The sequence below is a fragment of the Dipteris shenzhenensis genome, chromosome 25 (assembly GCF_047967505.1).
Source record: "Dipteris shenzhenensis isolate YYH24624 ecotype China chromosome 25, Dip_SZ_1.0, whole genome shotgun sequence".
Lineage (NCBI taxonomy): Eukaryota > Viridiplantae > Streptophyta > Polypodiopsida > Gleicheniales > Dipteridaceae > Dipteris > Dipteris shenzhenensis.
The window spans coordinates 4564230-4693877 of record NC_141620.1 but is presented as its reverse complement, the minus strand read 5'-3'; the positions used below and the strand labels follow the sequence as shown (position 1 = coordinate 4693877).

Below are 129648 nucleotides of genomic sequence, written 5' to 3'. Positions count from 1 at the left end.
TGCTAAACTAGCAAATAAATGTATTAAATCCTTTATTGCCTTGAAAAAAAGATTTTAGATATGCAATGCAAAGTAGCCGTCTTTGTTAAAATTTCCCACTAAGAATACTTAGCATAAGTTCTTGCCTTGGTCACCCAAAGCAAAGTGTTGGATAGGTTAATTCCTCATCACAGCATTTATCTCTATATATACTCACTGGTTTTTTATTTTCACTGGGAGCAATTGCAAAAAACAGCTGAAGTTGCATGAAAATCTCATTTGCATCAACATACCCATGGACCAATGTGTCTATAAATGGGTCATTGGTTTCTTGTTGCTCCTCCAAGCTTGTGTATTCTTTGCCTGATTGGAAATGTGATTCTTCTTTATTTAGTAGAGTTTTCATCCAAAAATGAAAATGTGAAAGCCATAAGCATGAAATTCAGATGCTCTCTTGCTTATACGAAGGCATTCGTGACATGAGGCATTTCAATGAGCTGATGCAGCACTCTCATCACTAAATTTGGTTGAACATTGTTGCTTGTGTATGGAGTTTGGTATTCCAACTCTCTCTTAATTGCAATCCCAATGGTCATGCTATCATTTATCTGACCCAGTAGAATAGTTGGGACCTTTTCTAGATTGGTAGAAACATTTATAATATTTCTCTTTAACAAATAATGGCCAAAGGACAAGGGTTGATGTATCTAGGCAAATGTGGCCCGTAATGTGATTAGTCTTTCTTCTAGCTCCACAAGTACCTACACTTATTGGATCAGCTCATTCATTGTCATGTGCTTCAGTGATGCCGAAGTAGAGGCATCCTTGGTGAAGTTGGCATTTACAATATGAACATATAGCGTTGCCACACACCTTGACAAAACTGTCATCAATGTCCAAAGTTTCCACCAATAGTGTAGTGCTTTCTTCTATTATTGTTTTTGTTTGACATTTAAATAACAATCCCTCTCAGTAGCTAGAAGAATATGTGGGTGTGTACTGTCGATAAGAAAGTTTTTATGCACCTGCTACTGCATATTCATAGTTAACTACATCATGTAGCCCTAATTTTTGTAGCACATTATCAATTGTTTTGCTTGCAACCATCGCATAAAAGATTGCAAGTTCAAGCTTCTAGCTTTTATCTCTCCCTTCCCCTCTCCCATTTTTGCAACACATCATCAGTTGCTTTGCTCACAGCCATAGTGGGAAATGTTGCAAGTTCAAACTTTTAGTTTTTATCCCCCCCTTTCCCTCTCTTGTCCCAAGTGATTTTGTTCTATGCTAAATAGATTGCCATGCCAAGAACCATACCATAAAGCTTCAATATAGTGAAAAAATCACAATAATTTCAGCTCTTGAATGCATAAACACATAGGATCGCTTCAAAAATTGTGATTTCAAGAAATTATTTCTTGAATTACCTGTACAATAGCTTCTTTCATCATATACATATTTGCAAAGTAGATTTTCTTTCCAAAGCGCATAGTTTTTAAAAAATGGTTCTATGAATAGCTTCTTTCATGGCATATAGATTTGTAAAGTATCTTTGCTTTGAAAATTGCAATTTGAAGAAATTGTTTTTTGGTTTAACTGAACAATGGTTTCTTTCATTGCATATAAATTTGCAAAGTAGCTTTTCTTTTCATAGCACATAGTTTTTCTCAGGCTTTCATATAGACATGGAAAATAGCTTTTTGAATTGGTCTACCAGTGGCTTTTCTTGGAGTATAGAGATTTGCAAAATATCTTTTATTTCTTTGGCTATGTATAGCTTTTTTAAAAATAGCTTTCTTGAATTACCTAAACAATAGCTTTTCTAGTAATACATGGTGCCATTCAATAATTATCATTGCCAATCAAGCAACAGCCTTGGAATTAGAGTGTTCTTCAGTGTCAATGTCTTGCAATGTGTCATCATTTTCAAAATTCTCCTGCGTAGGCAGTCAACAAGTTCCTAGATGTAAGCCTAAATTGCCCATCAACACATACAGAGTTAAGCCAATGATAGAACTCCCTTTCATTCTTGCTAAAATACTCATCAACAAAAGTATTTATCCCTAGCAAGGGAGATATCCAAGGGTCTTTCACATTCACCTGAACTATGATACCATTCCCCAATTTGATTGTTGCAGCCATACAATTGGCATTCTTTGGCTCCACTTGATAACCACAATGCATGCAGCTATAGGTATTCTTTCCTATTCTTTGCAAGCTTGTTTGCATTTGGAAATCGATCATGTAATAGAAAATTGATGAGTAGTTTGGATGAATGTTAGCTCACCACCACAGACTTGCAAGAAATAGAGTAATGTAGCAAGAAATGGTCTTGTGCAAAAGTCAAGCATAATTGAAGATTCATTAAATATTGGCAAGCACAAGACAAAACACTACTATACGCTTTTCACTTACAAATTTAGTGCTATTGCCTTGCCCCTAGTAGTACTAATAAGCCTGAGTGAGCCTTTGAATGGTAGGTGCATCGGTTACTGGAGTGGAAATTGAAAAGCTTGCAAACTGCACAATTGCTTCTTACTAATGTGTGCTTTCCAGTTGTTGCATTTTTTATCCCTTAAATAGTAGGCCAGCCATCATTCAATGTATTTAGCATCTCATTTTTTGAATGCTCATGATCTCCATAAAATGATAATTGTGCAAATAAAGAAGGAAGAAGGGACCAAAGGGAAAAAGAGAAAAAGGAAGAATCTCACACTAGTATTATCTCCCTCTATTGCTAAACGTCAACATCAGGGTTGCAAAAAATCTACTCATAATTGAGCAATAATCTATGTCTATGCCATTGGTAACTTTCAGATAATAGCTCGTGAATTTCTCATATTCATGTGTCCTGACACCTTCCAACACCACCACATCAATTGTACCAATAGGATATGCCTTGGTGCTTTAAAATAGCTCTGCAATTGATTTATTCTCAAAGAATGCCAATTTAAATTTGCACCTCAGCAATAATGTGATGACTGTGCTTCCTGTCACTTTCAATGTCGACCTTGAATCCTCTTTCTTCGTTTCATGCTTTTTAGTAGCAATCCAAAGTTTTTCAATCTATACACAGTTACTCAACGTGATTATTTTCTCATGCTTGACAATAACATATTTGTTAATTTGAAATGTAATTGTTGTAGGACTATCCCTATCTGTCAAATGTGCTCTTACAAACAAAACTTCCCTCAAGAAATATAAGTAAGAAGCCTAAATTTGACCACTCCACAAATGATGACCACTCCATTCAAACAAAGCTAATTATTGTTTATTGCATTTTCACATGCACACTCTAAATATTTATAACATCACACTTTACATATTAAGCACCCAAAAACTTTGTTCCATCAGCCCTTACAAACAAAAATTACCTCAAGGAATATAAGTAAGAAGCCTAAATCTAAAAGCCCAAGTTTGGCACATGGTCAATGGCGTTGAAACACTCTAGACATGTAATGAACAAAAAGGTTTTGAAAATGCACCAAATATCCTAGCTCTTGTACGAATAATTTATTAGGTATGACTTTGTCTAAAATCCCCACTTGACATCATCTCCTTGAAAGGCAAGCTCCTCCCTCAAAGGCAAGTGGTGTAGGTAAGGAAGGTCCTCCAACAAATATAGTGTTAGAACCAAAGCTGTGCAATGGCTACACTTAGCAAGAGGCCTCCGAATTGGAACCAATGCCATCTCTTTCCACTGAGGAAAAAAGGACAAATTAATACACAACAAGTTATCCCCAACTAGCCTCACATTGTCCCCCTTAAAGCAAAATCCATGCAAGCATTTCATGCAAAACTGTTCCCTTAATTTCACAATTCATTGCACCCAAGCAAACCAACTAGTACATTGCCACACACATGCAACCAATAAAAGGGCAATGCTAGTCCGAAGCCAAATAAATCTCCTACGCATAAAACTCGTGTGCAAGCCAATATTGCACAAACAAATTCTATGTCCATTCAAATCAAGAGACAATCTCAATAAAAGATTAATCCTAGATTTGTCTTCAACCTAGACTTGCTATAAAGAATGGATAATCATGCTCATATAAATATTTAAAGAATAGGAAAAGCCTAAACCTTATTGGAACTTACAAGGCTCACAAAACTGAGACAACTTAATACACCAAAAACATCAGTATTCCCAAGCACAAGGGACATACACCCAACAAATGTACTAGCACATGCAACCACCCCACCCGCCGCCCACACCCCCAACTCCCTTTTATGTGAAATCCTTCATGACAATTGCCCTTACTCTTATATCCCCAAAAAAAAGAAGAACAAATACAAAAATTTAATGTGCTTGTTGTGCACACCCAAATACAAAATTTTAATGTGCTTGTTGTGCACACCCATAGCCAAGCGTAAACACAACAAGCACACACCCACAATGCAAAGGCAAATGGCAAAACCCATGAAGCCCCCATCTACATAATCTATGTGGCTCAACATTTTTTATTTCCCACTCAACATTGATTTGAATCCATTGCCGGTATCACAATTGAAAAAAAGTCATTGTGGATAGAAAAGAAAAACAAGGGCCACTATAACAATTCCCTTTTCCCAAGTACAATGATGATTGCCAACACCAAAATACAATTGTTCACAAAGAAGAGACAACTCCCATGCATCATGCTATGATTTCCACAAACCTCCCCACTTCATCTAGTCTTTCCAATGTCCTTACAAAGCTTACAAACATATATGCCCAACTCCCCTAAATAGTTTGTGAATGTTCTCAAAAAAATGTTAAGTGTAAAACCACCCTCATAATTTGTCTTGCTAGGTAGGTCCATCCACTTTAGCACCTCAACGCTTTAGTTCCCCACCCATGTTGAACTAACCCCATTGCTATCATTGCCATTGAAACCAAATCAATGAGGATGGAAAATTAAAATTGAAGCTGCCACAAACTCATCGACCCACGATGAAGACAAGTCTAATAAAATCAATGCATGCAAGCCATTGCAAACTCACACCTAAGAGAGACCTTGCCATATTTCTTTCCATGCAAGCTCAAGAACAATGGCCCTCCCCCAAGCATGGATTCAATACAATACTCAATCAAAGGCCATGCACTTCACATTCTATGGTTAATTCCTTTGATTCACATATACAAAAATCTTGAGAATCAATAAACACAACATCCCAGAGCACAAATAGCATACACATGTCTTTATAAATACACACAACTTCACTCCATTTGATTAAGCCAAAGCCTAATGAAATCTCTAGTATATTCACAACAATGAAAGCTTAATATTTCTTCACAATTGGGTATCAGCAAATGCTTTATGGATCACATTCCTTGCAATTCTTGTATCTCATTCAAGCGAATCCTCACGAGAGTATTCCAAGGCACACAGAGCACAAATTAAACAAGCAAACTTGTAGACATAAGTGATCCATAAAATTCTTATGCCATTTGAGCAAACCCTTGTGGGGATACCCCAAGCACAAGACCCATACTTATTTCATTTTAAACAAATCAACACATATGCACATATTGAACTCCACCATAAATTTTTTAGTGCTACGCAACTTGTTAAATCATGGCAATCATCTTTGTCATTGTCTCATTATATCAATCAAACTTATCTATTCCTTACTCAAGCTCATGAATGACTCAAATAATTGCACTCAAATGCCTAATAAACCATCCTCTTGACACTTTCCATATGCCATTAGAGCAAACCCTATAAGGAGTACTCTAAGGCACACAAAACATATATTTTATGAATGCATTCCCAAATAGAAATGCTCTACAGACTTCTTAAATGAACCACAAACTTCTTATGCCATTTGAGAAGACCTTTACAAGGATACTCTAAAGCACAAGGCCCATATTTGTTTCATTTTAAGCAAATCAATACAGGCACATGAACTCGTCCACAACCATACGCTTAACTAACCAAATTCCTTGCACTCTCCGTATGCCATCTGAGCAAACCCTCACGGAAGTAATCCAAGGCACATGACACATATATTTAAGAAGCCTGGACAAATGACCCATAAATTTCCTATGCCATTTGAGAAATCTTAGTGGGATACTCCAAAGCGCAAGAAACATGCATATTTTATTTCAAGAAAAATAACACATCCACACCCTAACTCTTCTTAAATGCCCCACAAACTTCTTACACCATTTGAGAAAACCTTTGCAAGGATAATCTAAAGCACAAGACCCATATTTGTTTCAATTTAAACAAATCAATGCACACACACCTTGAACCCACATCCAAACACTTAAGAAACTCCTAGCATTCTTAGTATGCCATCTGATCAAACCCTCACAAGAGAACTCCAAAGCACACGGCACATATATTTGAAAAACATGTCCACAAAAACAAACGTCCCACAAATTTCCTATGACATTTGAGAAAACCCTCACTCGAATACTCTTTAGCACAAGAAACATACTATAAATTTCAAAATAACAAATCCACACCCTAAGTCTTGTTGCAAATTTTTAAGAACCAATATTCTCATTAAAAAACCCTAATAATGCACCTTTAATTCCAAAAGAAATGCGATTCTTTTCATGAAATACAATAGCCAAAAGACATATAACTTAACCCCATTAAAACACATAATTCGCTTGCCACAAGGCAAATTTCTCGACCTTATGAAAACACATACTTGCTTTTTAAATCCCACAAGAGACAATGCACAAAGAGCAAGAGAGAGAGAGAGAGAGAGAGAGAGAGAGAGAGAGAGAGGGAGAGGGAGAGGGGGGGAGAGAGAGAGAGAGAGAGAGAGAGAGAGAGAGAGAGAGAGAGAGAGAGAGAGAGAGGTCCATCGAGCGAGAGCTTCCTAGGCACTCCTTGCATCAGTGGTGGACAACAGCTAGCTCTTATACCACCGGTTGGCAAAGATTGACCAGCCAACAAAGCCTTTCACTCAAAGGTCCAACCAACCCCCTCAAGATCATGAATTGATGGAGGCAGCCCGGAGTTGGTGTGTGCTTCAAAGATGATTGGTTGATCACTCTTTCTCTTGGCAGCTTCCCATTGTGCATCCCATTGTCTTTTCCAAGATTTAGAGCTTGCTTGTAGAAAAACTCTGGGGTTGCTTCTCCTTACAACATGACTTCTCCGACTGAATCTCATTCAATGCTGCACTTATCTTTCAATATTTGGATAGAGCTCCCTCTTTTGCTATGATGAGTTCTTGGTGGACTTTCCCCTCGTGGATGCTCTCTTTTAGCTCTCTTTCTTCTCCTTCCTCCTCCTAGTTTCTGACCTTTTCTAGCAGGAGGTGCAGTTTATTGCTCATTGTTGGTGATTGGGACTTTTGGTGGTGACCTTTGGTCTAGCCAGAGGGGCTCTATGGTAGCACCCTCGACTCCCCAAGCTATCAATGTTCTTCTTTCACCGATGGACAAGCAACAAGTATTGTAGGCAGTGAATCTTTTATAGGACAAGGTAGTTATAGGCAGGATAGGTGGCCTCACTCCCTTGAGGAGACAGATTAGGGATTGGATCTAGGCCAACCTAGCACTAACTAGTGACCCTCAGATACTACTTTGGCTCTGGTGGAGAGGCATCTCGGATACTACTCTCGCTCTAGTGGAGAGGAGCCCTATTCTCTTGGGCCCACAGTTGGAGTATCTTATGCTTGGTATCATGGATTTATGGTGGAGGACATGGACTCTCCACTTTCCAATGGCACTCCCTTCCTGGGGCTTCCAAGGGAGTATACATCCTTCCTTCTATCAGACGGTCATTCAACACAATTCTAGATTACCCTTCAAAGTCAAAGGTGGCTATTGTGAGGTGACAAGGTTCCTTGTCTCAGGTTGGTTGTAGAGAGTTTGAATGCCCTCCTAGAGGTGCTTCTCTTGGAGATTCTTGAGGGAGGTACTCTTTGCTAGAGACTGGAGGTCTGTGGATTACCAAGCCAGTGTTTGAGGTGTAAACAGAAGGGGCACCTTGCTAGGGATTGTACAAGAGGCTTGAGTAGGGCCCATTCCTCCCCACAAGAGACACATGGATAGCATAGTGACACTTGAGAGGATGGGACTGGGAGGCCACCTAAGCAAACACAGCAGTAGTCTCAACAATAGTAGTCAGAGTCCCAGACCCCCTGGGTTGAGTCTTTTGAGGGAAGATGGACCAAGGTGGGGAAGAAGAAGCAGAGTAAGTGGGCCAAAAAGGACCATCAATAGCATGCCAACCGTAAGAGGCAAGCTCAAGCAGCTGCATAGTCAAAGGGAGACCAGGTTGGAAGGCCTATCATGAGATCTAGAGTGAGGGCCCTCGACCTTGGGACATTCTTCAAGCCTCTTCGGAGGCAAGAATTCTTGCCCATTGGATCCTCCATAGCTGCAGCATCGCCACAGCAACCTTTGACTTTAGCAGTAGTAGATCCCACATAGCCACCCCCCCGACCTACCTGCCCTCTCTCCGTAGTCCCTCTCCATGTCTTCTCACCCCGCCTTCTCCACTTGCTCCTCCTACTATGATTACCCTCCCCACCTACACCCCCTCCACCCCCCCTCTATCTCCTTAGGCAATAGTAGCCTCACCTAAGGCCTCTTCCTTGTGGACCTCTCTTGGATCTGCAATGGACCCCTCATCTATGAGTAAGGGCAAGGCAAAGACCACCTCGCCAACCTCTCTTGAGCAATAGATCAGCTCTTTGGACATGCAACATTCAGCTTCTTTTTCTCATACTTCGAGGAGAGGGGTATAAATGCTCAATCCTCAAGCTTTCGCATGCATGCTGGGAGGCCTCTGCCAAGAGACTTCTGGTGGTTGGTACCATGGAACTATTTGGAGATCCCAAATATGTACCCCATGCCCTTGGGACTGACCATTTTGATCTTGTAGCCCCGGAAAGGGGGCATCAGCATGGTAGATCGTGTACCCACCTAGTTCAGATCCTCCAATTTGCCTCCACAAGGGTGCTCTAGAGCTTTTTGACACGATCATGGAGCATCAAGTAAACCAGATGATGGACGACTGGTGGATGGGGCCACAGGGCATGGATCGATGGCTCGCTCATCACGGTGCTTCTACATATTTTCAGCTTGGCCTCTCCCCACTAAAGCTAGGATAAGGCTTGGCAGTAGCACTGATCTGCTTGCTACCAGAGGTTGTACTCACACAACCCACTACTAGACGCTCGAGTAGTGCACCGATCTTTTTGGCTAGATGTTTCCTTCATGTAGTATTGCTCTCTCTCTCTCTCTCTCTCTCTCTCTCTCTCTCTCTCTCTCTCTCTCTCTCTCTCTCTCTCTCTCTCGGTTGATACTCAAGCCAAAAGATGTAAATCTACAATTAAAGAGATTTTCAAGATGCAGGACAATTACATTGTGTCACTACAAAAGAGGAGAGGGGAGATGAAATCATGCATAGGCTATGGGATCAAATGCAAGAGGACGAACAAATGGAAATAGGAGATGCAAGCATAATTAAAAAATCAGCTCAAACAAGTGCAAGAGGATAGGGCCCAAACACTAGAGGACAAGCCAGCCAACATGCTTCACTCATCAAAGAGCAAGAGGCCTAGGTTTCCATTCTCCATGTGGAAAATGAGGCATTGACAGCATGCACACAGTGGGAAGAAGAGGAATTTGAGCCACATTTGAATGAAGCAACCGGTTGAATACACTTAAAAACCAGGTCAAATTTCTTCAAGCACAAGAGGAAAAGAAAACAAATAAGGCATTAGAAGAATTCAAATCAGTAAATGAGAAATTTAGGAAAGATATGGCTTCCATTGAAGCCACTATGTTGGGAAAACATGTAGAGTTCACTCTCAGTTCACTCTACAAATAACTAAAGGAAAGAAGATGATTCTACAATGGAAAGAAGTGGTAAAGAAGGGTGCATCAGCAAGAAGGCATTCATCTCTACTGATATCCTAGACACGAGGAGAAAAGACGGAGCAACAAGGCCCTAATCTATTAGTAAGAAGCCTAGCAATGGGTGAAACCCGAACAACGGATCCAAAGGCACTCATTACTAAGATGGGTGTCAATCTCACCTTTGAGGCTGCATGGAAAGAGGAGAAGGATGATGCACCCTGAGACTAATGGTAATTTAATTCAAGACTGCCATAGATCCATCTTTATGAGCATGAGGGCCATGCTCAAGGGAACTAGGACATATGTAGATGATGACCTCACACTTTTGTAGTAGGGGCATCAAAGAGAAGACTAGGATGTGTAATGGTAGCTAGAGAAGAACACAGATGGGATGTCTACAGAGATGCCAAAGTCATTATCCAAGAGAGGGTAGAGAGGAGGACAAAGAGATGGGCACATCACAAGATGGTGTCAAGGACATGAGGTAGGGGAATAGCACGTATTGAAGATTGCAGTGTGGAACTGCAATGGCACCTTTTGGTCTGATCGAGGGGGGTTTTCAGGACCTACACAACAGAGAGATGATATTCTAGACCAAGACACATGAGAGTCAAGAGAGAGGACTACCCATACTCACATGATACAATTGTAAGTTAGCCTACATACAAGATACGAGGAGGGATAGTGGGGTACGAGGTTTTGGAGGGGTAATAGTTCTTTTTAGATCAAACTTGAGACCGCTTATTTCTATGATGCAGAAGAGGAGCATGCATGGCATAGAGCGATTTCAGCCACTTAACATATAACCGCTCTTTATTGCAGTATGTTACTTCCCCTTGGACACATCATCATACATGCATGAGGTCACTTAAAGGGTCATAGTCCATATGAGACAACATATTATGATATTATGTCTTTCAAGTAGGGAGAGGTACTCCTCCTAGGGGGATGACCATTTTTCGAGCGAAATCTTCCAAGGTCCGAGCGAAGGATAAAAAAAAGCTTCCAACTATTTAATATATGGCAAAAATGGATCGAAAGAAAACATAGTTTCACATAGAAATATGCAAAGTATTATAGCAATGCCTATTTTATACACAAATCTTTACATGAATCTTTGGGAATGGTGAGTAACATAATGGGATGGCTTTTGAAGAAACCCACATGTAGAGTAGACTTCCTTATTAAAATTCCCTTATGATCCTTCTTACAACTTTTGCTTAATAGGGGGTGACATTGAAAACCGTCTCTCAACCTATCTTCATGAAATGGTTTCTCCAAAGAAACCTCATTGAAGCAAGCCATCAAGGTAGTTTTGCCACCACCGAAACCACCTTGAAGTAGGTGGCGAAACTACCTCGGACAACACTTTTAAAAGTGACATAACTTTCAGATCAAATGTCCAAGTATAGTCATTCGACCATCAAATTGATCAGAAAAGCCCATTTGAGCACATGTTTCCTCCTAGGTGTCTTCAATGCATGCACATGTATTAGACATGTGGAATTGCTTGATTTTGAGTTAGACCCCAAGAAGAGCTCAGGATAGTGAGACATTCAGAGGATGCTCCACATGTGATAGGATATGGGAGACATTCAGAGGATGCTCCACATGTGATAGGATACATTTGCTAGAGATGGGAGTAGTACACATGTGACATCATATATTGAAACATTTGATAGACATGGGAGAAGCTCATATGTGACATTATATATTGAGACATTTAGATGATGCACCACATGTGATAGGATATGGGAGACATCTACGAGAGATGTGAGGAGTACACCATACGATCATATACAATCGCCTTCAATGATGGTTGTGATCTAGAGGACTTACCTTCTTCCCATACATAAGGGCACAGGGTGTACATGAGGTTATAGGCCCTCCCTCTTGGCGGCGACCACTCTTACCTATCATTTTTATCTCAACTATGCTACCAGACACAACGCATGATCCCCTTAACCCCACCTAGGTCCTGGTACACTTTGATCATGATATCAATGTGGTATACATGAGCCACTTATCCCAAGGGCTAGCAATCCCCTTTGGAGATGATGCAAACCTTGATCATACCGCAAACACACTTGTATCAATAATTCATGATGCTGCCAAAATCCCCCCAGCCTGCACTACAAGACACTCTTCAACCTCATCAAGAAGATGCTATAGAACCCATGGTTTGATGATGAATGCCAATAGATGAGATCTCATCTCATACATGGTAGTAGGATTTGGGACATTTGAGGCAGAGTGGATCTCATGACGCTTGATATGACATAAGAGGTGGGCATTCCTCTCATATAGGGTGGCCAAGGTGATTCGACCTTTTTAAGAAATTGTCCCCACCTTTGCATGGGGACTGCTATGTGAGGGAAATCCACCAATTCCCACCATAGACCTAGATGTGTGGCACACCTATGCGGCATCCATCTATGAAGTCCAGCTTCAGGCACCATAATATGTCCACCCTTCCCAGACCCACCACATACATTTTGTTCACCACACAGAATGTGCAAGTTGCATTACGCCGGCTCCACAATCAAAGAGACCAGGATCATGAGGGATATATTTGGTGAGATCACGACATTCATTGACTTCCTAGAAGGTGAGGAATTGTGGCTGGACAATTTGATGATACAGAGATTGTTGTATGCAAATGACACAATCCATTCTATCTTGTTAGTAGTAGGCTTATAGAGACACCTAAAGGCCCTATAGGTGTTGTGCAAAGAGAGAGACATGACACTCAACCTTGGCAAAACCAAGGTTATGATTTTCAACACCTCATGGGTAGTAAGCCCTTCATTAACATAGCTTCACTTATCGAGGGGAGCAGTCATACACTTATATAGGGGTAATCTTTACAGGCCTCGACTTCATGATGACCCATGTAGCCAGGGCATGACATACATGAGGACAAGGAGTTCTAGCTTGGCTTGAGCGATAGTGATTTCAAGCACATTTCCAACCCCCATGATGGAGGGATGCCTATTTGACACACTGGTGTGAGACTGACATCCATGTACGCAGCACTCTTCTAGGGGAGTGATCTATCAGCAAATTGAGTTGCAATGTTTTGAGAGGCTACAAGTATTATGGGATCCAAGATGTCTTAGAGTAAGCCCTCAGTCCCCCACCAGATCATGTAGGCACAATTCACCATGACACCACTCCAGATTGATGTGATCTTCCAAACGGTCACTTATCCCCACAAGGTCCTAGGCCTTACCTAGAGGGATACTATCGAGGATGGCACTAGAGCCATATGTACAACTAGCTAAGAGTGTGGTTAGCACCGGTCGGGTATGCATGCATATATTAATGGTTTGATAGCAATGGAATTCATATTCTCCCTCCCTTTCAGATGCCCATGATCCCTTGGTCCCACGGGATGAGATCAACTATATTATACTGTTGAGCCTACTCCAACTCTATACATCACCAATTTCGGGGGGGAGACCAAGAGTTCCCCACTAGGACAGCTCTATGGTAACCATATCTTGAGAGCATTAGAGGATGGAGTGATTATCATACCCCAATACATCTAAAGGACACACAAGTCTCACATGCATAGAGGATTGCCATTGGACAGATATGGGTCTCATTGAGGTAGAAAGAGCCATGTATGCCTAGAGAGCAAGCGATCTACAAACTATGCATGTGGGGGGAGGTGTAGATGGAGGAGCATTTATTGTGTACTTGCCCATTTTGAACCAATCTACACATCTTGAACCAAAATCCATGCATAAGTTTCTTATACTCCACTAACCTACGTTCCATGATGCACGCGCAACATCATGCACAATAACTTCCGCAAAAGTAGAAACATAAACATAAAATAATTGTGAATCTTAAGTCAACCAAAAAAATATTTGAAGTAGACAATATCAATGTAAGAACAAATCCACAACTTAAAGGAAAGCAATCAAAATAGGCAAATGAAACAAAACTTGCTACATGAGACTATGCAAAGAAACAAACACAAGACTTAAGGACAATTGTTAAACAAATGCAAGTCTCAAAAGACAATTGTTAAACAACTCATACATCAAAAGGCACGGATGAGTATAATTTTACTAAGGGATTCACATATTCAAGTCTTAGGTAAGCAACATGCATTACCTAATGATGATAATAGCTTGCCATCAAGCTCAAAACAAAAGAACACCAAAACTAAATGCAACCAACATCCACATAGGCACATAATGCACATAATCATAAACTAATGATGTGAAATTGCTTTCAGTGCTACTTGAAGCACCAATAATAGAATGTAGTGCCAATACCTTCATAATGAACACACATCCTAATGAAAAGACCATAGTTGAAATCCTTTATAGAGACAAACACCATGATTTGCACGTAACAATTTTTATTTCAAAACGATGAGCACTTTTTCCAAGAACATTGTGAGATCCGCATGGATACACATACAAAAAGAAAAGCTACTAGGGCATAGAATCACACCAAAAGAGATAAAACAAATACGAATGTAAATAAGTTCTTGCAATAAGATCTAGGATACCAAGACTTGGTGCAACTCCTAACATCACCAAACTACCTAGAACAATCATCAAACAGGTGTTTGCAATGATCAAGCAAATTCGAGATTGTTTGTGACATTCACAAGTGCAGAGACAATGTGGACTCATTTAACAACTTCTCTAAGAAAATAACAAGTATAGAAACGAATCGCAAAGATGCAAATGGCACTGGAGGAGGCCTCCAAGTGGGTGGATGTCGTGAAATGTGAGCTTGCAAGGACAACCGCTTCAACCACCTTCCTTTAGTAGGAGAGAACTAGTAAGGCTCTCAACATCAGAGTCTGTGGGATTCCCTGCACTAGCTCTGCTATCTCAAATGTAACTACTTTTGTCACATCCACCTTGGGGTTACCAGAGCATGGCAGTGAGGGAGCACGGTGCATAAGACGTGAGACTAGCCTCTAATGATACATTGAAAGACACTCAAGCTTGACTGGTAGCATTGCGTAAGAACCTAGCTAGATCCAAAAAGAATTTAACATGCACAAGCTTATACGAAATGACCTAGTGACCTGTGCATGCCAGTACAACCACTAGACACATACTCAAAGCCCTCCCAAAAGGCCATGATCTGATGTTTAAACAAGTAGATGGTCTCTTCTTTCATAGAGGCCCAAATCGACAGAGCCTTCATGTATATCCACTTTTTTAATAAGAAATGCATCCCACTACAATAACACAACAGATGACAAGGTTACATAGTTTGTGCACAAATACATATTCTAAGATGAAATGCTATTAGACTCTACCATTTGTGACATCCAAACATATTGCCACATCCTCGTTTGAAAAGAAAACAAGCAAACATGCAAATTTTGATTACCCTTTACCACTAAGACTGAACAAGACGACAATCCTTAGACTCTACCATTTGTAATATCCAAACATATTGCCACATCATCGTTTGCAAAGAAAACATGCAAACATGCAAATTTTGATTACCCTTTACCACTAAGACTGAACAAGACGACAATCCTTAGACTACTAAAAAAATTGTTGCAAAGTAGTGATAAAAGTGCTACAAAGAATATATGAGGCATTAAACTCCGCCACTACTTTTGACATATCATCCCCTTGCACAATTCTTAGAAGATCTTGGCTTAGACCAAAGATAATACATACAATGCCCTTAGAGTGCTTGCAAAACCTGCCCTCTTCTTGAAAAGACCAAAATACATAGCATATGGACAAATTGCTTTAGTAAGCATGCCGCACTCATGGATGGGTAGATGGTATTAGTGAATGCATTTGGTAGGTCTTGCAATAGTGTGGGCAGTTTTAGAATGAAAGCATGGTCTTTTGGTGCATGTTGATGAATTGGGATGGTACATTGGTAAGGAAATAATTATGTACAATATTGTTGCATGTTTAAGAACAAGCTTTCAAGTTTTTTAATTCGGGTTGCTCAGTCATGACGTTGCCATGTTGTAATTTCATGCAAGCCTTTTGTGATCATGCTATTGACTTTGATGTACAATGTGCCGTCGCTTGAAGCTGCGCAGGGGTCTAGTATTAAGTATGCATTTGTGTTGCTTGCCAAATAATCATAAGGTATTACATTTGCCATCCAATCTCCATTGAAAGCTTGTCATTGAAGAAGTTATATCATACTATAACATGCAAAAGTCATCCAAAAAATAAAACAAGCCTCAAATCATTCAATATATGTGCTATAACAAATTCCATGATCCAACAACCTATTAGAAAGAACAAGTACTCTTCTATGTGCCTTTTTTGCAAAAAAGAAAGCTAGAATGGCTTTTCCTTTCACAAGAAATAAGCTAGCAATAGAAGATGTTTGAAACCAATTTACATGCAACAATGACAACACACAATGGAGCTAGATAAAGCAAAGGGCTTATGAATGAGCAATTGCAATGCAAAACACACTCTAAATTTTCCCTGAGCACAACACAAGCAAATCCATCAACAATAACCAATTGTTGACATCCTACTCCTAACCCATATACATCACAATGAATGCAATGACACCACACAAGAACATAAAGCAACCAAAGTCTAGAACAATCCAAATGAAGCATGTCAAGTTATCACCACCAAAATACCATAACGAAATCCAAACTTTGAAGCAAATGAAAAGGAAAATTATTAAATGACATAATGTGGGGAAAAATATTACCCAATCACATATCTTCCCTGGAGGAGGAACCAAAAAGTATGGAAATTTGAGTATGCCGACAAAGTTGCATTCAAAATAGATGGGATCATGATCCACTCATCAAAGTTGTTCAATGAGCTCAATGTTGAATATCTATATGACCTTAAGATTTGATTGGTTTAACTCATAGGTCAAGCCTAGAAATAGCATTGGCTAGACTACGAGGTATGCATGAAGTAGCGAAATACCTACAAAGTCAAAGCAAAGTTGCCAATCCTACTTTGCTTCTCTTATGCTTTGTAGCTTGATAGTGTTGAGACCATTGTAGACATGCCACTCCAAAGAGACTTCTTGTTTACATGAAATGGATGTTGAGTTGAATAACTTACACACAAAGCAAGAGTTACACCAAGTGTAGAATCTAATGCCCCAATTTATTTGCTTGCACAAGCCCAAAGAGACTGCAAAGCTTGGAGCTCTTGGCCTACTTCCAAGAAAATTGACCACAAGGATGGAATAGCATGTCAAAAACTTGTACTTGGAAGAAAGAGGGGGGTGACATTCTATCATTAGCGTGTTCATGCTTTTGAAAAATGAACTTGTGAAAGAACCAAAAGGATGCACTACAATTTGAAAGGCATGTCTGGACAAAAGAGGTATTTGGGAGGAGGGGGCTGTAGTGTCTTTAGTTTATAACTGGGCGTACTATTGTTCTCTTGAGACAAGCTTAGGCAAGTTGTGCCAAGTAGTCTGTGTGCACTGTCGTTGAACTCAATCTTGTGATCTCTTCATCATAGTGTTCAAGCTTGACATCTATTGGATTTGAAGTATTCTAGAATGGATGAAGCTACCTAAACTTGCATACACTTCAAATACATATGTAACCTCTTGTGGGCCTCAACCATTGAAATAGACACAGGAGAATGTTGAGCATTCCCAACAAACACAACCCTCACGAAAAGCTTAAGTCTTGCGTAAGACCTAGATATAGGACCTTGCAAGAAGCCCTAGTGATTTTTCTCTTCATGTAGCTTATTGCAATTTTATGCTTTGGTATGTGGTCTTTTTTTCATTCTTTTCGGATTAGCTATGCAAACAAAAATCATGGAAATCATTGATCACCATTATGACAGTAGTGTTTATCAAACTCGCTCTTCAGGTAAATTTCCAATTCAAAAAGTTGGAATTCATAATTAGAAAGTGACACCCTATTACACATCATCCTAAGAAGGGGTGGATCCTTGTGCTTTATAAAATGTGGGAGAGCAACCACATGAGCTCTCCACATCCACTATGTGGTTATACTAAAGCCAATACATGAAAATATGTGGCTTTGCTTCAAATTGCAAAGGATTTCCCGCATCTTTGTTCAACTGTAAGCATCTTTGCAACAAATATTAACTCCATGTTTCATGGGGCACTTATTGGTGGGGTAGGAGGTACAAGCACAAAGGACACAATTGTCTAACCCTTTTAATGGAGCCAAGTACACAACAAGAGTAGCAGCCAAAACCATAAAAAGGACAACACCTTGCAATGCTCAAAACATTTGGGAAGAAGCTGCTAGGAGACTTTGCTTCTTGGTTAGTAATGATTTTGTCTGATGGCACAGTAGCTAGCATGAACCACTACACCATTTAGTGTCTTAAATTAAGTTGGCTAAGATCGCAAAAATGCAGTGTCTTGAATTAAGATGAGCTTATCAAACCTTGGACAGCTCAAAACAAAGAGTTTCCAGCATTTCATTGGATCTCATACCATATGGAACAGCTGAAGAAAATTCCCCAACTTCTAGAACGGGAGGACATTACTATCAGTTGGTCTACCACAACTGCTGTGTCCTATAACTGGTGAGGGTTATAAAATCTTGGACAAAACACAAAAGTGTGGAACGTTTTTATTGGATCTCATTGCACAGAACATCTGAAGAAAACCCTCCACCTCCCTAATCGACTATGTACAGAACATTACCAACACATAGGCCAAGCATTATGACAGCCCACAATAGCTTACAGTATCAAATAAATGAAGCCAGACCTTTTTCCCAACAAACAGCCACAGAGAAAAAGTCGATGGATGCATACTGACTCAGATGTTTATTCAATCCTTGGTTACACACTGGCAATAAATTCCTGTTTATGTTATCAAGCCTCAAAAGGGTGAGGCAGTGGTACACGAGCATTAGTGGCAAGAAAGTTTGACATTACTTTCCTAAACAGCCAGCCCTTACATAGTACCAAAAGTAGTCAACTACGACAAATGAATGGTCACTGGACCTGTAAAAGCTGCACCATGTTGTGCCCGCAGTGACTCATCTTTATATAAAAGCTTCAGTTCCTTCTTTGCTCTCCTCGAAGTTCTTCTCTCTTCTTTGAGAGCTGCCTGCGAATTAATGCAAAACCTGTGAATATGATGCAGCAGTGTGACAGCAAACCTAAAACTGCCAACATAGAAGTCATAAAATAGAAAACAAATCTGTAAACTGCCACTAAATACAAGGCTAAAGGAGTTTGAAGGGCAGCTATGCATTTGATTCTCTTTTGAGAGAGTAAATCGCATGCAACAATCAGAGCACTACCTAAGTGATCTACTCCAACAACTTGAGTGGCAAGAAACCTTTCAGTCTCTGTGTTTCTTCCAGTTTCTTTGAAGCCAAGGCTTCACAGATGTGGATTCCCAACTTTGGTGAAGGCCAGCTAGCAATGAAAAGCCCTTTGTTGCTATTGCACAAGGATGGAGCTAGCAATGAAAAGCCCTTTGTTGCTTTGGGAAAGGGTAAGCCCAGCAAGGGCAAGCCAAACAAAAAGACTTGACATGGGATTCTTCAGATGTAGATGGTGGGAGCAGCAGAAGAAGAGAGTGCTTAGCCTGCACACATACAAGACATTGCAAAGAAGAGGCAGATCAAAAGAAAAGTAAGGAATACCAGGCTCCAGCCCAAGAAGGAAGAGTCAAGGTCAAAGGAGGCGCACGCTCTTCTGACTGGAGAGACCTCTCTATTGGTTGCTCACTGCAACATTGAGGTCAAAGTATGCAAACAGCAGAGTGGTCATGTACACGTCAAAAAATTAAATATTTCAGAGCCTCCGGGCCAAAAGACAGGGGGGTGTTCCCACAAGCAGCTCTTGATTTATGGTCAACATTCAGCCATTTTGCTAGTTGAATCCTGAGCATTGATAAGAATAAGTGTGTATCCATTCGCTTAAAGAAAAGAAGACACTGTGAGATGGTCCATGGAGCCTGCAGATTCAGAGTCTTTGGAGATGGTGCAGGTTGCAAATAGTAAAGATGGGCGACATAGTTCATCACCAAAGGAGGCCCTTTGAAGTGATGGCTTCCCCAAAGGAGATGTTGATGCAGACCATTACAAGATGGCGTTGAAGCTGGTTTTGAGATTTCAGCTTCTGACATACAAGGCCATGAAAAATGCCATTACAGCAGAGCATCTGGGGGTGGCAGCCAAAATTGTGAGCGCACTCTGGCTGCTGGCTGTGGGGTTCATGAGGGGCAGAAGCCAGGACATATACAGTAAAATATGCAGCCAATCACAGCCAGGTTAGCTCAACCCAGAGACTTCAATACCCAATCAGGGCATCTCATGCATTACTTCTTATGACAAAGTTAGTGGACGACCCGTAGACGTCGCCCATCTCTTTTTTGGAAAAATCTGGCTGTGACGTGCAGAGTCACGGCCAAGGAGATGGTCCACATAGGATGGCAGCCATTCATGAGTCATGGCTGTCGTCCTTTGTGAACTCAGCTGACCTAAGGAGCCTCAACCAACTAGGATTATAGAAAAGCACAGATCTAGAGCGTACTCAAAGCTGCATCTCCAAAGCAGCTGCATGCCGAGCTCTTGGCAGATGCCAATCTCACAACCATCTCTACCATCCAAAGACAGCTTGATCCAGCACCGTAGCTAGCGTTCAAATGGGAATTTACGCCTAGATCTCTCACCCTGAAGCTGAAACTGGTGGAGATGATATAGTGAGCAGGCAGTGATGCAGCCATAGCAGAGACCTTCTACTATTTAAGAATAGATGAAGATCGGGGAAGGATATCGTTGCTAACCAACAAGACTTGGAACCCTAGCTTACACTTAGGGTACACGCTAGCTTTGAAAAGGCCTGGCCAATGCCCATTTGTTTAGGAAGCTGGCAAATAAACTAAACAAACAATGAGGCCAGCCATGTGAGTGACCAGCCAAGCTGGTGGCAGGGGCAGTTGACTGGAAACATACAACCAGCCATGCTGGTTGGGTCACCAGCCAAGTCAAGAAATTTTGGACCAAGTTCACATGGTGAGCAGGTATAGGCTAATGCTCGCTTGCAAGAATGCAAGTTAAAACGAGAGGTGAGGAGAAATGTACATGGTCAAGCGCCTATATATGGCCTTCTAAATAAAGGATTCGGGGGTTTTCCTGGACATTCCAGCTGTTGGTGCAGAGGTAAGCAAGAAGTAAGTACACAGGAAGCTGAGAGCATTCATGAGTTGGATTGAGTGATTGAAGAGTGTGATAGTCGGTACAAATCAGCCCATAGATGACACAATTCTGGATGATGTAGCAAATGAGGAAACGACAGCAATTCAAGCATCCAAATGGAGGCCCAAATGGATGTTAGATACAATACATGACAGTGGCATGGTTAATCCATTACCTTACAGGACACACTCAGCATCTCAGCATACATCTGGATTACTTACTCATTATGTATCTAAGAGCAATGCAATGAGGAGGAGCCACTCTCCTTTGAAAACTCAGAGGAGGATTAAAGTGAATATCACTTCATCATCATAACGATACATGGTATTTGACAGATTTGCCTTATGGAAAGAAGGCAATTGGCATGAAGTGGGTTTACAAGCACAAATGGAAAGCACATGGCACTATGGACCATTTTAAGGCTAGGCTTGTTGCAAAGGGTTATGCACAACAGAAGGGTATTGACTTCAAGGAGACCTTTTGCTCCCACTTGGAGAATGACTACTATCAGATGCATGATGGTTATGGCAACTCATCATGGCTGGAATATACATCAGTTGGACATACAGACTGCTTTCTTGCACAGAGATTTGCATAAGGATTGTATACATATCTCAGCCTCGTGGTTTTTGTAGAAGAGGCAGGAACATAAGGTGTGTCAGCGAAGAAAGATTTGTATGGCCTCAAACGGGCACCTAGAGCATGGTACAAGAAGATATATACTTACCTTGCCGCACATGGCTCTTGCAACAGTCCGAAAGTTCCCTCTGTCAGAAAGACTTTATGGACATCGTACTTTACGTTGATTGCATGCTACTCACAGGACCCCATGAGCAGGACATTGCAGCCTTTAAGGTTGAGTTACATGCCTCATTTGAGATAGAGTGATCTCAGCCTACTGCATTTCTATTTGGGAATATAGTTTTCACAGCAAGTAGATGGTATTGTTCTGATGCAGACGAAGTATATACAGAAGCTGCTTCAGAGATTTTGTTTTTTAAAGGATTGCAAGCCAGTTGTCACACCTGTGGAGAAAGGTATGCATTTGATCAGACTTTTTATACCAGCACGTTCTGGGCTGTTTGATATATTAATACAACACGAGTTCGAACATAGAATATGGGGTGTCACAGTTGAGTAGATATATGCATAGCCCAGGGAGTAAGCATTGGCAGGCTATGAAGGTCATGTTCCGCTATTTTTAAGGTACTCAGCACCTTGGTTTGTTCTACCTTGGGGGGGTAATCGACAGCTACAAGCTTTTTCCGACTGAGACTGGGCTGGCTGCTTTGACACATTGAGTGTCCACTACGGGTTTTTGCTTCTTCTTGGGGACTTTGCACATTTCCTGGTTGAGCGAGAATTGGCCAGTTCTAGTTGTGAGGCTGAGTACAAGGCAACATTCACAACTACCTAGTTCTAGTTTTGAGGCTGAGTATATGGCTCAAACGGTTATATGTTTGCTTGGGTATAGGACAGCCTGCCGCTACCTCTATCTTCATTGACAGTCAGAGTGCATTGGCAATTGCAAAGAATCATGTCTTCTATGCTCGCGTAAAGCACATTGAGGTACACTATTGGTGATTATCTGCAGCAAATCAAAGATCCAGGCTGCGATTCTACCAGCAGTGATTTGTTTTTAGGGTTTCAAAGCTGAATACAGATTCATTTTAGGGTTTTTGGTCTGCTTTTAGTGGTATCAGTGCTGGAAAGGTCACCTCCCCATCTGTAAGCCCCCATATGAGGAGAGCATGAGGGAGGTGGACCTAGGTCCTGAAAGAAGGCCACATGGGCAGAGCACTATGGCTGCCATGGGCGTAGAGATCGGAGAAAAAAAGAAGAACCTGGAGAAGCCATGGTGGCTGCAACAAATGAAGCTCATGGACAGAAAGTTGGCTATGGAGGTTCAGCCTGGATCTGGCCTGTCAGAGGCATGTTTGGAGCAGCACCAACAGGCGAGATATACCAAGGATGGAGGTGCCTATGTGGCAACATGCTTTGCAGGGTGTGTGGGCGGAAGCGAGACCTGAAACTAGTCCCTCGAAGTGGCGCAATAGGTGGCGGAACTGGAGCATGGGCCAGCAGCAGAAAATCGCCTATTGGTCAGGCTGGTTGGGCAGGGTATAGCCTGCCAACCAGGCCTGGTTGTGGGCTGAAGCAAGGGCTGGGCCCTGCATGGAAGTATGGGCCAAGTGCCCTAGCTTTTGGGCCCCTGTAGGGGCAGTTTTGGGCAGGTAAATGCCTGCAACAAAGTCGGCCAGGGGGGGCAGGAAGAACAACCAGGTCGGCCAGATCTAGGAGCCTGGGTCGGTGGAGTTCTCAGCCCCTTGGGGGCTTATAAAAGGAGAGGCCTCAAGCCTCATTTAATCATCACTTGAAGCAGCCAATATACAGCAGACAGGAGCAGCAATTAGGGCTTCCTTGGGCCTACTCCCAGAGAGTGAAGAAGACTTAGAGGAGCTGCAGACTGAAATAGTAGGTGCTGCCCACCTAGGCTGGTTTCCAGACAGCAAGGTGGAAGGGATCGGGACGAAGAGTCTACATCGCTCGAGGATGAGCACGCGGGCTCCAGTCTAGAGATATCCGGCAGATAGTAGAAGTACCTTGTGGTAAGATCAAAGGACCACGCTCTCGTGGGACTTTGGATCTCTCTCTCTTTTGTTGTGTCCATAGTTTTGGACGGAAATATATTGTTTTGGTAGCTTCTATATCTGGCTGGATTATTGTCTATTTATGAGTCTACACATCTATGTGATGCACATAAGTTTGTGATTCCACTCCCCACACACACTGTGTGAGCTCCTCGGCTATTCTATAAGTCTTCCGCTATGCATACCCTTTGTTGGTCCATTTCTAACATGGTGTCAGAGCCAAAGTAGGAGGCTCACTAGTGTGGGAGCCTGAAGGCAGAGAGAGCTTGCTGAAGGACAACCCTGATTCAGAAGCTCTTGGGAATCAACTTCCAAGATTGGAGGACAACGTGCGTAAGGAGTTCTGGTCTACAGAAGGTTGAGTTTGTTTGACTTTGCTGTGTGGTTTAGCAGCAAAGATGTCGATTTTAGAAACCTCTTCAGCCCCTTCTCTCACTTCCTCATCCCCCAGATTTCTTTCTTTCACTATCCCTAACTTTGGAGAGTCTCGGAAACTGGATGGGACAAATCACCCTATCTAGAAGGTGAAGATCCGGAGTTTAGTGGCTTGAAAGCTATGGAAATTGACAATGGGAGTGGAGGCGAAGCCAAAGAATATGGTGGACAACAAGGGGAAGATACTCATACCAGCAGATGGAGAGGAACTCGAAGCTTGGGAAGATAGGGCATTCCATGAAATCCACTTCATGTGAGTATCAACAGCCACGCACGTGGAAGATACAAGCACTCTGATGTTGAAGAAGCAAGATCCGGGATGTGTTATCTGTCTCGTATAGATCCTTTAGAATGGCCCACACCTCTATTGACGTGTCGGCCATCTGGATGTGAGGAAGCACAGAGTCCGTCGTAGTCCCTATGACCAATGCCAGTGCATGGGCATGGCTTGCTTTCAGAGCAAGCACACAGGTAGTACGACGATCTCGTATGTACTTGATGTTCTTAATTTGAGCCTTTATAGCATGCAGTGAAGAGAATTTGCTCTTCATTTATCTCAAGTAATGCGAGATTGGAAGGACTGCACCTTCTTCGAAGGCACACGGGGAAGTGTGAGTGCTTCTTCAAATCTCGGACACAGATTGCTGAAGGTGATGGACAAGGTGTATTGAAGCCAGCTGCTTGAGAGCTCTGTGAAAGTTCATGGTCCAAGTTATCTGGAAATATTATTTTGTTGCGGATCTTGCCAAAGGAAGGACGGGTTGAAACAAACCCTCAGAGCATTGTGCCTGGAAGACTCCAAGTTGTTCACTCATTATGAGGGGGACAATTGTAAGATCGTGGCGTCTGGATTGCTTGAGTTCGAAGGCGGGAACGTGACAAAAGGTGGTGGGTGCCAGGAAGTGCTACCAGAGATGGACATGTGTACTAGGAAGGTGTGCAGAAGCGGAACGGGACCTCGTGGAGCAAAAGCCACTGGATGAAAAGCCAAGAAAAGATTTCGGCATTGAAATGTTCCAGAGGACTACGACCAGGGAGTTATTGGAGCATCGTCATCGACGTGTTGGCATGGGCTGAGATGTGTCGGTGAGAGGGGGTGTTGGAAAGGTCACCTCCCCATCTGTAAGCCCCCATATCAGGAGAGCATGGGGGAGGTGGCCCTAGGCCCTAAGAGAAGGCCGAGGCATGCTTGGAGCAGCACCAAAAGACGAGATATACCCAGGATGGAGGTGCCTATGTGGCAACATGCTTTGCAGCATGTGTGAGCAAAAGCGAGACCTGAAACAAGTCCCTGGAATTGGCGCAATAGGTGGCAGAACTGGAGCATGGGCCAGCAGCAGAAAATCGCCTATTGGTCAGCCTGGTTGGTGAGGGCCTAGCTTTTGGGCCCCTGTAGGGCCAGTTTTGGGCAGGTAAATGCCTGCAACAAAGTCGGTCGGGGGGGCAGGAAGAACAACCAGGTCGGCCAGACCTAGGAGCCTGGGTCGATGGAGTTCTCAGCCCCTTGGGGGCTTATAAAAGGAGAGGCCTCAGGCCTCATTTCATCATCACTTGGAGCAGCAAATATACAACAGAGAGGAGCAGCAATTAGGGCTTCCTTGGGCCTACTCCCAGAGGGTGAAGGAGACTTAGAGGAGCTGCAGACTGAAATAGTAGGTGCTGCCCACCTAGGCTGGTTTCCAGACAGCAAGGTGGAAGGGATCGGGACGAAGAGTCTACATACGCTCGAGGTGGAGCACGCAGGCTCTAGTATAGAGATATCCGGCCGATAGTAGAAGTACCTTGTGGTAAGATCAAAGGACCACACTCTTGTGGGACTTTGGATCTATCTCTCTTTTGTTGTCTCCATAGTTTTGGACGGAAATATATTGTTTTGGTAGCTTCTATATCTGGCTGGATTATTGTCTATTGATGAGTTTGCACATCTATGTGATGCGCATAAGTTTGTTGACAACAAGACAGAGGACCAAACCTCTGACTTTTGAGGAGTTGGGTCTATTACTGCTCCTAGAAGAAGCTAGGGAGAAGCTCTACAACAACGACAAAGACGACAAGGCATTGTTGGCAAAGGATTACGCTAGCAAAGGGAATGGCAAGCCTAACGGTGGCAAGTCTAAGAAGAATAACTCTGATGATGAGGACACTTCCCAGAAGCGGAAGCAGAAGAAGAAGTGCTTCTACTGTGGCACGCCAGGCCATTTTGCGAAGGATTGCAGAAAGAAGAAGGTGGATCAAAAAAACAAGGAGTCCAACTCAGATTTAGAGGGTAACACAAAAGAGGACAGCATGGAGTGCTTGTATCTTCAGGTGTGTGGCTATTGATACTCACATGAAAGTGGATTTCATGGAATGCCCTAGGATTTCATGTTCAGATGATTGTTGTCGTTCAGAAGGGGGCAGTACAGGATTACATTGGTTATTGGTATGTGCCTCGATGATGTTCATGGCTTGCTTTAAGAGCAAGCACACAAGCAGTACGACAATCTCGTATCTACTTGATGTTCTTAATTTGAGCCTTTATAACCTGCAGTCAAGAGAATTTGCTCTTCATTTATCTCAGGTAATGCGAGATTGGAAGGAATGGACCTTTTTCGAAGGCACGCGGGAAAGTGTTGGTGCTTCTTCAAATCTCGAACACTTATGAGGGGGGCAACTGGAAGATCGTGGCATCTGGATTGCTTGAATTCGAGGGCAGGAACGTGACTAAAGGTGGTGGTGCCAAGAAGTCCTACCAGAGATGGACAAGTGTACTAGGAAGGTGTGCGGAAGCAGAACCGGGCCTAGTGGAGCAGAAGCCACTGGATGAAAAGCCAAGAAAAGATTTCGGCATCGAAATATTCTAGAGGACTACGACCAAGGAGTTACTAGAGCATCGTCATCGACGTGTTGGAATTGGGCTGAGATGTGTCGGTGAGAGGGGGTGTTGGAAAGGTCACCTCCCCATCTTTAAGCCCCCATATCAGGAGAGCATGGGGGAGGTGGCCCTAGGCCCTGAGAGAAGGCCACATGGGTAGCACTATGGCTGCAATGGTGGCAAAGATAAGAGAAAGAAAGAAGAACCTGAAGGAGCCATGGTGGCTGCAACAAATGAAGCTCATGGACGGAAAGTTGGCTATGGAGGTTCAGCCTGGATTTGGCCTGTTAGAGGCATGCCTGGAGCAGCACCAAAAGACGAGATATACCCAGGATGGAGGTGCCTATGTGGCAACATGCTTTGCAGCATGTGTGAGCAAAAGCAAGACCTGAAACAAGTCCCTGGAATTGGCGCAATAGGTGGCGGAACTGGAGCATGGGCCAGCAGCAGAAAATCACCTATTGGTCAGCCTGGTTGGTGAGGGTATAGCCTGCCAACCAGGCCTGGTTGTGGGCTGAAGCAAGGGATGGGCCCTGCATGGAACTATGGGCCAAGTGCCCTAGCTTTTGGGCCCCTGTAGGGCCAGTTTTGGGCAGGTAAATGCCTGCAACAAAGTCGGTCAGGGGGGGCAGGAAGAACAACCAGGTCGGCCAGATCTAGGAGCCTGGGTCGGTGGAGTTCTCAGCCCCTTGGGGGCTTATAAAAGGAGAGGCCTCAGGCCTCATTTCATCATCACTTGGAGCAGCAAATATACAGCAGAGAGGAGGAGCAATTAGGGCTTCCTTGGGCCTACTCCCAGAGGGTGAAGGAGACTTACAGGAGCTGCAGACTGAAATAGTAGGTGCTGCCCACCTGGGCTGGTTTCCGGACAGCAAGGTGGAGGGGATCGGGAAGAAGAGTCTACATACGCTCGAGGTGTCTACATACGCTCGAGGTGGAGCACACGGGCTCCAGTCTAGAGATATCCGGCGGATAGTAGAAGTACCTTGTGGTAAGATCAAAGGACCACGCTCTCGTGGCACTTTGGATCTCTATCTTTTGTTGTGTCCATAGTTTTGGACGGAAATATGTTGTTTTGGTAGCTTCTATATCTGGCTGGATTATTGTCTATTGATGAGTCTGCACATCTATGTGATGCACAAAAGTTTGTGATTCCACTCCCCACACACACTGTGTGAGCTCCTCGGCTATTCTATCAGTCTTCCGCTATGCATCCCTCTGTTGGTCCGTTTCTAACATGGTATCAGAGCCCAAGTAGGAGGCTGCAAAAAGTGGTCACCCAAGTGAGGCGCCTGTTGTACAAGGGAAATGGAGCAGCTCGAAGTCGAGAGCAGCTGTAAACAGGGTAGCGGCTGTAAGGAAAATGCCACGAAGTAAAGATTTGAGCTGTTAAATGGCTGGAGAAACTCTCTACAATAGTCACCCAGCCTGGAGAATTAATTCCCCGCGATGAAGTGCCTCAAAATGCAAAGTGCAAGAACAGTCCACAAACTTGCTGGATAAGGACTCTAGTACAGTCGCCCTAGCTGGAATAGCACAATGAAAGGGTTTCTTGGCGACGAAATCCCTTGAGATGGCTGGAACTGCAGCTTCGAACTGAGAAGAGGAGTCGACCAGCTTGTAGACAGCTGCCAATGAGGTGTGGAGGGGCTGGGGTGGCTGGAAATGGCTGAGGGATGAAGCGTTAACCTGCTCTGATACCACTGTAGACACGTGCAAGCAATGGAAGATGGAAGCAAGCTGAAAACCGTACTGCTGGAATGAATGAAAGAAAGAAACGAAGTCTGAAATTAAGGTATGGAGTCTGAAAGAAAGGTACAAAGTACACAAAATAAAGAAACCTAGAACAGGGTGTCGTAGTAGTACCTAAGTGTACTACGTGGCACATGTCATAAGTGCCCTAACTGTCCTAACTGCCTATATCTAAGCCTACAAGGCACATAACAGGGAACAGAAGGCACCAATGAATAGCCCATGGGATGGCCTACAATTTTTGGATCTGTCCATGGCTTTTTGGAACTATCGTGTACTTTATGGAAATCCCTAGGAACTTAACAAGCATGAACACCATAAATTTCTCTAGAGACCCACCAATGCTAAAAAATGAATTCTCCCAAAGACTGCTTGTGAATGTTGATCTTCTACTGGGTTGGCCGTATGACTTTCAATGTGATATGAAGTCTCGTCAGTCAATATCGGAATCCATTTTCATCATGAAAGCCTATTTGCTTAGCCCTTCAAGATTTTCCTAGTGATGACAAAAGCAGCACTCTGCCCCTCAAAACAGATGGCACTATATCCCTTTCTTTTGCCTACAATGATAATAGCAACATCCTTATAAAGTATTTGCTACTAGACATGTTTTCCATCATGATGTAATTACAAAATGCATCCACTAAACAAATCACGAGGGTAAAAATAGCAGCATTAAAAAAAAACAATGCAGAACTTTAAAAAATGAAAATCAAATGCATGAAACAATATGGATTGGGACTAACAACTGTAATGGATTGATTGAAACTCAAACAAATGTGATCTCTTCTCACCTTCCGTTCCTTTCTTTCCTCCTTGCTCTCCCCAGCCCTTCTCTGACCTGCATAAGATTTCTTTTCTTGCAAATCCATTACTCCTGAACTGCAATTTATGCCATCATTTCTACTAGGTCGCCCTTTCCCTGGGAGGTAATCAACCGGTAGCTGCTGCTTTCCTCGAAGACGAATTGAAGGATTATTTATGTCAGCCTTCATTAGCGCTTTGCTCAAACTCTGTTTGTCCGGCTGCCTAGGAAGACTAGAAAGACTAGAAATCTTGCAGGGGTGATTATCAAGATTTGAATAATTGGTCGTTATAGTTTCACAGTCCCACTGTTCTCCGTCTTCATCACTGTCAGCTGTTATTATCAATTCTTTCTCATCTTCTGATGAATCACTTGAAGAATGTATCTCCTTTGGAGCATTCTGTTCTCCTATACAAGAATTCGGCACAAATTTTGCTTTTCCCTCATCAGCATGCACATTCTTGTGTTGTATCTCAGCTGGACTCTCATATTTGTCTTGAACAAGAGAATTACTGATCAAAAAATCAGAAATGACGTTGTTGAATGCAGAAATATGGACAGAACCATGCAGTGATAGGTCATCACGATCAAGGTCGCCAATCTCATCGTCGTCATACTCACGCAAAGCTAGCTGCATGCAAAAGTAAACAAATTGAGTTTTATGTTCACAACTAAGACAAATTGAGCTAGAACTATCCAGGCTCCTAATTTAGGCCATAATCAAAATTAGACCTCCCTAGAGAACGATTATAACAAACGAATTGAAAGTGGTAAGAAAATATATGCTATCTAACTCTGCTGTGCTTTTTCTTGTTCATGTCAGCCTTGCAGATATTTCTCACTGGGTTTAATTTTCAAGAAGTGGTGTGCCTATCTGTTATTTGATGAGGTCGACATAAATGCATGGCATGTACAACTAAAAGAGCACTACAAGTCAAATGCAAGAGACTTACCAGCTCAAACTGCTCATCCAATAGGCGTGATGGTCTATCATTATCATTGTCAGCTTCTCCATAATCCTCACTGCCATCAGAAGACTCCCTTGCAACTTCTGGACTTATCAAGATCTGCTGTTCAGATCCAGCTCCCCTGGCTGCAGAACTCTGTGCACCCTCATTTGCCTTAGCAATAAAGTCATCCTCGAGTTCATCAGCAGAATCGAACACACAACCATCATCTATTTCCAGCAAAGTAACCACGTCAGGATCTACAGCTTTGGTTGTGGAACCACGTATTCGAGATGCGCTTGAGCTGACAAGTAAGGCATCACTGTCAACACCATCTTCTGTGCAAGAAACATGAATTCTTGATGCATCATAGGCCTGGATAGAGTTAACAAGAACCAGTGTCAATGCAATTCTATAAAACAACATTTGTTTATCTACATTCCCCTAGTTCCAAGCATAAATGTGCCACTTTTGTATCATAAATCAGGTCCAGGCAAACAATTGCGAATGAATAGAGACTGCCAACACAAGCCACAGTGAAGAGCGGCTGTTACTGTAACGGACCTGAAGGAGCACTCCTACCTATCACGTAAGGATCGAGGCATGACAATCTGGAAGCAGTAATAGAAACATCCATAAGATGAATCTAGGAGCATACCCAAACTCATCCTCTAAACACACAAAACAAGGCAGTTTCAATCTCACTACAGTTACAAGTTGAAAACAATAAACCCCATCACGCATGCAGGGACTAGCTACTATGACATCCCCACTGACATCATCAGCGCCCAACGGTGGAGGCAGACCATAATATAAACATATGCTCTCGCATATACAAATCCAGACACACACACATACTTGAGCATCTATTGATTCAAAGATCTTTGTACTGAAATTCTGCAAACACTCTGGAGGTGAAGGGGCTAGCACTGAAGGAGAAGGGTAATCAAAAAGTAGTCCACATTCTCTTCATTCAAGCTACAACTACTTGTCAAGACTATACTATTTCATTTTAGTCTCTCCCAAACGAGTATTTCTAAGCGAAAAATGCTTGGACAATCTGGCTGATAGGACAACACACCACTTATGATAGAAAGAATTTATCACAACATGGATGAAAACTTCACAACACAAAATTTGCATGTCCGCAAATACGGTGTGGCATGGTATCTAGATAAATCCAGGAACATGTCCAAACTCATCCTTTGAAACACAACACGTACTCTTCAAATCTCATGACACATATATGTACCCCTCTGTATGTGTGTGTGTGTGTGTGTGTGTGTGTGTGTGTGTGTGTGTGTGTTCACCATATCAGCAAGCCACAACATGGATGAAAACTTCACAACATGAAATTCGCATGTCCGCAAATACGGTGGGGCATAGTATCTAGATAAATCCAAGAACATGTCCAAACTGACACATATATATGTACACCTCTGTGTGTGTGTGAGTACAACACAGCACTCCTTTAGGGACCCCACAGGTTTTTTTGCAGGTCTTCATGTATTCTATGCGGGACATTCTTCCTTTTCGTAGAATATAATGATCCACATGACGTTACATTATTGTCAGATGCACAATAAATGGAGATATTTTTCAATTTGCTTCATTTATGCCTCACATATCTCTTGCTTGTGCTGAAATGTGGCATCATTTGGTCGACTATCCCTGATGGGGGAAAGAATGCCTTCATCTGTGGAGATTTTAACAACTCCCTTGCCACTACTGACAGTACCAACCACTCTTCGCTCTCATATTAGAACACGATGCCTCGACCCATATGGCCGATTCTTTGCATGCTCGTGACTTATTGCGACATCTTATGCCCAATAGTTGATGGGTGTACATTTCATCATAATGCATTCACCCAATATTGGGCTCACTCGGATTGGTGGTGTATGCTTCGTGCAAGGCAATTTGATGATTTTACTTGTGGCATGAGTTTTGATTACACGCTGCATTTATCTGATCAATTTCCGGTCTTTATAACCTTTTTCTTTGGTTTGCCAGTAAATGATGTGCCATTTCCCTTCAAAAGGTTCTTATTGGTGCATAATTCCTATTTGCGGCACTACCCCTTTTCAGTTCTGGTTAAAGGTCTCATTACCAAGCTCACCTTGCATTCTTTGGTAAATGTGGATTGACTGTTTTTCTTCAGGTATGCAGATTTTGATTGAGGAATATGGCAAATGCTATCTGAGTGATTTACGCCGGAAAGTGGCTGATGCAATAGTTCAGATTCAGCATTTTACCACTGTTGAACATAACATGGATTGTCTTTCAGTGAACAAGCTCATTTTCAAGCTGCCCTTAATTGTCTGGCACAAATGATCAAAGGAAATTAAGGAAATGACAGCTTCGCTCTCGCCAAAAGCCCATGCAGGATACGGGCTGTTCTTAGAAGGCTTTTTCCAAAAGCCTACATACCTCTCACAGGATGCATTCTCTGCATCATGTATTGCGACCAGAAGGTTCTTGGACAATGCTTGATGACGTCTGGTCCAGTATTATTTTGCAAACTTGTTTACTGCCCCTCCTTTCTCTTCATCTGTTGAGCTTGTTGCTAGAGATGCTTTTCTTCGCCATGTTCATCCAATTCTCTCTTTTGAGAAGTCGGATTCATAGGAGTTGCCATTCACAAATCAAGAGTTGAAAGGGGCATTGGCTAAATTGGGATGTTCCAATCCCTAGGTTGGGATGGCCTCAGTGGATTTTGTTGCTGAATCCTAAGATCAACTAAGGCCTATTCTTTTGTACATGATCAATGATGCTTGGCTCTCCGGTTTGCTGCCCTCTTCTTGAAATAAAGGATTGCTGCGTATGGTTCCCAAGAAGCCTTTATATAAGCATTTGTCGGATTGGAGGCCAATCACCTTGATGCCTATGATATACAAGTCATCTCTAAAATGTTGGTATTACGTATTTCACAGATCTTGTATAGGCTTGCACCCTGCGCAATATGGATTTATGCCTCGCAAGCAAATCATGGATAACATTGCAAATGCCTATGTTGGTATTGAATAAGCCAAATATTAGCATCAGAGTGTTTTGATTATGCAGATAGATATTGAAAAAAGCATTTGATACAGTCAGGTGGGACTTCGTTGCAGATGTTATGCAACGGTTGGGTTTCGGACCTAAATGGAAAAGGTGGTTTACTGGCTTTATGACGGTTGCACATCATCCTGTCTCTTGTCTCTCTGATCTGATGCTCTCTTCTTCATGATCATTTGGACGCTCTGTCCGTCAGGGCTGTCCTCTCAGTGCTCTACTTTTCGCCATTGCTAAACATCCCCTCTTGATGCATATGAATGATTAAATTGGATGTTCAGCATCTTAAGCAGGCCCTTCATTTATTTGGTCATTGAAGGAGAGCTTTGCCAAATCCAAACTCCTTCCTCTCCACGCATGTGATTGACACTGTATTTTATGGCTCGGATTCCTACTGCCCTCGGATCAAATTGTGTGCTATTTAGGCTACCCCATTGGTTGCCATATTTCTTTACCACAGGAAAGGTTATGGGTATTGCCATTGATTCCCTCTTTTACAGATATTGAGAAATAGATATCCAATGCTACGGAATGCCTTTGGCACACTAAAACTGATTGCAAGGTGCTTGGGCTTCTAAATTACAGCTCTATTTGTTTGCCCAAAATGCATGGGGGCTTAAATATTTTGAACATCGACACTCGTGATAGCTTGCAAGGCTACTCTTTTAATTACTTTTTTGAAAAAGGTTAGCCATGAGCACTTATGCTCTCCTGCTTGTTTGCTTCACTCCGTTCTAACGCTTTTGGACATTGGATCCCTGCTCTATCTAATGTTTTTTTTGGGCCTCTACATGGTTCTATTCCTGGTTGTCCATTTTATACTCGTCTACTCCAAGATTGGTAGCTTCTTCTAGCACATTTGCACTAATCAAGACGCCCTGCCGATACTGAAAATACACTCCATTCACAAAGTACTCATTGGAGCCATGTCTTTGATCTGTCGTTAGCTCATCTTCAACCTAGAAAAGCTTTGGGTATCTCTACGGTGGATGATGTAATCGCATGCCTATTTGGCGTACTCTCACTACCATGCTGCTCCATTTCAATCTGCTCCCCATTTATTTACGGGCCATTCTCTCATGGGTTGGAGATTTGATCGAGGCATTCCGGGTGATTCTCCTTTCTCTTTTGCAATTACCATCTTCTTCTCCCATAACCATGGATTCACGAGCGTGGGCTCTTTATTTGGCATCTTGACAAACCTCTCACTTGGTGGAAGGGTCGTCTTGGCAATATTTGGAATAGTAAGCTCCCTCTCAGACAAAGGCTTTTCTTATGGCGGTGTTTGGTTGGTGCATTACCAATGGGCTCTTTCTTGGCTACCAAGCACATAGCTTCCTCATGCTGTACAGTTCTTAATTTTATTGTACTAGCTGTTCTTCGTTAGAGCAGCTATTGTGTGTGTTTTTGGCTTGTACTAGCTGTTCTTCGTTAGGGCAGCTATTGTGTGTGTTTTTGGCTTGCCCTCATGGGAAGGTCTAATTGGAGGTTCTAGTTGGAGATGAGAACAAGATGAATAATCAAAATCATTCATGAGGCCTGCCCTGGAAGCTGAGAGAGAGAAGAAGAAGAAGAAGAAGAAGAGAGAGACAGAGAGACAGAGAGAGAAAAATAGCAACGGTGGACAGCCAATACCCCGCCCACACGTATCCAAAAAAAGACCCAACTACCCCTCGAAGGGGGACACCCGACCAGCCAGAATTAGAAGCTTTATCAACTCAGCCCAACGAAAACGATTACTATAGCCTTTCCCCTGGGCAGGCCAAAAATACATGTTTTAGAAATTAGAATTTTGATTTTTATGATTGGGCCAAGTTGCACTTTCTATTTGCATCCCATCTTTTTCTCCCCTTTTCTCTCTCTTCCTTCTCTCTCTTTCTCTTGCTATTTGCATCCTCTCTCTCTCTCTCTCTCTCTCTCTCTCTCTCTCCCCGGGCAAGCCCATTGAATGAAATTCAACTTGTTTCTTCTAGCTTATGAGTAGTAGCTGTCTCACTTTGGGACAGCTATGAATGTACATTCTTCTTGATGAAAGGTTCTTTCGCGCACACACAAAGTATGTTGATACAATGGAGGCACAATCTTTAACGTAGATAAGCGTGAGGGTGGATTATCCCGAACGCGAAACAATCCCACGAAGAACCAACTCCTCTAAATGGAAGGACCTCTGACAAGAAATGCGACTGGCTTAGACACTAAAATTTTGCGTTAACCCAACTAAGAAAAAAATTTGCCACCCTTGGAAAGCAAAAAACAGAATTCAAACTCGTAACTCTACGGACGAAAATAAAAACAGCAATCAACACACATCCGGAATCGACACTAACCTTTACGTCTGGACGGAGGAGATCGAGGCGAAGGTGGTTATTGGCCACGAAGGATCCAGAGCGTCCAGACGGTCCAATCTCCCTCAGATGCTGCAAGTAGTTATAGCCATCGTCAGGAAAACCCAGCTCCACCATTTCTCTTCTCGCCTGCTCCGAAGGTGCGGCAGCTGCTCCGGTACCCCTAACCGAGACAAGGAGCTGCGCTTGAGAAGGCTTAAAGCCGGATTCGCTACTGAGGACATCCTTGTCCTGGTCCTCTTCGGCATCATCAAAAATGGAAGTCTGAGAGTCGGGGTGATCGTCAGAGAAGCCTGGGACGAAGCTATCACCTCCATCGACGCGGGTAAAAACCCTATCCGGAGCGTCAGGTGAATCGTCGAGGGAGGAATCCTTGTAAACGAGACGAAAGGTGGCAGCCTTCCTCTTGTCGATAAACTTCTTCTTCCCCATGATGAGGTTTCTGCGAGTGATGATACGAATGCCTTAGGGCGCAAGCCCTTAAGTACCTACTATTTTCTGGAAGTTGCTGCACACATCGGATGCCAGGTGGAAGCCACCTCACCTCACACCATGGACTCACTCAACACTAATTACCTCGAGTATGTCCCCCTCACATTGAATGGGAAATTCCTCTTAATTAGTTGTGGGAAAAAGAAGAGGGGTGAAAAGGAAGAGAGCAGGGCCGTGATGACACTAACGAATAAAGGGGGGAGGGAGGAGTTTCAGTTAAAGAATGATGGTGGGTTGAGGGAGCCTATATTGGGGAGGGGGGAGAGGGACCACTTATGAAGGGGGCATTAAAGGAGGGGGAGGCGCGACCATTTATAATATTGTAGTTATACAGATGTTATACTACTCTATAGCTTAGTGGTACAGCTCATGTGTGAAACACAACATAATGGATGTGAATCCCTTCTTGAATTTCACATATAATGTGCATCCCTCTTACACAGGCTAAAAAGATTAACCTATGCATTCCGTAGCATTGGATATCAATTTCTCAATATCTGTAAAAGAGGGAATCAATGGCAATATCCATAACCTTTCCTGTGGTAAAGAAATATGGCAACCAATGGGGTAGCCCAAATAGCACACAATTTGATCCGAGGGCAGTATGAATCCGAGACATAAAATACGGTGTCAATCACATCCGTGGAGAGGAAGAAGTTTGGATTTGGCAAAGCTCTCCTTCAATGACCAAATAAATGAAGGGCCTGCTTAAGATGCTGAACATCCAATTCAAAGTTGTTGAGAAAAAAGAAAGAATCACCTGCGTAGGACCTTCAAGAAAATCAATGCCATGGAATCGCTAGTGTGAAACTAAATCATTCATATGCATCAAGAGGGGATGTGTAGCAATGGCGAAAAGTAGAGCACTAAGACGACAGCCCTGACGAACAAAGCGTCCAAATGATCATGAAGAAGAGAGCATCAGATCAGAGAGACAAGAGACAGGATGATGTGCCACCGTCATAAAGCCAGTAAACCACCTTTTCCATTTACGTCCGAAACCCAACCGTTGCATAACATCTGCAATGAAGTCCCACCTGACTGTATCAAATGCTTTTTTCAATATCTATCTGCATAATCAAAACATCCTGATGCTTATATTTGGCTTATTCAATACCACCATAGGCATTTGCAATGTTATCCATGATTTGCTTGCGAGGCACAAATCCATATTGCGCAGGGTGCAAGCCTATACAAGATCTGTGAAATATGTAATACCAACATTTTAGAGATGACTTATATATCATAGGCATCAAGGTGATTGGCCTCCAATCCGACAAATGCTTATATAAAGGCTTCTTGGGAACCATACGCAGCAATCCTTTATTTCAATAAGAGGGCAGCAAACCGGAGAGCCAAGCATCATTGATCATGTACAAAAGAATAGGCCTTAGTTGATCCTAGAATTCAGCAACAAAATCCACTGAGGCCATCCCAACCTGGGGATTGGAACATCCCAATTTAGCCAATGCCCCTTTCAACTCTTGATTTGTGAATGGCAACTCCTATGAATCCGACTTCTCAAAAGAGAGAATTGGATGAACATGGCGAAGAAAAGCATCTCTAGCAACAAGCTTAACAGATGAAGAGGGAGGAGGGGCAGTAAACAAGTTTGCAAAATAATACTGGACCAGACGTCATCAAGCATTGTCCAAGAACCTTCTGGGCGCAATACATGACGCAGAGAATGCATCCTGTGAGAGGTATGTAGGCTTTTGGAAAAAGCCTTCTAAGAACAGCCCGTATCCTGCATGGGCTTTTGGCGAGAGCAAAGCTGTCATTTCCTTAATTTCCTTTGATCATTTGTGCTAGACAATTAAGGGCAGCTTGAAAATGAGCTTGCTCACTGAAAGACAATCCATGTTATGTTCAACAGTGGTAAAATGATGAATCTGAACTATTGCATCAGCCACTTTCCAGCGTAAATCACTCAGATAGCATTTGCCATATTCCTTAATCAAAATCTACATACCTGAAGAAAAACAGTTCCATACCCAATCCACATTTACCAAAGAATGCAAGGTGAGCTTGGTAATAAGAGCTTTAACCAGAACTGAAAAGGGGTAGTGCCGCAAATAGGAATAATTCACCAATAAGAACCTTTTGAAGGGAAATGGCACATCATTTACTGGCAAACCAAAGAAAAAGGTTATAAAGACCGGAAATTGATCAGATAAATGCAACGTGTAATCAAAACTCATGCCACAAGTAAAATCATCAAATTGCCTTGCACAAAGCATACACCTCCAAGTGAGCCCAATATTAGATGAATGCATTACGATGAAATGTATACCCATCAACCATCGGGCATAAGATGTCGCCATAAGTCACGAGCATGCAAAGAATCGGCCATATGGGTCGAGGCATCGTGTTCTAATATGAGGGGATAGTCGACCAAATGATGCCACATTTCAGTAGAAGCAAGAGATATGTGGGAGGCATAAATGAAGCAAATTGAAAAATATCTCCATTTATTGTGCATGTGACAATAATGTAACGTCACATGGATCATTATATTCTACGAAAAGGAAGAATGTCCCGCATAGAATATATGAAGACCTGCCAAAAAACCTTTGTGGTCCCTAAAGGAGTGCTGTATTGTACACACACACACACACACACAAGTGTACATATATATGTGTCAGTTTGGACATGTTCCTGGATTTTTCTAGATACTATGCCCCACCGTATTTGCGGAAATGCAAATTTCATGTTGTGAAGTTTTCATCCATGTTGTGGCTTGCTGATATGGCAAACACACACACACACACACACATACAGTGGGGTACATATATATGTGTCATGAGATTTGAAGAGTACGTGTTGTGTTTCAAAGGATGAGTTTGGACATGTTCCTGGATTTATCTAGATACCATGCCACACCGTATTTGCGGACATGCAAATTTTGTGTTGTGAAGTTTTCATCCATGTTGTGATAAATTCTTTCTATCATAAGTGGTGTGTTGTCCTATCAGCCAGATTGTCCAAGCATTTTTCACTTAGAAATACTCGTTTGGGAGAGACTAAAATGAAATAGTATAGTCTTGACAAGTAGTTGTAGCTTGAATGAAGAGAATGTGGACTACTTTTTGATTACCCTTCTCCTTTAGTGCTAGCCCCTTCACCTCCAGAGTGTTGGCAGAATTTCAGTACAAAGATCTTTGAATCAATAGATGCTCAAGTATGTGTGTGTGTCTAGATTTGTATATGCGAGAGCATATGTTTATATTATGGTCTGCCTCCACCGTTGGGTGCTAATGATGTCAGTGGGGATGTCATAGTAGCTAGTCCCTGCATGCATGATGGGGTTTATTGTTTTCAACTTGTAACTATAGTGAGATTGAAACTACCTTGTGTTGTGTTTTTAGAGGATGAGTTTGGGTATGCTCCTAGATTCATCTTATGGATGTTTCTATTACTGCTTCCAGATTGTCATGCCTCGATCCTTACGTGATAGGTAGGAGTGGTCCTTCCCGTTACAGTAATAGCCGCTCTTCACTGTGGCTTGTGTTGGCAGTCTCTATTCATTTTTTGTTGCCTGGACCTGATTTATGATACAAAAGTGGCACATTTATGCTTGGAACTAGGGGAATGTAGATAAACAAATGTTGTTTTATAGAATTGCATTGACACTGGTTCTTGTTAACTCTATCCAGGCCTATGATGCATCAAGAATTCATGTTTCTTACACAGAAGATGGTGTTGACAATGATGCCTTACTTGTCAGCTAAAGCGCATCTCGAATACGTGGTCCCACAACCAAAGCTGTAGATCCTGACGTGGTTACTTTGCTGGAAATAGATGATGGTTGTGTGTTCGGTTCTGCTGATGAACTCGAGGATGACTTTATTGCTAAGGCAAATGAGGGTGCACAGAGTTCTACAGCCAAGGGAGCTAGATCTGAACGGCAGATCTTGATAAGTCCAGAAGTTGCAAGGGAGTCTTCTGATGGCAGTGAGGATTATGGAGAAGCTGACAATGATAATGATAGACCATCACGCCTATTGGATGAGCAGTTTGAGCTGGTAAGTCTCTTGCGTTTTACTCGTAGTGCTCTTTTAGTTGTACATGCCATGCATCTATGTCGACCTCATCAAATAACAGATAGGCACACCACTTCTTGAAAATTAAACCCAGTGAGAAATATCTGCAAGGCTGACATGAACAAGAAAAAGCACAGTAGAGTAGATAGCATATATTTTCTTACCACTTTCAATTCGTTTGTTATAATCGTTCTCTAGGGAGGTCTAATTTTGATTATGGCCTAAATTAGGAGCCTGGATAGTTCTAGCTCAATTTGTCTTGGTTGTGAACATAAAACTCAATTTGTTTACTTTTGCATGCAGCTAGCTTTGCGTGAGTATGACGACGATGAGAATGGCGACCTTGATCGTGATGACCTATCACTGCATGGTTCTGCGTTCAACAACGTCATTTCTGATTTTTTGATCAGTAATTCTCTTGTTCAAGACAAATATGAGACTCCAGCCAAGATAAAACACAAGAATGTGTATGCTGATGAGGGAAAAGCAAAATTTGTGCCGAATTCTTATATAGGAGAACAGAATGCTCCAAAGGAGATAGATTCTTCAAGTGATTCATCAGAAGATGAGAAAGAATTGATAATAACAGCTGACAGTGATGAAGACGGAGAACAGTGGGACTGTGAAACTATAACGACCAATTATTCAAATCTTGATAATCACCCCTGCAAGATTTCTAGTTTTCCTAGGCAGCCGGACAAACAGAGTTTGAACAAAGCGCCAATAAAGGCTGACATAAATAATCCTTTAATTCGTCTTCGAGGAAAGCAGCAGCTACCGGTTGATTACCTCCCAGGGAAAGGGCGACCTAGTAGAAATGATGGCATAAATTGCAGTTCAGGAGTAATGGATTTGCAAAAAAAAGTTATCTTATGCAGGTCAGAGAAGGGCTAGGGAGAGCAAGGAGGAAAGAAAGGAACGGAAGGTGAGAAGAGATCACATTAATTTGAGTTTCAATCAATCCATTACAGTTGTTAGTCCCAATCCGTATTGTTTCATGCATTTGATTTTGATTTTTAAAAGTTCTGCATTGTTTTTTTTTAATGCTGCTATTTTTACCCTTGTGATTTGTTTAGTGGATGCATTTTGTAATTACATCATGATGGAAAGCATGTCTAGTAGCAAATACTTTATAAGGATGTTGCTGTTATCATTGTAGGCAAAAGAAAGGGATATAGTGCCATTTGTTTTGAGGGGCAGAGTGTTGCTTTTGTCATCACTAGGAAAATCTTGAAGGGCTAAGCAAATAGGCTTTCATGATGAAAATGGGGAACTGTCTTGATGTTCCAGATGATTACCCCATTGATTTAGAGGTGTCACTGCTAATTTTGTCACCCTAGAAGGGGGTTCCATTGGTGTAGTTAGGTGCCCCCATCTTGTCCTTTTTGGGGCTTCAACTTTACATCCATATGAGAGAAGTATTGGACACCCATACTCTTCACCTTGATGATGAAGGAGTAGATGTTCACAATGATGGTCAGTAATAGAAGGATCTACATATTACACACAAACACATGGCTACTTGTGGCTAGCCCTTTCTAGGTGCCAGATAAGCCAATCCATATGCCACATTATCAACCACCTAATGTGTCATCTTATTGCCACATGATCAATGGCCATGTGTTGGACATTGCCATGTCATTTGACCACTTTAATAGTGCACATTAGCACTTGCCATGTCAGTCAATATTCCACCTTAGATACCACATTACTAGTGCCATTTAAGTAAACAATCCACAAAAGTAGACTTTTGTAAGCAACATGTGAACACACACTGCAACATCATCATTTTTTACCATTCCTTAGACAAATTTGGCACAAATTTTAAATGATCATAGTTTTTGATCCCAAAGGAATTTTGCAATGGCGTAAAAAGAAGAAATGATCAAGAAATCATGCATTATGTCTTGAGAACAATAAATTTACATTTTGAACTTTTCCATAAGCTAAAATAATTCAATACTCATCCATTACATCCACCCAATACTACATTTAATGCTTTAAAGTGTAGTCTAGTTGTGAACTAGCACAACAGTGTACAGGATTGATCTCCACTAATCCAAGTGAGCCATTGCCTAATTATCAAATATGGCTCACTAGTGTCAATTGATTTGGTTTTATCATCAGTGTACACACTCATGGATCTGATACCAACACAATGCTCATGGTTATTCGCACTTCATCACTTCTTGCAAAGATTTATGATGCTTGGTAGAGTTATTGCTCTATTGGATTCATGATGCTACACATTTGCACACACATGCCATTGATGTATACTCACATTTATCTACTATTTTTGGTATTGGTTTCAGCATACATATACCTTAGCCTTGCACAACCACTTGGTTGTTGTCAACACATTATTGTCATCATTTTACTATAGGCTTAATCTTTGGCACACATCATTCTTCCACTGTGACTTACCTCACATAGTTCTTGAGTACTCCATCCACATGGTTGGATCATGCTTACTACGCACTTTGTTTTGAGAGGGAGTATCATAGTATTATAGGTTGATAATTCAACATCAACCCCACAGCATGGTAGCTCAAGTGTAAGCCCCATAGTAGCAACTTAGCTATAATGTTCTCATGGGTAGACACTCTTGACACTACATGGGTAAGCCTCTAACACAGAGCACTAGACAATCTCCATTGTGGAGCTATTCACATCAAATAGTTGATGATACACCAATCATGACTCCAAATGAGATGCATGAGTGAAAAGAGAATCTAATTTGACCTTACGCTAGCATGGATCAACCTCCAAATTTTGATCATGCACATCTATAGGTAATCCCTTAGCATGAGGCACTTTCACCTACATTAGCCACATCACATGTATGCATGGATTTGACTCCATCTATTACCACATCAAATGATAGAGGTACTCAATAGGAGCTTAATATAAGACCGTATTAGATAACTTGGAAAAAACACAATTCCCAAAATGGTAGTTTTGGAAGAAAATGTAGCCTTTCTTCATGAAAAAACAAGAGAAATATGTGAAAATAGACTAGATTGCCATTCATGAAGTATGAAATATCGACTACATTCTCAAATAATAAACAGAATATCAGTGCCTAAACTACATAATCATCAACAAAATAATAAACTTCCAAACCCATTTGAGTGAGATTCATCTCGTGAGCCATAGTGGTGTTCAAAAACACCTTCATAATAGCTCTACTCATAGAGAGAAGACGAGGAGAGGCATTAGTGCTATTCTCTCCTCCTAATGAGGATATAGAGAAAGACACTAGTGGCATTCTCCATAACCTTATAGGAAAAATGGCACTAGCACCACCCCAAGAGAAGAATGGCAACTAGTGTCTTTCTCTATATCCTCATTGGGAGGAGAGAATAGCACTAATGCCTCTCCTCGTCTCCCAAAATAAATGTACAATGCATGATCTGAAAGCAGAGATATTGTATTACAATTTTAATCTCTTTGTTTCAGTCAAAGCACACAAGTGGCCAAAGGAACATAAAATATCCTTAACCCCATAGAGTGAATGACACAATGCCATTCTCCAAATGATGAAATGGAGAATGCCTAGAATCTTATTGGGATAATGAAACTAGTTCCATTCCCAACGCTCCAATAGATTTGTAGAAAGCACCCAAATCCAAACATTGACAGAATAGTTAATACTGTACAATTTTTAATCTTTGTAATGCTTTCAACTAACATCGATTCAAGAAAGGAGCATAACAATATTACCATGTCTACATAACCTCAAAGAGAGAATGGCACTAGTGTCATTCTCCAAATGAGGTCACATAGAATGCCAATAGTACTTCTTATCTATAACCCCACATAGGGAGAATTACACTAGTGCCATTCCCCATGTCATTACATCACACAATTTCGTCATACCACATGTTCAATCTCTTTAATATAATGAGAGTATGTGAAATCAAGAAAATCCATAAAAGTCATATTATTATATTGCTAGAATTCTTTTGAAACTGTATACGCAAGGGATAAATGAGTAGCTAAATACCTTCTTGATCCAAATCTTCCAATGTAATCTTTGGGATAGCTTCAAGTTCTGCTTCAGTTAAAGGTCGCAAGTCTTCAATGTGGTGCTCACCCTCTTTAATTCCTTCATCTATAGGTGAATCAGCTCTATGTGTCTCGAGAGGGCTCTCAATGCTAGACCAAATCTTAATATGGGGATTATCTGATGTATGTGCCACACACATAGCCTCGACCTCTGTCACCTATTGGGGTGTCTTCACTAGTGCGATCACTTTTCTTTTGCTTGACAATGCCTATAATGCCACACCTCCATTAGTAAAGACATCAACAACAACTTCATGTTCCCTACTACAATAGCACCTGACGTACTCCTTAATGATGCCATGCTTCACAACCGCCTCTTTTTCATACTCGTCGTCCTCATTAGAATAAATCATATTGTCCTCAATTATTATGTATGGCCTTGTGTTTTCTAATAGGTGCTCAAATCCATCAAACCCATCATGTGACCTTATAAATGACAAAAATAATCTTTCAGCTCAATATTCCCACCCCTAGTTATCATCATGTCCTCTCAAGTAGCATTCATCCTCGCATGATAAAAAACAAGCAGGATCCAACATATACACATTGCCACCCAATGTATGAATTTTGAGACAAGGAATGTTATCTTTCTCGGTATCCTCCATCTCCTTAACTTGTCATCATAAACTGACCCCTCTCAAACCTTTCTCTTTCCCTTGCTAGCCATTCTTGCAATCTTCTGTTCACAAAAGAACCAAGGGAAACTACATTAAGAAAATGAACAATCCAAATGAATAGAACAACAATGAAATGTACAATAGAAAAGCATAAATGTAGTAGGAAATATTACAACCACAATGCAACTTCTATTAACAAAATAACCAAGGCGAAGCAACTTTATATATGGATTATGAAAAACTACACCCACATTGCAAGCAAATATACACATTATCAAAATTAAGATGGTTATAATAAAGAATGGTATTCATGCCATTCTCCAAAAATTATAGGATGTTGTGAAGAGTGCCACCAATGCCATTGAACACATGGATTGTGACTTTGTGGAGAATGGTACTAGTATAGTTTGAGGATAATGCCACTAGTACTAGATTCCATGATGTTGAAGAGAATGGCACGTGCCATTCATCACATGGATTGCAAAGATGTGAAGGTTATCACATGAGAGTTTTCTCATTTGACCTTGAGAGAATGGCACTGATGCCAATCTCTATGTGCGTATGTGTAGAATGGCATTGGTGTCATGTATCACATGGATTGCACAATATAGCACTGGTGCCACTCTCCAGATGTCAAGGTTTTCATGAATCATGTTTGGAGATTGGCACAAGTGCCATTGTCTTGAACATATGATTATATTGAGAATGGCAGTAGTGCCATTAATCACATGAATTGAGGAGAATGGCACTAGTGCCATTCTCCATTCTCTATAATGTTGTGTTCCAATACTTCAACTGATCCGGTGAAGAATATCCCAACCAAAAATTCGAGGAAGGCCTCATGAGTAGGTGAAGAAGACATCCTCATGACAATTTTAAGCGCCTCAATCTTAGCCATCAAGGGAGAAGATTAGCTCAATCTCAGCCATCCGTCAATGACGGGGGGTAGAAATCAATTGCATATGGGCATATCCCATTCCCTAGATGTCAATGTTGTCACAAATGATGGTTAGAGAATGGCACCGGTGCCATTGTCCACAACACCATATGATTATATTGAGATTGGCACCTGTGCCATTAATCACAAGGATTGAGGAGAATGGCACTAGTGCCATTCTCCATTCTCCATGTATGAATGGCATGGGTGCCATTCTTGAAATATCCATATGATGTTTTGGAGAATGGCACCAATGCCATTCTCCAAACTTCAACTCATATAGAATGCAAATTATTCATGTATGTCAATGCTATCATAGATGATGGCTAGAGAATGGCACTGGTGCGATTGTCCACAACGCCATATGATTATATTGAGACTGGCCCTTGTACCATCAATCACATGGATTGAGGAAAATGGCACCAGTGCCCTTCTCCATTTCTCCATTTGATGAATGGCATTGGTGCCATTCTCTAAATTGGCACTGTTGCCATTGTCTTGAACACCATATGATTATATTGAGGATGGCAGCAGTGCCATTAATCACATGGATTGAGGAGAATCGCACAAGTGCCATTCTCCATTCTCTAGGTGATGAATGGCATTAGTGCCATTCTTTGGTGAAGAATATCCCAACCGAAAATTTGAGGAAGGCCTCATGAGTAGGTAAAGAAGACACCCTCATAACAATTCATATGGTAGAAATCAATTGCATGGTCATATCCCATTTCCTAGAAGTGAATGTTGTCACAGATGATGGTTAGATAATGGCACTGGTGCCATTGTGCACAACACCATTTGTTTCATGGTTGGAGATTCGCACTGGTGCCATTGTCTTGAACACCATATGATTATATTGAGAATGGCAGCAGCACCATAAGTAGATTTAGCCACTCTGAAGATCTCAGGGTAGGTACACCATCGGCCACTCAAGGTCGCACCTACTCAAGCAGTGGACGTCATCTTGGGAGCTCGATGGTGGCACTAATTCGAAGTCCGACCCAGATTATCAGCACCAAGGCTTGGATGTCAAAATCCCAGGCCATGGGTCCAAGTTCATCTATTGGAGTAAGGGTGTTCCACTTCGATCTTTGATATCAGTCATTCAAGGGGTTCAAGACTAGTGCCAACAAGACACAGTTTTATAGCAAGACATAGTATTACAACAAGATACAGTGTTATAGCAGGAATAGTATTACAGCAGGCAACAGGGTTACAGCAAGATCAGGATGCCTCTCTCAAACCTAGTCTTCCTCCGTCCCTATCACCTATATGCACTGAGGAAACCCACATGGAGCATCATCTTGGAGCATCAACCCACAGCACATATCCTAACCAGAAGTTAGTACCAGATCCACGCAATCACTACATGTAAATTCATGACTTTAGCAACCATTTCTGGATTCATGAACTAGGCATTCGAATCATGATTTATCATCTAGGTATACCATAGACTGTATGCTCTATATGGTGTGGTGCAATTTACACTATCCCTAACACCCCCTCTTAAATTAGACTAGGTAAGTAGAGGGTGAATGTACAATTTATTATTTGAAATTTGTTTGGTGTATATGATAGTGACCAAATTTGAAAAAAAAAGAGCAAAAAAATCATAGTATGTGCACGTGTGAGCAGAGTGACTGCACAACAAAAGTATGTACACTGAGTATAACTTAGTAGATTCTGTACATAATTGCATTTTTTTCTCTTAAGGTATAAATCATCCTTTGCCTTTAGGAACGAAGCCCAGGGCCCAGTCGTCGTGGAATAGACCTGCATCGCACATAAAGGGTCTCCCTAGAAGGACATCATAGCCATTTGGTTATCCATGGAAGTGCTAGAATAAAATCACTAAGGAGCTAAATGCATTGTGGCATGTATCTCCACATGCTACTAGAGATGTGGGAGCCTTATACTAAGGACTTCCTTGTTACTATGATCAATATAACACCATATGAGATAAATGGGACAAAAGTTGCATTTTGGGAATTTTAAAATTGGGTGGATTTCATTAAAATTGAAAAAGGTTTCATTAAATTTGGGTAAATTTTCATTGATTATGGAAATTTTGCCAATATTTAATATGCTATGTTTGGAAATTCCAATGATTATGAAAAACTTCATTGGTTGACATTTCATTGGGTATAACAACCGGAACAAAGCATTTGTGGCAGAGTTTGAAAATCATGTATTTGGTGGTGTTAATAAACACCGTTTGGAGACATGCATATTTTACTTGAGGTGTTAATAAACACCAGTTGGTGGTGGTAACAAACAGCGTGCATAATAGAAACACAGTGTTTTTTTGGTGAAAGACAGCTTCTGAAAATTGTATTATTAATAATTTGCAAATATCCATTGATAAGATAACAACAATTGAGAAACATCACATGAGAATACATATTATAATGGAAGTTTGAAAGATCATGAGGGAGAAAATCGACACCATTTTCTATTAAGATGGAAGTTTGGAAGATCAAGAGGGAGAAAATCGACACCATTTTCTATGCTTTGATACCAAGCAAGCTCTCCTGTGCTTTGATACATACACTTTATGGAATCTTAATATTCTTGGGTCTATTTGTGGCTTTTGATGTCCATGACCAGACGACCGCATCAATATACTCCCATTCCTGTGGATCCAACCTATTCTCTGCCCAATACTTGTTCCAGCAGTCAACATAGGCATTTGCATCACTGAGCCTCTTTCTCTTAACTTATGGTGCCCAATATTGAATTAATAATTTCTTGAAGTTAGGAGATGCAACATCCATCTCGACACTTGATACGGCAACCCCAAGCCATATGGGGTATATAGGGTCTGATGGCCTCACCAAGATGAAGTCACCTTGCTTAACATCCACCATTTGTCTAAACTCTTCCCTTGGCTTATCTTTTAGAGGCTTGCAATAGTGATTATTTCATTTCTCATAGCCCTATAACTCATTAATGCAAGCATCTATATCATCCTCCTCATCTGGCGATTGTGTTCTTGGCCAAAACTCTTTGTACACTCCTATCTCTCAGATGTTTTCCTGTTCGAGCTCATTGATCATGGTTTTCCAATAGTCTATCACTGGCTCAATGTAGAACTCATACAATGCATTCTTTCCACTTGCACATCTCTCCCAAAACTTAATGTAATCTTTTATCCCTGATATTACTTGCAAGTGATCTCTCACAAATGCAACCATTGGCAGTATATCCGAATACCCTATTGGCAACAATGATCGATCCTCACTATCTTTCTTCCACAGCTCAATTCCCCTTTCAATAGCATCCAATCTGGCAATTTTGGAGCACCTTATACTGCATCATAGGTCTGTTACCTTGCATGTAAAATCAAAATTGTAATGGCTTTGCATGACCAACTAACATTTCTTGTCCATCACATAGGTAGGCATCCACATAATCCTTGAATTAGGAACCCCTGTAAGAAGAAATGGTGCTGATGAAGTTGATGTACATTTTTTGAATGCATCTATCAGATGACGGAAAGTGAATGTTTGTCCCACTCGCAAGCTCTCACAGACCTGCTGAACATTGCATCAATGTCTTCATGTGTGTGCCCTACCATCAAGAAGCCCAATTGAACTATCTTGAAAATGCCCCTTGCTACAAGAAGAGAAAGGTATGCAAACAAGTATCTATTTTTGTTCTTAGATTCACAATTATCTAGTTGGAGTAGCAAGTTCTATGGCAACTTTTGGTATGGTGGCTCAACAACAACACTTCCCTCTGAAGAGGGTGGGTTTTCTCTTGTATTTGACAGCAACAAATTTGTACATGTGTCTATAGCCCTTGCAATGGAAGTTGTCATGGCATCCATGAAAGACTTCGAGTCACTCTTCGATACAGTTTCTAGATTTGCATTTGTGACCGTGACATCTACATTTTCAAACAAGCTAGCTCCACTTGTGGAAAGATGTGCACCTTCAGAATCGTAATGGGAGTCCAAAGCGTTTCTTGAGTATAGAGCATTTAGAAGGCGAGCACTGCTTCTTGGAATCCCATTAGTAGCAAGGTCTCCAAGGTCATGTATATCCGTCCTCTCAAGGTTGCACAAACAAATTGAGAGCAATCCAATTGTCAGGTTGGGATTAGATGGCCACAAACCATTGAGGGTGAAGTGTCCATGCCCATGGGTAGTCATTCCAATGAGTGGAACCTATAACTGCCATGTAGAATCGGTGTCCTTGGACCTCACCCGAAGTCTTGGAATTGCTGTCTTTTTTTGATCCATCTTATCATGAATTATGCATACATACTTTTTTGGATGCATGTCGGAGTACCTACGCCATGCATAGTATAAGTTCCTACAACTTTGTTACTGTATTATATGCATCTTTATCTCCTCCATTAACGAATTGCGCTAATCTTGACTTTTTGTGGCTACCACTTGAGCCATCCTACATGAGGCATATGTTCTGTGCTATTATCCACAAAGTATTGAATGAGAGCCCTTCCCATACTTGTGTGCTCCCTGCTCCTCAAAATCCCTAAAATCCCACGCACATATCGTTGCACACCACTCTCGAATTGCTCCATGTTTCGATAAAATGATGTCCTCGGAATCCCATGCATCTCGTACCATGCTTTGTAACACACATCCCGACCGTTTGCCCTGAAGTTGTAGCATATCATTCCAGTATGGTCATGATGCCAAGCCGTTAACACATCGTATATAAAGTTTGTACGCTACAGCTACCCTAAAAGTTCTTCCTTATAGTCATTAAGAGGTCTTGCCCAACATGTTGGCAACACTTACTCCCACAACAATCGATGGAAGAAACCTGTTGCACCGAATCTAGTGACATTTCGTACATTGGTGTTGGAGGCTCTCTTTGTTTAGGCAGCCTGGTAATGAAAGTATACCTTCTTTTCTTTGAAGTTCGATTATCCCTTTTCAATATTTGATCGTTGACCACCGCATTTATGCCAGCAACGTGGTCCATGGGCACATATTGTTGCAATGGGCTTCCTTCAAGTAAGGTAATCTGCTTGATGGGCCGCTTAACTAGGCTGAGAGAGCCGACATCTTGCATAGAAGACCCCAAGTCACTTCCTGTAATTTGTTCTTTCTTTTCAATACCCACACCTATGCAATCGTTACCCAATAGGTCAAAGTTTAGAGTCACTCGGAAAAACATACAAGATCACACCTTCCCCCACGGTCTTTGTTTTGCTCTCATCCTACAAGACAACCTTTTTCTCTTTCCAAGATTCACGAATGAAATTGTCAGTTTCCAATGAAGAAACTGGCATTACCTCAACATAAGTTTGCTTAGGCTTACTAGGTGTGGCTTCTTGAGTTACCGGATCATCCAAAGAATCACCAACATGTTTTAGAGAGCCCTTAGGCCACTTAACAATGCTCCAAAGTGCCTCACCAATAAGCACTACTCCACGTCGATGTATAACGAAGTCCTCCAAATAAACCTATCTAGTCTCTCAAGTAGTCCAGCATGGTGCCGTTGGATGAACAAGTAACGAAGGATACTTCGGAGTCTAGGGAACTCGAAGAACATAAAGTCGAAGAAAGGGGGTTCTAGTGGCTGCAAATTTAAAGCCCTAGAAGGGAAGGAAAGTGGTCCCAACAGTAACCCCTTTGCAAGGCTACAAGATCAAAATCGACATCTCCAATGTGATGTGATAATCAAGTGGGACGTCAATATGATTTCAGCGCTCCAACCGCCAGTGCTCTTTGGGAAGGGGCTATCTTGGGCAAGGCTTCAGTTCCAAGAAACAAGAGAAATAGGGGAGAGTCTCCTATGTTGGCACTGTGGGAGCAATGTCTTGGCCGAGTGAAGGGGCGAGATGGAACTAAGATGAGCAAGAGGAGTTCTGGCTAGAGTGAGCAGATGGCCTAGGCAAGGGGGGGCACTGTGAGGTGGGTAGAAAAAGGGGAGGGGAGTTAGAGCTGCATGGGGGGGAGGTATAATTGTTGGATGCAAGTAGGGAGTGAGGCGATGGGAAGAGAAAATGAGGCTGATGGGGCGGAAGGGTAGAGGGGTGGGAGGGATAATTGTAATAGGGGGAACAAGGGGAGGTGCCTAATCTACATGTGGCCCCAGGGAAGTCTCCTTGGTCAATTAGAAACCCTGTGCTCAAGGGAGAGGATTTGACGCAAGATCAAAAACCTTTGCCTCACGTGAGGGGGCCCCTCTTTGTCAGAATATCCTTGTGTAACTGAAGCAAGGCATGAGTGCATGGGTGAGTGGCTAAGCATGTGAGCGCCAATGGAATGTGTGTGGATTAGGGGATAAGGAGCCCAATCCATAAAATTGTATAAGTAAACACACAATTGGAGTGTGTGGTGTGGAAATGAAATCCATCTATGAAGTTGGATAAGTCTTGCTCTTGGTGTCTCTCTTCTTCGTGTTGATCCTTGAGTAAGCTCTTCCACCACTTTACATGTCTCTCCCTTTGCACTCTATTTTGTAACATGGTATTAGAGCTTAGGCTCTTCTCCCCATTTTTATCTTACCACTTGTGAGAGCCCAGAGTTGCGAAACCTTATGGTTTGCTGTGGTTCGATTTACCCATTGCTAAAAGAACTATCTACATCCATGCTTGTTTGTCAGTGGCTGAAGGAGTTTTTTGGCTAAAAGAACTATCTACATCCATGCTTGTTTGTCAGTTCCTATTGCTAGAAGAAATTGTCTAGCGTTGCCATTTATGCTATCACGGGCCTTATTTCTACTCATCGCCATTTGTGCTGGATGTAAAGGAGGTCTTATTCAGCTCCGCAAGTTCCTATTGAAGATTCTTGAGAAAGAATAGAGGCCAACAGTTTTAATTCATGGCAGTTTTTCTTCCAGTGCCTCTAACGCAGAAGGTAGTTGAATGTTTTGAACCTATCAACACAAATATTCTCTAGACAAGTCGTTGAGAATTGGTGATACATTACACTTTATTATTTGCGACTTAGGAGGCTGAGTTCTTCTACGTTCAGCAATCTCAAGCGACTGATGACCTTTTGTTATGTTGGAGACCAAAATTTGGGTGATGGCTTCATTCATGGCAGCGTCTATCAAAGATCACAGCAAGCTGCAAGCTCTGTTGATTTCAAGGAGGTCGCCTTCCATTCTGGTCATGAAGAAGACAACGCTAGGCTATTTAAAGCTGTAGAAGGTTCTTCCAGAAGGTCGCCTTCCATTCTGGTCTTGTAACCTTCCCTGCAAATAGCCCGCAGCCAATTCGTCTTCTCTAGGCGAGCAGTGACGACGCCACTACGTATTCTCTGTGTTTTGTTTTTTCTCCAAAGATTCTCTCTAAGGTTGAAGGGTGGCCTATATGCTTGACACGTGGTATGGTGATTGGAACCTTAGCAAAGGTTTACTCTAAGGTCTTATTATTGGTCAACCATAAGGTTGACCAACCTTTAGGAAGATGGTTGTTGGCATGTTTTGCCTACTCCGTCGTCTCCGATGGCTTAAGTGTTTCTTTTTCATTGGCAAATTTTTTTGAAACTCCTGGTGATCAAGAGGTTATTTCCGTTCAGGGAGATTTTTTTCTTGATCCGGAGAGTGCAAAGAAAGAAGAATGTGTTGGAAATCCTCTACTTGTAAGAGGAGTATATAAGTAGTAAGAGGAGTATATAAGTAGCAAGAGCGGTTTAAACCCCCCATGTATTTTTTTTCTTCAAAACTCACACTTGGACTTCTCTACATGGAAAGAGGAGAATAGTTGAACATTGGTATCAACTTGAACATATGTATCCCACACATGCAAGTAATCTTGTAAGAGTGAAGATAAGTGCAATGCTCATCATGTGATCCCACATGTTGGCATTGAGAGGGGATGTTAGAATATCCTTGTGTAACTGAAGCAAGGCATGAGTGCATGGGTGAGTTGTTACGGGGAGGTCTCTCCTCTCCCCCCACTTAATGTTGCCTTGGTTGAGGCTACGGTGGGAGGAGGCACAACTTGCACAAGGGCAGTCCCTTGCCGGGTGCCCTATTTGAGGCACTACCCTACCTGAGAACTTAATCCTCTGTGTGAACTTGCCACCATCCAAGGTCTCTAGAATACCCTCATCGGGTAAGGTCTTGGGGAACTTTCATATCACCCTAATCCGTAGAACACCATCATCCACAAAGGGTTAAGGATGCTGCCACTGGGGACTCCATCACCGCGTTCCGAAGCAAGCCCCGATGGAAGATAGAATGGGTCTATATTCCTTCAAAACATCGAGAAGCGTAATGTCACTGGGAACCTTGACACATGATGTGCCGTCTCTATGTCATCTACTGTAAAACCGTAGCACCTTGGTATGAAGAAGACCGAGTGCGGGTCGAGGAAGTTGGGGCTCTACTTCACAATGGCCTAGATAGTGATGGGGGAGCTTAGTTGGAGGAGGACCTCCTAGATGTGGTGGCCCTCTATTGCCAATATTGCATGAATCATAGTTACTAGGGAACAAGAACGTTCTAGGAATTTGGATGCCGGAATGGGAACATTTCAAGAATGGGGAAGGGGAGCACCACATCATACAACACGTCATGAATCATGCTAGAAAATGAAAGAAACTAACATTTTACAGCTTTCAACTTTCCATTTACCCATTTGGAATTTTCAGAGAGGTATTTTTTTGGGGGGGAGGGGGGGAGGAAATGTTCCAGTCCCCCCTTGATTCCCGTAATGTCTAGAACGCCGTTCTGGATGGGGGAATAGAGGGCACACAAACTCCCATGTATTTTCGGCATACAATCTAGCTACTCGGCTAAATCTCCAAGCCTCAAAGCTTCCACTATGGCTCTAAGTACCGCTTTACTCACCATCTCGATCATCACCAATGCTGCCATAGCAGCTCATTGAACACACGGGCTCCTCAAGAGTGATGCCTAGAGCTCCTACATCAACCCTGGCAACACTCGAATTCACAGGCATCCATCAAGCGATTAGGGCCTTTAGACTAGCTGGCAGCAACGCTGCCAATGGAATGTGGGGTGCCAAACATCAAGGAGCCATTGCACACTGTCCAGGCTGATCCAGCTGCAGCTCCAGGGTTTCCCCACAACCCATCAACTGCTGGCAAAGTTTCGGGGGGCTTATGACTGAAATCAAAATACAGCGGAGAACAAGTAGATGTAACTATCGAACCTCATGGCGGTGAACTAGATGGGAATAATTTCAGCAACCCCGCTATACAGTGAGGAACTATGCTAGATGTGCCTAATCAGGCCACTTTGCGAGAAGATGTCACAAGTTCTCTAGTGTATTCAAGCTGAGAAAATGCAACTTGAAAGGGTGGCAGCAAATACTGCAGTGGCGGCAAGCAGCTTCAATACAAGTGTTAAGTGGCAAGCAGTGGGCAAGCATGCAGCCCTTCATAACCCAAACTTTGTCCACACAGCTATAGATAAAACATGTCCTGCATCTTTTTATTTATCTTAGGCACCACCTACACCACTCCTCTTCGGCATGCATGAAACCCCATCCACATTGTTCTGTGCAAAATCAGCCGCATTATTTAAATTTCAACTGACTAGCACAAGTCAGTGCTAGAGTGAGAGACTGGAAGAAGAGTATCCAAATCTTCCCAAATGAAATCTTTGAGGAAGTCAGTGCTAGACTGAGAGACTGGAAGAAGAGTATCCAAATCTTCTTGAATGAAATTTTTGAGGAAGCTAGAACCACTTGGTCCAAGAAGGAAAATGTCGTTAGACCAAAGGTACGAATGGCAGCACTTCTAAAAGCACTGAAATTAGAGTTTACAGTGACTCGAGAGTGAGAAGATGCCTCTGAAATGATACTCCGTATATCTCTTATCCTCTTTTTGGGACCAGGGAGACCCACGCTCATCACGAGCCACCCAAGGAAACTTCTCTCTGAGTGCTTTGTATATTTTCTTTCATGGCCGGTCTGCTCTGTCCATCCACAAATCTTGGAAGAACCTTTTAGTAATGTGGTTTTCTCATCCTTTCATCCTAAAAGAGCAATCTGAATTTCATTGAACAAAACTTTCTTTTAAGTCTCTTGCTGTTTCCATAGAGATTATTCTTTCCCGACTCTCTTATCAGCCTTGGGGTCTGAATGAGAAAATTCCAACTCTGACAACTGCTTCCTCCCAATGCACCACTCCCTGCTCAGAACAAGCTGGTGGCTATAGCTGTCCTTGATCTTTTTGTGAATCACGGCAAGATAAAAAGGTCTGGATTAGTTTTAAACCAGGTTACTTCTCCCCAATTACAGCATATGGGGAGGGATGGAACGTGCTGTCACTGCCTGGTAGTGCTTGCTCAAGATAGTTGCAAGGTGTAGCACATTCTAGGCTTCAAGTAGCATCTAGCTTGTCCTGCCTTCTTGGTGAGTGGGAAGATCGTGACCTGCTATAATATCCATGAAGCCACTCCACCCTCTAGACAGCACCCCTTGGTTTGCTTGTCAGCAGACAGTGTCTAGGAAACGGTTACCAACATCATGGCCTGGAATGTTTGGGTAGCATGCTGCAGCCTTGTGATGGGTAGCTCTTCAACATTTGGCTGGACTTTATCTATATCATATAAGTGATTTACGAGCAAGGTACACACTGTTCCAAGAAGACCGCCAAGCATTGTGAGCATTTTTGCAAGGCCTGGCCTACAGGTATCATATATATTTTCACAAATCGAGGCATTGGCTGGTTGTATAGCCGACCACCATGGTTATTGGCACCTGCTCCCACGCTACCATAGAAAATTGAGAGATGGAGAAGTAGGCTGCAAGGCAGTCAGATTCCTCTATCAGCACTTCATGAATAGCTGGCCTTTTGTAATGTTTTCAAAGCATTTAATAGAAGGTGCTCTTTTCAGGGAAGGGGAGGGGTCCTGGGGGGACAAGGTTTAAACCAGGTTCTGAAGGTCCTCTAACCAGTGCTTGTGAAAGAGAGTAATATGGATTTGCAATGTCAGCTATTTTGTAACTCATGTTCTATGGAGTAAAAAATCAGGAGGATCCCAAATTGCCACTCATAACATCAAATGGAAGTCTGCAAAATTCAATAGATTACTAATTAAATGATGCATTCCCAACTGCTATTTCTGTGAAATCCAGTCCCACCCTCTACCTGCTCCAAAGAGACAGATGATTCTCTGTCAGCAATCTAGCTTGTGTCCACCAAAATCTGCTGTTCGGGAATAAGGCAAATGCACAGACCTCAAGCAGCTTACGATAATTGACCTCAATTTGATTACGTCCTGAATCTTGTGCTGTTACTACGAATAAAATACAATGTGTTATCAGATCATTGCTTTAAAAACCATCCCGATTTTTCCTTTGCTCCTCATCTAGTAAAACAAAGTCTGTGCTCCTTCCGCCGCAAGAAATTCCAAAGCTTTTCTGGTGAGCAGAAACAACAGGGAGGCAAAGGGGCATCTTGCTTGGGAGACAATTAATCCTAATCCTTTTTCGTTTGACCTTTGGACCCTCTGATTGTACTTCCACAGTATTTAAAAAATACAAAAAGCCAATCCTTACTTTTACATGGGCCGCCCTGCAGAATGAATCTTACTATTCTCCTATGGCGTAAGTGCACCTGCTCAAATGAAATAAGGACCTTGAAATTTGATACAGATTGTGATTTAACCACCAGTTCACTAACTATGTGCATACTTGAATAGGATTATATGGTACAGCAGTATGATTAACCCTGTGAAACTGTTGCAAGAGACACAGCCTTTGCTTGCTGTCGTCGCCCTAAAGTCATTGCTGTAAAGAACCATATCAAGCATACCTGCAAAGTGGCAAGAATATAAGACTTTATCTGATTGTTAGAAAATAAGCAGCTGGAAGCAAGAAGCTGCATGAAGACATGTAGGGCTTTAGAGAAAGTCTAACTGGCAAAGCACAAACAGCAACTGCTGATGGTCCCATAAGAAGAAAACTCCCTATGACCTCATATACGCCGGCAGCTGCAGCATCGCCTAATCTTTGTACAAACGTGTCAATGAAAACCTGAAGAGGTCAATTGCAGAAAAATGCTGATAAGATTTTAGTGGCTCACAAAGTGCAGTACAATTATCAATTCAATAGCGATTCTCATAAAACTGTCATTCATACCACACCTAGTGCAGCCACTCTGCATGAATACATTCTAAAAGTTTTACTTCTAGACATGTTTTCTATGAGGCTTGTTTTCTGATTCAGAAGGAAAATATACTATGGCTTGACATTTATTACAACTACATCTGTCCTTACAAGTTTCGCCAGCCCTGAAGGCTCAAAGCAGAACACTCCCATAAGCTAAGCAAATTGCATGGTCCTAAACAACTAGGTCAAACTCTAGATACCCGAAAGCTTTAATAATCCTGATCTCTATATTTACATGCATGATTGAATGGTGGAGTCTAGGCAGATGAAAGCATCAGCCAAGCATAAAAGTTATCATACTGACGTTTGCATACCTTGGCCTTATATTTTTCATCATGACTTGTGACAGTGAAGAGGATTTCCCGAACAGGCTTTGTTAAAACATATGTGGTAACCTGCATGCCATATTGAAATTTTTTTACTGCAAAAGAATATGTTCCTTTCACCACTTGCAAGAAAACAACAGAGAATACTGCAAACAGACAACCCTCCCAGTTATAAGGTTAAGTCAAAGAACAAAAGGGGGAGGAGGCTTGTAAAATCAAAAAATTTCTATAGAAAAGGACGAGACGTTGCTATGAAGTAAACACACCCTGGAGCACTACTAAACCTGCAGCTTGCATTAAAATATCAATAAAATAGACATGCATGATCCCGGTGGGCACATGGCGTCCCACTGATCCTCAATTTGAGCGGAGGGAGAAACTTAAGCAACGCCTAGCACATGGAGATGTGATTAAAAGGATACGTAAGATCTGTATTCAACTCAACCTAGAAAATATCCCTGAACGAGTAATTGGCATCCACTAGCTGTGATCACCCTAATTAAGGATGAGGTAGAACCAATCTGTCAAGAGGTCCCTCGACTTTTGTAGCCAGTCTAGGCCACCCATCCCATGTGGCTGGGCCTTCATGCCACATGGCAGGCTATGCTCTTGCTCATATGGCAGCCTGCATTGCTGCACTTTGTGCTACCCGCATGGATGTAGAAAAACATAGGGTGGTCGCTTGCCATGGGCCAACTCCCCTTGCAACAAGCAACAGATTTATCCCGACAATGCAAGACGCTAACAGAAAGACACAAGTCAATGTGTGTGCTTACTGAACAGTAAAGAGGGAAAATGCGCTACACTAGAATAGATCTAATGGTATAAACCAAGTACATGTATCAGCAAACAATCACTGCGGTAAGGTACCAAATATGAATCTTTTTGCTGCACTCTTGAAGTAGACTCCTCGACTTTTGCCATTGGCCTCTGTGTAAGCTCCACTAGCTGCTCAAAGGTAGAGCACCTGCAAAATTCTCAGCAAACAAAGCTCCCTCCAACGTGTAGAAAGTCTGGACTGTCGCTCCTGCAAGAATTCCTAACTAATGTGAAGCTCTCCCTCTGCTCTTCGCCTTCAATGATGATCTGCAGGCTGACTGAATGGATCTCTGGAACACTGCTGCACATATGCCCTCCACGTTGCTCTTTAACTGTCGTTGGTATGCAGGCTGGAATGCCCTGTAGTGCTCAGCTCTCAACTGTAGAAGGCCCACATGGGGAATGACAACGTCCATAGTCATCTCCATTATCATAAAAAGACCGATTGCATACTCGTGTTATTTGGTCGGCTGCCACATGGCAGTTGGCCTAATAACACACTGGGTCGGCCAGATTTGGAGGAGGCAGTCTAGCCCATCCCCTAATAAATATTGGTGGGCATTCACCTAAGGCCACTTAAACTCATTGAGTAGCACGCAGCCAGAGGGAGTGCAGGGAAGAATTTTGGAACAAAGATGTGACCCTCCACAGAACGTCCAAGGCAGCAGCAGGCTGCAAGTTTGGACTCTGTGGGAGCTCATGTGTATGAGGTTTGATGTTGCAGATAGAGTATCAGCTGAATCTAAAGAAAAAGCTAATGATGCTGATCTTGAAGATGTGGATGGTGGTGAAGAAACTCACATGGAAGAAAGAAAAAATGATGCAAATGAAAGTGCATTTTCTTCCTTCATGCAAGATGCCAAGAAGCCATTGTATGGGGGATGCAAACAAAGTATGCTATTTTCTACATTATTGTTTTATAACCTATAGGTTACTCATAGGTGGTCACAAAGAAGCCTTGATCAGCTTTTAAGTCTTTCTTTGTTGTCTATATGAACACTAGTGGTACGTCCCTTACTCAGCCAGCAGTCATTCTTTCAATGTATGTCTAGAGATCAAACAATCATGAAGGCATATCTCTTGAGGTCTCTTAAGTGACTTCTATGGTGTTTGAAGGCAAAGCTAAGTTATTTTAAAAGCTCCATATCTTTGGAGGAGCTGCCGTCAGTAAGTCTATTCCTCCTTGCAACAAAGAGCATTGATATGAGAGCTCAAACTCATCACAATTTCTCTCTAACCATAAAAAAGTGCTCTCTCCATGTTTACTGATAGCCCTAGAAGACTTAGTCTTGTGGGTATAAGAAATTTATGCAGTCTCGAATCCAAAGCTTATCATGCCCCCCTACCCAACAAAAATGGGAGCTTCATTCACATCAATTAATGTGAGAGGGAAAGGAAGAAAGGAAGATAGCATATTAATGTCCATGGGAGACCAACATGGCTATGGGACAGCCAAAAAACCAGCTAATACATCTGCTTATGGAGGGCATAGTGCAGCTCCCAAGGAGTGCAAAGGAGCTACTCAGAATTATTTAAGGTACCTATGTTGTAGTCTGAAAATCGAAAACATAGATTCAGTTTACGACTAAGGGTCTTTTGATTTTGGATTTAAACACCCTCATGATATACTGCCCATTTTCCATTCTTCCTAGCAGCCTTGACCCAGCTGATGTGTTCCCCCTGATCATTTCCAAACCTAGATGGACCTAAGGGAGGAATTCTTGTGGACTTCAAGTCGAAAAAGTTTTTTTTTTGGACAAAAAAATGCTTCGTTAAGTATGAACAAAACCCACGATAGCAAGCTTAAAGCGGAAATACATCATGCAATGCATGAGAAAAAACACTCCTCAGAAAGAGATGGAAAACAGCCAAAGTTGAGGCTGAAAGTGCCAGAGAAGAAGGGGGAGCCCCTCCATTCTCCACAAAACATAGCCCTCCTAGTAGAAGCTGCTTGAGAGGACCCCTGCATGCTCACCCAGATGGCCATCAGTGTACGTATAGTGTCTGTCCATATACTGACAAAAGTGTGAGAAGGGTGAACGTGAGATCCATCTAGTGCCTTTGTGCATCTGGCTCTACAAATATGCCACGCTGCAATACTTGCCAATATCTCCCAAGAAGACTCCACAAAGGCGTGCACGGCTCTAAAAGGTGAGGCAAGAACATCATCTAGAGTGCGTGGCTCAACTAAGTGGTGTCGAATCGATAAAGCCCAAGAGGAGTCATGTCTCTCATAGAATACTTGAGGCTCCGAAAGAGAGAGCCAAGCAACTAACCCCAAGTCATGAAGAGGGGGCGACGAATAAAAGTACCGAAAATCAGCGAGTTACCTTTCTCGGGATTATTTGCTGCTTGTAGGGTTGCCGGGCATTGTATCGGTGACTGGTTTGTCACCGCATAGATAGGCAGCCTGGCTGATCTCAGCTGAGATTCCGATCCCGGCAGAATGAAAGTGATTCATTTCAGGAATCTGATTCTTGGAGGAGAATCGGGGGGGGGGGGGGGGGTCCTTAAGCCCCTCCCCCAAGGCAAAAACCTATTCCAATCTAGCCTATTTGTTTTCGAGTAATATTGAACATTTCTGTTAGGTAAGGGAAGAGCCGGAACCAGCCAACCAAGAAGGGGGGGTGACCCGCAAGGGCCACCCGAAAGGATCTAAAGCCTCTTTTGCGATGCTATAAAGTGTGAGCCAACCCTGGGATAGATGGGAGGAGATCTACGCAACCCATGTCAGCACCTCCCGGCCTAAAAAAGCATCCTTCGCATGGCTATCCCCCTCCAAATAATCTTGGTGTGTCGGCAATCCCATAAGCAATGATGAGCTGATTCCATAGCAAAAACGCAACGAGGACAAGTAGGGTCGGCTCCGAACCTGGATTGTGCCGAAGGTACACACTCTAGAGTATGAGAAGGAACTATACCACGGGATTTTAGTAAAGCTGTGTCGCTCGTCGTCAACACAAGTGTGCAGTCCTACAAAGTGGTGCCAAAGGTATCCTCTGTGGAGTATGAGAAGGAACCACACCACATTATTTCTTATGTCTTTTCTTCTTCTTTGGGCTAGCACAATGCCCAAAGACCCTATAGATCCGACACTGATCCTGCTTGCCTGCAATCTCGACACTCTGCCAAAAAAGAGAGCATCCAAGTGCTGGAGCATGATGTGGTCATTGGAAATATTAGAGTTAGAGACAATAACCCTAACTCTATGTACCCTATCAGATCTGATTGCCTCTGCCAGTTGAAGAGAGAAAACCAGGGAGGAGGGAGATCTCAATGACCAATCCAAAAGTAGCTCCGATCGTGGCAAGGAGCCTGTGGTACACCTGGGGCAAACCTGGAAATTTGATGAAGACATACGCTGTTTGCCTATCCTCCTCTACAGGGTTGAAACCGAGAGAGAAGGGCTTGAAGAAGATCTCCCTGGAGCCGAGTGGTAAGGGACTTAAAACGAGCACAGTGCTCGCATCCCCAGGAGAGTCAAAAGCCACCTTTAAAAATCCTTGTCTTAATAATTTAATGTCGGTGAGGTCCTCAAATAAGGCCCCAAGCATCCAATCCCTAGCTTCAGATCTAGAGGGGTGGGACCCATGGATGTGTGCGAACAGAGTAGTAGAGCTCTCCAGCTCGACATTTGTTTGCAACTGTAGCAGCTCGTCTTTTGAGAAAATACATGTTCCGGTGGAAGTGGGCGAGGATTGACTGGATGGGTTGCCATTCATCAATTAGGAATGATAGGCCGATTCAAACCAAAGGTCTGTCCGCCGAAGGAAATGACCCAGCCTTGGGGCATCAAACGGTGACGAATTCACAGATTGGACCGGATTCCATATCCTTGTGGCTCTTCTAGTACAATGGATTCCCAGTCAACACTTTAAGACAAGCTTTTGGTACAAATCCCAAATGCCTGCGGTGCTTCACAAAATTAGAGTCTATTCAGCACTGCATTTGAGGTTGCAAAGGCTTAGAGAATTTGGCAGGGCAATTCACACATGCTTGGCACAATGAGGAGAGGTACTTGCTACATCACTTGGGGTCCCGTGGTCTATCTCACATAGTCAAGTCTTCAAGTGTTCTAAGAGGAAGCAGATTCAGGATATGGCCATTATGAGGAATCCCTCAACTTATCACCCTAGATGCAAGACCAACCTATATGAATAGACTTCACTCCCCTTCTGTAGGTCTGGTATGGGAGATTATTGCTAGCCTCACTGCATGGCAAATATGAATCAATCTAAGTTAGATAGTAGGACATTGTTCACAGCCTCATGGCCACTTGGTCCAGGATTGAGGGCTTCCTCGTGCATCGCAGTGGCCAAGAGAGTTGCTTTCATGAGAGAGTGGGAGCTTGCCACAAGGCCTTCATGGCATTTTCACTCTTTGTATTGGTTCTGACATCCTCATTTCTTGTCTCCACATTTTGTAGGAGGCTTTGACACGATTTTATCCTGGAATTTTGGTCATAGTTAATAGTTCTCTTTTTTTGCGGGGTCAAGGGGGGGGGATTAGCATATAGTTGCAACTGATGTAGAATGAACACCTTAATAACAGCTTGCATTGCCACTTATCTAGAGCTTATAAGATTTCTTAGAGATTCAATCAAGCAAAGCATTGATAAGGCCAAGCAAACCCAAAGCAGTCTTCTAAAATGAAAATTCAAACAGTTTAAATGACAAACCATAGAAGAAATGAGGATGCTCTGCATAGCAAAACTGAATTGGTGCATGAGAAACATTATGGAGACTTTAGCAAACTTACCTTGCACTGTGACTTTCCCTAAAATCAAAACTTTCATCCAGATGAAAATAAGTAGCTTTATGATTGTATTGCGTGAGATATAGGTTTCTTTATGTTGCTTAGGACAAAACCTTGCGAGATGCCTCAGAAATCGCGATAACCAGCGGTGTGGGCGAGATTGCAATTGCTGTCATGTTGACAAAGGCTATGGTTGGGGATGCACAAAGTGCTACTGTGATCCCAGAAAACGCCAGGAAGCGCCCCTAGACACAACATCAAAGTATACCACAAATTTAGAATCTACCACAAGACACCACAAGATCCCTAGCATATATTTGTATAAATAAACACAACAATAGTGAGCTAGCTCCACCTACAGCAATCACAATTCTAACTACAAGAAGATTCATTAGGAAGATGAAAATAATGGGATGCACTACATGATGAAAATGTACAAAATTAAGGAGCAAATGCCATTGGTAACATCAGCTTATCATTTCACTCAATAATCTCGTGAAGATAGCTTGACCACCTGTGAATTGGTATGTTTGGCAAAACCTAATTATAGTATGGACCACAAGACTCTTCAGCAATCAATGCAGTTACAACAGGCAGGCAACGAAGTCACTCAGCAGTAAGAAGCAAGCAGCTTGCAAATGTCAAGACTGTAAAGGTGATGCGATTCCAGGACTACAATTACATGCGATTCCAGGACTACAATTACATGAGAAGATATCATCATTTCAGAAATACGGAAAGTCTGTAGAGCATTACACCACTGTGCTACAATATCGCAAGGACATGCATCGAGAGAATAAAACTAGAAAACAAGGAGGCAAGACATCTTCTCTTATTTCAGGCTCTAGAAATGCCAGATTTCAAGATGATACTTGACTGTTCGGCCCCTTAGTAAGTTTTAGCTGCAAGGTAATCACATCGTTTTTCGAAGTCCACGTCTTTTAGCTCTTTATGGAGGCAATAAAGTGATTGTCCAGTAAAAAGAAGACAGCTTGCAAACATCCATGCTGTAAAGGGAAATAAAATTCTAGCGGGCCTGTGAGCATGTTAAGGTTTAAAATTAGTCAAGCATTATATAGTTTTGTTTCATATTACGGCGAACTCATTCGAGAGGATCAAATGAGAAAACAAGGAGGAAAGGCATCCTCCAATACATCAGGCTCAAAAAATTTACAGATTTGCAACAGGAAATTTGGCTAGGCCCCTTGTAATTTTCATTGAAAGGAAATCATTAGAATTACATAATAGTTCCACCTATTTAGCTCTTTCAAACAAGAAGTAAACTGCAAACCTTCAAGTTGACCTCTTCGAGCAAAGTACATATGAGCAAACATTAATAATTTGTTAAGTTTTTAAGCAAGCTGCCTTTGTTTCTCAATTGTTTTTAAGCAATTGAAAGGAAATCATTAGAATTACAAAAAACTTCCACCTGTTTAGCTCTTTCAATAAGAAGTAAATTGCACACCTTCAATTCAACCTCTTGAAGCATAGTACATATGAGCGAACATGTAAACTGCAGATCTTTAAACAATTGACATTCTTCCTCACGTCTCACATCATTCCAGTTGACAGGCTGCCTATAAATCTCTTTGTGTGAGGAGGGAGGGATCCCCTAATGAGAATTCCTGAAGCTGCCCCAAGGTTCAAAATGGTTGTAATAAGGGGGGAGGAAGGCATCCTGAGGTGTACGGACATAAAGATCCACCTAATGCTGCCCAATCACCATCCTTCCAAGGTTCCTATCTTGGCAAAAGTCCTTGGCCACAAACTTGCAAAGCAAAGCCCTGCACTGAAGATCTGGATCGACGACATTTTCCCACTTCTTGTTTTGGGACAATCAAGTTCTCTTGGCTCTAGCATTTGCTGAAACATCAAGCCCACTCCATAAATAAATTATGGATCTGCCCTTGAGCTGAGTGATGCAGTGGCATCAACATGAACAAACATACTAGGTTGTGGCCAGTAGGAACTGGATGACAACTACCACTCTAGAATCCAAGTCAAGTTTAGCCAAACTCCAAAAGAGGTGTTTCCTCCTAATACACTCTAACACACGAGCAAACTGCTGTGCGAGTGAGAGATGCCTACACTGACCTGACAGGTCAAACAGAGATATCCCCTTGGATCCAAGTGAAACAAAATCAGCCCCCCAATCTGGGGTGTCCTCTTCCCAAATCCAAAAGCCATTGGATTAATTTCAATTCAAAATAAATCCAAGGCTGTCCTAAAGGAGGCAAGAGTTTGGGGAGTGGCATCCAAAAAAACAGACGTGTCATTTGCAAGTTCATTGTCCAAAGACATGTCCATATTTGGTAGCACCTAATGGCACCACCACCTTCGGTCACAAACCCACCTTTTAACTTGAGCCCTCCAAGTACTAGCATCCTTTAACTCACCCGATTCATGATGGTCTAAAGTCCTCCAGGTACCAAGCTCTTCCGTCTAGCTAGGTCTACAACCAAACAGCATACGTAAGACGGCATATCCTGGGCACAAATCCAGATTACCACCTCATGCTCTAACTATGGTTCTGTGGATTCATTGATGATCCAACTAGGAAAGTGTGGGATTATGCTATAGAGACCAAAGAATGGAGCTGTAGCTAAGCTCCCCGTGAGCTTCTGCTAAGCCGCCGCACCCCCCCTGGCTGCCCCGTTGCCTCACCCCATCCACCCCCTCTACTCCCTGCCTCCCCTTCTGCGCCCGCCTCCTCTGCTTCCGCCGCCCCTACTACTCCCGCCTCCTTGCCCCCCGCCCGCCCCTCCTGCTTTCGCCTCTGCTGCCCCCCCGCCTGCTACGCCCTCGCCAGCCCCGCTCGCTCCCGCTCCCGCCACCTCCATCTCCGCCGCCTTCTCCTCCACCCCCGCCGTCCTCCTCCTCTCCCCTGTCGGCTCCCCCGCTCTCTTGCCTCCTCTCCGCTCTCTTGCCCTCTCACCCCCTCACTTGCTCCCTCTTCGCCTTCTCGCCCTCCTTCCTCCTTCGCCTTCCGCCCTCCTTGCCCTCCTTCTTCCATCTCTATCCCTGCCCCCTCCTCCACCTTGCCTCGCCTCTGCCTCCCCCTTTGCCACTTTTCTTTCTCACCCTCCTTTTCTTCTTCCTCCCTGCAGCGGGAGCACTTGTGCTTGTTAAGGCGAAAGAAGAACCTTGGTGGTGACCCTTGGTCTGGCCAGAGGGGCTCTATGGCAGCACCCTCGAATCCCACAGCCGTTAAGGTTCTTCTTTCCCCAGCTGACAAGCAACAGGTACAGTAGGCAGTTCAATCCCTCCAGGACAAGGCACTTGTGGGCAGAATTGTGGGCCTCATGCCTACACGGAGACGGGTACGAGAGTGGATCCAGGCAAGCTTGGCATTAGAGGGAGACCACATCCAGGAGGTCACCATCTATGGACGAGGCGTTTTCCTCATCCAGCTGAGCTCCCCCGACTCTACCTCGACACTTGTGGAGCAGAGCCCCATCCTCCTTGGCCCGCATCTTGTCTACCTCTTTCCATGGTATCATGGGTTCACAGTGGAGGACATGGATACAACATATCATGTTCCACGTTTTCCGGTCACACTCTGCTTCCCAGGGCTCCCTAAGGAGTATCGAGCCATCCTCCCTTCCATTGGTCGGGCATTTGGCACAATGCTCGAGTCCCCGCCAGAGTCCGCTGCCTCAATTCTAGTAGATGATGGAGTCCCCAGGATCAGGCTGATGGTTGAGAGCGTAGAGTCCCTCCCAGAGTTGATGCTTCTCGAGACCCTGGAAGGGGGCACACTTCGCCAGATGTGGAGATCTCCGGGTTACCAGGCCAGTGTCTTTGGTGCAGACAAATGGGTCACCTCCCCAGAGATTGACCCCGTGGCCTCCCTTGTGCCCCTCCCCCCCCTCCTCCGCAAAGTAGGCAAAGTCAGCAGGCCCGTGTTTAGCGTCCTCTCAGGCAGGAGCAGCAGGAGTCTCAGACCCCATGGGTTACCCTCTCGGAAGGGAACTGGACACAGGTTAAAAAGAAAAAGAATCCAAGCACGCAGGCCCGCAAACGCCGCAAGCAGAGGGCCAACCGCAGGGAGAGGGACAAGGTTGATCGAGAGGTCTTGAAGGAGGAACAACAGGAGCCACCTCCTCCAGTGGCAGGGGCGGTGGCCCATCCAGCCGATCCTCCAGTTTCGGAGGTTCAACCTCCGCACCCACCCTTGCAGCAGCAGAGAGCCCCAGGAGCTCTAGATGCGGCGATGGCGGAAGCCGCAGACGCTAGCCCGACGAGGGCCGTGGAGGAGCCAATCCAGAGCCCTGGCGAGCCTGATTAGCAGGGGGGCTTGAGGTCGCCCTTTTCCCTCCTCCTCCCCCTACCCCCATAGACCCCTCCCCCTCCCCCTCCTCCTCTTCGCTTCCCCCTCCCCCTCCAGGGTTCCCCCCGCCCCCAGCCTCCCCTTCTATGGTCACTCTCACCACACGCCCCCCTCCCTCTGTCCCCCGCGTCCCTACCCCTCCCTCTCCCGCCCCCCCCTCTCCGCTTCAGTAGCAGCTTCTTCTGCTTCGGCACCCCTGCCATTAGGCAAGGGAACAACGACGCCCCCTTCTACTTCCTCATCGTAGCAGCAAGTCCGCTCAGAGAGGGATCCTGAGGGACGAGGCTTGTCCTCCTGGTCGGCCGCTCCCAACCTCCAGCCTGGGCGTCCCTTACCGCGGGACTTCTGGAGGTTGGGACCCTGGAACTATCTAGAGATTCCGGACTCATACCCTCTACCATTGGAGGTAACGCTCATGGTCCTTCAGCCCCGGAAGGGGGGTTTGATCAGTGCAGTGGGATCTCAGATACACCCCGTTTGGAGATTTCCGTTTGCCTCCACAGGGTTGGAGAAGTGTCCCCGGAGGTGTTTGATGCTCCAGGATGGGCAGTTTGGATGGGAGTTCGGGTAGGAGAGTCCAGGATTGGGATCCCGAACGTGTATGCCCCAATGTGTAGACAGCACTGCCCGGCCTTTTGGAGGAGGCTGTCAGAGTGTCTTCCGGATGTTAACTCCTAGATTGTTGGAGGTGACTTCAACAACATGGAGTTTGGGGAAGACAAGCACAGCAGCACCTCGTTCTCTGAGATGCCAGCAGCAGAGCGTAGTACCTGGGAGTAGTTCATTTTCATGATCAGTGACAGAGACCCATGGAGAGAGCTAGAGTTCAGCAAGACTCCTGGCAGCCTTCTCTTCTCCTTTGAAAAGAGGAGACACGATGGATTGCTCGAGAGATTAGACTGCTTCTATGTTGGGGACTGGGCATTACGCAGAGGCGGATCTACCGAGATTTTGGCAGATACCACGATGTCTGATCACTCTCCAGTGGTACTTCACTTGGATCAGTCCCGCCGAGGTCTCCCCCAAAAGGGGGTCCACATTCCAAAGGACCTCTTGCAGGACGAGGAGATTCAGCAGGTTATGGTAGGGATCTGGGAGCAGTCAGAGATGGCACCGTGTGAGGGCTGGGCTGCGTGGGTGGCCGATGCGATTCAAAGGAGCAGTGAGGAGCTGCAAGCTCATGCCCTTAGGCGGAGGAGGACCCTTCAGGAGCGTGAGCAAGCTTTGAGGAGAGACCTCGCCTCCATCGAGAGGCTTAGGGAGCAGGACCCAGCTTCTTAGTGGCTTAGTGACAGATTTGAGAGCGCTCGTCTCAAGCTTTAGGACACGGAGCTGCGGCGGGTTGAGTTCTCCTATCACTCCTCCAAGGCCCGATGGGTGCAGCAGGGGGACAAGATGACGAAGCAGTTTTTTCAGACCACTGGGCCCGGATCGACAGGTGCACAGCTACACTGTCTCCGGGACTCGCAGGGTATCATGCATTTTGACCCGTAGGAGATTCTTGACATGACCACTGGGTTTTACAGCCAGCTCTTTCAGACGAAGAGGATGACCCCAACTAATCTTGTGGCCCGAGAGCTAGTTTGGGATCACGTTCCGACAGTAGTCTCGCAGGAATCTTACTGACATCATCCATGACACACAGACTAGGTTTGTCCAGGAGCGCATCATCCTGGACAACATCTTCACGTTCTATGAGGCAATGGATTGGTCCACGAAGGAGTCACAGCCGCTGGCCGTCCTTCTCTTGGACTTTGAGAAGGCCTACGATAGGGTGGAGTGGTCTTTTCTGGAGGGCACTATGAGGGGATTGGGTTTCTCAGACAGATGGGTCAGAGGAGTTTCAGCACTATACGTAGGGAGCTCTAGTCAAATGCTTATCGGAGGACACACAGGCGAGGCCTTTCCTCTCTCTCGCTCGGTCCGCCAGGGCTGCCCACTAGCTCCCTTCCTCTTCTTGTTTGTAGCGGAGGCTCTGGGCTACTATTTGAGATCACAGGTGGTAGGTCTCACAGGGTTGAGGCTCCCAATCAAACAAGAGGAGGAGCTCCTTGACTCGGAGCTTGCAGATGACACGGCCTTGTATGTTGAGGGCACCACAGCGAGTCTAGAGAGAGTCAGAGGTGCCCTGGCTATCTATTGCGAGGCCTCGGGGGCACGAAAACGAAATCCATAGGCTTCTTCACGGGCTTTTAGGAGACATAGGAGATCCATGAGTGGGGGAGTGACTTTGGCTTCAGATGGATACCGTGGGGCCAGACAGTGAGATACCTCAGATGCCAGGTGGGTATTGACATCACAACAGAGCAGCAAATTGCCCCGGTCCTTCAGAGTGTTTGGCACAAGCTTCTCTATTGGAGCTCGGCCAAACTCTCCCTCGCAAGTCACACCTTAGTGGTAAACCAGGTCCTTGCCCCATGGCCTGGTATATTGCCTCCTGCTGGTGCTTTCACAAAAGATGCATTGGGCAGCTCTGACGGTTGGTATGGAACTTCCTCTGGGCAGGTTCAGACGGCACGAGGAACACTAGGGCCCAAGTAGCTTGGCAGACGGTGATCATGCCGCAGGCACTGGGAGACTTGGGTATCATTGATCCAGAGACGCAGAGCAGGGCCCTTCTGGGCAAGTTGGTGGTTCGTGGCCTCACTCCAAGTCCAGAGCCTTGGAAGATCCTCTTACAACGAGGGGTTCTGAGGAACACCCCATGCACTGGGAGATAGTGGCAGCCTTAACATAGATGGATCTTCTCAGAGGCCCCCCTTATGGGGAAGGGCTCCCCCTTGATGAGGAGTCTTCACACGGTTTGGTAGAGACTAGCAGGGGGTCTCATTCATGCTCCGCCCAAAGGCAGAGAGAAGTTTGAGCGCCAGCCCCTTATGTGGCACCTAGAGGTCAGAGATCAGGAGGGACGTATGCTCGGACAGCGGACTCACATTGGTTGGGCACAATGGGACAGTGGTCCAACAGGGTCTTTTGGTCGCTGGAGCAGACTACCTTTAGAGACAGAGGCGAGGCTTGACGCCCTAGCGCATCTAAGAGGGGCAGGACAGCGGATGGGCGAGATCGACTTAGCCATTCCTGAGTCCTAGTGGGAAGGACTTCACATTTGGAGAGACACCAGATGGTTGGGGCAGTTTTCCCGTACTGGTGTTCCCTTGAGGATATTGATGCAGCGCGGCAGCACGCACCCCAACTTCTTCCGTGTAGGACCTGGAGGCCTACTTCAGCCCCTCACTGGGAGTGACCTTGAGATGGATGGGAGTCTTGATGGGATACATTGGCAGATGATCAAAGTGGTAGGACGTTTGGGGAAGGAGTGGCACATTGACCCTCCCAGTATCTCAGAGCAGGACGCCTCTAGATGGCGCCTTTGGCTGTGGGAGGGTAGACCCCTAAGGGAGGTCCAGTGGGATCCGGGGGAGTGGTTCTGGCCCTCCAGGGGCGGCCTAGCTGAGACGGTGGATGAGGTGCCCTTCTTTTCCTACACCACACGGATTGGCAAGAGACTTCAGATGGACTCGTCGAGGTGGACCCCCTCGAGGGAGAGACACTGGGTGACCCAAAGAGTGCCCCGGGATGTGCGCTCCAGGTTGTGGACGCACTTGTGGTCCAGCTTGCGGCCGAGGAAGATCTCATACTTCTTATAGCTGGCAGCCCATGGAGGCTTGCCCATCGGCCCGTGGTTGGAGCAGATGCGAGTGGAGGAGCAGTGTCATTGTTGCTCCGATGGTGTCCTGGAGACTATCCTGCATTGCCTATGGAGCTGTCGTAGCGCAGCGAGGATCTGGATGAGAGCCCTCAAGAGCATGACACGTATACGGAGTCTTCATAGAGACTACACCTAGAGATGGTGGCTTGGTTGACGAAGGGAGGACACGCGTTTCAGATTGATGAGATCTCCCCAACCTACCGGATACAGGGTCAGAGCCTCCAGAGGATTACACTCCCACGAGGCAGTCCCCCCTGACACCCTAGCTCCTCCTCCTTCTAGGGAGGACAGTGTTTGGGAGGTGGTAGCCAACATCACGGCTTGGAACATTTGGGTAGCTCGCTGCAATCTTGTGATGGGAGAGCACCGGGTTCCACCCTCGGCTACCTTAGTTGCCATTTGGCAGGATATCATCTACCTCTACGGTCCGCCTGGGAGCGTGGGACTCCAGACTCCAGGGCGACTATTGAGAGGCGTGCTCGTTTCTGCAAGGCTTGGCTTGCAGTTGTTTTCTACATCTTCACTCTGCGAGGGATTCCTTGGCCGTATAGTCCCCCCACTTGGCTGTTAGCCCCAGTTCCAAAGATCCCCTAGGCAGTGAGCTCAGTTTCTCTCGAATAGGCCGATTTCTTTCTTTCAGCCTTTTCCGGGTTTTTTCCATACTCAGCACCTTCGGGGCTGCTGTCTTGTATGAAATCTTTCAAGCATTAATAGAAGGTTCCTTTCTTTGTGGGGGAGAAAAAACTATGATTCTGTGTCGTCCCCCTCTAAGTCACAGGCACCGTCTGACCCTGAGTCCTCAGGTTTTGTCAAATACTTCCCCTCTGCTCTAGTAACACCAGCCAAGCACCCAGATGACTCCACGCACTTGTCATTGTCCATCACCTTCACAAAGGGTCCTAATTCCTCTTCTAAAAAATCCTCAATGTCTGGCATTTTGACAGTCACACTGGGGTCCACATATCTAATCTCGTCAGCATACGAAGTGGCCACCGAGAAAAGTTATGCTATCATCAGCTGAGCTGACTCATCTGACTCTGAGCTAGCACCCTTCTGCTTCTGATCAGCCTTCTTCTTTTTGCAATCTTTCACAAAATGTCTTGGCTCATCGCAGTAGAAGCACTTTCTCTCTTTCTTTCTCTTCTTCTTGTTGTCTTCATCTGAAGAGTCCGCTCCGTCGTCAGATTTGGGGTTGCTTTTGCCAGGCTTACCCTTGCCCTTGCCTTTGCTCCTGTTCTAGCTATCACGGCCTTGTCATCCTTATCAGTACTGTTGTACTTCTTTTCCCAAGCTTCTTGTTGCAGCAGTAATGGAACAACCTCCTTGAAAGTCACGAGCGCTCCCTATGCCCTGCAGTCATTGTAGTCACAAAACTCCATAGCTCCCAGAGAGCATTCCCAACTGCCACTTTCAACTTAGTGATGTGTTCTTCTACCGAACCACCTTCATCCATCCTCATGCTGTACAGCTTTGTCTCGAGGTCCAAGATTCTTGCCTCATTGTTGAGCTCAAACATATCCCTCAATGTTATCTAGGCCTTGAAAGAAGTGTTCGCTAGGAGCCAACCTCTGTAGTCTCCAATGAGGTAAGTCCCAGACTCTATGGATGAAAGTCACTGCCTGAAAGATGGCATCAATCTATAGTGGTGCCATAGCGAACTCTGTCTGTACTATCTCATGCGGGACTAAGGGCTTGCTCTGAATCATCCTGGATCCCATGGTCACCTGCAACCACTCGAATCTCCTCCACACTGCTATTGGTAGATCACATCCCCAGAAGGGTGTTGCATACATGGCAGTCCGTCGCACTAGCGTATCGACAAGCCAACACTTCATCGGTGGATCCGAAAAGTGTGCCTGGAAACACTCTCTCTCCAATCGGGCCACAGTACCCCGTTCCCGTGTGAGTCGTGCCTGGGCTGCATGTGTCATAGTGAAAAGGGGTCTTGTGAAGACTGCTCCCAAAAATGTATAGGACTGCACTATCTCCACCGGCTCGGCTTGATAAGTGAAACCAAGTCGACGGATCACTGCATGTGAGGTGTTGAAGACCATAACCTTGGTCTTCCCAAGGTTGACTGTCAGGTCTCTCTCTCTACAGAACACCTCTAGGGCCTCCAAATGTCTCTTCAGCCCCTCCGTTGAGGATGAGATAAGGACTATGCCATTAGTGTATAGCAATATCTATATCATGAGATCGGCAAGTAGTGATCCTTCGCCACCTCGGCGGTCTATTAAAGAGGTGATGTCATCAATGTACAGCCCGAAGAGAGTCGGTGAGAGGGGGCCTGCTTCACTCCGATCGTACTCTCGGCCAATCCGATAGGCCACTTGGGGCACGAACTCTGCCTCTGACTGACTCATATAGGCTCATCACCCCCCATATCAGTGTCTCTGGAATCTGCAGCTCCTGTAACCTCATGATCATGCAGGATCGTGGGATAGTGTCAAAAGCCTTCCGGAGCTCTACAAAGCATGAGTAGACTTTCTGGTGTCTAGACCTCGCCTCCTCAATGATAGCCCTCAGAGTGAAGCTATGATCTAGGGTAGAGTGTTGTCTCCACAATCATGCATGTCCTAGTGACTGCTGCCCCCGACCCTTTGTATGACTGCTGAGTTCCCTCTCTAGAATTGATCCATAAATCTTGGCCAAAGTGTGGCCAATCATAAGGGTGCGATAATTCCCCGTCTCCATAGGGTCCCCGGCTTTGTGTATCGGCACAATAGTGGTGGTACTCCAAGTAGGTGGAAAGCCGTGACACATCCCGGTTGAACATTTGTGCTAGGATTGGGGCTAGGACATCCTGTCCATGTGCAAAGCACTCATTCTGGAGGCCCTCGTGGTCCTGCGCTCTCCGATTGTGTAGATGGCGAAGTGCAGCCCATACATCTGTGTGGTGAACAGATGACAAGTGGTGGGCCTAGGCATGGAGGACATATCTGGTGGTGTCTACATCTGGGCATCATAGAGGGATCATGCATATGTGTGCCACACATCTGGCTCAGTGATGGGTATAGGTGGCTTCCCCTCTAATAGAAATCCCGATCCAGTGGTTGGGTCTCCGCCTCGAAAAGATCTGATAATCTCATCCATCATGTGTGTGAGGAAAGCCCATTTCTTACAACGTATTAGTCATCGATAGATCCTCTTTGCCTCAGGCGGTGTTAGATGGCTCAGAACCTGCTGCTGTGTGAAGTGGGCTCTCGCCTCTCTGCACTCGTCGTCGAACCAAGGGTTCTGAGGCATCTTCCCATCCCAGATCCGCACGGATCGGGTCGTGGGAAAAGATATGATAGCAACATCCTATACCACTGAGACAAGGGTGTTGGAGGCGCTGGTGAGGTCTATATCATCTCCAAGTAGAGTCGGGAGCTCCTTGGCTAGGTGGCTCATGTACACTGGCTTAAGGGTACGATCAAAGTGGATTTGAATGCGTGGGGACGTGAGGCGAGCTCTCCTTGTGGCTGGCATGGTGGTGGAGATATGGAAGGCCAAGTATGAGTGGTCAGCTCCGAGTGGAAGGGGGAGGGGGAAGACGAAGTCGTGTATCCGTGAGACAAAGTCTAGTGGGCCTAGTAGATAGTCCACTGTACTAGATCCACCACCATGTGGGAAGCGAGTCTCCCGAAAGATGGCCATCTATGAAGGCCATTAAAGATTATAGGTCGTGGATTGCCTCTAGCTCAAGCAGACGTCGTCCAACTGTGGCTAAAAAGACAGCGATACTGTCCACAGATCTCTGAATGTCAATGATCCTCTATCTCATCTCCTACATATCACATAAAGTACAGATCCGTCTCACACAGGATGTTCTCTGCATGCCTTGTCTCAACTCGTAGCCTGTGCAAAGATACCTGAAACTGTCCAATCAAGATCCTCAATGCATGTGGGAGATAATTCTCAGGGTATCTCGGCAGGATAGTGCTAGGGACCATTGCTAGCATCACGGCCTCAATCATATGGGTAGCACACTGCTGCCTTGTGATGGGAGGGCAGGAGACTCAACCTATTTTCACTCTCGTCAACATTTGGCTAGCCATCATATACACACTGATCATGTAGAATGGATTGTACAGATTGACTCGATCTGATGGATACATATGCTACCCACACTCTTGTGGACATAGTGTGGTGGGCTAAGCCATGGGGTTTCTTGCTTTCAAGTCACACTTTACCAACCTCAGAAATCCTCACTCATTTGCCAAGAGCCAATCACTCATAGCTATCCTTCCACCTTGCCCTAGCAAAGCCTACCCAGATTGTTCCCACAGCGCATGGTGATTATAGTAAGTAGACTATAGTCAATCATGTGCTGTTAAATCCCATACCCTATTCAATGATTGTTCAGGTCATAACAACTGCAGAACCCAACTATGATAGATTTGATCTATTAACCAAGTTGAAGAGCCAACTATCACAAACGCAAAAGAAATGTGCAAAATGGATGAACTTTCCAGTATTTCTCCACAAGTTAGGGGAGGGAGAAATTATCAAGATAGTAGGCATCTGAACAGCTGCAAATAGGTTATAAAATTTTAAAAGAGAAAGGATAAGCCAGTACCGTGATGTTAAGTTGGCCAAAAAAAATAAAAACTGCAGTGAAGCTGTTAATCTTTGCAAGAAGCAGGCGTCTGCCTAGAGGGTCTTGGACAGTTCCTGCCACCACATTTGCTCTCTGGGAATGGAAACGAATTTGTCAATGTTTCTTAAATTTTGGCAATACACAAGTACATTGGGAATCATCAAAACGTCAACATTTCCAATGCATACCCAGGTACTAAGACCGTACATTATGTGACTCCACATAAGTGTGAAGTAGTAGTTGGCTGTCAAGCTAGCACATATCTCACTTATTTTATGAGGAAAAAACAAATGACACTAAGAAAATCAATATGAAAATGAATCTTGCACATTCGATGTAATATTTTTGAGTGATTCATTAGTTCCACTGCACAACTTAAGGGATATGACCTGTGATCTATTAGAATTTAAATACTAGCATTTCTTCAATTAGAATTTTAATGCAGCATGAAACAATACCTTGACTGTGATTCAACTAATTCAAAAGAAACAGATCACTTATGTCTTGCTAATTCTCCATCAAGCATTTTGATTCCTTGAAAATTGTTGGAGTAAACACAGAATTCAAAATTTCTATTATTGTCTCTTATTTCTTGCACAGATAAATCTTTGCTGCCCATAGACTTGCCTGGAGGTAAAAGAATGATGACACCACTGCTGTAAGCCATAAGAAGCAGCAGATGTGAAGAAGATAACTTGAAGCCATAATTAGTCGTAAACCCTCAACCATAGCAGAAATTTTGCTGGATACAGATTCCCATAAAGAACTTGATTTTATTTGCACCACCCCAACCGTGCTATGAGAAACACCTTGTAAACCTGCAGGATTACTGTTGATGCAAAAAAGAAAAGAAAGAGTCATAATATGTGGTGAAAGTCTGAAACAGTAAAAAACAGACAAAAAAAAGGTCTCATGTTTATACATCGTGGAAAAACTTAGTCATAAAAGAAAAATTTTATCCTGTGTGTCTATTTACTCTTCTGGAACAAGCAATAAGAGGTTTGTCCAATAATTGGCAAAAGATCATGGAATGGCTAAACCTAATATATAGTCTAGATACTTAAAAGCACCCATTAAGGCAGATCTTATTTTCACCATCAGGAGTCAGTGGGACAGATGTGCTGGGTCCTCTGTAGGGCTTGAGAGAGATTGATCTCATTCATGAGAACTGGATAATTTGTTTTGAATGGAATAAATTATCACATTTTGTTAAAGCACCCGTTAGGACCAAGGATTGCACACATTTGGAAATCTAGATAATTCAAATGTGAATATCAAAATATGCTAGTAATGTTCTATGGTCGCAGTCTCCTCCAGAGAATAAGTGTGGACCTGAAAGATGTCAAAGAATTACCAAATCCTATTTTTCAAAACGCCATGTATTATAATAGCAGCCTGTCTTCTGCTTCCGAAATAGAATCTCTACTACAAGCTTTGTGAATAAGCCATAGCCACTGCAACGTTGCTAAAACTATACAAACATGAAAAATCATACCATGAATGACACAACAGCTTCAAAGATGATGGTTAATACTCTCCTAATCCACAGGACATCAAAAGTATCAACTCTTGATTTGTCTTTCTTAAACGGATACAAACTCATAGCAGCTGTTTTCCAAACACAGCACTTGATATATTAAGGAATGAAATGCTTCAACGGCTACAAAACCCCAGGATCAACAAAATCATTTCCTCTTAGCTGCAAGTGGTCCATTACTCCACGATCTCATCAAAGGCCCACTCCTGACAGTCGTGATATAAAGTTGTCACACTAGAAGCAAGAAGACCATTACAAATATACCTTGGCAATGTCATATAAGCATTGAGACCTTGTTTCCATTTCTTTGTCGCCAAGTTTTTAGAAGATCGCTTAGAAACATCCAATTTTGCTCTGTATTGTTAGTTATCTCCTGCTGTACAGTCACGAATCTTCACACTAGTCAACCTGCTCTCTCATCATACTCTTTGAAGGCAATACAATCCCAGTAAAACGCAAACCTTGATAGGCGTGTGTGACCAACGGGTAGTAGGTGTGTTTAGCTAAGCAATGATGTACACAGAAATGCCACCTAGATTGATTGAGAGAATCATAGATCTAGGAAGATGCTCTCTCATGAGCTCATCGATGATGTCAAATGCTTTGCCTTCACGACCACAATCACGTGCATTTGGCTGAGGCGTTTGCTGGGTGCTCTTCATGCATCATTGGAGGAGCCTACTCCAATTCTCACTAACAGCTTGAGTGCCATTGCAGTGGCATAGAATCATGTGTTTCATGCTCATATGAAACACGTTCAAATTCATTATCAATATGTCAGAGGCGGCTACATGCATGGGGCATAGCTTGGTCTTCTGCCCTACATAGCAGGATGTGGCAGATCTCTTCACCAAAGCATTACCTCATCCAAAGTTTGAGGCTTTTCACTAAGCTTTAAGCTTATATCAGTTTGGTAATTGATATTTACCTTGTACATTGTGACATTGTCACTGCAGGGGAGTGTTAGAAATTTATATTTCTTAAGGTAGTGGCCACTATTAGTAATAAGGGACCACGGGCACTTTTTTCCTTTCATTAAGGTTTTTATCCCCAACCTCACTTAAAGGTTGAGTTTATGGGTGTATTAGTCAGCACACATATTTTAACACTAGTTAGGGTTCATTCTAGGGTTTCATCTCTATGACTACCCTAGCTTTGTAGCTTGTTTTGTGTTGCTGCAATTTCATTTCAGCTTGCTTCCGCTACGTTCTCTTGCTTCCATTTCCAAAAAGGCGGGAGACTTGGTAAGCCCAAATGGCATCACTAAAAACTCGTACCATCCAAACTTGCTTCTAAAAGCGGTTTTATACACATCCTGAGCTCTAATATGGATTTGATGGTAGCCACTCTTAAGACATATCTTGCCAAAAATTATGGCTTCATGCAATGCATCTAGCTAATCATCAATCTGAGCCATCGAATACCTATGCTTAGTAGTGATATTGTTCAATCCTTTGTAATATATACAAAGATGAAAAGTATCATCCTTTTTCTTTTTCAATATCACAGGCAAAGCAAAAGGTGAGAAACTGGGCTGGATTTCCCTCGTTCGAGGTATGCCTCTAGTCGCCTTCGCACCTCAACACTTCTGGCAAAGCTCAACCTATAGGGAGGCCTATTTACAAGTTCTACCCCTAGGATAAGTTCAATCTTATATTGAACATTCCGCTTTGGAGGTAACCCATATGGCAACGAATCCCTAAAACAATCAAAGAGCTCCTTTATGGTCTGATTAGCCAACTTGGCCATTTTGCCATTTGGGTAGCATTAATACTAGTCATCGATGGATCTCACTGACTCTACCAATGCCATACAAAGAAATAAAAACTCTTTCGGAGTTTTTCGAGCACGCTGTTTCTGGGCAATCGAAATGGTTCACCATTTTGGCATCGTTTTTGAAACCCAAAACAGCATTTCGAGTAAGACATTTTTTGCCCCAAACCCTGCGACCCCTTCTTGCGCGCCACAGCCGTTTCTTTGCACATATCCGCTCCACCATCTCCTCCTTGCTCTCCTCACAGCCCTCTCAACCTACAGCTCTCTCCGTCTCTAGCCTCTCCTCCTTGCTCTCCTCTCATTCTACATCCCCCCTCTCAGCCCGCTGCCCCTCCGCCTTGCTCTCCTCTCTAGACTCTCCTCCTTGCTCTCCTCTCCTCTCCTCCTTGCCCTCTCCTCTCCTCCTTGCGCTCTTCAGCCCTTGCCCTCTCCTCTTTGAAGGAACTGGAAGGAGGAGGAAATGAGACAAGGGAGCTAGAAGGAAGGAACTGGGGAAAGGCAAGAACCAAAAGAAAATCATGCCAAAAGCTCAACTGAGTTGATTAATGTGACAAGAGAAGGTAAAACACTTAGTGGACACACACACTCAAATACCATATGTATATGAGATAGCACCCAATATGCCACATGGCACTCTCTCACACAAATACTCATAAAACTAGTTTCTAGTATGCAATAGAGCACTCTTTGACTATTATTTCTCCAACATCCCCCCTAGCAAAGAGTGTGAGACCCAACACACAAGGAGTAAACTGATCTCCCCTCCACCACAATATTGCAAAGAGCAAGTCCAACTATCCAACACCTCTCGACTTCTCAGTCAGCTGCTGCGACCAGCAGTGAGGACCATCACTCGTCATCCCCCCCTTACTCTGAAGTGGGTAGGAGTCTTGCATAGCCATAAGAGTAAACACCCAATACAATCACTTTTGGGAGGCCTACCCAGGGCAAAGTATCCTTATTGACTCCAAAGCTATAAAAGCATACATCATTTTAGAGGGACTACTCAAGGCAGAGGACCTTTATTGACTTACATAAGAGAAATCAAAATACATATGGGTTGTCATCCTCAATGAGGGTGACATGGGTAGTGAGTGTGTGGTCGAGCCTCGAGGTCTAGAATCTCCTCTGTTGCAACCAAGTTGGCATAATGCTGGTGTTATTCTTTTTCTTTCTTTGTGTAGCAATTTGCTTCCATATGGCCCTTGCGCTTACAATATTTGCACGTGATGTTCTTATGGGTTTTCCATTTACTGGTGGAGGCAAGAGCCTCTTTAGTGCCTGATGTAAATAGTGGAGATTCTTTGTTCCGACGGTCTTTTTCGAGAAGAAGAGTCACCATATCATCAAAGGTTATCGAGGCAAGCCTAAGTACTTCAAGAGTGTTCTCAAAATGAAAGACTCCTTCCATACTCTTCATGAGGATAGCCATTTTGTCCTCGTCATCAAGTGGACACTTCACGCTGCCAAGTGTGCACTTAAAGCATCATTATTCTCCCTTTTTAACTTATAAAATTGCAGCTTCAAGAAAACCTTGGAGTTTGGGACTTTGTTACCAAACAGATTCTCGAGACGCTCCCAAATCTCCTTGGCCTTTAATTTGAAGTTAATATGATGAATAAAAGTGTCGGCGAGGAAAAGTCCAATAAGAGCAATAGCTCGAGTTGTGTTGCTTCCATATCTTGAATTGTTGAGGATCCGTTGTTGTAGCGTAGTCCTCATCCTCAATGACATCCCATACATTTTCTTTCATGAGGAGCAACTGCACTTTAGTTTGCCAAGTGGGAAATCCTTCGCCCGCCATGAACTTCTCGACAATGATGGATGTACTGGAAAGAGAAGTAATGTTGGCAGCTCCAAAGAGAAGCAAGCGCCAAGAGGAGGTAGCGGGTAGCACGAGCAGTAGAAGAGGCAACGGGTAGCGGGAAGAAGAGAGGCAGCATGTAGCAGGCAGGAGGAGAGGCTGATGGCGATGACCAACAGCAGAAATGGTGCTTTTTCCAATCAATGGTGGCTGGATTCTTCCTAAATTACCATGCCTTTCCCAAGGCTATATCTAGGTGAAAGTGCCTATGCCCATGATCTAGAAAAGAATTAGTGTTGTGATTTAAGTGTTTCAATTGGTATTAGAGCTTGTAGGTGAAGATCAACCTCGGAAAGCAGCCCAACAGACAGGGGACATTTGTCGTAATTAATCATGGTTGATGAATTCATTAGGAGTTCTTAAAGAACTTTGAATCCACCGATGTTGATCGGCACACAAAGGTCACCATCGAAGGTGCTGCCACTTAGATCAAAGATCAGAATATTCTTCTTGCCGACGCGACTCTAGGCGATAGCAAAGACAGTTGGCTCGTTGATAATTCTCATCACATTTAGGCCTTGGTATTGCTAGAATGGGCAAGGCGGCCCTACGCGGGTGTTTGTGTTTTATTTGGTTGTATCATTTGGTCCTTGCATTCGCTGCACTTGGGACCGAGGGAACAATGGCTTTAGAGAAGGACAACATTGTTGAACGGGACCTGACAGAAAGACACACATCAAGAGATCTCATAAACAACAAAGACACTCACCTCATATTCGGGTTCTCCTCAACGGCGCCAATTTCCCTTTGTTTTTCCGTATCGACATTCAGCTCCGCTTCTGTCTTTGCAATGATATTGTACTCCTCAAAGGCAGCCATCTTTTCTTCAATCTCCTCCACAGCGTGTAGCCCTATCCCGTTCACCTTAACGGCGTTCGGCTCTTTCTTTTCTCCAACTCTTTCCAAGTCACAACAACGATATACAGGTTGATGCTACTACTCCCTAGAGGGAGGGTTGAGGAATGTTAGTTATATCCCTTGAATTGAAGACGAAGCTAAGTGCAAGCTAAAAACACTGACCAGGGAGCTTTCCATTTCTCTCTTGAATTCAGCCTTTCGAGTAGTAAGTGCTTCTTTGGTGGATTTAAGTTCTTTTGCAGTTGTTTTCCTACTATAGGAAAAGGGAGTTGGTTTCAAGGATTGTGAATGTTCAGAACTGTAAAGTCACTGTTGTATAGACGCATTTGCGATTTGAAAAAAGAACAGTTGGTGCGTACAGTGTGTAAATCCAGCTATTTGAGATTGCAGGTATTTCCCTTGCATAGGGAAAAGGTATTAGCCTTAGTTGTGAATTTACAGCTTTATGGTTAAGGTCTTTGATCAATTGTGAATATTTAATTGAAGAAGAAGCCTCACGGGTGGATCCCATAGGATCAGGAGTCTGATTGCTTTGTTAGAAGATGCCTTACAACAAAATTTGGCTCAACAACTACAAGCAAATGCAGGGCAATCTGAACTTAGACAGATGGTTCATAGTATGTCTACAAGATCATCTAGGGAGGATAAAGGAAAATCTTCGATGGAGCCTGAAACCAGTATTCAAATGGTCAACGAGCCTAGGAGGGCTAAGATACCTGATATTGCCAATTACAAGCCAGAAAAGTATTCTGGTCAGATGACTGACCATAGCTCTGATGTCATAGAGGTTTGGTTGCACAGATGGATGAAGCTTTTGCCATTTGTGAAATAAAAAATGATTTGAAGAAAATCCACGAGGCCACTCATATGTTTACTGAGGCAACGGATAGGTGGTAGATTAAACAACAAAGGGATGGTTTGGCATCCACTGCTTGGAAGAGATTCAAGAAAAAAATTAGAAAACACTTCTTACATTCTGACGAAGCATCCCGAGCTTGGGATCAGGATAGGAATCTTCCTCAGAGAAATTTGTCAGTAGAGCTGAACACATTCATAAATTTAGAGAATGTGTAATGAAGGGATATGAACCTCTTCCTCAGCCGGTACAAATAAAGGATTTTATTTTTGGACTAAATGATAGAATCAAGATGGAATTTCTGACTAAATATGTGAACACTCTAGATGAAGAAATAGCCATAGCCTTGAACTATGAAGATGTCTGTAACAAGCGTCAACACACAACGTAATTAACTCCAAGCTCGTAAAGAGACTGAACCTAAAAGCTAGTCCATGTGACTATGCATATACAATCAAAATGGCAGATGGAAGTTAAATTGAAATATGGGACCAAATAGTTACCCAGTTAGAACTTCGCATTTCGAACTATGCTAAAAAGCTGGATTTTGAAATGACAGATATAGCCCTTGGAAAGACATGGCACTCTAAGAAGATATAGCCCTTGGAAAGACATGGCATTCTAAGAAGAATCCATCCATTAATTGAAAAAAGCACATTTATCAGTTCAAGATGAATGATCTACTATATGTCTTGCAAGGTGAAAAGGATTCAGGGACCGTTAGTTTCCGTGATAGAAGTTCGAAAACTCAGAAAGAGATTTTGTTTCTTTATACATCATCAGTAGAGTCGATTGACAGTCCATTGACTAGCATTGACGCTATCCAAGATGGAGAGATGGCCAAGTTGGCTATTCAAATTGCAGAGGAGTTCTCTGATTGTTTTAGGGATGAGTTGCCTTATGGTTTACCTCCAGAGTGGAATGTTCAACATAAGATTGAACTTGTCCCGAGGGCAGAATTCGTAATTAGGCCTCCCTATAGATTGAGTTTTACTGAGGAAGCTAGGGTGCAAAGGCAACTACTTTTCGTCTCTGTATAGATTACAGAGGACTAAACAATATCATTGTTAAGCACAAGTATCCGATGGCTCCGATTGATGATTTACTAGATGCATTACATGGAGCCATAATTTTCAGCAAGATAGATCTTAGGAGTGCCTACCATAAGATCCGGATTAGAGCCGAGGATGTGCATAAAACCACTTTAAGAAGCATGTTTGAACATTACGAGGTTTTGGTAATGCCATTTGGACTTACCAATGCTCCGACTACATTCATCATGTCTATGAATGATTTACTATGCCCGTATATCGGAAAGTTTATAGTATATTTTATTGACGATATTCTTGTTTACAACAAAAGTATTGCCGAGCATCGTGAACACTTCAAAAAAGTATACGATACTTTGAGGAAAGCCAGTCTTTATGTGAATAAAAAGAAAACTATGCTGTGCATGGTAAAGCTTGAATATCTGGGGTTCCATATTACTCCTGATGGGGTGGAAATGGATCCGAAGAAAGTGACTGCGATACTCACCTAGCCTATTCCTCAGAATCTGACCGCTTTTTGCGATAATTCTTAGGATTTGTCCAGTTTTATCAGATGCATATCAAAGGATATTCCGAGATAGTCTCGCCTTTGATTGACTTAACCTCAGATAGTACCTTTTCGATGGGGACAAGATAAAGAGAGTTTGGTCACTACAAAAGAATATGCAATCTCTGGTCCGATGTTAAAATTTGTTGATCCCCAGAAACCGATGCAAGTGGCATTGTAGTAGGAGCGGTTCTTCTCCAAAAGGGAAGGGAAGCTTTCTCCCTCTCAGCAAAATTGGCCAACTCATGAATTAGAGAATTACGTTGTTATTGATACTTTGAAAACATGGAGGCATTATTTATGTGGTTCAGAGTTTTACGTAGATGTAGACCATGATACTTTGAAGCATTAAGTGAACAACTTGACTTGAGAGGTCGCCAAGCTAGGTGGGCAGAGCTCATACAGGAGTTTAATATGACGATTCGGTACCGAACAGGGAAGGAAAACAAATGTTGCTGATGTGTTGTCGCGCATTATGCATAATATGAATTTCATGGTATTAGAGAAGGGTCCATGTGTTTGGTAGCTCCACTGTTAATACTCTAGGCATCCTCCACTGCAACCATGGCTTGACCACTAGTTGCATGTGTCCTCAGGAGCCTGCACTACAACCATGACTTGACCACTTGTTGCATGTGCATCATGAGCATCCTTTGGAATCTCAGGTGGCTGTTTTTCTGTTAGAGGCACTTCCCCCCTGCATAGCAGCTCTTCCTCAACCAAACACACATAATCCTTGTCATCCTTGGCAGTGTGCCCTTGCTCATAAGATGGTTGAACATCATATGATGCTGTGGCAACATTTGCTTTGATTTTCTTGAGTGAATCAGCATACTTTTTCTGACATTGAGAAGAAATATGACCAGGCGACCCACAATAATGACAATCACCTTTAAAAGTTTTTGTATCAAAAGAAGCCTTGGCTGGCTTTGAGGCATTTCCCCCCTTTGGCCGCCATTTATCACGCGCCTTTTGTGGCTGCTGTTGTGAAGCTGTGGCTGGCTTATGATGCATTTTCTTCCCCTTTCCTTTGTCTTGGACAGCATAAGCCTGTCCAGAAGCATCTGACCCTCTCACAAAGTTGCACATTTGCTGCTCTTCTTGCAATGACAGCCCTACCAGATCATCAAAAGATACAGGCGCAACACACAGTGTAATATTCAGCGAGGTAACAAATGCGTGATAGCAGGAGGCACGACTATTCAGTGTGACTGAAATCATTTCTTATCCCCAATGATCTCATCAAAAGCTGCAGAGTGATCGTGCAGATCAGTCAATTTGGTGATATGCTCAAGAATGGTCAGATTGTCCTGCATTTTAACACCTTGAGTTGAGTTTCCAAGGACAACCATTTGGTCTGATTCTTGACGTTGTGCATACTGGCAAGTTTATCCCAAGCATTCTTTGCCAATATACATGATTTCAGATTCTGCATCACCAATTTCTTGACTGAATTCACTATCAATGACATAGCTTGTCCATTATAGCTTGTCCATTGTGCTTGTCAAAAATTTTCTGCTCCTTTGATGAAGTAATAGCTATAGTAATAGATGTAGATGACGTAGGAGTTGCAGGTATGTCAAGAGGACGAGTCTCTTCTCATGTCCCTATTTCCCAAAGGCCTTGGCCAATTAAAAAATGCTGGACCATGAATGCCCATATGGCATAATTTGTCCCATCCAATGTCAGATTCTGAAAAATGAAAGAAATTCTCCTGTGACATGATTGTGGGGAGACCTGCACACAGAAAATCCTATACCGAACTACTAGGCAAGAGAAAATTAAGCTTGCAGAATAGTTGGAAAGCTAAATGACCCTTTTTTGTGCTATTGATGAGTGATTTTCTGTGACAACAAATGCACTATAGGTGAACAGACTGTGAAAAGCAAGCTTTGGATTCCGCTTGTGATTTGACGTATCCCAACTTTGTAATCTCAATGAGCTGCTACCTGCCTGTGTGAAGAACTGACAATCATATGGAGTTGTTGAACGACCAGCCTGAAGACCTTGCTTGCCTACGTTGAGTATCAACAACCAACACAAAGACACTTGTCTGCATGTTAATCCAAAGAAGTTATCTACAGACTCCAAGAGCTCGTTTCTCTTTCTTGCATAATCATCGGGCATTGTGATTGAAAGCGTCCAGTTCTATCTATGCGTCAGTAGGTGGTGAAGTTGTGGATGTGAACGGTGGGCTACCACCACCCTTTTGCTCCTATCTCGCTTCTCTCGTCTCTGCTATCAACAAGTGAAGGACTAGGCATCTCACACACGTCTGTATGCACAAGCTCAAGTTGAGCATCTTTATGTCCTAATCTCCTTTTATGAGGACACTGTAACTGTCTACCATATATGCAGTGCTCACAAAACTTTAAATCAGAAAATTTAAGAGACGGTAAGTAGCCAAGGCGAGCCAATTGCTCCATTCCATGCTAGCCAAAATCTCCCAACGCGTGTCTACTGAGGCATGAGCAGCTTTGAAAGGAGTGAAGGGAACATCTTGGAGGGAACACGACTCCACCGAGTGTTGCCGTACAATGAAAACTGGATCTCGATCATGTCCCTCGAAGAACACCTGTGGGCCAGTAAGAGATAACCAAGCCACTGAACCCCAGGTCATATAGAAAGGTGCTGTATGAAAGATGCTGAAAATCCTAGCAACACCTTTTCAAATCGTCCTCGGCTGTCTGCACTCCCAAAGGCAATGCTGTACTGACTCAACTGCCATGTGACAACGAGGACAAGTAGGGTTAGCTATTTGGGGATCAAACTCCATGAGTTTGATCCCCAAATAGTTCCTTCCATGTGCACGTTCCCTGCAATCATTGGCCTTGTCCGTTGAAGTATATCATGAAGCTCACCTCTAATCACTGATTACCCTGCATTCGGTGACTGTACTCTATGGATGTTAACACCTGATCTGCAAAATGTCATTGTATTTTTGAAAAAGTAAAAATCTTGCAGGCATTTCTTCGACTTGTGAACTTTCTTGGACTACCATCATCCATGATCTATGGTGCTTGTAATACCTGATTTTGTGTCGACCTGCTTCCATGTTAATACTTAAATGTCTTTCGAAAGAGAGCTGGTTTTATTCTTAGTGTCAATAATATGTGAGTGTAATATTTTGTGAGCATATACGAATTATCTCAAGTCTACTTGAGTAAAATGTTAACTGAACTTATTTTAGTCGACCAAAGTAAACTCGGATGGATCTCGAGTTTATACATGACTGCTTAATACATGAGGTGGTTGAAGCGATGAAATAGGACTACTCTAATGTCTTAAGTAGTGTGGTGGCTGAAATCTGATAGTATCCCAACTTGGCGGAAGCGGATCATGATAAGCATGAGCTGCTTCTCGAGACATTACTTTATTTGCAACACGTGTGGAAGGAGCTTGCCCATCGTCCTTCGTTTCTCCATAGGTTCACTGCAATCCCTCCATGAATAGAAAGCCAAAAGAAAAGAGTGATCTTTCTATTCCTGAGGGATTTTCAGAGCCTACGCCAAAAGTTCTTCCGCAGAATTGCAAAAATCTGAAAACTATCCCAATGTGGCACTCTGGAGGGCCTCCAACCTCTACTGCTGAGCTGAAATCTCCGGGCATTTCTAATTGTGTAGAGAAAGAAGGGGAAGCTCTTTTCTCAGTGCCCCTCATCAATCCATTCCCACTCCCCTGGGTCCCACTGCAAGAACCTAATAGGGGAACCACCATACAGCCAAAGTCTCCAAGACCCCAGCACAAGGAGAATAGGATCAAGGTCAAGATACCACTCTGAGTTCCTGCCCCACTCCATGAATCTTGCAATCCTGACAGGCTGAAAAGCAACCTCCAAAAGAATAACATTAGAAGATCTGACAAGTCTGCCTCCCGACTGAACATCAAAGACAAGGGTATCCTCATGTGCATCCTGCATGCAATGATCTGTAACGGAATGCCCGTCCCTGAAAATGCTCCCCACCAAGTGGACTCTGTAAGCGGCATGTCATCGGTATCAATCCACTCTGGCGGAATGGCTGCCTGTATCTGCTGTATCCTGAGTGCACTCCCTCTGAGGTGGCCAACTGCTAAAAGTCTTTGATCCTCTGGAATCTCATAAAGGCTTGCCAAGCGCCTACTGTAGAGGCAGGTCTCCTCTCCCATCTAGACCACAGCATATAATGTGACACTTCAAGTGGCCTGCCATAATCATCCAAAATCAAGTCATTCCACATGACTAGCTGTCTGTGAATTTCTTCACGAGAGTTGGGTGGAACTCTCTGAAGAGTGTTTTTGAAGCAGCCCCAAGCTTTCAGAATAGCAACCAAGAGAGGGGAAGGGGGAGATTTGAGATGGGCTGAAGTAAAGATCCATCTGCTGCTGTCCAACCAATCTCCCCCATGAGAAGGGACACAAGACTGAATACTGCGTGAGAAAAAATTCTTCCAAGGAACCTGTCCAAGCATCAATCCACGTACTACAAACTTGCAGAGTAAGGCCATACACTGCAAGTTCAGATCAATAATATTGAGACCTCCTTCTCCTGTGGGGAGAATGAGGGTCTCCCAAGCCACCCTGGCTACAACATCTGAGGTGTCATCTAAACCACTCCATAGGAAGTTCCTGATAGGTCTCATTAGCTGAGCAATACAACCTCTAAATCTGCACCAACATGAGCAGACAAACCAGGAAGTGGTGGCCAATAAGACCTGGTTCACAACTACAACTCTGGATGCAAGGTCAAGTCTGGCTGAACTCCAAAAGATGAGTTTCCTCCTGATACTCTCCAACACGGGAGCGTACTGTTGTGCTGGAGAGATGCCCACCCCAACATGGCATCCCAAATACCTGACGGAGGCTCCCCTTTGAATCCAAGTGAACCCTATGTCAATCCCCCAGACTGGAGTGTCCTCATCACTGATCCAAAAACCATTGGATTTGTTCCAATTTATGTGTGCACCTACTGCAATGCAAAACAAATCCAATGCCGTCCTGAATGAATTCAGTGTCTGTGGAGTGGCATCCAAAAAAACAGCCGTATCATCTACCAACTCACTATCTAAGAGCTCATCCTCCTGCCTCAGAGGAAGCCTGAGTCCTACAATCCCAGCTTGAGCTCTAATGTAATAGCTCATAGCCTCGGCCACAAAAAGGAATAAAAAGGGGGCTAAGGGGCATCCCTAACGGACTGATCTGGTAATCTGAAACCTGTCCCCTCTGACTCCACCAATAAGAACCTGGCTGTGGGCTGATCTGTAGAGGGCTGACACCCCTCTTATCATCTGAGAAGCCACAACGAGTAAGTGTGCCCTCCAAAAAGCCCCAATCTACCCTGTCATAAGCTTTCTCAAAATCCAAGAGTAGAATGGCCAGCCTGTGGCCATTATGCATGGCCCAATCCGAGGCCTCCCAAAATGAGAAGATGTTATCAAAGATGCTCCTGCCATGCACAAAACCTGTCTGCGTATCATTAAGATCTGGTAGAAAGGGCTGCAGATGAAGGCGGATAGCTTTAGCTAAGATTTTATACAAGGTACACAGCAAGGTAATCGGTCTCCACAGAGACACTAAATTCTTGCAACCCCCTTTCAGAATCAAATGAATGAGGCCCTCCGTAAGTGAGTATGGCATCTCACCCAAGTCCCATACACATTGCAGGGCTGAGGTAATGTGATCCCCAATTTGATCCCAAAAAGTAATAAAAAATAAAGGGGTAAGTCCATCTAAACCAGGACACTTGCCCTTGTGAAGGGCAGAGGACCGGTCCTGAACTCTACGTTGGTGAAGGGTGCATCAAGTGAAACAATCATATCCCCCGTCACCAACCCCGATAAGTGCCGCCAAATAACCACTCCGGCATCATCTGTGGCCTGAGTGTCAGGATCTGCTGTAAGAAGGGAGGCATAGAAATCAGTGGCAACCTGCAAAACAGCATCTGGATGTGTCTGAAGAACTCCGTATGAGTCAACAAGCTGTGAGACGCGCTCCCTGCTGTCTGGGGCCAAGACTAGAGAAGAACTGCTTGTTGACCCTACCTCCCGTCTAAGTCCAAAATGACTCTCTGGCATGAAAGGCATACTCTGCTCTTTGATCTAAGGGTGACTGCTGCAGCAAGGCGCTCCTGAATCCAAGCATTTGTAGGCCTCTTCTGCTCCTCCCTCTGGAGGGCAGCCAACTGTTGGCGAATACCTCTCTCACGCCTGAGGATCTCACCCCTCCTGATACGAGCAACTGAAAGATAAAAATCACTAATATCAAAGAGGACTGCAGCTAAGTCTGAAAAAGAAAGCTGCCCATCCTGCAAATGAGATACCCAAGTCCTCAACACTGTCTCTATAAGGCCCTCCTCTGTATAAAAAGAATATGGAATCCTAACACTGGCAGAGCGACGCCACACATGGGGATCTGAGACCATTAAAACCACTGGAAAATGATCCGAAGTGGACACCCCAGCTGCAATGCGAATAGTACCACCTCTGTCAAGATCCCAATCATCCACATAAAATGTCAATCCGTGCATGTATAGGCATTTGCAACCTCCTGTTCGACCTAGAAAACAAAAGAGAAAGTGGCTAAGCGTGAAAAGCATCATCATGCCAGCATCCCTGCCATTATACTGAAAAAGGAAGGCATCCCATGCTGCTCTCTCTAGGGAGAGAATTCCACCTTCTCTACCACCCCTTTTGTCTGAGGACATTTCAACCATGTTTAAATCACCCCCTATAATCCAAGCATCTGCAATATGTGACCAAGAGAGCAGTTCCTTCCACAAAAGGACACGATCCCCTCTAGAATTGGGTGCATACAGGTTTAAAAGACCAACCTTATTCCCAGCAATCAAAAGTAAAATCCACTGAGCTCTGGAAGGGACTATGATCCCGTGTCCAATCACTAAGGGGAGTATAGAAGACAAAAACAGAAATGCAAGTATCTCCCCAGGTGCCCAAGGTGGGTGACCAAAAGTGTGGCCTGAAAGAAGCTTACCCGACTTGACACAATCCCTGACATCCAATTTGTGTTCCTGAATCATCAAAATGTCCATGGGACCCCCAGTAACACTTGGATGAAGTTGGTTACGAATCGGCTACCTGCGGCGGCACTAAGGTACACCCCAGAGGCCTTGAACGTTCCAACTGACAATCCTCATCTGCGAGAGGAGGAGGCCAGATGGAATATCCTACCCGACCTGGGTAGAGAAAGCCCTCTTCTGCGAAAAGTTCCTCCTATCAAGAGGAGGAAAGTCAACTAGGGAAAGCACACCCACACCTACTGAGGGGGAAACTGTCTCCACAGATGTCTGAAAGATGTGCTCCCCGAGCATAGAGGGTACAAACTACTCCTCCGACTCAAACTCAGCCAAGTCTGCCACAACTAAAAATGAACTCCTGCGAAGTACTTCTCGCGCAGGAGTGCGAAGGAGCCCTGCGGAAGGCGGAGTGGAATCAATAACCCCCTTACCTTTGTTAGGTAAAGACAAACGTCGTGTAAGAGAAGAAGGGGGTTGTTGCTGCATGACCTCTGCATGAATATTCATGACCTCAGCCACGACTTTGGCATTGTTCTCAAGTAAGGCACGTGTCTCTAGAGCAAGGTTCTCCTTAGGTGAGCGCTCCTGTACATGATCAGGGGCAGGAGCAATCTCATCTGCACATGGAACCAGGTCAGGAATGTCTCCTCCCTGAAGAGACGGGTCCGGGGCCCCATCAGTGGTAGCCTGAGGTACTGGCTTCCCAACTCTGACAGGCATCCAACGGTGGACGACCGAAGCAGGACGTACTGATTGTCCTGTTCGCGCTGTAGAAGTACCAGGACGAGAGGCTGATGGTCTTGGTTGTGAAGTCGAAGGTCTAGCAGCGCGTGAGGAGGTAGGAACTGGTCGCGATGAAGGTCCTGGTCGGGTGAAGCTATGAGGCGCACCCGTGGATCTTTTTTATCTTTTCTTTTCTTGGGCAATCTCTGGCAAAGTGCCCAAGGGTCTTGCAAATCCTACACTGATCCTATCTCCCTGCGATCTCGACTCTCTGTCTGAAAAAGGAGCCATCTAGACACTGAAGAATGATGTGGTCATCCGAGATGTTAGGGTCAGAGACGATGACCCTAACACGCAGGCATCTCAAGGAGAGGGCGGATCTCAATAACCACTCCAAAGGCGGCTCTAATGGAATATAGCAATGGATGGTACACCTGAGGAAGGCCTGGAAATATGATGAAGAGTGACGTCGTCCGGCTGTCCTCCTCGACAGAATCGAACCCTAAAGAAAAAGGGGTCCAAAAAATCCTCCTGGAGCATGGTGCTAACAGGCTGGCCCGCAGCACTGTACATGCTACCTCCGAGGAGTCAAAAACAACCTGGAAGAAACCTTGCCCAAGTAGTTGAACATCTATGAGGTGCCCTGCGAGGTCTCCAGGTAGAGTGGCGAGCATCCAATTCTTGACCTGAGCCTGGAAGGGTGGGACCCATGGATGCGAGCAAAAAGCGATGTCAAGCTCTCCTACTCAGTATCTTTTTTGAGCTGCTGCAACTCGTCTTTTGAGAAAATGATGGTTTTCACAGCCAGTGGAAGTGTGCGAGGATTGGCTGAAGGTTGGGCCATCGTCAATCAAGGTGTGATGGCCGACTCGAACACAAAAAATGCTCCGTCCGACCAACAATGCTACTAGGAATGGCTAGGAAAGAAGAGGATAGTAGGGAGGGAGAGGGAGAGGGTGAAGGCGAGAAGGGGCAGCAGGGGGGGAGAGAGAGAGAGGGAGAAGGGGGCAGCAGGAGGAAGAGAGTGAGGGCAAGGGAAGGAGGGGGGCAGCAGGTAGGGAGAGGAGAGGGTGAAAGGAGGAAAAGGGGAGGAGAGGGAGGGAGAGTGTAGGAGGAGACTAGGAGGAGAGGCTAGGGAAGGGGGAGGAGAAGGTAGGTGGAGAGGAAGAAGGGGCTAGGGAGGAGAGGTAGGGCTGAAAGGGTGGGGCGTAGAGGCTAGGGTGGAGAAGAGAGGGCAGGCGGGTAGAGGGAGCATAGTAGGGAGCGGGGTAGGAGGCCGTACGGCCGTACGGCAGGAGGGCAGCAGCAGGGTAGAGGGAGCGGGGTAGAGGGAGACGGGTAGAGAGGTAGAGGGCGGAGAGGCTAAGAGGAGAGGGTGGGGGGCTGAGAGGAGCTACAAGAGGGAGAGGAGAGCGCAGAGGGGGGAGGGAGAGAAGGCCGTACAGCTGAGGAGAAGGGGGAGCAGCAGCAAGGTCGGGTAGGAGCAGCAGCTCGTGACGAATGCTGTTTTGGACTAGCCTACATGTCCATACCAATGACATAAATGTCCTACAAGATTCTCCGCCATCTTCATATTGCATATTTTCTCACAAATTTCCTCTGGAAAGACGGTTTCTTTGGGACCTCGTATTGGGTCCCAAGGTGTGCAAAACCACTTCATACTTGGATAGTTTCTTTGGGACCTCAAACTAAGTCCCAGGGCCTGTAAAATCAAATTTGTTTACCCCTATCATCCTCATAATTAAAAGCAATTGCTATTACATTTTCCAATATTTTTGCGAGATTCTGTTTTTATTATTGTCGTTCAACCCAAATATATAATCCTTGACTTGAACAAACTGCGGTAGGGGTGCAAGAATTTTCATTTTTTTTTTAATTTATCAGTGTATTGTGCCACTCATAAATTCCTCTAGCTGTGGTACAGTAAATCATCCCACGCTCTTGAAGCTTAATTAGTCGGTAGAAATTGTCTTTTGAACTTCACTTTAAAGCTTTCGCAAGTGACTAGAGCTACATTGTCTTTTTGCTGCTTCATCCACCACTTATCCGCAACGTCTGTAAACATGTGCATGGCCTCTCGATGATCATCATATCATTATGAACTTCATAAATGGCAAACGCCTCATCCATTATGATGTCTAAGTTTCTATCTGCCATTCTACCTGCATATTTTTTCAGGCCTCAAATTTGCTATGTTAGGCCCGTTTACTATATCCCTCGCCATTATATGGACACTAGAATTCGATTCCACAATCCTTTTCCTTTTTCTTCCCTAGATGGTCTACCTGTCAAGGAGTGCACAGCTTTTTGTAATTCTTCTTTCCCCTCATTAGCACGCAACTACTGTTGCATTAATTATTGTAAATCATCGTCCAAATTTTTTATTTTGGCATTCAATGAGTAGGGTTCATGTGTGACAGGGCGTGATACTTGCTGTATCGGCTTAACTCATGATGCTACGGGGTTCACAAGAGAGATGGCGTCCTCTATCTCCATTTCTAAGTGGTTATCCTCTTCCATATCTACCTATGTTTGACTTTTTGTGTCGGTTTGTTTGATTTGTTTTTCTTTTTTAAAGACTCAGCTAAACCGAAAACTAATTGTTTTTCCTATGCTAGGAAAATCATTGCAAACTCTGAATGATGAAATACCCCAATTCACAACAACTAAAATCTACTATCCGACTGCTGCTCCCCGACTCCCGTTGCTGCCCCCTCTCAGCCTCTCCTCGCCTCCCTCCCCGCCGCCCCTCTCTCCCCCCTCCCTTCATCCCCCTCCCTGCCTCCCCTCTCCCTCCTCCCTCAGCCCCCTCCTTGCCTCCCTATCTCCGGAGTCTGTCCCCTCAGCTGCCCCTGCCCCCTCAGCCCCCTCCCCCGCACCCTCAGCCCGCTCCCCCGCCCCCTTCCTTCGCACCCTCAGCCCCCTCCCCCGCCTCCTTCCCCCGGTCCCTCAGTCCCTATCCCTGCCCCCTCAGCCCCTCAGCCCCCTCCTCCCCTGCCCCCTTCCCCCGCCTCTCTCAGCCCCTTCCTCCATCCCCTACCTTCAGCCCTCTGCCTCTCTTCTCCCCTCCTCCCTCAACCCCTCTCCTTTCAGCCCTCTTCTAACTCTCTCTCAGCCTCTTCTAGTCTCTCTCTCAGCCTCAACCTCTGCCTTCACCCTCTTCTCCAGCTGTTTTAGTCGGAGCTCAATAGTGTTTGAGCCGGCCTTCCCACCTCGATTGACGATGGCTCTACCTTCAGCCAATCCTCGCCCGCTTCCACCGGCCGCGAAAACCATCACATTCTCAAAAGACGAGTTGCAACAGTTCAGAAAAGATACAAAGTCAGGTGGGACGGGGTACCATGTGTTAGGGTCGTTGTCTCTGACCCTAACATTACGGATGACCACATCATGCTCTAGCATCCAAATGGCCCATTCTTTAGGCAGAGAATCGAGATCGCTGGGAGACAGGATCACTGTAGGATCTGCAAGACCCTTGGGCATTTTGCCCAAGATTGCCCAAGGAAGAGAAAAAAGAAAAGGCCTAAAAGATCCTCATGTGAGGAGTCGCTCTGCCAGTATTAGGATTCCATATGCCTTCTACCCACAGAAGGGCCTCACAGAGGCAGTGTTGTGGAGTTGGGTATCTCACATGCACGATGGGCAGCTTTCCCCGTCAGATATAGCAGCAGCCCTCTCAGATATTAGCGACTTTTATCACTCAGCTGCTCGAATCAAGAGAGGTTAGATCCTCAGGCAAGAGATAGGTATCCGCTAGCCATTGGATGCTCTTCAGAGGGAAGAGTAGAAGAGGCCTACAGATGCTTGGGTTCAGGAGCGCCTTGCTGCAGCAAGGGCTCAGTAGCAGTCATTGTTAGATCACAAAACAGAGTATGCCTTTCATGCCAGAGAGTCATTTTGGACTTAGACAGGAGGAGTTTTACACACATCCAGATACTGTCTTGCAGGTAGCCACAGATGTCTATGCCTCCCTTCTTACAATAGATCCTAACACTCAGGCCAAATATGATGCTCAGGTTGTTATTTGGCAACACTTACCTATGTTGGTGACTGGAGATATGATAGTCTCACTTGATGCACCATTCACCAACATAGAGTTCAGGACTGCTCTATCTGCCCTTCACAAGGGCAAGTGCCCTGGTTTAGATGGGCTTACACCCTCTTTCTTTATTTCATTTTGGGATCAGATTGGGGATCACATCACCCCAGCCCTGCAGGGCGTTTGCGACTCCGGTGAGATGCCATACTCACTCACTGAGGGGCTCATTCATCTTATCCCAAAAGGGAGTTGCATGTCTCAGTGGAGACTGATCACTCAGTTGGGCACTTTGTACAGAATTTTAGCAAAAGCAATCAGCCTACGTCTGCAGCCCTTTCTTCCAGATCTTCAGAAACCACTTCGATAACATCTTCTCATTTTGGGAGGCTCTTGTTTGGGCCATGCATAATGGCCATAGGCTTGCCATCCTACTCCTGGACTTTGAGAAAGCTTATGACTGGGGGCTTTCTAGAGGGTACCCTCACTTGCTTTGGATTCATAGATGCATGGATCAGAGGGGTGTCAGCTCTCTACAGATCAGCCCATAGCCGAGTTCTCATTAGAGTCGGGAGGTAGACTTCTCAGATCTTCAGATGATATTCTTTTAGAGGTTGCCTTCCAACCAGTTAGGATTGCAGGTTACATGGAGTGGGTTACGGACTCACAGTGGTATCTTGATCCTGACCTTGTTCTCCTGGCACTTGGGTCTTGGATTCCACTCATCACGGACTCCTTGCACCTCACACTAGTGACCTTTGGCCTCCTGTAACACTTTTAAAAGAGAGTAGACCTCCCCTCAGACAGTTTATGGACACTGTTGGTGTAGCAAAGAGTGAGGTGGTATCCTAAGGTCTTAGAGAGAGAGACCCTATGCTGAGTAGTTCTGACAACCTTGAGGGGGTGAGTGAGAGAGCCAAAAGGTACTTGAGAAGAGTAAAGAGAAGGCTTCCTGCAGACCAACCATGTTTTAAGAGGCATTACAAGTGACGAAAGTTTGGGAAGTCTTAAGCCAAGCACAAAGAGAGCCATTGACGCAGTCACCAGAGCTACCAACTTCATCGAGGCTCTCGTTGACTTGGACCGAGAAGGCCCATGGTGGTTAAATCCAAGCGGTATGAAGGGGAAGAAGATGTGCAAAGCAGAGAGCAAGTGAAGGAGAAAGGCACGAAGGATGTGTGACGTGTCTTGTTTGAAAAAATGTACCTGCCCCAAACAGGTAAAAAAATTACAGAAAAGAGGAAGAAATAACTCATATTGCATTTATATCTCAATCTCCATGAGTTGGAGCTTGCTATTTCAGCAAATCATAATAATGAGTAATAGACTGATCCATATATGGCCTCCATGGGACATGGGCCTCCTCTTGGATTGCAATTTTTTGCATTTTCCACCTTGCTGGACCAAAATGCTACTGTGAGTATGGGATTGCAAGTTTGGGACAGCTTGCTTTGGGCCACATGGAATGGGAAAAAACATTGCTCTGTTTTTTTGTGAAAATTACTGTGATTGCTTCACAATAGCATCTTGGGCTCTGAGATGAAGTAGAACCTCACGTTTGTGAGTGTGTCCACCTCACACAAGTGAACCAAAATCTGATCTTGTTGCTATGTTTTCGCAAATTTCTTAAATTTTTGGATCGCACCAATGGCAATAAGGGCTGTATTGAAGCCTGCATGGGGAATCACCTTTTGGGCTGTCTTTTGGTGTGGTTCCCTCCTCCTAGTATGTAGTGCCTAACTGTAGTGCAAAGATTTTGCTACAAAAGCTGAGAAAAGACTAGGGTTTCTATGTCTCCATTGGAGGTATCCTCACAAGATTTCCAGCAAGGACAAAGCAGAGAGAAACAAGGAGAGAGTGAAAACGTGATGCTTTAAGAGAGCACCATTTGGTGTCAATATAATCCTCCTCATGACCAGAGCATCTATACGTTAGGCAAGGAACACCCCAATGTTGGTTTCCTGAAGTTAACCTTACTGCCTGATGAAAGGGAGTTATTTTTAAATTTGCCAACTATTTGGGCACATCATCTTATGGTTCAGCAGCAATTTTGAGGTCCAAAAACTGTTGCAGCAAAACACTAGAATCCCTTTGAAATTGATACTTGCCAGGACAACATCCTTGTCACTCCATTGTGTAACACAAAAAGCAGCTCAGCATATATATACTAACAGTAAAGAAGCAAGGAGCAACCTTGCTTTACAGACATTTTCCAGGCAAATTTGTGACAAATCTGTTGACTAACAAGAAAGCAAGGGAAAGCATGTTTGAAGGGCATTTGTGTTATTATTTCTTCTTTTGAAAAGTGGCATCAAAGTTGGCGACTGGCATGTATCATCTATAAGTATAGCGTGTGTTTCCCTCTTTCTCATAGTGGAAATATGTTTTTCTATTACCAAATGTGAGCTGTCATATCAAAGTATGCTATAATCGACTTGTAAGGAATTTGAGAATGTTGTAAGAGAGTCATAAAGGATTGCTTGGGAGGTAGAGGCAGTTGCAACTTATGTTGAGACATGGTCTCTTGTAATGTCTCCTTCAGTATGGCACGGGCTTGCACATGACCCCTTTGACGATCTTATGGAGTCAAATAGGATACTCAATAATGACTCATATGTTTTTATTGGAGTTAATGAGATCAAGCAGGAAAATCGTCATAATTCAATATGCCCAGAACAGATTCCCATTCAACCCTTTATTCATTTTAAGGATGTTGAATGGATGTCCTAAGAATCGCTATCTGTTTTTGAGCTTTTCCATCCATAAAGGCCTCAATGATATTTTCTTAGATGCACCTATAAGCCGTAGGACCTTTGTATTTGTCCTCTATAATGAGCCCTTAGCTTTCTCAACCTATTGGCCAGGATCTTGAGATCAACATAGCAGAAAGTATCCAATGTTTCATTCCCATTTCTAGACTTAAAACCACTTTGGAACTTGGACATGCTTGCTAACAAATCCTCCCCCATATTCGTTTCTGGCAAGTGTATTACATGCTGGAGAAAAGCTGGTCGCTCTTTGCTCTCTCATATAGTTTCTGGCGCGGCATTCTTGAGGAAAGCAGGTCGCCTACGATGCAGGTCTTCCAGAGCTTCCTTTGTGGCTTGATGGTGCAAGTTATCACGGCATAGCTCCTCATCTACAGCTTCAGCAAATATCTTTCAGGAGTGAGCCTTTTTTTTGTCTTCTTGTTGATGTTTAGTGAGGGTTGGGATAGAGACATTCATCTCCTGCCTTATGAGCAGGTTTTGAGGTTAGGGATTTGAGATTTACCTCTCCCCTTCTGTTCTATGTAAATGTTCTTGTAGATGTTTGCAATAAAGATAGCTCTCCCACCTCTGATGTAATGACTGTACTTTGGTACTTTGTTATTTTGAATTGAATATATTACTTTTTTCAGTAAGCTAAAGCTGACGATAGTTTCAAACCTGCTCAGATTGTTGGAACACGATAGATGATCTTCACCTATCCCTAATGCACAGCGTGCTCCACATTCCATAAAAACTGCAGATAAAAGAAGCAAGACTGAAACAGAGATATAGGTCAGCATACTAAAACTTTAATTGCAAAGTAGAAAAGTAACAAAGATAAGCACATTAGTTCCATGCAATAAGAATAAATAAGCCACATATTGAAAGGATAATACATGGTCCAAAAGGAGCCATAACAACAGCAACCACAGATCCAACTAGTTGGCCTAGAGTAGCTCCTGCACCCACAAATCCAAAGAGCCTTGATCCTGCCTGCACATGGTTGCCTTTAAGTTCAATTCCACCACCCAGAATATAACTTGGGCTCCAAGCAAATGAACTCAATATATAGTTGGAGAAAACCAAAATCAAGATGACCTCACTGCTCATGACATCAGCAAGCCGAGCCCACAAAGATGAAGTTGTGAAGAGATTCAGCAGAGCAATCTACAGCAAACGGATTGTAAGATGACCTACGATAAAGCAGCCAAACATTGGCTTTTTAAAAACAGTGTGAAGTGTAATTTTTTCCGTATCACTCACAATGGAAAACCTAAACTAGTTTCTACAAGAATGCATTGGATTAAGGGAAAATTTATCCATCAAACACAAAGAGAATTTTACCCAGATGTAAAAACAAGCTCGCAGACCCATAATATTGTGATGATTAACTTCGTTCTTGGTTCCCCGCTTGAATGTCGGCATCATACCAAAGTAACCCTACAGAGGAAGCAGAACTACAGCACCTCATGTTTCTATTACAAAGTGGGAATCTAGAAGACCTTTTCATGCAATGCCAACACATCTATCCACAAAAGTTCAAATGGGTTAGGGTTCCAAAATTCTCAGACCCAGCAACCTTTTGATCCCTGTTTCCCAGAGTGCAACAGTGTGAACCAAGAAGTGCCTAAAAAGTTCTGTTCCCTATTTTAGGGGGGTTTCCTCATGTACAGCATGATGTATTTCTGCTGTGAGCTTGCTCACGCAGGTATTTTTCATACTTAATAGAAGTATTTTTCAAGGGAGGATGTGAACAAAGTCCATCATCTTTACAACCTTGACTTGCTCTAAGGCTAAAAGGTCACAGTACAAAGGTGATTGATGGATGCTGATTCTCACCAATTTCCCCAGTTCTTTGGTGCTAGAAAGTATTCTGTTTATCAGTTGGAGCAGGAGGAAGACAAAAAGGAACATTAACACAAGAATATGATCAAATTAATATCTTTGCACAATGGAAAGATTGTGACTAAGACAACTTAACACATTAGTGGAAAAATAAGAGCTCTATCCCATGTTTTAGGATGTCATAAATGACAACCTTCTCTGATGAGCCTTGAGCTAAGTGGTGGTGGTTGGCTACACAGAACCTATCAAGGGAGGGAGACATTACAAGAAATAATTTACAAATATTGGAAAATGCCTGCAAATGGTTTTCTTGCAGCTGTTGAGACAGCAACAATAACAACTATTCCACAAAGGTCACCTGCTCATTCTAGTCTGAAGCTGAGGTTTTTGACACTCTTTTCTCCAAACGACAGTTTCTTTTTCCATGCAATAGTTAAATAGTAAGGCATAGATCCAAGAAATAACTTTTACGTATTAAAAGAATGTCAAACCTAGGAACATGACAGCATGTATTTAGAGGTTTCAGTAATATCTGAATCAGCTCATTTCCCCCCCCCCCAAAAAAAAGACTTCTATTAAGTATGAACAAAACCCGTGAGAGCAAGCTCAAAGAGGAAATACATCATGCAATGTATGAGAAAAAAAACACTCCTGGGAAAGAGGTAGAAAACAACCAAGGTTGATGCTGAAAGTGCCATCTCAACCCTGTAGAAGAAGGGGGAGCCCTTCCATTCTGTAAAGAGCTAGCCCACCTAGCAGAAGCTGCCCAAGAGAGCCCTTGCATGCTCGCCCAAATGACCATCGATGTATGTATAGTGTCTGTCCATATACTGGCCAAAGTGTGAGAAGAGTGAATCTGAGATGTTGTCGCATCTCAATTATCAGCTGAGAGAGTGGCCCAAAACCGTGTCATTCTTGAAAACCGAAATGGTATCGTCTACACGAATCTCATAATAGACCAAGCGAGCACATATGAAATGCTCCTCTATGTCCACCTCCTCCGGTGTACATAGCCTGTAGATCCACTACTCTCTAGGTGTGCCTACAACTTCCCCTGCCTCGATCCTCGGCTAATGGGACAAGACCTGCATCTACACAATGGCAATCCTCCACAATGAGAGTCATCTATCCTCCAGGTACTCGGGTCTCATAATCACTCCATCCTTTGGCAATCTCAGGATGTGATGGTGATAGAAATCGATCTTGGTGGGAACTCCTCATCCCTTCCCCAAATCCATGACATATGGAGCTGGAGTAGATCCAACCATATATATATATATATACAATGTCAGGACGTGATCGTGATAGAACTCAATCTTGGTGGAAGCTCCTCGTCCCCTCCCCAAATCCATGACATATGGAGCTAGAGTAGATCCAACCATATATATATATATATATATATATATATATATAGAGAGAGAGAGAGAGAGACATGATATGATCTGATTCTATTAAGGTTCATGTGAGACCCCTCAGGATCTATGGGACTAGTCATCACTATTAACTAATAGTGACCCCTAACATCCAATGAAAGAGGATATTACAAACTTGCTATTAATGAGTACTTGTTGGACCCACTTGTGTGCTAGCTCAAATACCTTCTTGAGGTGTTCCAAAACCCATATCAAGTAGCTTTCTAGCTTTTTGGCTAGTTGTTCCGCATATTGTTCAAATTATCTTTGTTGTCCCCATAACCTTCTCTGATGTGTGCGAAGGCTCTACATCTTAGGAGTACATGCTGCTCATTTTCTACCCACCTTGTTGGGCAGATTTTGCAGATCCTTTCTTCTTTAGGGATTTTAGGTCTTGCCCACACGCTCCTCTCCACCTCCAGATCATGTGAGCTAATTCTAATTTTACAGATTATATGCCTTTTAGATGTTGATATGTCTTCCCCAAGGTATTTCTGCATTCCATAGCTGCCCATTGAGTTAATTTCCTATTTGTAAAATTGCATTTTCACCCCCAGCTTTTTGCGTTGATATCTCCCTAATTGCAAATAGCAAAGAGGATGAGAGAGAAAACACACAATTGGCTATACAAAATGTTCACTCTCTATCATATAAAAAAGGAGAACATGATACAATATATACATACCAAAAAGATGAACATGATACAATATATACTGAACACTACATCAAGGTTGCCGTAAGTACATAAGGACTTTTCACACAAAGACTTACATCCTTTCTAGAGTCCTCTATGTGCCTATCCATCTATCAATTTATACAACATATGAATATATGTAACACCATATGTACATGGATGATGACCAGCCCAATGACCCATACTTCAATGCTTTGATCTACCTTTTAAAATATATGCAATGGCACAGGGAGGAAATGAAATGGATGGAATCTTGGGATATAACAGCCACCACTGATATACCGGAAGATTTTTAAGTGGCTTCCATCTCCTTGTGTGGTATCCTACTGACATCCATCTTCTCAACTTTATTGAGGTAAGCCATGAATCGACATAATGCCTCCCCTTCTAGAGGTGTCATAACTATTTCAATCAGTAGGATAGGGTAGGGTGTCTATACCTTTCCCCTGTTAGAAACGTTTATGTAAAGTCTCTATTCTTTCCAAGTAGATCCTAGAGAGTCGGGGTGCCCAAGCTGGACACCCGTAAAGGATTACTGTCTGCACTAGCATTGTATATAGAAACTTTCTCATTTCCCAATTCCACAGGTGTGCTTTCTTGCATTTATTCTGGAAGCTATACAAATGCTTCAAGGCTCCTAGAATCCTCCGCTTCACACATGCATTTCATTTGTTGTTGTCTATGGAATGCAGCCCTAGATACTATGATGCCAAAAATTGATATTTTTTTATTTGGCATTGGTATTGTTTTCCTCTATGTTTGGTGATAGCTAAGCGGCTCTCACTTATTTCTATTTTCTAAGATATTGTATGAGATTGAGAGGATGAGTGGAATGGATCATTGTAAATACCATGTGTATGAATGATAAATACCTTGGTATGGGGTAAGAGTTATTTGTGTATGGGATATTATGGGGTTTTTAGAAAATAGGAAGAGTGAGTCATATAAAGAGGTGGGCTCATGTCCATGTGTTCCAATAATATAAGAGAGATCACATGCCAAGCATGTGGAAGGCATGTGGAGGAGTGTGGAGTCAAGAGGAATCCTTCTAGAATTCCTATGTGGAATAAGGAGGATGTGAACATATGAAAAAGAGAGGGTCCCTATGGGCTAAATGTGGGGAGGCTCTTAACTTTCTCAATATTTTAAGAGTCTTGAGCATCTTTTGATGGAACATATGGCAAGAGTAGCCAAAAAGGACATGGATGGTGACATACGAGCTTATGTGATTGATGGGGAAAGGAATCTATAGGCAGCAATTGTAAATGGATAAAGGAAGGTGACAAAATCTCTATAAAAGGAGCCCTTCTCTCCCTTGTTCATCATCTCTTCCACCATTAGGTCTCATGTTGCTGTAGCCCTAGTCTCCTCAAGCCTCTTCCATGAGCCTTCTCTCCCTCTTGTAGATATTCTCTTATGTAGACTCTTGAGTCCATCTCTCTCTAGTTCATTCTCTCTCTATGAGTAGTCTTGCAGCTTCCGCTCCCTCTTGTACGAATAAAACCGCTTCTTCTCCCTTGTGTTTGTAGTATTTTGAGTTACATTGGAGTGGAGTCTCACTCTATTGGTAATGAAGGTCACTTCGGGTTCTCTCTCTTGAGTGTCTCTTCCCTTTTTCCATTGTTTTCTCTTCCAAAGTGCTCAAAAGTCCTGTCTATTCGGCCGCTCATTGCGCATACATGGTTTATCTATTTCCTAAGCCACAAAGAAAGCTCTTCCTTCCCTCCTAGGCGACCTCTAAGGCACTTGGATCGTTGATGAAGTCTAAGCATGGAGGTAGTATTATCCCAAGTCGGCCCAAGTAGAAGGAGTAGGTGTTTTTCATGACAGTTTAACCCCCTGTTAGTATTTTGCTCATAAATTTTCGCTCGGTGGTTCGATTTGGACAAAACTTATATCAGTGTGAAGCTCTCTTCAAGGAGCATCATCTTATGTCTTCAGTTATAGTATTAGATGTCAAACCAAAAATCTATGACTCTTTGTGTGTGACTGTTTCTTTTTCAGACAGTTTTTACCCCCGTCCAGTAAACTACCCATATCTTTCCGACCGCTTCTATGTTTCTTACGAAACTTATATCAGAGCAAAGCCCATTTCAAGGCGCATCTCGGTATGTGTTTGAATATTTGATATCATGTCTCTACTGAAAGTTATAGGCCTCTGTGTCTAATGACAGTTTGCAGAGTGTTTTGAGCTAATTGTAAAGGTATGTATGAAGGAGGTGCAATGTTTCCCCGGAACCTACCCATCCGATCCAATCAGCCCTTGCAAACTCCTCGATATATATATATAAGTATCACTTGGGATGTTACCATCTTCATTCTCATATAAGGGAGGATAGTATGGTATGGTCTCTTGGTATAAAAGCTTCTTTTTAATGTCCCTTTCCCAGTGATGAATATCTCTATCACTCAGTTTGAAAGCAGCAAGAAGTGAAGAGGTGCGTGAAGTTTATTACCCCTAACTTCATGTCACAATGCTTATATGTGTTAACTATTTCCCAGGGCTCTCCATTGAAGGTGATAACAATCTGATTATTTCGTGTCCCAATCACCATTATTTTTATCTTGTCTATACTGACCTGCATTCCCAAGTGACTGCAGAATTCTCTCAATGCATCCAAATGTGCTTGCAAGTTCTCCTTTATCTTTGCGCAAAATATCACATCATCTACATAGATAAGCAGTAGTAGAGCATCCCCAGCAATCCGGACACCCTCTTTGCTGTCCACAAATCAAATCATTGATAAAGAGGGAAAAAAGGGTCTGTGAGAGGAGGCAGCCTTGCTTAACCCCAATGTCCCTGCTTGTAACAGCTTTTCCCTTCGAGCACGATCCATCTACCAGCGGTTGTGCTAACTCTGTTAGAACTATCTCATAGAATCAATATGTGGCCTCTCTGAGGTGTTGAGTGACTTTAAGGATGACAGTAAAACACAATCGCACGTACTCTAATCTATAAAGCACGCATAACCTCTACACTAAATCCCTTTTAAACTCCATATCATCTCGAATCTTGAGATTCCATACCATGCAATTCAAAAAACCTCAAATGCATGTCATGGATAACTCTCCATGGCAATGAAATTTTAAAACCGTAAAGGATTTTTAAAAACATACGGTAGACTTGAAACTTCAACTTGAAATGTGTGATTGGAGTAAGAAGGGACCCCAAGTAGTGAAAAATCCTATTAGAGCATGAGAGATGGGGGAAGGAGGGGGAAGGGGGATAAATGGGGGGGAGGAATAATGTGGTGCTTGTCCTTTCTCAACTTTTCTTCACCACCCTGCTATAGCATATAAGACCTGCGCCCTAGGATTGCTTCTGCTGATTCTGCAAGGGCGAGCTCGACATGCCATCCTCATATTGCCATTTAATAGCCCTCGCAGTTCGCATAAACGGATCATGCCTTCCCATTGTGCTTTCCTCTCTTGAGGCTTGTTACCATGCAATTTCTGAAAGAACTTTTTGGGATTCTGTCTCAGCTCCTCAAAGCTCTCAATCTATTTGCTCTTCAGAAATATTCTTTTTTTGTTCATTACCACCCGTTTTATGCTCGTGCTTTGTCTCTTTCTTGACTGTGGCTGTTGTTTTCCAGGCTCTATCTGCATCCTTATAATCTTGGTCATACCAGTGATTATTTGGCATTCCTGCACTTCTCTCTCTCTCTCTCTCTCTCTCTCTCTCTCTCTCTCTCTCTTTCTCTCTAAACTAGAATATATCCAATCGTTTCAATTCATATTCAGGTTGTTCTAAAGAGAAGAAAAATGAGCTAACAATTTTTTTTAAAAAAACAAAAGGTAGACATACCTAGCGAGCCAAGCAATGCTTATGTCGTCATCAGTGCCCAAGCATAAGCAACTATACTACGTTTCTAAAGACCTGCACTTTTGAGCTGTCGATAGCAGCATATCTGTTATTGTACTTGTTCATATTGCCTTTCATAGATATGGCTCTTTTGTCTTTTTCCCAAGAGAAAAGGAACTTCTATTTATGCATCATCATGCCTTAGAAACAGGAGCTGCAGCTCTTCCCCTCAGCCCCCTCCCTCAGTACCCTCTCTCCCCTCAGCCTCCTCAGCCCCCCCTCTCCCCTCTCAGCCCTCCCTCCTCCCCTCTTAGCCCCCCGCCTTCTGCCCTCTCTTCTTGCTCCCCCTGCCCCCCTTGACTTCACCCCGCCTCCCCCTTCCTACTCCCACCTACCCCCTTGCGCTCCTCTCAGCTACCCCCTCCTACCTCCTGCTACCCCTCTCAGCCCCCCCCGCCTCCCCCCCTTCTCCCCAGCCCCCCCCCTCCCCTTCACCTCCGCCTGCTCCCCTAGCCACACACCCTCCCTTCAGTCCCCCCCCACATCTTCCCCTATTGCAAATCTTTGTGGTCTTGGTTCTTCTGAGCAAGCTCATCCTTTGCCCGCATCCTCCCTTATGGACTGAGGAAAGGGGGTTGTACACATCGTCTCTCTAGTTTCAATTGCAAGCATTTTATGTACCCTGATGCCAAGCCTGAACTTTTCGGCCCTAGCAAATCTAGCAAACTTTCCGGATGGGGAATCCGTGCCTTCCACCTGTGGTGAGGCAATAGTTGGTATTGCTAGATCAAAGAGAAGAGTATACCTTTCATGCATGAGAGTCCTTTCAAAGTCAGATGGGTGGTAAAGTCAATAAGTATTCCTTCTCTGTTCACAGCCTAAGACATAGTAGAGAAAGTGTCACTCAGCTCATCGACTCAGACAAGGTTTTGCATACTTATCTAGATGATGTCATGCGGATAGCTACTGATTTTCATGCCTCCCTTCTTGCAGCAAATCCTGCCACAGCAGTCAGAGATGAAACCGGAGTTTAACTTTGGCAACATATTCCATTATTGGTGAAACAGGATATGAGGATCTCGTTAGATGTGCCTTTCACTGATATGGAATTCCGGACTTCTCTTCTTGTTCTTCATAAGGGCAAGTGCCCGGGTTCTCCCCCAACGTTCTTTATCGCCTGTTGGGATGAGATTCAGGATCACATCACCTCAGCCCTGCAAGGTATTTGGGACTCTGGATCACTTATAGAGGGTCTCATCCATCTCATTCGGAGTCAATCCAAAGGGAGTTTGCCGAGATTTGGTGTCACAATGGAGACCTATAACTCTCTTGGGCACCTTGTATAAAATTATGGTGAAAGTAATTAGCTTACAATTGCAGCCCTTTCTTTCGGACCTCATCCATGACACACAGACGGGCTTTGTGCATGGAAGGAGAATTTTTGATAATATCTTTTCTTTTTGGCAAGCTTTCGGCTTGAGCTATGCATAGTGGCCAGAAATTAGCCATTCTACTCTTGGATTTTGAAAAAGCTTATGACAAGGTAGATTGGGATTTCCTAGAGGATCGTTTTGGATTCTTAGATGCATGGATTACAAGCTTCTCCTCTTTGTACAAATCAGCCCGCAACCGTGCTTTCTTAGAGGAATCATGGGAGAGAGTTCAGGGATGCCCCCTCGCCCCTTTTCTTTTTCCCTTTGTGGTTGAAGCTATGAGTTTTTTTCTTAGATCACAAGCTGATACTTTTGGGCTGAAGCTCCCCCTAAGACATAATGAGGAACTCATATGACATAGACTATGAGTTGGCAGATGACACTGCTGTCTTTTTAGAAGCCACTCCTCGCCGCTCGGACACTCATTTCTTTGAAGGCAGCCTTGGATTCGTTTTGTACTGTAGCTGGTGCATACATTAATTGGAACAAATCCAATGGCTTTGGGATCCGTGATGAGGACACTCTAGATTGGGGGGCTGGTTTTGGATTTAGGATGCCAGGTCTCTCTACATCCATTAAGTGCTAGCCACTATCCTCAAAGCTGTTCACCATATCCACTGTGCCATTGGGCATCCCCAGAGACAATGGGGTATCGTCTCTATCAACTCTATCTGTACAACAATGGCATTTGCCATCCACTCATGTCTACTCTAACCAAGGTCCAATGGGGCTGGTGCAAATCCCATGAGTGATGGTAGGAGGGGTTTGGGGGGGGGGGGGGGGGGTGTTAGCAGTTAGTTTGACTAGTAAGCAAAAAGGAGTAATTTGTCATTTATGGATCTTAGCACTATGCCTGGAAGCATTAAAACTCTACTCTCACAGGGAGACATGTCCGTTCTACATTTGTGCCAAGAAGTTATCTCCATGGAGAAGTCGATGGTCTTAAAGACGTGACTCATATACATATGACAAGACTATCCCAACAGGCTCTCTGCAGTACATGAGGATTCCTTGTGTATGGCTAGTCTAAAAGTGTTGAAGATTATAATATTGCTTTTGTCAAGATTGACCTTCAAGTCCCTCTGATCACATAAATCCATAGGTCATGCAAGTTTTTTGTTTGGCCACCAGCAGAGAACCACATCATCAGCATAAAGGAATATCATCACTGTTGTTTGGGCCAACAGTGACCCCTCTCTACCAATGGTGTCAATAAACATCAACAACTCATATCTATAGAGGCCAAGCAAGATTGGTGACATGGACCATTGCAAAGTCATTATTTGCTGACAAACAGTTGCTTGAGAAAACTCACTTAGTGAAGTGTGTCTCTCAAACATTATTTGGGTAAGGAGTGTTTCTTCAAACGACTAGGGATTTACCTTCTCTTTCTGAGATAAATTGGGATAACTTGCAGGCAGCTATTCTGCAGTATAAAGAGGGCCTTCATTGCCAAGAATGAAGGGGAAGGTTCAGCTTCTATTGAGTAGTGACCCTAAAATTTTGACCGAAATTTCCAGAGAAAATTCCTCTTCACCCAGCATAGACCTAGGGATTTAGACCAAGCCACACATTAGAGCAGGTTCTCAAGCAGTTGTATCTACATCTCTCAATGATTCCCATATTTAACTCAACCTCTACCTTTGATAGAAGAAAATTAGACGTGCTATCTTGAAACTTCACATGGGAGGGCCAAAGACCTTGAAGGTCTCCACAAGGAATACCTTGCACACGGTTTGAGGCGTTGGATGTAGCCTCCCATCTTGGCCCAACTTTTAATGAAGTAACAAGAACTAGTTCCATTTATGCTGGGAAAAAAAGCTCCATTATACCCATTCTCAAGGTGAGCGATTCCATTGATGCACATGGTTGCCACACAATCATGATTGGTTATGACATAGCCACATACTAGGCACAATATTGGAGAGCCATATCAGTGGCCTTGCAAAGGATAGGAAAACAAAGTCAGTTGTCATCGCTTTCAAAGTGATCATTAAGGAGGGCAAGGCAAAACATTAGAGAGTACTATTGATTTGTGGATTTCAGGATGGCATTTGTCAATTTGACCCGTGCATGCCCCTGATTAGAAGACTACAAAAGCTACAAATACAGGAAAAAGAATTGGACTGTGGTGGCCCTTTAGTACCTTTAAAAGATTCTCAGGATGGGCTATACACAAGAACACGAACAGAGGATATCATCAATACACTGGGATCAAACAGTTTTTAAGTCTAGGCCACTCATAGCAACAAGCCTTTGAATCCGACCTCGTTGCAACACAGCTATGCAGATACGCCAAATGAAGTATTTCCTCTTACTCTAGCTCATGATGGATATGTCACAAAAACAGTGTCAGTTTCTTGCCCAAGATTCCTTAACAATCAAAAGCTGCCACCAGCGATTGAACGCTTGTCTGTATCAATGCATTTAGCACATCTGAATTTCGACCACAAATTCTCCTTCAATTTGGGTGTCCGACATACAGCCACTTCCCAACCATCAATTGCATGCTCTAAAAAGAAATATGAGGAGCCAAATTTCAAGAAATGATACAGGGAAAAGTTCAAAGGAACCCAGGACCCTAAGTAGATATAAAAGATACTAGCAAAGTATGCAGGATCCCAACGAGATGAAAACATAGTTCAAAGGAGAAAACGGTAGAAAGGTGCAGCTAGACCCCAAATACGAAAAGAAATACAATATCCATGCATGATAAACACACCACCCTACCATATCCCTTAGCACTAGCCATTGCCTTCTGTACTGTATTAAACATTTGAAAACATTACTTTGAATGTGCATAATTTGAGGATGTATCAAACACGCACTAGCCATTGCCTCTTCTACACAGTATTAAATATTTGAAAACTTTAATCGTATGTGCATGCATGGTCAGTGTGTGGGTGTGGGTGTGCGTGCAGGGGAGGGGGAAGGCAGGGAGGTGGGGGCGGAGTGTGCTGCAGTGTTTGTAGTATAATGGGAGTGTGCACTAAAGGAAGGTAGTAGAGAGTCTTAAAGAAAGCTACTTTGCTCAGTGTAAAAAATATACTAAATAAAGTATGGATTTCCTTACCTTGGTTGATACTGAGGAAGCTTTTATTGGTTCCATGATGTACAACATGAAGAATAGAACCAAAGTTGTGCCAAAAAATCTATACATGATGAGAAGCGCCTGGAGCAGAACAAGCAAAGATTAAGACCCTAAAATTCCAAAAGCATTTAGTATTGACAATCTGTTATAAAACATATTCACAAAGGGAACATCTACGTACACAATTTTTTTTTTTTTGGGGGGTGAAACCACTGTATATATATTAAGAAAAGTTTTTACAATGAGAATAGTTAAAGAAAAGACTATTCTGAAAAATCAAAAGCAGTGGGAAAACACCTCTAAAAAAGATACATCCAAGTCATCATGATGACAATCAACATCTACGTACACACACCCAAAACTGCATATAAACACATTAATTTCTACAACCAAGCAGTAGCCAATAATACATGGTTCACAACCACCACTCTGGATGCAAGGTCATGTCTGGCAGAACTCCAAAAAACGAGTTTCCTCTTGATGCTCTCCAACACGGGAGCAAACTACTATGCTGGAGAGATGCCCACACCAAGCTAGCATCTTAGGTACTTGATGGAAACACCCCTCTGGATCCAAGTGAATCCTATGTCATTCCCCCAGTCTGGAGTGTCCTCATCACTAATCCAAAAGCCATTTGACTTGTTACAATTAATATGAGCCCCTGCTACCATGCAAAACAAATCGAAGACTGTCCTGAACAAGATGAGTGTTTGTGGTGTGGCATCCAAAAAAACAGATGTGTACCAACTCACTATCCAATAGCTCATCCTCCTGCCTCAACGAAAGCCTCAGCCATATAATATCAGCTTGAGCTCTAAGATAATAGCTCATAGCTTGGCCACAAATAAAAAGAGAAAGGGGGATAAAGGGCATCCCTGACGAACTGCTCTGGTAATCTGAAACCTGTCTCCCCTGACTCCACCAAAAAGAACCTGGCTATGGGCTGATCTGTAGAGAACTAACACCCCTCTGATCCATGCATCTGTGAATCCAAAGTGAACGAGGGTACCCTCTAGAAAGCCTTAGTCTACTCTGTCATTAGCTTTCTCATCCAAGAGTAGAATGGCAAGCCTATGGCCATTATGAATAGCCTAGTCAGAAGCCTCCCAAAATGAGAAGATGTTATCGTTTACAATTCACAAAGCCCGTTTGCTTGTATAAGATCTGAAAGAAAGGACTGCATACGAAGGCTGATTGCTTTTGCTAAAATTTTGTGCAAAGTACCAAGCAGAGTGATCGGTCTCCACTAAGACACTAAATTCCTGCAACCCTCTTTTGGGATAAGATGAATGAGGCCCTCCGTAAGTGAGTTTAACATCTCACCCGAGTCCCAAATGCCCTGCAGGGCTGAGGTAATGTGATCCCCAATCTGATCCCAAAATGAAATAAAGAAAGAGGGTGTAAGCCCATCTAAACCAGGGCACTTGCCCTTGTGAAAGGTAGAGAGAGCAGTCCTGAACTCTATGTTGGTGAATGGTGCATCAAGTGAGACTATCATATCTCAAGTCACCAACATAGGTAAGTGCTGCCAAATAACAACTTGAGCATCATCTCTGGCCTCAGTGTCAGGATCTGCTGCTGTAAGAAGGGAGGCATTGAAATCTGTGGCCACCTAGTAAGGAGAGCGTTTCACAGCTTGTTGACTCACATGGAGTTTTACAGACACATCCAGATGCCGTCAAACCAAGAGTAGAGAAGAACTGTTTGCTGACTCTACCTCCCGTCTAAGTCCAAAATGACTCTCTGGCATGAAAGACATACTCTGCTCTCTGATCTAAATGACTGCTGCTGAATCCTTGCTATAGCAAGGCGCTCCTAAACCCAAGCATCTGTAGGCCTCTTTTGCTCTTCCCTCTGAAGAGCAGCCAACTGCTGGCGGATACCTATCTCTTGCTTGAGGATCTCACCTCTCCTCATATGAGCAACTAAATGATAAAAGTCACTAATATCGGAGAGGGCTGCAGCTATATCTAACCGAGAAAGCTGCCCATCGTGCATGTGAGATACCCAAGTCCACAACACTGCCTCTGTGAGGCCCTCCTCTACGTAGAAGGCATCTGGAATCCTGATACTGGCAGAGTGACTCCTCACATGAGGATCTGAAGCAAACAGAACAACTGGAAAGTAATCTCACGTGGACACCCCAGGTGTAACGCATATTGTCCCACCTCTGTCCAGAGCCCAATCATCCACATAAAATCTGTCAATCCGTGCATGGATAGGCATCTGCAACCTCCTGTTTGACCAAGAAAACAGGAATGACTGTGGCTGAGTGTGGAAAGCATCGTCCATAGAAGGACAGAGTCCCCTCTTGAATTGGGGGCATAGAGGTTCAAGAAACCAACCATACACCCACCAATCAAAAGTATGATCCACTAAGCTCTAGAGGGAACTATGATCCCATGTCCAATCACGAAGGATAGCATCGAAGAAGAGATGGAAATGCAAGTACCTCCCCTAGTGCCCAAGGCAGGTGACCAAAAAGTATGCCCTAAGAGAAGCTTACCCAACTTGGCACAATCCCTGACATCAAGTTTGTGTTCCTAAATCATGAGAATATGAATGGGACTCCCGGTAACACTACCCGATCTGGTAGTAGAGATATCCCTCTCTTGGGAAAAATTCCTCCTATCAAGAGAAGGGAAGTCAACTGAGGAAAGCACTCCCACACCTACAGAAGGGGAAGCTCTATCCACAGTGATCTCCACAAGGTGCTCCCCAAGGGTAGAGGGTACAAACTCCTCTAACTCAAACTCTACCATGTCTGCTAGAACTGCAAAAGAATTCCTGAATGATGCTCCTGGCGCACGTGTGCGGAGGATCCCTGTGGATGAAGGAGTAGAAGTGACAGTCCCCTTGCCTTTGTTAAGAGGTCAAAAAGTAGGAGCAAGAGAGAAAGGGGACTGCTGATGGACTTCGGCCATAAAAGTAGCATTAGCCTTAGGAGAAAGCTCCTTCACATGCAACTTCATCAGCACAAGGAACTAGGAAAGGAATATCTCTTGCCTGTAAGGGAGGGTCCATGGCACCATTAGTAGCCTCCTGAGGTGGAACTGGCTCAACAACTCTGACTGGCACCCAATGGGGGGCGACAGGAACAAGACATACTGAAGGTCCCATTCGCGCTCTAAACGAAGATCAAGACGAGAGGTTGTAGCCGACGGTCTTGGGTGAGAGGTGGAAGGTCTAGCTACGCGAGAAGCGGTAGGATGTGCGGTAGATCGTGAAGTAGGTCCAACCGAGATGGTGCTATCACAGACGCTACACCCGTGGACCTTTTAGGCCTTTTCTTTTTTCTCTTCCTTAGGCGATCTCTGGCAAAGTGCCTAGGGATCCTACAAATCCTACACTGATCCTGTCTCCCAGCGATCTCGACTCTCTACCTAAAGAATGAGCCATCTGGACGCTGGAGCATGATGTGGTCATCCATGATGTTAGGGTCAGAGACAATGACCCTAACACGTGGTACCCCGTCCAATCTGACTACCTCTATTGCTGAAGAAGGCATCCTAGGGAGGGGGGGATCTCGGTGACCATCTCGAAAGCGACTCCAATGGAAGATAAGAGTCGAGGGTACACATGAGGGAGTCCAGGGAATCTGAGGAAGAGTGAAAACGGTCGGTCTTCCTCCTCCACAGGGTCAAAACCCAATGAGAAGGGTGTAAAGGAAATCCTCCTGGAGCTCAATGCCAAAGGACTGGCTTGAAGCATTGTACCTGCTACATCCGGGAAATAAAAAACAACCTAAGAAGGTTTTACAAGCTTAGCCTACATGTGTGTGTACGCGCATGCGCGCGCACGCACACACACACTGGAATGGTGGGACCCATGGATACGAGCAAAGAGCGATGCCGAGAGCTCTTTTGCTCTGTATCTTTTCTGAGCTCCTGCAACTTGTCTTTTGAGAATGTGATGGTTTTCGCGGCTGGTGGAAGTGGGCGAGGATTGGCTAAAGGCAAAGCCATCGCCAATCGAGGTGGGAAGGCCAACTCGAACGCTGTGTTGAGCTCTATCCGACTAAAAAGCTGCTAGGATAGAGAAGAGGGTGGAGGCTAAGGGTGAGGCGGAGAGAGGGGTAGAGTGAGGAGGTGAAAAGAGGCTAGGAAGGGAAGGAGAGGTGGAAAAAGGGGGGGGAGGGCTGAGAGGAGAAGCTAGAGGAGGGGTGAGGCAAGAGGCTGAGGGAGGAAGGGAGGGGTGAGGCAAGGGGCGAGGGGGAAAGGGAGGTCAAGAAGAGGGGCTGAAGAGGCGGGAGGAGGAGCTGAGGGAGGCGGAGTTAGGGGGCGGGGGTAGGGGCTGAGAGAGGCAGAGTTAGGGGGCGGGGATGGGGCTGAGAGAGGCAGGGGTAGGGGGCGAGGGTACAGGGCAGGGGAAGGGGCTGAGGGGGCGGGGGTAGAGGGCAGGGGAAGGGGCTGAGGGGAGGGAGGAGAGGGGGGCTGGGAGGGAGGCAGGGAGAGGCTGAGAGAGGGCAGCAAGGGGAGTCGGGGTGGGCGTGATGTTTTGGATACATATTGCCTATAAATTCTTGAAAGCAAGACAATTTCATTAGGCCTCATGTGTATCTAATGGGTTTAAGCACGTTCGACCAAATGAACTTGTGGACAAGATTGTGTGGATCTTTTTGAGTCTCTTTCGTGAAGAAAATTGTCTATGTGCTCTGTTCTGCCTCCCCTAGCTAGGTCCACCTCCCATTGTTACTAAGGAACCATGCCCCCCCTACTGGAATGGGGCACATCATTCTAGAGAAACAAAGTAAGGGGGAACACCTGGAATGCCATCTCTGCACAAACTGGAGCCCAAAATACCTAGGAACAGGACAACCTTGCCACGTCCTCATTTAGTCATTTCAATGACAACATTGTTACCTCCTTTCACCATGTTCACTCTTCTCACCCACTTCATTTGGTCAGTTAAGTGACAACCTTGTTACCTCCTTTCACCATGATCCTCTTGTCACTTTGTCACTTGGTCATGCCAGTGACAACCGTGTCACCTCCTTTCACCATGTTCAACCTTGTCACCTCTTTGTCACTTGGTCATTCCAGTGACAACCTTGTCACCTCCTTTCACCATGATTACTCTTGTCACTTGGTCATCCCAATGACAACCTTGTCACCTCCTTGTCAGTTGGTCATTCTAGTGGCAACCTTGTCACTTCCTTTCACCATGATCACTCTTGTTACTTCGTCATCCCAGTGACAACCTTGTCACCTCCTTGTCACTTGGTCATTCCAGTGACAACCTTGTCAGCTCCTTTCACCATGATCACTCATCACTCTGTCATTTTAGTGACAACCTTGTCACCTCCTTTCACCATGTTCAACCTCGTCACCTCCTCATCACTTGGTCATCCTTGTGACAATGTTGTCACCCTCCAAAGGGGTTTCTGTCGAAAGGTTCAAAAGAGGGCAACGCCCTTATCACCCGTGATGTCCTTGGGATAACTCTTGCTATTTGGGGCGGCACTTGCTAATTTTGTCGAGCTCTCGCTATTTTTGGCCATCTCTTGCTACTTTTGGAACCAACCTAGCTATTCTTATCCACCCTGATGCTATTTTCAGCCAACTCACTATTTTTAGAACACCCCCTCTAGTTCAGCCACCACTCGCTCTTTTTATGCTCCCTTGCATCATTTGGCAGCCCATTGCTTCCATCTTAGCCCCATTTTGGTGCCATCTCTCCAGCCACTTGACTTCTACCTACCTTCCCTTTGCACCACTCTCTCCCTTCCCACACCCCCCTTGCTCCACCCTCTTGTCTTCTACCTCCCTCCCCCTTGCATCACCCTCTCCCTTCTTGCACCCCCCTTGCTCCCTCTTGGGCCCCTCACCTCTCTTGCTACAGCCCCCTTGCCTCTCCTCCCTCCCCTCGCCCACTTTGTGCGCCCTCCCCCCTACCTCTCCCTCGCCCCTCCTATCCCCCTCGTCTCCCTTTTGCAGCCCTCCCCCTCGCCTCTCCTACTTCCCACTTGCCCCACCCCTTCGCTCACTCTCTATGCCTCCCCCCCCTCACCTCTCCTGCTCCCTCACCTCCCTCTCTCCGCGCCTTTCCCCTCACCTCTCCTGCCCCCCCTCGCTTCTCTTGTGCGCCCTGGCCCTTTGTGCATCCCCCAGACCTCGCCTTTCCCCTTCTGTGCGGCTCCTTTCTCCCCCTATGTGCGCCTCCTTCCTCTATGCAGCCCCCCCCCCTCGCCTCTCCTCCTCACCTCTCCTGTATGGCCGCCCCCTCCCCTCCTCTCCATCGGCTTGGTTCTAGAGAGGGATCTCAGCAGCTATAGAGACATCTAGAGGATCTAGAGGGTTTCTACAGAAAGAGAGACTTGACTGTCAACCTTCGAAGACCAAAGTTACGGTCTTCAACAACTCACATGCAGTGACCTGTCGACTCAGCTTCACTTACCATGGTGAGCCAATGGAGATAGTGTATTCCTACACATATTTGGAAGCAGTCTTCACAAGACCCCTCTTCATGATGACACATGCAACCCAGGCACGACTCACGTGAGGGTGGAGTGCTTTGGCCCGACTAGAGAGACAGTGCTTCTAGGCACACTTCCAAGACCCATCGATGAAGAGCTGGCTCTTCGACACACTCGTGCGACCGACTGCTATGTATGCAGCACCCTTCTGGGATGTGATCTACCGAAGACCGAGTGGAAGAAATTTGAGCGGCTACACGTAATTATGGGGTCCAGGATGATCTGGAGGAAGCCCTTAGTCCCAATGAAATAGTGTAGGCGGAGTTCATATTACTCCCCTACAGGTTGATGCCATCTTTCAGACAGTGTCTTTCATCCACAGAGTCTGGGACTTACCTTGATGGAGACTACCGAGGCTGGCCATGGACTCATCCAGACGACTAGCAGAGAGTGGAGCAGACACATGGTATGCACAGATATCCACATGGTTTGCCAGGCATGGTATTCAAATGGACAAGCTCCCCCCCTTTCTATACAACATGGACGCACTCACTAAGTCAATCTCGCGAGACGAGATTAACCATATTATATGGCTAGATCTCCTTCAGCTCCACACATTTCAGACTGGGGGGGGACCAGCTCCCCACCAAGTCCTAGTTCTATCATGATCACAGCCTGAGAGTATCAGAGGAGGGTTTCATCATCAGACCCTAGTATCTCGAGGATAGAGGAGTCTCACAAGCACTGAGGATCACCATTGGACAGATGTAGGTTTCATCTCATCACTTGAGGATTGAGATAGGGAGAGCAGTAGGCATACCCAGAGAGCAGCAGATTTGTATGCTATCCACACTAGGAGTGGCTTTCTATGTACTTGGCCCAGCCTACTATGAGATCAATGGGCGATACCATTGCCTCTTCCGAGAGGGAAGTGGCTTCGGCTCACTCTCACGACTGATCCACTTCCATGACCAAGTTTGCATTGGCCTATACCTATTGGAGATCCGCCGACCAGGGAGACTCTACTACGACAGGTTAGAGAGCAGCAAGAGGTGACCGGACCACAGGATACAAAGGCTGAAGGAGCACAGCGACACGTCACAGACTTTTATGCATTTGAATCAGCTCCAGGACACAGTGGGGTAGAGGAGGAGGAGATAGATGACATGCGGGCAGCCTAGATCGATGAGAGACCATTGGAGACCTCAGAGAACCCTACCCCCTTCTTCTCTTACAGTGCGCGTACTGGTAGGCGTGCTCTTGGGGCTCTCCAGTGCGGGCTACCCACACAGGCACATAGTTGGTATGCCCAAGGGATATCTCTGGTCTTTCTTCGCACATTCTGGAAGACTCTTTGGGCAAGCTGGCGGCCGAGGAAGATCTCTTACTTTCTTTGGATGGTGGCCCACAAGGGGCTACCAGTTGGCAGCTGGCTGAGGCAGATGGGGCAGGAGGGGCACTGCCAGATGTGTTTTCAGGAGGAGTCGTCCCTGAAGTACCGCCTTTGGAGCTGCTCGCATGCTCAGACAGTGTGGAAGGGAGTCATGGGGATCTTAGCGAGGGCTGCACTCGAGCTAGGACCGGTCACTTGGGGAGCCGTTTGCTGGTGCAGCACCGAGATGGGACATCACTTGGCTTATGAGTTCTCTAGGCAGGATCCAGTTTTCTTCATCACGCAGGCCACCTGGGCATACATGGACAGCTTCCCTTGGCATCTGACAGAGACAGATGCAAGAGCGATGACTCGGCACCCAGTTTGGGAGATCGTAGGGAGTATTGCAGGCTGGCATATCTGGACCTCCAGATGCACACAGACATTAGGAGATCAGGCTGCTTCTTCTACTACCCAGACCCTAGCGGACATTTGGAGCACGATCATTCACACGCTCAAGGGTCAGTGGGATCAGATTCAGGGGGAGTCCCGGGCAGGGAAGGAGAAGAGATGGCGCTTCCTTCGCGACTGGGGACCATCGAGAGCTGTTCTTCCAGCACTCTGCTCAGAGTCTTCAGTGGCATTACTCCCCCCCACCGTGGCTGTTGTCCACACATCGATGATTATGCCCTGAGAGGCTTGTAATTAGTATTTTGCTACCTCGGGCTGTATCCGTTTTGCGATTGCAGCCCGCTGGCCTTTAGGCCCTCTTGTACTCTCGTTTTCAAGCAATATAACTAGCACTACTTTTTGCGCCAAAAAAAAAAATCGATGAGAGAGGAATGCAGAGACCACCTGCAGCACAAAGAGCGACTAGAATTCACTCTATTGAGGTCCGGCCTATCATAGCTTTCCTCATAGGAGACCGCCCGAGACGGGGGAGTCACTCTAAACATAGCCCATCAGGTTCAGAGATCAAGGAGACCACGCCCTCCCCTACCACCACTGCGTGAGACACCTCAACAGAAGATCCGAGACATTTTTGCCACCCACAGAAGAGCCACCACGGTGCCGGGCTTCGGCTTCTCAGTCCCAGCTCTCAGCCTACTTCAGCTAGTCTCTGCATATATTTGTATCTGATCTGATTTTGTTCGAGCTATTAAGCTCCGTAGATTAGTTTAGCACTCAGCGAGGGCCCTAGCGCGCCATTCGCTCTAGCCCCTTGCGGCTTGTATGAGATTTTCCTTTTTGGTGTACTTCGTACCTTGTCCCATAGGCCCACGAGGCTTTCTGAGGATGTTAATACATACTTCTTTCTCTCCCCCCTCGCCTCTCCTGTGGTGTGACCTTCCCCCTCTCTCTCCAGTGCCCTCCTCCTTGCCTATCCACGTGATGTGTTTCCCCACCTCTGTTGCAGGCAACGTTCATGCAACAACCTTGTCGCAAGTATAACCCCATCTACCGAAGGATACCCTCTTCGCTTCCTTCTATACCAGGAGTTCCAAGAGTCATCCCGATTCCCTTCGAGGCTCCTCTCCCCTCCCCATGCAGGTTTCCCAACGCACTAGTTCCAGGAACTTACCCGGAGAAGTTCCCTGTCCAAAACAACACAAAGTGGATGTTGGACCAGATATCACAGTCATTTCAAACGAGGATCGTGTCCAGTCCACACCCCAGGGGGCTTCCCACACCTCATCTCAAAGTGCTTCAGCATCTAGTTATGATCATGGTGGCTCGCACTTACAACTTATGGAAATGACCCAAGCTAATGAGAGCAAAACCATGCTATATACAAGAGTAACACCGAGCTATGTAGAACAGTGTCACCAGATACATCACCGAAAAAGAAAAAGACGACGGCGTCCATGTTGAGGAGAAAATGCTTGCTCGATCACAGGAAGAAAAGTAAACCAAAACTCCCATGTATAGAAGGGACACCTCTCTGATCACAAGAAAGAAAAACCAAATCTGACGCCGAGAGTATGTCATGGAGCTGCAGATCCTCCCGAGCGTGTATTGTCCTGCTTCTCCTTCTCAATCGTGTCCATGATATTGCGTAAGTTCTCATACTTGCCCTTATAGCAATGATAGCCCGACTTGTAGTGATCATAGCGCAATTGGAGAAGGATGAGCTCAGCTTCTTGAGAAGACAGTTGTTGCTGCAAGGACTGATTGGATGCCTCAAGAGTGGTATGGCACTGTGTCATGGCTGCAAGCTTTGCTTGGATCTCTCTTATTCGAGTTTCAGCGGCGGCAGTCTCGCATGTATGCGGCCTGAAGCAAAGTAAGCTCCTCCTGCAATGCTGCACGCTGAACTGTAAGTGTTTGCTTTTCAGCCCCCCATCCCTCTTGCTTAAGGCGATGCTTCTCTTGAAGCTCTTCCAGTGCATTTTGCAGAGTGCCTCTTTGGCTTCAAGCTGTGACTACCATTCCCGTTGATGTGTGCGTGTGAGACGCTCGTACTCCAATCGTAGGTGCTGACTAGGTATGCCATGAGGAGTTGAGAAGTGCTGCACCAAGTTGAGCAAACGGGTCATCAAGGATCCGCTGTGCCATGTACATAGATCGCTTTGCCCACGCATAGCGACCCCGTATCTTAAAATGTCTATCTTCCGATCCTCCAATTTATCCAAGTCCTCCACAAGTGTGAGGGTATCCATACTAAGAAAGCTGTGGATCAGATAGAGCCGGCTGTTAAGGTGTTGCGCCAAGGGAACTGTCACTCTCTGGTCGAGGTCCTCCTCCTCTATGTCCACGAGAGACCTTCTGCGCTTGAGCTCACAAAGGAGTTTTTGATAATCTTCAGTCTGCGCCTACCAGTGTACCTCAATGGAGAAAGACTGCCCAGAGGATGATGCAATGTAAAAGTCTAACATATCATTCTCAAGGGGAGGACAATCAGCCTAAAGGGACAAGGTAGAAGCTGCAAAAATGGTGGGACCTGCTCAGGTGGCAACTGCGTCAGGTGGTCATGTCTGGTGTCGCGGAGGGGATATAACTATAGTTGCAGGAGCTAAGGACGTACTAGAGAGAGGCAGGAGCCTGATGTCCTGATGAAGGAGCAGTAGTGGTAGCGTTCATTGTCGAATCTCTATTGAGAGGAGAATGGAGACCCAATCCAAAGTTAAGATCAAAACCACAAGATCCGTGAGTGACCGAGCCTAGCATGTGAGAAGGAGACGGAGACAGTGGTGCCTTGTATGGGGATAGTATCTCCAAGTGACCCCTGGACAAGATTTGGAATGAATGAGAGGGGAGAGGCCTTTTATAGGACCCCCACCCAGCCTGGTCAGCCAGCAATAGGCTGACCGACTGGCCGACCAGTAGGTCAGCCTAACCCAACCAGCAGGTTGGGTTGATCCGACCCAAGCAGGGTCAGGTCAGGTCAGTTTTGGTTGAGTGCCCAACTAGGCCCCACCTCAGCCTTGACCAAGGGCCAGGTTTGCCTGAACCAGCAAACCTAAATCAGGCCAGGGTAACTCTCTCCCTACTCCTCACTCCAGACTGGCACACCTACAAATAAGCCCTCTCTCACTATGAGATGCCAAACTTTAACATAAAGCTCAGTTAGGTCCTTAACAATTTTACCAGTTTGACTTACCCAAAAAATCCTATCCCGTGTGTTGAAATTATCCTCTAGAATACACGTGAAGATCCTTTTACAACAGTAGCAGGCTGGTACAAATAAGGTGCAATTATAAGATTCCCAGAATGCCTACATAATCACGTGTGTTATCCTCTCTTTCTTTACTGCATTGTTATTTGTCCCAATATTTAATGCTTCCAAAACCAACAGCAATATGATGTCATAAAGACATCCATTTTTGCAACACTCATACACCAGCGATGAAAGCTGCAAAAGAACTAAGGGATTTGCAAAATCATGCTGTTGAAGAAAGCACCCTGTATGGCACATGGCCGTACCTTTGATTTTGATGTGAAAGGTAGAGAAAGAAAATATGATGAAATCGGGCGGCGATAAGGGTCAGCAACAGTGATGCAATGAAAAGCATGGGCAGAACACCAGTCCCCAAAGAGATGGCCGCCTCATCCCTGAAGGGGGTGATCATGAAATAAGCGCTCAACAGCTGTCATCCACCACCCAAAGCAAAATTAATATCAGATCAACCTTTTTCCATAGTACCTTCATAAGCCACATAGCACTTCGCCAATTTAAGCTTGCCTCTAAAAGCTTAAAAGTACAGAAGACTACGATATTTTCTTGGGATAGTTTGGGCAACGTATAGAAGCTGCATCTAAACGTCACAAAAGTTAATCTAGAAACATGCAGTATGCTCTAGCTACATGACGTCTCTCTCACACACAAACACACACATGCACGGCATGTGTGCACGCAGACACACCTTCCTTGAGAAAAAAGAAAAACTCTTTTAAGAACCAGGGAAGGTCTATCTGAAGTTTTCAGTGGCAGCATCTGATTAATCTCAAATCTCTGACCCTTTTTTAAGCATCCTGGATACTTGTAGGGAGGAGGGGTGTAAAGCACCACTTGAGGCCACATGGTGCCTGCTGATGATATTGTGAGGTCAAAGGAGTAGACCAGTGGTAAACGTGGACAAAATAACCATCATATGTGAAGATCACTAGACCAAAGGAGCCAGAAATTTGTAAAGGATAACCAGCTAGTGTCAATATAGGATAACTAGGTTGTAGTATCCTCGCATATCTTCCACATTAGTTGACGCTTGATCAAGGTCATTGGTCCTCTACTCTAGAGACAATGTCCTTGTCTCCTTGGAAGTGTGGCGCTCGGCTAGTACTGCAGGTGCCACGTCCCAAGTGGACTCCATCTTGTTGTGATCAGTCGCAAAATTCCAGGCTTGCAAAGTTTTAAAACCTCGAAGGAAAGCAATAGTTTGTCTGTGCCGAAGTAACTCGTACATCTTTCTCTCTTTTTCGTGTTTTTTGCCGCAGTAACTGTTGCGATGAGCATATCTTCCAACTTAGCAGACCATGAACGGCGGCCGTGTCTACGCGTCTTGTGACATGATTCCGTCGGATAACGAGCAAAGCCAGGACCAGGATCGGTCCCAATTATGCCGCTACATTGTGGAGGTATGGCATCGCGATTGTCCATCTGACTCAAACGACTGGGCCAAGCGGAAGGTAGAGGTTGACGTTCACTTACAAAGAAGAAGGATGAGCAAGCATGGAGCAACGTGGGCATCTCGTGGGGATGCACGGTAACGAAGTGCCCAACGAAGGCGTGTAAGCAGGGAAGCATTGTCATTCGCGCAGAGGCGACAGAAAACTGTAGTCGATGTTTAGAGTTGCAGTTGTTGGATGTACGCGTTCGCCATCGCTTCTCCAGCAAAGCTCCAATGCAATGTCACCAAGCAATTGTTCCAAATTTTTACATTGCCACAAATACTAACACAATGATCGTAGGCTTCATAATACATATTACTAACACAATGATCGTAGGCTTCATAATACATATCAGAGCTTCACAAAACCACCCCCATAGGCTTAGTATAAGAGCTTCCAAGAACAACCCCACATATGTCAAGTAAGCATGGAGCCTTTTATATCAGCAACTCATTACAATAGAAAACACAAAAAAAGAAAAGGATTGAACCACAAAACCTCACTATTTTCACCATTGAATATAAATTATAGAAGGAGATCATTTCAACACAAAGCACCCTCCATGTGCTTGCTAGGATAGATCTTTCCATCCTAGGAGCATCACAATTGACTTGAGTAAAGCCTTCTACAACTATGGCATTCTAAGCGAAGTAGATAATATCTTTGCCCCATCAAGCTATTTGCAACCATCCAACACCAAGTTTCTTCAATAAGTTCCTAACAAAGTCCCTGTATCTAGAATTCCTTTTCCTCCTTCCATGCCATGCATCCCTCAAGGACCATTGCTTCTCCCAAGTTAATGTCCTTAATCCAATGCTAATAGAGGACCGTGTGATGTTGCAGTAGTCCAAGATCTTATGGTAGTCTAAGAGTCCAAGGGTGGTAGTCCAAGAAGTCTAACATGGGTTTCACATCCGTACGCAAATAGGAGGAACCCTTATCCACCACTTTTAGAGAGAGAAACGAGTGTCTATCCGTTTTTGGACTCACAATATGCAGATGAGCACCTAAATTTATTCATAAATGTTGCTCCTAGCTTCATCAAAAGAAGCTAGTCCAATGATTGATGTAATAGGCTCTAGCCTGGGAGACCCATGTTTGAATCTTGTGTGTAGTGTGCTGATTAGTAGGCTTCCCCCGAACATTGTCTTGGGTAGCAATATGGCCTGCCCAAGTTTAGTCTCTCACCTAGGCATGAGTCAACAATCAGCTCCTTTTTTTTGGAGCAGTGTCTTGATACATGTGAAAGCCCAAGACCCTGAGTGCAAATTTTCATTAACAAATTTGGCATCCATCGATCCGTCGGCACCCGATTTTGAAACCTCCTAAGAGTCTAATGGTGGTAGTCCAAGAGCTTGTGGTTTCCTTGTGGTGGTTCATGAGTCCATCCAAGGATGGTGACCGGTGCACTAATGTAGCATTAAGTCAATTGAATGATTGTTTAATCAAATAATATAACCAAAGAATTATTAAGGACCCTATAAATTTTGTAATATACTACACATATTTAGAGAGAGGGAGAGGGAGAGAAAGCTAAAAAATGTTCACATGCATAGTTAGTGGTCACATCTATGGGTGCACTTTGTGTGTGTGCGCACGTGCGTGGGTGCTTCACGCATGTGCACACGCATGCACGTGTGTGTGCGCATGCATACATGGTTTTTGTCATAGGCAGATCATGGACAACATTGCAAATGCCTACATAGGCATTGAATATGCCAAATACACTCAGCAAGATGTTTTGATTATGCACATTGATATTGAAAAAGCCATTAATGTGGTTAGATGGGATTTTAGTGCAAATGTTATGCAGTGGTTGGGTAGCAAGATGTTTTGATTATGCAAATTGATATTGAAAAAGCCAATAACATGGTCAGATGGGATTTTATTGCAAATGTTATGCAGCGGTTGGGCAAGATGCAAAATGGCTTTATGAGGGTGCCATAACTTCTTGCCTTTTATCTGATGCCCTTTCTTCTTCATGGACATTGTGGGCTAATCTAATCGAAAGGGTTGTCCTCGTAGTGCCTTGCTCTTTGCAATTGCTACACATCCACTGTTAATACATCTGGAGGCCTCAGTTTCATAGCATTGCTTGCATGGTATTGAGTTTCAGGAGGCACTCCTTTTGACAGCCATGCTTATGCTAATGACTGCTCCTATTGTGGCCTAGTCTCTCAATTCCTCCTCTTGCTCTCTCCTGATCAGTTGGTGTGCCATTTGGGTTATGCTATTGATTTGGTTACGATATTTCTTTGCTACAAGAGAGACTTTGGGTGATACAAAAGCTGTTTTGTAAACTGGATTATTGGAAATCATCAACTTGGCCACTACATGTTTGTCTTCAAATTGTGCAATCTGTTCACATGGCTTATGTCCATTTGTTCGTTGGTCTCCTTTGGATATTAAAAAATCTATCACTAAAGTTATGGAATGCCTTTGGCACACCAGACATGATCCCAAGGCGCTTCGTCTCCTTAAATTCAATTATTTTTGTTCACTTAGGATGCATGGGGGCCTGAACATTCTCAATATTCACATTCACATGTTGGCTCACAAAGCTACACTCTTGACTTCTTGTTTGGAGTAGCATCAGCCCTAGGCTATTATACTTTCTTGTGTGGTTACCTCTACCTACACATATGCTTTTGGCGATTGGATTCCAGCTATTTTGGATCTTATTTTTGGTCATTTGTAGGGACAGATCTAGCTATTTTATCTCTACTCCCCTCATACATGATTAGCAGCAACTTCTGGCTCATTTGCATTGGTCAAGTCGACCTTTGGATCCTGGTAGCACCCTCTATTTGTAGAGTATACGTTGGATCCGAGTGTTCGATTCAAAATACATTGCATGTAGGTTGAAAGAGAAACATGTACTCTCACGAGGGTGCTTGTTCTCCATGGGAGGGTCAATTGGCATTCAAATTCTGCATGCATTGCACACATTTACATTGTTGAAAATTTCGGAGCTTCACATTCCTTCATTGTGATCATTCGTAGCATTCCACCTGGGGATTTCTATGGTAGATTATGTAGTGGATGGTTAGGGCTGCATCTTTTTTTTTGCCAGTCTAGGAGGAAGTTTTGCTTGGGTTTACATCACATGCCTATTTCACATACTCTTTTTGATATTTTTATATCATTTCTACCGGTTCCTTGTTTGTTTACTTCTCTTTCACATTTGGATTGAAAGTTTGATAGAGCACTCCCAAACTATTCTTCATTTACTTTTGTTGATCTTCTTGCTAAGAAAGCTTATCATCTTTTATGACCAAAGCCATGGATTCAAGAGCATGCTAAACATTTTTGGCATCTCAATAAGCCCCTTGCTTGGTGAAAGGCTTGTCTTTTACAAATCTAAGGCAATAGGCTTCCTCTCAAGCAACGAGTTTTCTTATGGCAATCTTTGATGGGTCCTTTATCACTTGGATCTTTATTGGCTGCTAGACATTTAGCCTCCTCAGTATGCCCTATATGTTCACATCCTAGGGAGTCTGTGCAGCATCTTTTTCGAACTTGTCCTACCGCTCGTCATTTTCTTCCCAAGCTGAGAGCTAGTCTTCATGCTTATTTCTCAAGCATATCCTTTGGCAAGCACCTTTGGTTATTGGTTAGATATGCCTCTGTTGGAATATGAAGCCAAAGTGAGGCAAAAATGAGTGTACTAGGTGTCTAAGGGGTGTTTTAGAGTCTAGTGAGTCCTAGACATGCCACGTGTCATATTGGGAGTTATCCCATATACACTATGGCTTTATAGAGTCAAGTGTCACACTATATAGTGTTGTACTTGTCTTGAGTCATTCACATCAGTCAACATCAACTTTATATCATGTGAGTATTAGCCTCTAGGCCAGATTATGATCAAATTCTTCTATTGGTACTGTTACTAGGCTTTGTGGTTGTTATATCATTCTCATAATGTTTGATTGTACGAGCACTCTTGGTTTTATATTAATCATTTCTTCCATTCTTCCTTACATAGATCTCTCCAAGATGCACATTTTGAGACCTTCCTTTGGCCCAGTTAGAAGTCTTTTACTACTAATTTTTGTTTTGAGTACTATTTATCTCGCTTTGAGATAGCTATATTTTTCCTAATAAATATTGATTCTTACCACCAAAAAAAAGTGCACATGCGCACCCATCTATGTGCTTATGTTTTGTGTGTGTTTACGCACATGCTTTTATGTATGTGTGTACACCCCTTTCCTAGGTGTGTGTTGTGTATGTATGTGCATAAGTGCGCGCGTGCTTGCACTCACACATAGTTTGCAAAACCACTACATGTTCCAAGGAGTGAAGTCTTAGGCCTCACGAGTACACACAATATTGTCCCATTTCAATTTTCAATAGGAAAATGGATAGTGTTCTGCCTGGCATAAGTACATCCACCACCTCTAGTGGTTTCCCTCATTACATTACTATCACGGAGATTAGTGTGCTTGGTGTGTGGGGTAATTAAAGAGAGTTTAAAGGGAAGAATTTCAGGGGGGGTACATAAAAGAATAAATCATAGTTGGGACAGTATACGCGCGCGCGCGTGTGTGTGTGTGTGTGTGTGCATGCTTGGTGTGGGGTGGTTAAAGAGAGTGTAAAGGGGAGATTTAATGGGGGGTACATAAAAGAATAAATCATAGTTAGGGGGTATACATGTGTGTGTGTGTGTGTGTGTGTGTGTGTAAAGAAATAAGTGTATGTGTGTGTGAGATACATTTACTAAACAAAAATTGTGTGTGTGTGTGTGTGTCCTACCCCCAACCCAGAGGTTAATACCACATGGTCCCGTCAATAATTGAGCCATACAATTAATTCCATCAATTGGATAAAAAGTTTAAAAAAGGGAACATATAAGGAAAAAATGTTTGAGACATCTAAGTCGAAAAATGCAACAACTAGAGCTTGCGAAAATTTTCACCAAAATTAAGAATT

General features: G+C 44.1%; 2 protein-coding genes across 8 annotated transcripts; both read right to left on the bottom strand.

Annotated features, from left to right (window-relative positions):
* Positions 1-18163: 18163 nt before the first annotated feature.
* LOC147885338 (Low temperature viability protein) lies at positions 18164-36254 on the bottom strand. Its single transcript, XM_087396885.1, has 4 exons — positions 35768-36254; positions 30393-30761; positions 29429-30070; positions 18164-18841 (listed from the first exon to the last, which is right to left on the bottom strand). Exons 1-4 carry the CDS (start codon positions 36215-36217, stop codon positions 18710-18712), a joined length of 1593 nt encoding a protein of 530 aa, XP_087253011.1. The 5' UTR covers positions 36218-36254; the 3' UTR covers positions 18164-18709.
* A 20718-nt stretch (positions 36255-56972) lies between these two features.
* Positions 56973-124994, bottom strand: LOC147885337 (TLC ATP/ADP transporter). Of its 7 annotated transcripts, none has more exons than XM_087396593.1 (14): positions 124757-124994; positions 123532-123695; positions 111803-111901; positions 100885-100980; positions 100639-100707; positions 100437-100533; positions 100219-100315; positions 82422-82610; positions 77159-77364; positions 76515-76624; positions 64028-64159; positions 58329-58409; positions 57820-57879; positions 56973-57658 (listed from the first exon to the last, which is right to left on the bottom strand). In XM_087396593.1, the coding sequence occupies exons 3-14, from the start codon at positions 111887-111889 to the stop codon at positions 57569-57571; spliced, it is 1314 nt and encodes a 437-aa protein (XP_087252719.1). In that variant the 5' UTR covers positions 111890-111901; positions 123532-123695; positions 124757-124994; the 3' UTR covers positions 56973-57568. The 7 variants fall into 7 exon arrangements, with proteins under 7 accessions (XP_087252719.1, XP_087252718.1, XP_087252724.1 ...); XM_087396592.1 differs by having other exon boundaries at positions 56974-57658; positions 57763-57879; positions 100219-100294; XM_087396591.1 differs by having other exon boundaries at positions 56975-57658; positions 57763-57879.
* Between the last annotated feature and the right edge of the window lie 4654 nt (positions 124995-129648).

Excerpts from the sequence above, each read along its gene's own strand:
- LOC147885338 (XM_087396885.1), bottom strand. The coding sequence starts at position 36,217 with ATGGGGAAGAAGAAGTTTATCGACAAGAGGAAGGCTGCCACCTTTCGT. Across the intron at positions 30,762-35,767 it reads TCCTCCGTCCAGACGTAAAG|GCCTATGATGCATCAAGAAT; the intron begins GTTAGTGTCGAT and ends AACTCTATCCAG. Across the intron at positions 18,842-29,428 it reads AGGAAAGAAAGGAACGGAAG|GCAGCTCTCAAAGAAGAGAG; the intron begins GTGAGAAGAGAT and ends ATTAATTCGCAG.
- LOC147885337 (XM_087396595.1), bottom strand. The coding sequence starts at position 124,858 with ATGACAATGCTTCCCTGCTTACACGCCTTCGTTGGGCACTTCGTTACC. Across the intron at positions 58,410-64,027 it reads TTTCTGAGGCATCTCGCAAG|GTTACCACATATGTTTTAAC; the intron begins GTTTTGTCCTAA and ends TATGGCATGCAG. Across the intron at positions 57,659-57,762 it reads TTGCTGTTTGTGCTTTGCCA|GTATGCTTGATATGGTTCTT; the intron begins GTTAGACTTTCT and ends GCCACTTTGCAG.